Below are 144,179 nucleotides of genomic sequence, written 5' to 3' on the forward strand. Positions count from 1 at the left end.
GGGGAAGAGTAACTTAATTTAATTTTACACTGTTTCTTCTAGCAGAAAGTACCGATGTCTTATTTCGTAGGTACCACACACATTCATGAAAAAGATTCGTGCCGTCTAAAACACAATCATGCAAGCGATTCTTTTTTACAGAGCGAGCGATTCTTTTTTTTGTTGGTGGTATTGTTAACATTCGCCATCAAAGAATCGTATCGTGTACAACGACGTTGCAGATTTGCACTCCGAAGGGCATGGAAACAAAATTTCCATCATCCACTTACGTTTCTAAACTTTCTTCTACTTTGTCTTAAGCGCGTACGGCACCGCATATGCCTTATGAAATATTGGGGTGTAGTGGAGTTCTCCCAAAGGATGTCTGTTGTATGCTGACGATGTTTATTCTTCCTGTGTCCTCGTTTCAAGACTTCCTTTGCCTTCAAAGCTACGCCGATGCATTTGCGGATTGGTGTTCCTCTAACGGGCTCATCCTTGTGTAGAAAAATGCTGCGTAATCTCGTTCGGCCGCTCTCATTACAAGCAGCTATATGACTACCAGCTCGGTGGCTCACCACTCCCACGAGTCATTCTGGTAAAGCACCTTGGTGTGTGGCTCGATGACAAACTGTCTTTTGAGCCACATATCAACTCAGTCCTCGAGCGAGCCAACATTTTATTGGCCCTCATCACCCGAATGGCGGTCTGAGGTCCGTGATCCATTGTGCTTGAGGGCGTTGTATTGCTGCTGAGTCGTTTCGATCTTGGACTACGCCAGCGTCGTTTGGTCCCCAGCAGGTGTCACCTCTATGAATGGGTTTGGAGAAGGTACAACGGAAGTTTGCTAGAATCGCCGTAAGGTGCTTCCTTAACGACCCCAGTGCTGCTTCTCCCCCATACTCGTACGATGTCAGTTGCTGGGTTTGGTTGGCTTAAAAGACCGTCATTGTCAAGCACGCAGGCTATTTATTGCCAACATCCTTCTTGCCAACATTGGCTCTCCTACCCTCCTGGCAGCCATTCTCATCTTTGTCCGATGCTACCGTTTTGCGACGCTCACGATCTAAAAATGGCCTTGGATGTGCGCATTATCTGACTTCATTTCAGTAGGTGATTTGTTTGACCATAGCATATGTCCTTTGCTTCATTCTGTTCCCTTGTATTGTCTTCCTTGTCCTAATGTGTTTCGTCCCGTGCATGACGTTTTAGTTATATGGTAATTTTTTATTTTTTATTGTATCTGACGCCACTGGAAAGCCCTGGAGGCATCCGGTTTAAAAATAATAATAATAATAATAATAACAATAATAATAAAATCAAACAAGCTTCGAAATCTTTAATCATTTTTCAATGATTTCCATCAATTAGACTGCGAAAATTCTCTCTCATTTCATCACTCATTTCTCTCTCGTGCGCATTCAAACTTTGTACTTTACTTTCTCAATTCTTCCAACAGGACGACACATGCCCGATCTTATTACAAATCTGGGCACGCAACATTTCGAGCAAAAACGCTTGGCACTAACCCGTTTGTATCCTGGCGTTCAGTTCCATAATGTATTCAGGAAAAGAGAGTTCTTGCTGCATACAGTGTCGAAAATTGTAATGTTCCGCCACCACATTGACTTTAAGCTTGTTCTCTAAGCTTCATACACAGCTTCTCATAGTTGCACGACTTTGGCTCCTCCGGTGATACTATCTTCGATATCAGACTGTACATTGATGCTCATCCTAACTTTAACACTTCTATTTCATGCACTTGAAAGAAAATGTCCATTCTTTCCAAGTATTCACGGATGCTTTCCCCCATGATAGAGGGCTCTATGTCACCGATTAACGACTTGTTTTTTTCTTCTGATTTTAGACTCGACATTTACACGCAGGCCGAATTTTCCTCGTTGCCAAAAGTGGTGTTCTTCAAATGCGTGAGTACACTTTGACCTCTCGTGTATATCTGTATTTCGCTCTTATCATCTATCTACGCATACATCTCCATTTAATACTGCTTACTCACTACTAATCGTCACAGTTAAACTATTAAAAACTCTTTGCGTAGATTTTATAGTTTTACAAATCTTCGCTTGTTTTTACATTGCCAGTGAAACGCAATGATTAACTAGGGGCTCCTGTTTCAAATTTTAAATGATTGTATAACAACAAAGCTTTTCTTAAATATTTTTCATGTTCAACGGTATTCGCTTGTCACTAGATCTTCCATAATTGTCGACACTACTAGAGACATAATTGTCGACAAATGTTTTTGCGATGGTAGCTGCTGACATATCTGCCATTGGGTAACACTCAGGCCATCTTGTAAATCTATCCACTATTGTGAGTAGGTAACACATGTCTTCCGGAGGAGGTAGAGGACCAACGATGTCCAGGTGGATGTGGTTAAACCTGCCTTTCGGAATGTCAAATGTTTCCAATGGCTAGTGAGTATGGCTTGTTATTTTGGCCTTTTGGTGTCCATTCTCCCACGTCCTTGTTCATGGATGGCCAGAAATAACGATCGGTCATAAGCTTTCTAGTAGCCCGAATGCCAGGATGTGAGTTATTGTGGATCCCTTGGAATGTAAGCTTACGCAGAGATAAGGGAACATACAAACGTTGTTTTCCTGCAGAAGATTCTATCAATAGTTGAACATTGTTTGAAGATATTTTTATTAGTTTATATGTAGTGTTTCTGCTCTGTTTTTTGGTAATATTTTTAAATGTGCATCTTTCTTTTGCTCTTTTGAATAGTTTGATCCGTTAACATTGCAATGGAATCCATGACTCCAATCATAGATAAGGCATCCGCTGCTACGTTGCTCTCTCCCCGAATGTATATATATCAGGGATATATGTATATATATGTACGTATATCAGAGGTGTACTAGGAGATGAAGTCGAGATGTCGACTTTGTCGCGAAGACTTTTCAGCCTTGGATTTTAACGCCAATGTTAGAGGTTTGTAGTCTGTTAACACCTTAAAGTCTCTCACTTCGAGGAAGTGCCAAAAATGTTTGATTCCTAGGAAAATGGCAAGTAGTTCTCTATCAAAGGTTGAGTATCTCTGCTCGGTTGGTGTTGTTGTTTTTGAGTAAAATGCCAACGGTTGACTTTCACCATTGAGATGATGATGAAGTATCGCGCCAACTGCATTGTTATAAGCGTCGTTAGTGAGAGAATAATTAGCGTTACTCTGTGGATGAGGTAACATGATTGCATTTGATAGGTCATGTTTTACTTGAAGTACTGCTTGTTCACATTCTTCTAACCATTCAAAGTTTTGTTTACTCTTTTTGTCGTTATATTCAGCAATGAGTTGATACAAGGGTCTCAACTTGTTGGAAACCTGTGGAATGAAATGATGGTGGTAATGTATCATTCCTGCCAATCGCTGAAGTTGTTTAACGGATGATGGAGAGGGAAATTTTGTAATTACCTTTACCTTAGAAGAAGAAGGAGTTATACCTTTTTCAGAAATGTTGTGACTAAGGAAATCCAACGATGGTACGCCAAGAACACATTTGGATGACTTTATTTTGAAGTCCGGACTAGCTAGCCGATGGAACACTTTATGCAAATGTTAAATGTGCATTTCTTGCGTTGGACTAGCTGTAAGGATGTCGTCAATATAGACAAAGACAAATTCCAGATCGCTGAAAATGCTATTCATGAATCTTTGGAAAGTTTGGCTGAATGAGGTGGTAATAGCAGTGTTCGTATGCGGGAGTTTTCGGATGTGTTTTTTTTTGCTGCAGTGATGAATATTAACCGTCGTTTGTGTTCCTTGGAAGTTCGCAGGTAAGAGAGTTTATTTTTCCTAGTGCACTTATTTTTAAAAACCAGGCTACACGATGCTAGATTTCATAAAGATTTCGCTTAAAAGGGGAGGATTGGCGAAATTTTTACGTCAAAAACATTTCGGTTCATATAGCCGCGTTTAGGGCAACAAAGCGCACACCCAGCAGCTGTCATTCGATGTATGCGAAATTTTTCTGTCATTCCTCGCCATGTTTGTAAACATACAGGCAGTGTTGTTTGCGGTTGTTGATTTGTTTTCCGGCGTTGATTTGGAAATATTAAGGATTTTGCTGTGAAAAGTTTGCAATGGAGAATCTGTTGATGAGCGAAGAGTGGTTCGCTTCGTTATCGTGGGTTGTGGAATTGAATGAAGTGAATTTGCGAAGACGCAACAGGCAAATTGTGCGCACGTGGTGGATGCGACCAATTTTTTTCCGGCGGCAAGAAGATGGCAACCGCTTGATGGATAAAATTGTCGCAGAACAAGCCAACGAAACCGTCGTTAACTTTCTTCGAATGAAGAAGGAAGATTTTATTGTTTTGCTGCAAGTTATAAGGCCGGCAATAAGTCGCATGAACACCAATATGCGTGACTCCATCACAGCGCAAGAAAGGTTGCTAATTACGTTGCGGTATTTAGCAACTGGAGAAACCTTCAGTAGTTTGCAATATTTGTTTCGAGTGAGTATCTCGTGCGTGAGGGATATACTTAAACGAACAAATTATAACATCTTTGTATTATTTCAGGTGTCTCGTTCCTCCATAAGCAACATAGTAAAGGAGACGTGTATCTGCCTTACAAAAACTCTACGATCATATGTGAAGGTAGGATTCGAATACGTTTCTTTCGATTGATTTTAGATCAATTGTACACCAATAAATGTACAACAATAATTTTGTTAGGTATAGTAAACCGTAATCTATTTAACAAAACTTACAACTATCCTACCAAAAAATCTAACTATATTTACAAACAAACTAATGCAAACTAAACTAATTACGCTAATGTAAACTAACTAACTAACTAACTATAAAACCTAAATCTACACTATACTATGCTAAAGAAAAAAACTACTCCCGGTTAGCACGTTTGGCCAAAACTAAATCTTCTGCATTGAGCATGGATCGCTGAATCCTCGACGTTACAAAATCCTGTTCTTCGGGTGAAAAACGGTGGAGAAATCCAGCGACCCAGCGGCCAAACGTGTTCTCCCGGGAGTGTGCATTCTCCCTTGTGGCCTCCATCAGCTGCTTGAGGGCCTCGCTCAACTCACTGCCCCCGCCATCATGGTTTCAATTATGGAAATCGTGTTTTTGGTGTTGTAGATATCGGATGGGTAAAGGATTGGACGGTGGATGGCATGGTCGAGACGAGGGAGTGCTGAGCGAGGCCCTCATCATGATCGTCAAGCTGAAATTATTAAAAAGAAAACAGATTAATAAAATTTTTTTATTCATGAAGAATGGCCTGGCCGTATTGCTATATTTCATTTTAATGCACTTGAAATTAATTATTCTTTTCATTTTCAATTACCATCCACTAAAGAACAATGGCTGGAAGTATGCCATAGATGCAGATTACAATTTTATGTTTGCTGATGCGGGAGGCAAGGGTGGGATTTCGGATGGAGGAATATTTAGAAACAGTAGATTGTGTAGATTGTCCGGTGGCCGAGGCGACAGCGGCGCCGGTCTTCACACGGCAGGGCCGGGGTTCAAATCCCATCCAGACCGCCTCCCCGTACGAAAGGCTGACTACTTTTCTACGGGTAAAAACAAGTCACAGAAAGCCAGAAATGGCAGGCCGAGACCTCTCGAGGTTGTAGGGCCACAGAAGAAGAAGAAGATTGTTCCAAAAGCTTGAAAACAAGTTATTAAATATTCCAGATCCCGAGCCATTGCGATTACCATATAAAATTCCAGTACCATTTTTTATATTAGGAGACAAGGCTTTTGCTTTTACCGATTACTGCATCCGTTCCTTTGGCGAGCTCCACTCACCTGGGAGCTACCAGCGCATTTTCAATTATAGACATTCGCGTGCTCGAATGCCCGTTGAAAATGCGCTAGGAATACTTGCAAATCGGTTTCAAGTATTAAAAGGACAAACACTTCTTTCTCCGGATGTGGCAAAACATATTGTTCTAACAACTGTCTATTTAAACAACAAACTTTCTACACAACACAATTCTTCTCACAACACTACAACTTCTATTTACGAAGAAATGCTTCAAGAACAATATACTCTCCACCATCCTCATTCGATAGAGTCATTGGCGAGAACGTGGTCCCTGGCGTTTGGAGAGCCAATGATAATTTGGTAAATCTTAAATTTGTTTCGTCACGGACAGCTGATCGATTGATGAATGTTTGAACGCATATGGTTCTCGATTTTAAAAATAATTACCATCATTATGCTGCTTAGTCCCTGAAACTATATGACCAACTGACAATGACCAACTTTACATGTCACGTAAAGGTAAATGGAAATTTTAAGACCACTTTGCTACCACCAAACTATGTGTTCACCTCTCTTTTCTTTAATCTGGAACGAGGTGGACATCCGACATTAGAACGTGATTCGTTTCTGAAGATTAGATTAATTATTCAGTTTACTTAAGATAATGATCCTATTAAAATGTGTTGTTGTGATATTATCGTTCATTCTATTCACAATAAAAAATGTAATTATTGCTTTTTGTAAATTTTAGTGGAATAGAAAAAATCTTAAATGTTTAAATGTTTTAAAATAAAAATGATACTTAAGATAGTGATACTTAAGATAGTGATACTAAAGATAGTGATACCTAAGATAATGATCCTATTAAAATGTGATGTTGTGATATTATCGTTCATTCTATTCACAATAAAAAAATGTAAATATTGCTTTTTGTAAATTTTAGTGGCATAGAAAAAATCTTAAATGTTTAAATGTTTTAAAATAAAAATAACACCACTGCACTACATGGAAAGTTGAGAAACATTGAGTATACCGCTAAATGAACTCAAACCTGCACGCCTGAACAGATACGGTTATATAGTGTAACAGATCGACAGGTTTCCGTTGGCTCGATTTTAGTTAATGTCGGACACCTCTACAACAGATCGTTGTCTTGGCCAGAGAGGTAAAGTTGCATGTAATAAGTAAGCATAACGTGATAAGTAAAATATACCAAACAACGCTATTTACTACGTCATACAGGTATTTAAAAAATGATGTCACAAGATAAACAACATTGCAGACAGCGGCAGCGTATGATAGAAACCGCATCAGTTGATTCTACATTGCTATCACTACTATCAATTAGCCTACTATGCTATACGGTCATACCGTTTTATAAAGAATTTCAAACTAACTAATCTACTGATTGCAATACATCCTACGTTGTCCATGTTTGTAATGTTGCTAGCCTTTGGAAATTACATGAAATGTAAATAGAGGTTATACTAACCGTATCGGCATGTTCGTTGTCCTCCGTGGCATTCGCCATGAACATCATCGCCTCGTAGGCGAACCACCTCGGACGGTAAACTGCACCGTATGCTAAAAGAAGTAGAAAGATTACTTTGAGTTACTTAACTAATTAATTTATAACAACTTACCTGCTCCAGTATGCATGTTCTGCTGCACTTTCGACCGATATGATCGAAAGCTACATAGCATGTTGGTCCATAGGCGCTTAGCCTCAACGATTGTGGCTCCAACCTCCGTTGCGACACAAGACCAAGCGTCGTTCTGCAAGTTGCCTATTTTTGTAATTACGGGAACTTTTTGTGTAAATTATCGGCTGCCGTTCCACGGCATTTGCCAAACGCAGGTAGAGCTCCGTATTCTACAATTAAAAAATAATAATAATAGCAGTCACTAATTGCAGTTCAACAGCGGCTTCATTGAAGAACTGTATAATATCCTCGCACAACATAGGACGCCAACATGCACCATGCACTGGCAGCTGCCAGTGCAGCTGCAGCGATGCAATTCCACCATCCTCCATTCGCCATGGGAACTTCTAGCGTCGCTACATTAGTGGCACCTCAGGAGACCGCTACAATTTGTTGCTTGGAAGAGCCGGCTTCCGTTTTCATCATGTGATAATGAGAATGATTCGTACTCACCTTCTGCGCGTACGCACGTTGCGGCTTTGCATTTTCCATGTTCAAATTTATTCTAAAAACAAAAGACAAGAGAGTTATTTTTGAAGCAGCATGTAAAATTTAAGATTTTTTTTACCATACTGTAGCTTTGCGGGCTTTGTCGCGGTTTGTTTTGTTTTGGTTTATTCCTTCTTCTTTTTTTCTCAATTTCAATTTTGATTATCTCGGCGAAGTGTCAAAAAGATATCTCATGGATTTCAGCTCAAGGAGCTGAAATGTTTTTGACGTATAGATTTCGCATAACCCCCCCTTTTAAGCGAAATCTCTTCGGCATCTCGCATCGTGTAGCCTGGCTTAAATACTTTTATTCGTGTGAGCGCCTCTGCACTCAACACGAATCCTGGCTACGCGAATGCCCCAACTTAACGAAAGCACGATCGTGCTTTCGTCGACTGTCAACACGTCAGGGTTGTGTCGGGGCAATTTTACGTTTCTTCGGTTCCAGAAGGCGAAGCTTAGCAAATGGTAGAGCCTTTTGTTTCAATGTAGTGTGAAACAGAATGACCGACCGGTGTGCTGTAGTCAGGGCGCTCGATCAATGATGGGTATTGTCTAAAACCTCACCGAACTCAATTGCTTCCATAGAAAAATGTTTTGGTGCGGGAGTGTCCCCTGTCGCAATAGTAGTCTTTGACACCAGATTTGTAGTTGGTTCAATTAGGCGCCGCTCCTTAAGATCAACTAACAAACAGTGTTTGTGAATAAAGTAAGCTCCTATCATAGGACGATTAACCGCTGCTATAACGAAAGTATAAGAAAAAGACCGCCTCAATCCAAGAGATACTTGTATTAGCTTGGTTCCATATGCAGCAATGGTACTACCGTTGGCTGTAGCTAATACGTGGTCAGTTGGTTTGGCTAGAGTGCCTACTAAATTTTGTAGAATGACGGATATGTCAGCTCCGGTATCTACAAGGAATGTGAATCTCATCATTGATGAAGAGACGAGGTGAGGAGCTTAAAATCGCTCGTGGGCTATCCCTCAATGCTAAGGAGCAAATTAGTTTTTTGAAGAGATAAATTGTTCCCACCCTGCGTTGAATTAAAATTGCAAGGGTTGATACACTTTTTTGCGTTCCGTTCATATTTGCGGTGGTACCAACATAGCGGACTTTCTCCCTGTTGTGAGGGTGTGTTGCAACTATTTCGCGACTTTGAGCAATTTCTCTTTCGTCCCCTTCGCTGATTATTAGAATTTACAGCCATTTGGCGAATCATATTTCGTAGCCCCGACATTTCTTGACGAATATCGTCAGTCTAGTAGTGTTGATAAAAATACTTTGGCTTACATTCCATTGCGAAACGCTACGTGGATTGTTGCATTCCCAGAGTCTATCAGCGATTTTCATTTGCTCATCGTGGTCCTTAGAATCAACTGCAAAGAGTGCTTCCTCAATGGATTTGGGTCAACTCGATTTCTACAACTTTTGTATCAGTTTGGCAGAGATATCATCTGAACCAACCGCGAGCTGCGCCATGTGCCGATAAAGCTCGGATGGTGACCTGTCACCCATCTACACGTGATATAAGAGTTTCGAAAGTTGGGCTTCTTCACTGGTTGAAAGGCGACTCAAAACTTGTTCCTTTAAATGACTGTATGGTGTTTTTTTTCATGTGGATAACATCCAACACTTTAGCTAAGGTTTGTTTAGGAAGAGCGACTATTAGGTATTTAGTATCGGTTGCGCTCCCTTGTAATTTGAGATACCTCTAACTCAGCCTCCGCCTGAGCAAACCAAATTTCAGGCATATCATCCCAGAATGGGGGTAGTTTGGCGGAAATGCGCTCCACCTACGGCACTGGTGTGGGGCTCTTTGCATGCTGGCACTGGGCCTCTAAACGTTCCGTTCTAATGACATTTTATACCATTCAAATTTAATGTGTTTGTAAGTTAAGATAAAAAATTTCCGCAAATTATTATTATTATTATTATTTATTAATTATCACTGCTAGGAGCCGTATTGTCAGCACCGCATGTGCTGACGAAATACAAATGTCAAAAACAAAAAATTCACAAAGAAACTACCAAGGCATTTCCTCCCTGGTATTTAGCCTTATCCGGGTTATGCTCGGTTGTGGGTGTGTGGCGATTGTATTGTGGAAATCCAGGTCTATTGTAGAAGTTGTATCAATGATTAGGTCTATTGCTGGCGGTGTTGTGTTGATGGTAGTGTGGTGTGTAAACGGATCATCCTTCCGTGTATCGGATCTGGAGAGTGAAACAAAAACCAAACAAAAAAAACAGCGTTTTGGACAGCACAAACATTTGCCTCTGTGTAGTGTTTCTCAAACTGCCCAGCAGTGATAGCCCAAGCTCGACCAAGCCAGCACCGAAATCAAAAGCTATCGGCGAGTTCCCCTCCGTAACAGCAGGGTTTCTGCTAATCACGAGGTAGGACCCGCCGACCACCTCCGAACCCAACGCCAACAAGTCCGAACTCGCTCCATCAAGGCTAGGCAGAGATGAAGAACACTATTGCAGAAAAGTCTGCCTCCCTTCTAACGATATTGTCGACTTTGGTCCCGGATACTGTTGCACCGTCAACGGACCACCCGTGGCACTACAAAGAACAATTAAGACACGGACAACACAACGAATAACAAAAAAGGAATGTAGGGGACTTAGGATTGAAAGGATAATTGTGATGCGGAATCAAAGGATAAGACCGTTGTCTCTGGCGAATCGGAAGATGAGCCTCATGTAAGCGAGGTCCCTAGTCGCCAAAATTTCTCTAATTTCTGTACCCGGTTGTCTACCGATGCTCTCGACTGTGCTTAACAAGGAGGGTCTTGCGGTTTCAAACTCCATGCAGGACCACAGAAGGTGATCCACATCGTGAAATCCGTCACCGCAGCCACACACCTTCGTCTGAGCCAGAGTTATACGCTGAAGATGAGCATTCAACGCGAAATGATTCGACATAAGTCGAGACATCATGCGTATGAATGCCCGGTCTATAGAGAGCCCACCGAACCAAGGCCGCAGGGACACTTGCAGAGAGATCGAGAATAGGAATCGCCCGAGATCATCGGCCACATGCTCTGCCAGCGAGACAGGAAAAGTTGCTGTGGTAGACGAAGAAACTCTCGGGCCGAGATCGGACGGTCGTAAAAGGTGCCTTGTTGGGCACCTGTTTTGGCCAGTAAGTCTGCCTTCTCGTTGCCGGGAATTCCACAATGAGAAGGTACCCAAATTAGCGTAATCCTGAACGCCTTGTCGAACATGGAGCCAAGCAATTCTATGATTTTGACGGTAAGGATATCCTGACTCTTAACAGCCTTCGAGGATCGTAGTGCTTCGATAGCGCTAAGGCTATCTGTAAAAATGAAGTACTGATCCGAAGGTCTCGCTGCTATAATCAATAGTGCGTACAAGATTGCGGCTAGTTCTGCGGTGTAGACACTACACGTCTCCTGCAATTTGAAAAATGCTTCGGCGGACTCACTAAAAACGCCGAAGCCGGTGCCTTCCTTAGAGGATGATCCATCAGTATAATACTGGCTACTTTGGTCTAAATGGCCATACTTATCCCTGAAAATGCCCGGAACTACCATCGGGCGAAGATCATTCGGTATGGTCTTAATTTCCTCGTGCAACGAGGAATCTGTTGTTAAAAGGGAACTGTAGGTCTCAGGAAGGGCAGCACGGATTAATGCCTGTGGAGCGCTAGGATGCACTTTTAGGGCAACAAAATCTTCGTAGATTTTCAAGATCTTGCTCTTAGAACCTGTCTCTAGAAGCGCTTTAAAATTTTATTCGATCAAGGGATTTGATACTGAAGAACGGACTAGAAGGCGAAGCGACAGCATTTCAAAACGAAGTTTTAGCGGCATCACTCCGGTCATCACTTCTAGGGACATGTTGTGTGTTGATTTCATGCTCCCTAGAACGAGTCTAAGACAACGATACTGTAGCCTCTCTAATTTGAGGATATGCGTTTTGGATGCCCAATGGAAACATATGCTGCCATATTCCAACACGGATAGTACCGTTGTCTTACAGTCGCAGGACGTCTGTTGGATGTGCGCCCCACCAGAATCCTGTGACTGTCCTTAGAAAGTTGATTCTTTTACTGCATTTTTGCACCAGATGGGTGATGTGTGTACTCCAGTTTAGCCTGGTGCCAAACACCAAGGTAACGAAAATTGTCGGTAGTTGATATCATTTCACCGTACAAAAAGACATAAATTTTCGGGTCAAATAGTCTTTTCTCCCTGTTTTTTGTCGTGTCGCTAAAAGGGGAAAAGACTACCATCTCAGTTTTCGTTGCAGAGAACTTGATACCAAGGTTTTCAGACCACTCGGCAAGATTGTCCAAAGTGTTTTGTAAAGCCAGTTGTATTTCGGCGTCGTCCTTGCTTGAAAAAGATATGACGCCGTTCTCTGCCAATTGTCTAATGCTGCAGTTTGGTACTAGACAAGAATCTATTTCACTAACATAGAAGTTGTATAGCAGGGGGCTCAAGCAGGACCCTTGGGCTAGTCCATGGAAACTGGTCCGTTTTAGCTGAATATTACCATTGTTGAAATACATAGCTTTTTCCGACAAAAGGTTGAACAGAAAGTTATTCAACTTTGGACCCAGCGCCACATTTTCTAGTTTTTGACTCAGCTTGTATGGTGATACTGAGTCAAATGCCCCCTGTATATCCAGGAAAATAGATCCCATGTTCTGCCTGCGCGCACGAGCAAGCTCTATTTCTGTTACCAGAAGGGCTAAGCAGTTATTAGTACCCCTGGCTTTACGAAAACCAAACTGGGTATTTGAGAGAAGGTTGTTTGATTCCAACCATTCTTCTAACCGGAAAAGAATCATTCTTTAAAGGAGTTTCCTCAGACACGACAGTAACGATATTGGCCGATACGAATCGTGTCTTGATGGCGGTTTGCCAGGCTTCAAGACAGTGACAACTTTCACTTCTCTCCACTCTTGCGGGACGCTATTGACCTCCAACATATTGTTGAAAATACTTAACAGACGCTTCCTCCCTATGTCAGGAAGATTTGGAAGCAATTTGCTACCAATCTGATCCAGACCTGGGGAGGAATTCTTGCTTGATAGGAGAGCAAGTGATAGCTCTACCATTGTGAACGGTGAATCCATCCTGGGGTCACTACCAGGTGCATTTTGTGTAAAGCTTTGCGCAGGAACGAAATCAGGACAAATCTCGTAGTAAAATTCATATAGCCACACGCCAGAAAAGCTTTCGTTCTCATTGATGTTGTTGCTGTTTCGCATCCTTCTAGCCATTCTCCAAAGCGAATTAAGTGAAGTGGCGGGGTCTAGATTATTGACGTATCTACGCCAACAACCCTTTTTCTTCGCCTTCAACAGGTTTTTACACTTTCTCTCTAGTCCTTTATATTTTTCATATAAGGACCTCGAGCCCGTGTCCCGGAAGGCTTTAGATGCCTCACGCTTCTTGGTAAAAGCTTGGCAATCCTTGTCCCACCAAGGAGTGGGAGGTTTTTGAAATGTCCTTGCTTGGTGGGAGCGCCTAGTTTGGGCCTCAAGGGCGCACTTGTTTATGATTGAAACAAGTTTTTCGTACTCCTTGACAGGAGACAAATCTTCCAAGTCAAGTGAAAGCGAAGTGGCTATTAATTCGCCGTATCTCGTCCAGTCGATGTTCCTCGTTAAGTCACATTTAACGGGGATTTCTTCTACTGGGCATCCTCCCTTGATGTAGGAAATTTCTATCGGTATGTGGTCACTGCCGATAGGGTCCTGGATCACCTTCCAACTAAAATCCAGGGCCATTGCTGATGGACATAGAGACAGGTCCAGTGCACTCGCCCTACTTAGAGGTGTCTGCATCCTAGTTTCCTCTCCTGAGTTTAGAATCGAAAAACCAAATCTGTCGCAGAAATCTCGGATGATAGGAGTGCGAATGTCATCCTTATCGCACCCCCAGTCGATTCCATGGGAGTTAAAGTCTCCCAGGATCAAAAGCGGTCCAGGCAAGACCGCTGCTAGATTTCCAAGATCCTCTTTGAACTTTTCAATTTTTTCTTTTTCATTATTGGCTATCGGGGGGATATAGATGGATGCAATTGTCACGTGAAGAACGCCCAGTTTTTCCTTAACTGCGACAGTTTCTATCATTTCTTGTCTTGGGGTGGGTATTCTAGTGAAAGTGTGACTCTTTCGAACACCAATCAGTACCCCCCCACCCCTAGTAACGCGATCTTCACGGATTATATTATATCCCGGGAAGGTTAATTTAATGTTATCCGATAGCCAAATTTCACAGAGGGCAAACACATCGCAGTTGTGTTCGCCCACTAATGTTATGAAAGAGTTTAGCTTTCCAAGTAAACTCCTACAGTTCCACTGTATGATAGTAGCCGTAGGAGCCATTAATCATCCAAACGGACCATCATACTTAAGCATGGCCATTGAACCAGCCACTGTTTGATCATCCCCTTCAGGAAAGGAAGGGCCCAAGTAGCGATCATGTGCAGGTGCTGCGGGAGGTTAAGGGTCATTAGGAGGGACTCAAGGATCTCGGAAAGAGATGGGGTGGGAGTTCTCGGGAAGCTTCCGTCAACGAGAAGCTCCGTCGGAAAAGCCAGGCTTTCCACTAGCGCTTCGGTCCGAGAAGATCGCTTCTTCTTGGGCTGCTTCCTGGCAATTTGGGGGGCAGGAGTTTTGGGATCAGCGTTACGTTTTGGACCGGGGAAGAAACTTTAGCGTGGCGCTGTGGTGCCAAAGGTCTATTTTTTGTCTTTAGAACCTTCCGCTGTACTTTTTTGTAAGGCACTCTCATGATCTTTACCGATCTCAGTGGCACCTGTTCGGGTGCAGTCGGACTAGGCTCGCCATTTGCAGTTGTACCCAAAACTGCAAAAGGGTTCGTTGCGTTTGCTCCCTTGAGAGCATCGCTGTATAAGCCGCGTGCCCCCTCGGCTACAGTTTTTGTCTGCTCCTTCTGGAGTTTCCGGTACACAGGGCACAAGGCTACCTCATGCCACTCCTCCCGACAATGCGAGCATTTTTGGGACGGGGCTTTGCATTCCTCTGTAGTATGCGCCCTTTTGCATTTACCGCAACATGTTTTGTGAGTACAAAACGGTTCAGCGTGTCCAATCCGGCTGCACTTTGAACAGGTGGCCACCCTTGGTACGTATGGCCGGTCGATGGGTATCCGGAGACCCTCAAGAATGAGGGCCTGCGGAAGTACCGTTCCCTCAAACGTAATCCGGATTGAGGCGGTCGGGATATACTTTTTCTCGTCCTTCGACGAGGCGTCTAACTTGAAAATCTTTTTGGCTTCAAGCACTTTTACTTTTGGGGTGTTTGGTGCTACAAAAGCGTCCACCCCAAAGTTCAAAATTTCCTCCTCTGGGTAATCGAAATCCTCGATTACGCCGGTCACTTCAACCAGACTACCGGGGATATACACCCGGTATTGCTTCGCAAAATCTGGATCAGCCGCAATGACGTTGGCTTGTGCCCGGTCCTTTGCGGTGACCCTGATCTTATTCGGGCGCATCCGAAAAACATCGGCAACGCCCGGGTACTTTCTGAATAGAGCAGCCGCGATCGACCTAACATCGAGCTGCTTCGTTCGTGGCATGAAATAAACATGCGGTTTACCCTCCCACGATGACGGGTAAGCTCGTGCGCGGTGCTCGTTTGCTTTTATCTGCGGGGGACCGCTAATAATTGGGGCACTACTCGTGGCCTTCGAGGTCGAAGGACCTTCGTCAAAGGCCACTTTTTTTGTGGCCGGAGCGGCCCTAGGGCGACCTGGTTTGCGCTTAACATGCGGCTCTATCTCCGTTTCCGAGTCCGATAAATAAGTCCCCATGACGGGACCGGAGACAACAGCGGGAGTGAGGGGAGACAACACTTACCGCTACACACGAAACACAAGGCTCGCGCGCACAGGTACACACACACACACACACACACACACACACACACACACTGCTTACGATCGAAGCGGCGATGCAGCGTCGACACGCTTGCTTATCGCAACGATCAACAGATACACACATTCACAACACTAAAACACACAATGATCGGGGCTAGGCGCCACTCGATCGATAAACACTAACTCCGAGCGAATGCCGGAGAAAGGCGGAGACACCGGTAAGTGCGATACGGGTAATCACGTTGATTGCGCAATCGCACACGAGAACAATGCCAACTATGTGCCGTACGCAATGATCTTTAGGACGCTTCCGAACGAAACATGTCTAATCGTTACGGAAGCTGGAGGCAGACTGGATTCCGATTCAGATGTTTGAGTAATAATTGAACAGTATTTGTATCTGGCAATACTTCGTTGTCGAAGATAAAGCTTATCGAATTGAATGCCAAAGCATCGGCAGCTACATTTTGTCTCTCTGGCTTGCAAACTGATTCGTAATCAAATTCTCCCAAAATAAGTTTGCCTCTAACAATGCGGTGGTTACTATTTGTCAAAGAGTACGTTAGTGGTTGGTGATCCGTTACAAGTTAAGTGCTCTGCCATAGAGGTATGGACGAAAATGCTTCACAGCCCACACCATTGCTAGTAACTCTTTTTCAGTAGTGGAGTACTTCTCTTCGGTTTTGCCCAGAGTACGTGAAGCGTATTCTATTGGTCTATCTTTCCCTAATGATCCTTGCGACAAGACGGCTCAAATTGCCCAGTCGCTCGCATCAGTTGTAAGAATAAAATCTTTTGAGAAATCAGGGCGTTGGGGCGCCGGGTTGCTTCAAGGGGTTTCTTTCAGAATGGAGAAGGAGGTGGTAGGTTCTTTTCATTTGTACTGGTACTTTTTTTGTACTTAATCGTTTGGCAGGTCATATCCAACTCCATTCTACGACGATTCTCGCGTTTTTTTATACGCGAGGAACTGCTACCCGCAGAATATTTAGAAGGTTCCAGCAAGTTTCTGCGAGTGTCACTTCTCGATCCTCGTATTTCGTGATGACAATGATGATTGTTTGCGCTCGGGTGCCCCTCTCTCCGCTTTGCTTGCAGCGCGTTCGGTTCTCCTCGTCGCCTCGTTAGCGTCGGTGGTCATGGTGGTCACGCACATCCTAGCGCGCAGTTTACAGTCTGCTGCACTAGCAACCGGAGCTAGCGTGTCGGTAGTGAACACAGGGTATATTAGAATAGGATCCATTGTCAACAGTTTTTTTTGCATTTTTCAAAACAACTTTCAAACTGTTTCGTAACATTGAATTCCGTATCTTTTCTTTACGAGTTCGTTAGTTGGTGGCGCGCAGAAATGACGCCGTAAAATTGTATTCTAAATGAAACACTGATTATGTGCGTGGTGACGCGAGGACCGACCGATCAGAACTAACCTTTTTATTTAATTCTTCTTTTCCTCCTTCTCCTCGGACGTCACAATGTTTGACATTTTGGGTGAAGGACTCTGATAAGAACGATGGGTGCGTTGAGCCTAACTTTAGGCGCCTACCCTAACCTATTTAGGAATCCAACATTAGTGGTTGTACCATTTTTGCGAAATCCTTTATAAATTTTCTATAGCACCCTTTTGTACCAATAAATTGTTTTAGCTCTTTTTCATTTTTGGCAACGGCCATGCTTTAACAGTTTCTACCTTTTTGCTGTTTGGTTTTGCTCCTTCCTCCGTACCTGTGTGTCCTAAGAAATCGACTTCTTTTCTAAAGAAGTTGCATTTGCTCACTTGAATTTTCAAATTAGCTTCTTTGAGCTTCGTAAATATTTTAATCCATTCGTTTTTATGATTCTGCGGTGAGCTCGAGAAAACTATGTCCATGTAGACAAAACAGCACTTCCCTTTTTCCTGTCTAAGTAAACAATCCAATACTCTTTGAAATGTGGCGGGTGCGTTTTTCAACCCAAAGGGCATTCGCATAAATTAAAACTTCCCAGACGACACTGAAAATGCAGTTTTTCTATATCCGCTTCATTCATTTGGATTTGGTGATATCCTGATGGTAAATCAATTGCTGAAAAATAGCGAGTCCTCCAAGCAGCAATTCACCACGCCTAAATTCATCATTCCCTCTTTTGCAGCGTTTGGAGGGGTGGTTGGTTCATGTTTGCATCCCAAGGTCAATCGGATTGAAATTTCAAAATGGCGACCAAAAAATTGTATTGGCGTACAAATGACGTTCAATGTTGAACGTTCCTTGCGGTTTATACTGCCGAATAAAAAAAACATATCGATGCAGAAAATTATTTGTCTCGCCCTTGCTGCAGATGTAGGGTATTGGTACATGGCCATGGTCGTCCGGCCATACCGCCTAAACCAACCGTACCATCCAAACCATCCATTCCATCTAAACCAGCCATTCCGCCTGAACCAACCGTACCTTCCAAACCTCCAAGTTCCACTCAATCTAATTTTGGGCTGGCAAATTTGCTAGACTCATGTCCATCGTATTCCGGCCTCTGCCAATTGGACAGAATAGAAAGGAAGGTTGATTTAGGATTGAACATGATAGAAAAACGGCAGCATATATTAAACTTGTTTTAAATCAGGTGTATGCAAATGGACCCAAAGTCCCAAAAAATTTTGCATTAGATTAAGTAAACACGGAGGAAGCTCTCAACTAGTTTTATAACGACCTTCAGGAAGGAAATTACATGGCAGAATTGGTGAACGACATGACGCACATGTTGAAAAATATTAGTGATTGTAACAAAAGATTGTGCATTCTGATGGATCATGTTTTTGAAAAGGAATTTAAAAAAAAATGTAGCTGGACTGGGAGAGGATCACATTGTTCAAAAATTTGTGTAAGCAAATATTCTGCAATTTTTAAAGTTATTCAAAATAGTCGGGGGAAACGAAGTTTCCAAACTTACGGACGATCAAGTCGAATTTTTTTTATTAAAAAACTTTATAATATTACGCCAGCTGGACAATTAACGGTTAAGAAACGACGAGTAGCGGACTCTGAAGAAGAATAAAATAAGTTCAGTTAGTTAAGTGATTAAGGTTAAGTAGGTTAAGATGAATGAAGTAGTCTATACCATAAGAACTAGTTGTACATTTTCTGTACTTTATTTTTTTCGAATATACTTTAAAATATGTAGATAAATATAAAATATAGAATATGTAACTACATCAACAATATGTATATTATACAGCAGATAAAGTTTTTTTTTGTTTATTACATTAAAGTGTGCAAAAGTGGACTGAAATAAAATGAAATATAATTGACAGAAATTGCTACAAGCTTAACTTTAACATAACTTAATTCTACCTGAACTATTTCCTATGAAATATCTTCTAGTTTTCCTTGGAAATTATAAACTGTTTCAGAAGTAATCGGATAACTGAACGCAGCTTGTTTCCTCAATAATTGCTGTCTTTCTATAACGTATGCTCCTGATACTTGCTTAACGCTACTGTACCTTATAATTTCATTTTCTTTTGTTAGGAACCAGCCATTTATTTTCCCTTTTCATAACTTAAATTTTTATGTAATATTAAAGATAACCTCAACTTTCTTATGTTTAACTACTGGATATGAAATATTTGTCTTATTATGCTTAATTTCTAGTTGCCTAAACTCTGTTAACCTACTTACTACTTGAGTTAACGTCCTATGACCTGTCCGTACTAATGATTTTATAAATTGTAATGTGTTCTGAAAAGGGTACGAAAAGATTGTAGGGAGGGGTTCAATTTCGCGTACATCATCAGCTATATGTAAAATATTGTGTATGATGCTAGTGATATACGATTTATGATAATGCAAACTAAATTCTGCGACTAACTTTTCTAAAAGTGTCTCTGCATAATCCCAAAGTCTTTTAAAATGAGAACTAGATAATAAAGTTATAGCTACGTAAAACAGTTTAAAATGATGATAGGCATCATCGTGAATTCTTCCTTTCAGTAATGGTATGCTAATATGATTTAAGTAAGTGCGAAATTCAGACCCCTTCCAAAATTTTACATATGTAAGCGATCTCATAGCCCTATTAATTTCTACTGGCAAACGAGTTTTTAATAAAATGGTCGAAACCTCTTCTTGTTCTTCTAACGTCCACTTGGGAAACGAAGACAAAGTTCCTTCTGCATGACCTACCACGAATAACTTCATGAATCCGGAATGTAGTTGGTGGAGATCGTCCGATACTGGTATGTGCTTAATTATGGCTAAACCTGTAATATCCGCTATAGGTGTAGGTCGCCTTTGATGCCCAATAGCGTATTGCCCGCTTCTAAACTCTGCATCGGTCCTTTTAGCTGCTACGCCTTCAAAAATCATTCTGCGAGTACGTTTGTCATGTCGACCCACAATTTTACACTTAATACAGCCATTTGCAGCGTTGAAATAGACCACTCCTGAAAAAGAGACAAGTCATTAATACTGCCTTAATTTTTTTTATTGTATTGAATTTGCTTACTTTTAATAAACGCTCGAGCAGGATTATCAGCAATCATGGCTCTGAGGCTTATGGTAATCTTTTTGCTGTCCACCTGCCACCGAAGCAATTTATTTGCCAACGCCAACGGAAGTCTTCAAGAAAGTCCGGGCATCTTTAGGAACATAACATTCCGTAGTTTCCTGAACTATCTCCAATAAATCGTTCAAAGCAGCATGTGTTATTCGATGAGATAGTGCCCACAATTGTTGTTTTGGAAAACGTGTTGTTCCGGTTGGCTTCATCATCATCCTTGACCACATGCTGCTCAGCATCATCTTCCTCTTCATCTTCTTCATCCGTTAACGATATCCATTCCTCTTAGTACTCTGCACTCTCAGCCATGCCAGTATCAAGCTCATGCACATATATCTCTTCATGCATATCCTCATCGGTGATGTGCAGATCAGTATCTAAAATAAAGAAAAAACATACACGGTAATTAATTCCACTGCACCACAGAGGTTGGCTAATTTTTTTTACAAAGCACCAGGCGCTACGGTTCTGCCCGGTTCTATCGTATGAAAGAGTGCAACTGCTCGGCCGGTACCGAAACTTTCACTGTATCAAAATCAGCGGAAAGCCACTGGATCGCCACAGTTGCAGGACCGATCCGTACATTAAACAGCACAAGCAGCAACAGTTAAGAAACCCGACCATTCATTCCAACACTGTAGCACGATATTCGTTATATGTTTTTGATATCCCTGCTTCTATTTTCACACTCTTCACTTGAATACACAGCCAGAACACAAAAAACTTACATGTTGCAGTTTGGCTTGGGTTGGGTTGCAGCGTGCTCGGTCCTGGTTGATTTTCAGCTTCCAATTCTCTTTCGCACTGCTCCCTGAAGGACTTTCCCAGCCTTCTCAATAGTCCACTTTTCTTTGCTCGTTTCACGTTCTCCATTTTCAATTAATTTTCGCTCAAAATACTTTAATTGAAATTATAAAAACAGAACACAGAGAATGGCTTGTTCTGCACAAGATAACGCCGGGTATATTTTTGCAAACCATTCGGAACGTCATTCGTCTATTTTCATTGTCTCTCGTTCTTTCTTATTTGCGCTCTCTGTCTTTCTATATGCCAGTCACCCAGTGCAATTCACCACTGCTCTTCACCTCGTTGTTTCTGTTCTCTTTCTACCCCCTTTGCCCACAAGATAGCTGTCAAATGCTTCTTGGGCTGCCCTAAGTTATCAAATGTGTCTGATATTTCTGGGATTGGATAACGATCACTGATAGTTATCTCGTTAATCTTCCTATAGTCAACAACGAAACGAAACTGCTTATTGCCATTTGAAGCTGCCTTTTTTGGCACCACCCATACCGGAGAAGTGTATGGTGAAAGGGACTGTCTTATTGACTCTTACTGACTTGACTTATCTTATACCATCGTCTAGCATTCTTTTTACTTGTGTCTGAACTGCATCTTCATAAACTTGCGGGTATGTATACGATGTTGTATGGACTGGTATGTTATCTGTAGCTCTTATTTGATGTTTTGTTTTGTGTGTGAATGTAAGAGGATGGGACTCGAATTATAGTATTTCTTTATAGCTTGTTAATATTCCATGCAATGCTCGTTTTTCTTCTTCATTCAAATCAGTGTCGTTTACAACAATTTTTTTGTTATTTTCCATTTTTGTCAATGGCTGTAAACTTTGAAAATCCATACCGATTTCGCCCTCATTGAAATTCATTTCCATGATATTAGCGAATTTGTCGCGTGTGCGAAGCTAACCTTGCGGCGCGTTTCTTTAGACAGGCGCAGGTCACGCCGCCTAAAGGCCAATAATACTCAGACTCGTTCTGATGGTTAAATGACAAACTTTATTGAAATTTACTCGCGTTTTATATCTAATAATTGCTGACCGATCGCGGTCAGCAGTTCTTCGGTTGTCCGTTGGCGACCGATCACGGTCAGGATTTCTCTTTCTATTTGTACCCTTGTACCGTCCGTTGGCGACACCTATCGGTCCACGTCATGGACAGTGCCAGGTGCGGAGTTTGACTGGGCGGTACATCTCCAAAATGATAACGGAGGTGTCCGAAGGTCAGCTCAGTGTGGACAGAAACCACACGCTGAGCATAAGGACAAAAGCTGGCTTGATCTCGGCGTTCAGTACACTCCGGGACAGCGAAAGCTTGGCCTTACGATCATTTTGGTTATAACGAGTTTTTAGCAAGAGGTGTCAGAAAAGATTCCACAGGGATAACTGGCTTTTTTTTACAAACGAATTTGATTGAAACCTTTTTCTTTTTAGCTCCAATAATTCCGTACACCATCCCCTGGCCGTTGACCCGCGAGGATACTGTGGCCAGAGTGTTTCTGCGAAGCAGTATCTCTTATTTTTCATTTCTCCTTAAATTGTAACATCTTACAAATTGCTCCTTTTTCTTGAAATGACTGTCCCTCCACCTATGCCATTCAAAGGCCTCCCATTTTGGCATTCGAGCCCAACACTCACAAATTGAACCCTTTAACGCGCAGCTGTATCCGCCTCTGTTGCTGCGGCTGCTTCCGCGGCAGAGAGGCCCGATCCCGATCTAGTGCTGCTTGCCCGTTCTAGTGCTGCTGGTGGGAAGACGTCCTCATCCTCGCTGGAAGACTCCATGCCATCGCCGTGCATCCATGCCAGGGAGGCCACAGTCCTTCGCCTCTCCCTGAACCTCGCGACTCGTTCGCGGATGGCCGCACGACGCGCAGCTGTTGTTGGCGATGGAGTTGGTGATGGGAGCCGCCAACCTCGCTGCAACTCCCTCGTTCTCGCCCGTGTCGCATTCCTCGCAACATTCCGGCGCTGATTGCGAGCGACGGCCACCGAGTTGAAGGGGAAGCGTGCGACTGACGACTGGCCCTGCAAAACCAACTGTTCCCCCTTCCGCATTCCAGTCGTCTTGGAGCTCGTCAGTCACGAGTGCGACGAATTGGCATATAGTTATAGAAACGACACAGTAGGAGTACTTTTTACAAAAAGCTTACTTTATTCCCTGATCTCTGAATCGTAACTGACTAACATCGGCTGGAATATTTGCAAATGACCCGCTTTGGCGTTAAGCTGACCTGGCTGGTTCGCTGGTAGCGGCTGTCGTGGAGCGGAAGCGTGTGTACACGTGTCGGGTCCGGTTGCCAGCCCGCTTTTGACATGCGCGTCGGAAAGTGCGCGCGTGGCGACTTGACGGTGTCTTATTATGCGTAACTATATTTCGCTCCATTTTTCCGGGCTCTTGAGCAGAGCTGCCTCGAGATCCTCGGGGGTGATCTAACCCGATCTTCCCCCCTCGAACAGCCTTCCACGTTCAGCGACATACCGTAGACAGCCAAAAACGGCGTGTTCCGCCGTCTCAGCGACGCCATCAAGGGCAGTCCGGCATCTAGGGCAGTCCGGGGACAACGTGAAACCCATCCGGCGCAGGTTGTCACGGAAAAATCCTTGGCCAGACAGTACCTGTGCCAACTGGAACGTCACGTCTCCATGTTTCTGTGACTGCCATGCCCTCACGTCGGGTAGCACTCGATGCGTCCACTGAGTGAAACGACTGGCGTCTTCGCTGGCCGCATCTGCGTCCCACTGCTGCTGCCACTGCCCGTACGTTCGGATACGCTCCAGATTCCGAACACCATTCCTAGAGTTTTCGTTTGCTGGATCGTTCAGCCGGTGATGAACTGTCCTCCTCGATCTGCATGCATATTGGGATGAGACCACCCAGCAGCAGGGCCGTCTCACCCCTCACCGTCCTGAAAGCCCGACAAACACGAATGGCCGTCGAACTCTGCACCCGCTGCACCAATCTGCGACATTGTTGCAGCTGCAGTCCCTCCGACCATACTGGGGCCCCGTAGCGCAGGATGGAGTCCGCTACGGCTTCCAGCAGTCGGGCACGCGACGACTTCGGGCCACTGTGGTTCGGCATGAGGAGCGTGACGGCTTCTGCAACCCTCATGGCCTTCGCTGCAACCTGCTGAACATGCGGAAGTTATGATAGGTGGTCGTGCAACCAAACTCCAAGATAGCGGATAGAGCGCTGTGATTGCACGACCACACCTCTGATGTTGATGCTGACGACCGGATGACGCTTCAGGGTGGATATCAGCGTCATTTACGTTTTCTTCGGTGCCAGCAAGGGATGGTTCCGGTCCAGCCAGTCCGTGATTGCCGCGCGGCTCGTTCAGCAGTCGAGGAAGCGGTTTGGGGTGTCGTTGCGGGGACCAAGACGACAAGGTCATCAGCATAGCCAATAACCTCGGCTAACTGGACACCCAGGACCCCGTCGTACAACACGTTCCATAGTGTGGGTCCCAATATGGAACCCTGCGGAACGCTCGCACTGATGCTCCGCTCAATAAGGCCCTCGCTGGTATCAATAACCAGTCGTCGATCCTCAAAGTAGCTTTTCAGCATCTCCTGCAGCGATGACGGTACTCCCTTGTCCTTCAGCGGGTTGGCGATGGCTTGCCAGGGCGCAGAATTGAAGGCGTTGCGGATGTCGAGTGCCACCACCATCAGGCAGCGCTTGTCTCGGGCGTTGGTACGGCGAAAGGACATGGCCGTCCTGCCCGCTTCGACAACGCGCTGGATCGCACTGATGGTGGATCTGCCTCGCCGGAACCCGTACTGCCCGTCCGACAGCCGTTCCGCATCTGGTTCCTCCAGGAACTCGTTGAGGCGGTTAAGTATTAGGCGCTCCAACACCTTGCCAAGTACGTCGAGCATGCACAGCGGCCGGTAGGAGGAGCTTTCCCCGGGAGGCTTGCCAGGCTTTTGCAGCAGTTCTCCAGGGCGCTGGAAACGCACCCCGGTCAAGGCAGTCCTGGTACAAACGGACGAAAACCTCTGGGTACTTCCTAATGGCCGTCTTAACCGCCGTATTGAAGATACCGTGCAGCCACGATGCTGCGCTCCTGCAGATCGGTGATTCGTAGCATCCGCTCGTGCACAGTCGCACACTCCTCCCGAAGACGTAGAATCTCCGGAGTTCACCAGAAAAGGTCTCGATGGGGGTCACGTTGCGACATGGTGACGCGCTCCATCGTGTCGTCGTATGCATCTAGCATGGCGTCGACCATCCCCTCCTGGCTGACGGCTCGCTCCGGGAAACCGGCCGTCTGGAGTGCGGCTAGGAATGCCTCGACCGAAAACTGGGTTGTCTTCCATCTACGGCCAGCGGACCGGAAAGTGGTGGACGACGTAGAGGACCCCTGTCCCCGCTGATGATGCTTCTGCTGCTGCTGCTGGTGCTGCTGCTGCTGCTGCTGCTGCTGCTGCTGCTGGTGTTGCTGCTGTTGTCGTCGCTACTGCTGGTCAAGAGTTGGAGGCCCCACGATGAAGAAGATGTACCGGTGGTCCGACGCCGTGTAGTGGCACGAAGCGGTGTTCGCTGCCATCTACCAAGTGTCCGGACAAGCGATTGATGCGCTAGCGAAAGACACATCCACGACACTGGGAGTGGCGACTCCGTTGCCCACAGCAGCGGTGTAGCAGCTGATAAACACCACCCCTCCAATCTGCGCAGCAGCCAACCCGGGCATGGTACAGCGCCAAATCCGCTGGATCGGAAGGTGGCCGGTTGCCAACACAGCTGCTCACCCCGACGAATCCACCGCCCAGCTGCCCTCCGGAGGCCGATACACCTCTGACAGCAGCAGCACGTCGATCCGGTTCGTGCGGGCTGTTGCAGGGCCAGATCCTGAGCGATGCGTCCACCACCCAGGTTGACCTGCATTCTCCGCATTACGCCCGCGAATGCTGCTTCTGGTGGCACGATGAGTGGCCCACACGATGGGGCCCCTGGCAGACAATGCACTTAGCTGTCGAAGTGCACTGGGTAATGCGGTGACCCTATTCGCCACACTGCAAACACTGACCCGACCGGTCCGACGAGGCACGACAGTCTCGCGCCAGATGCCCCATCAACAGGCAACGGAAGCAACGCTGACGGTCGAGCGGCTTCTTCGGCACTTCGCGGATGCCGCTGACGCATTGGCACAGTGTCAGTTTCTGACCGATGAGAAGCCGTACCTTTGTGAGCGGGAACCGCACTCGAGCGCGCTTCGTGCCATCACGGAGCTCCCAGTGTTCGACACGCGCGATTTCTGGCTCTGCTCCCAGCTTCTCCTTGATGGCGAGCTCCACGTCACTCTTCTTGGCCAGAGAGACGATGTTGGTAACGAGAAGCTCTCCCATCTCCGTCACCACACGGACCACGCCATCCTCGCCGAGTGCCAGCTGGATCCGGCGAGCCAGCTCAGCGCTGTCCACATTTTTGCGTAATGGGACGATCAGATGACCTTGCGCGGTCGGACGCCCCATTCCAATATCAGCCCTGACGTCTTGCAGCTCCTGAGATGTGCGCAGCTTCACGTACATCTCCGTCCAGGTTTTGTCCGGACCGGGGACCACCGCGATGCGATCGGGTCGTGCAGGACGCCCCTTGGACTGGGCACGATGCTGCTGATGTACGTGATGTCAGCAGCTATCTGAGGTGGCCGGTATAGCTCCTGATGCGGTTGCTGCTGCTGCTGAGTCGGGCGTTGCGCTCGGCTATTCTAACCGCTCACGACCGTTGCCCAGGTCATCTGCTGCTGCATCGGCTGGAGTTGTGGCCGCTGCTGCTGACGTTGCGGTTGCTGCTGCTGACGCTGCGGTTGCTGCTGCTGTTGGTGCTGCTGCTGGCCCTTTGCCGACACTGTGACCGTCCGTTGCTGCTGCTGCTGCTGCTGCTGCTGCTGCTGCTGCTGCTGCTGCTGCTGCTGCTGCTGCTGCTGCTGCTGCTGCTGCTGCTGCTGCTGCTGCTGCTGCTGCTGCTGCTGCTGCTGCTGCTGCTGCTGCTGCTGCTGCTGCTGCTGCTGCTGCTGCTGCTGCTGCTGCTGCTGCTGCTGCTGCTGCTGCTGCTGCTGCTGCTGCTGCTGCTGCTGCTGCTGCTGCTGCTGCTGCTGCTGCTGCTGCTGCTGCTCTGCTGCTGCTGCTGCTGCTGCTGCTGCTGCTGCTGCTGCTGCTGCTGCTGCTGCTGCTGCTGCTGCTGCTGCTGCTGCTGCTGCTGCTGCTGCTGCTGCTGCTGCTGCTGCTGCTGCTGCTGCTGCTGCTGCTGCTGCTGCTGCTGCTGCTGCTGCTGCTGCTGCTGCTGCTGCTGCTGCTGCTGCTGCTGCTGCTGCTGCTGCTGCTGCTGCTGCTGCTGCTGCTGCTGCTGCTGCTGCTGCTGCTGCTGCTGCTGCTGCTGCTGCTGCTGCTGCTGCTGCTGCTGCTGCTGCTGCTGCTGCTGCTGCTGCTGCTGCTGCTGCTGCTGCTGCTGCTGCTGCTGCTGCTGCTGCTGCTGCTGCTGCTGCTGCTGCTGCTGCTGCTGCTGCTGCTGCTGCTGCTGCTGCTGCTGCTGCTGCTGCTGCTGCTGCTGCTGCTGCTGCTGCTGCTGCTGCTGCTGCTGCTGCTGCTGCTGCTGCTGCTGCTGCTGCTGCTGCTGCTGCTGCTGCTGCTGCTGCTGCTGCTGCTGCTGCTGCTGCTGCTGCTGCTGCTGCTGCTGCTGCTGCTGCTGCTGCTGCTGCTGCTGCTGCTGCTGCTGCTGCTGCTGCTGCTGCTGCTGCTGCTGCTGCTGCTGCTGCTGCTGCTGCTGCTGCTGCTGCTGCTGCTGCTGCTGCTGCTGCTGCTGCTGCTGCTGCTGCTGCTGCTGCTGCTGCTGCTGCTGCTGCTGCTGCTGCTGCTGCTGCTGCTGCTGCTGCTGCTGCTGCTGCTGCGAAGTCTTCTTCGCTCGGTTGTGTTGTTGCCGGCTGCGTTTCGTTCTGGCACTGCTCTGGCCACCAGACTGTGCCGAGGAGTGTAGTGCCGTCAACGAACGCATTCCTTCCTGAAGCGCTTCCAGCGTGCACTTCAGACCAACCTTGCGCTCCCGGCTGAGTTGCAGCTCCTCAGTTAGCGTCTCTACTTGCTTGGCGAGGGTCTCCAGCATCTTGTGCTGAAACTTTAGCGCAGACGCTTCTCCGCCTTCAGGGATCACCACAGATGTGGATGTCTCCCCTTCTGCTTCCTGCGACACCACCACCGTCTGCTCCAGGGTGGAGGCATCGGAGAATTCGCCATCATCCTCCTCTTCCGAGATTTCAACTGCCTCCGCTGATCCGGCCGGCCATGATGTCGCCGGAGAAGGGGAAGCGGAGCGGACAACGACCGCACCTCGGAACGCTCCCCTTCTTTGCCAAAGGGAACGACCGTCCGTCGTTTAAATCCCTTTGACTAGTTAACTCGTCTGCCCGAAACAGCTAGTTTCGGTTTTCCCCGGAAAAATCGCGAAAAACCGTAAAGAACGGGTTTTTTCCGATCTGTGGGGGGGGGGGGGGAGGGGGTGATGGGTGGTAAGCAGGAAAGGTGTTGTTTTCCGTGGTCCTCTCCTCACGCCGCGTTGATGGAGGGGTCGGATGCGGGGATGCGGCTGGAAAATTTAGAAAACCCAAAAAAACGCTTTCCCGTACGTAACTCCCCCAAATGGCGTCCAATTGCTTCCGGTACAAAGACGTTTTTGTGCGCGTTGTTGCTGCGGAACATCCCGACACTCTTATTTCCCTCCTTCCCCGGCAAATTCGCGAAAAACCGTAAAAAACGTCTGGGGGTTGGTGGGTAGAGGTAGGGGGGTGAAAACGTGTTCGTTGGCTTCGTCTCTTCTAGCCGCGTCGTTTGATACCATCAAGTACCGTTTGATACTTGATGGGGTCCGGTGTATGGTTCGGCAACGGTGGGTGCCCGAAAAAACCGCTACTTTCCAGGGGGGGGGGGGGGGGGGTATTCTCCATTGAAATTGCACTCCCCTCCCCAAACGAACCCCTATCGGGAGTCGCACCGTTTTCCCGGTAGGCCCGGAAAACTCCTTGGTAACTCGCTTTTCCGGCTGTGGGGCCTCCTTTTTTAATGCCGTATGTTTATTCATAATAATTCACAAATTTGTATAGGTGTAACATATATGTAACAGAACAGAATACATTAACACGCATGAACAAATAATGAACAATAAATAAACAACTCCATTGCCGGCAGCCTTCCCGACGAAGGCGTAGCCACCGGCTGCAATAGCGTCCCTATCTAAAATTAGTAGATACGCGCCACGCCTATCTCATCGACGACACGACACTTAAAAATGACGGACACGAATATTACTGCACGGTTGGACGGAACGAACATCCGCACAAAACGTAAACGAAAAAGGGATGAAACTCACACACATCGCGTACGCGTGCGCTCTCTCTCCTTCTACTGGCCGGGTACGAACATCCGCACAAAGCGGAGAACGCAAAATGTCGAACGTACCCTAACCGAGCGCACGCGCTCACTCTCTCGCTCTGCTGTGCGAGTGCGAACGACCGCACAAAGCGGAGACGGCAAAATGCCGCTCTCGTCCGGTCGTTTCTCACACGCTCTCTGACTGGCCGATCGTTTCGGCCTAGACCGCTCCCACTCAGCGCGTTGACGTGTTTGTGGTTGCGATGGCGGCTTCGACGTCGGTCGACATGGAATCGCGATGGCGATCTACTCTCTCGTTGCGACGTTGGCGTTCGCATTCACGCTTGTTGGCCCGACGTCGGGCTAGCTCCTCCTCTGTCGGTGGTACACGCTTTCCCAAACAAGTAAAAATGCGGTTTTCGGGTATGTTTTCGGCCTTTCTTTCGTGCACGAAACGGTGCCCGAAAATGTTTACGAGATACAGAGACTTTTCGGACGAATGTTCGATTTTCGGCGTTTAAAACCGGTTTTTCGGTGCGGCAGACGTGGTCGGACCACGAAAGAAAAAAACTGAAAAAAAACAGCTCTTCCCCCTCTTCTGCCCTCGACAAAATTGTATATTTTGCTGCTCTCACGCTTGCTCTCGCTCTCGCTTTTGCCATGTACACCATTGTTCACATTTTTAATTCGCTCGCTCTCATGCAGGTGTACGCGTCATTCTGTTTAACGCGCCTTTTCTTGTTCGTACTTATTCTGGTGAAGTTGTCATCCTCAGTGTTTTTTTTTCCGGTGCGTGTTTTTCTATGGAAAGTTAGGAAGAAAGTTTTGGATTAGATGTTGATTATATACAATTAAAGTGTTACCTGTTCTGAATCCTCCGCGTTACCCGTTGAGCTATTGCAGCCTTGGTATCGTGCTCCGTTACGAGAAAGGTTTTATGAAGTGTATTGTCAATTTGTTTGTTGCAGAGCAAAACTCTAGTGCACTGAACAACCGAAAAAGTACATCTCCGCAGTCTCCGAAATGTTCTTGAAGGTAACGTTGAATGTTATAATGCACATAATTTTATTTAATTACAATTTTTACCTGTGTGTTTCTAATTTTAGATTAGTGACGCACTGGGAAGGTGATTAATCCCGCGCCAAAATGAAACATTTTCAGCGTTTTGGAATTGCCACCCCTTGCTCCGCTTCATTATTCCCCTCCGCAAACGCCTACCAACTCTGGTGGTATGTTTACGCAAGCGCTACGGTGGAGCTCGAATGTACTAAAATTTAATTTAAAATAATATAAACTATATGTCATAATGTTTCAGAAACCAACCCATCTACTCAACAACCCTGTTCACGTAACAGTTTTTCGGTTCCGGCAGCACAATTCGGTATGTTTCATCAAAGTAAATATTTTACATTGTATTTAACCTTATATCTTTTATCATTTCCTGTAAACGATGACATAAATAACGATGGTAGCCTCTTTACTAATGGTAAGAAAATTTACTGACAAAATATATAATTTTATCCATCACAATGCTATTTTACATTAATTATTTGTAGCACCGAAAAAACATAAAATATGCACTGAATCGAATACGACTAATAATGAGTTGAAAATTCTAATTGAGCAATTCAGTGCAAAAGTACAAAAAAAAAAAAGATGACAATTTCGCTATCGTCAATGAACGTATTAACGTTTTAAGCAGTCGAGTAGATTTTATAGATTCAAAAATGGATGTAGTCATTAAAAATTCTTCACGCGTTACATCCCTTATGGATGAAGTTGTAGCGGCAACTCGTCGTCGGGAAGGCTTGTTTCCCAGGACTGATTTTGAAATCAGCCCAATCGATTCCGAAGAAGATTTTTTTAAATTTAATGAAGAACTTAACGATCCTGAATTTAATAGCAAAGTAGTTAGATGGATGCAAGTGCAAATCACGCGTGCAGATGTGGATAATCGTCTGCACGACGCGATTGATTTGCTGTTTTCAAAACCTTTTTTGCAACATTAAATTGGAGTGGTATCAGCAAAACTGCAGGTGTTAAAAAATTAGGTTTAGTTAATTTTCAAAACTTTTTAGATTTATTTATTAAAATAGGTAGCAATAACAATTTAAAATCCAATCCAAATTACATTTCTTTCTTTTTAAAAAATAAGTTGAGGAATGCTACGGACCGTGTTAATATACAAAGCACTAAACGCACATCGTGCCACACAGTGAAACGTTCGTAGTATTCCTCAAATTTATTTTCTTTTAAATTTGTTTTATCATCAAATATTTTCTTTTCCACTCTTAACACTTATCATTTTTATTATAGTAGTTAGAAACATATTATTTAATTGTATATATTTCACTTAGAGTTTTTGGTTAGGGTTAGGGTTATCAAAAAGGTTTTGCTAACAGCAAGCACTGCATCTATGTAAAAATATTATCAATATCGGATCACTATTTTTAGAAGTCTTCTTTTGAAGTGATACTTAAAATATTTTGAGCATGATCACTATATCCATTTGCTCTTGTAGAATTGGTTCACGCGTTGTAGTCGGTGAAGTGAAGTTAAAGTTCCTATAAGTTGTAAAATTGTAGTGTAATTTAAAATAATGTATAGAAAATGAGAAATAACAAATATCACACGGTTCAAGACATTGTTTTATTCTAAGGTGTGTTGAACCGGTACAAATATAATTTCGTCTTTACAAGAGGTTGCTAATGCCACTAACTTGCATCTTACATTATCCAAGTTCGTGTTTTCGCAGGTTTCAGACAATGTATTGACGTATCCTTCAAATACAAAAATTTCCTTCGAATCAAAAGGATAGTCGAACACCAAAAATTTAACATTAATCTTTTGTCCGCTAATTAGAACGTTGGCGTTATCTGTTGAGGATTCTTTCTCTACTGATTGAAATTTAACAATAGAATCATTCTTCGTCAAAAACCACCCATTTCTGAAATTGTTCTGAAGTATGAAATTTGATCGCACAGTTAGTGTTATCAAATTTCCACGTTCCTTAATTGTAGGATTATTTGTTTCACACACAATACGTGGCATATCAAATTGCTACATCTCTGATAGACGGTTGATGGCCTGTTCTAAGTTTTTTCATCCGCTTCGGAGCAAGCGCTTCAAAACTTGAAGATGATTTTCAAAGGGATAAGTGGAAATCGTTGCAAGCGGACCAAATCGAATTACTTCTTCATACACATGGTGAAGATTATGCACGTTACTGCTGATATATCGTGCACCATAAATTCTATCAAAGTCCTTTACAAATGTATCAAGTAAATTCCTGGCTAAATCCCACTTCGCTCTGTACACACTTGACGAAAGAATTGTAACAGCACAAAACAAAATAATGAAATTTTGAAACATCTCATCGCTCAAATGTTGCTTTAATACAACAATGCCAGCGTAACTCAAAAAGTAATGAAATTCAACGCCTTTCCAAAAGTGCAGATATTTGATTTGACGCAACTTTCGATGCATTTCTGAGGGAAGTTGTATCTTTGCTAAAGCCGTTGAGATTTTGTCTGATTGTGGTTGAGACCATCCTTTTGTCCCAAGCTTGCCGTCTCGCCAGCCTAAAAGAAGGCGCTTCATTATGCCAAGATGGAACAAATGTAGAAGATCTGACACAATAACGTCCTCGATCATATCAAATTTCATCAAATCCAGCAGTGGTGTTGGTGTTTTGTGGTGTTTGGGATATGCATTATTTCGGGAACCCTGATCTGTTCGTTTGGGAGCATTCATGGTTGGGAATACTACAGTATGGCCAGCACTGTTGTATTCACCAACAACAGTGCATTTCGAACATCCTTCGTATCCTGTGTGTCCAGCTACGCCTAAAATGTAATGTAAATATATTTTTAGTGCAGTTCATTTTTAAATTCTACAATATGGTTTGTATTATAAGTAGAGTTGTGTAATATTTAATACAGTTTTTTCAGTTTTTTAATTACCTTTTATAAACGATCTTGCCGGAGTGTCAGCAACGATGGCACGCAGCTTAACATTTACTTGCTGCCCTTGTATCGCTATACCATGAGTGATGAGGATATTCAACTCATTTACCATTGGCCGAAGAAACTGCTCAATGCTATCTGGCTTTTTCAGCCCGCAAAATATGGCTGCAGTCATAATTGGTGCTAGTGGTATTTCTTCTATTTTAAATAAAATCGGCCAAAACTGCATACTGCTACTGTTATGCAGAGGCGATCGATAGTGTAAGCGACAATTCTTTCGTAGTATTCTTTATGGTACTGTAACACAAATAAAATGAAAATAGAATATCTGTTGTCTCATCGACTATCAAGTTATCCTATTGACTCATCTGAAGTAATTCAAAATGCAGTGTTTGATTCCTCGATACCAGAATTGACCACCGCCGACCTCTGATATCTCGGAGGAAGCATTCTTTTTCGTTCCAAGCAATGTTTTAGCGGTGGCAGGTACTTTAATATTTGCCTTTTTAAAAAGTTGTAAAATCAAATTAATTGATTGGTGCGTAGCGTTAGTAGAAAGCGCCCAAAACTTTATGCCATCTACGATGGACATATTTTCCAAGATGTTATTTGCTGTTGTATTGCTTTCCTCGCGGTCACTATCATCACTACAGTCATCTCCCGGGTTGAGATAGTCTGTCTCCAAATAATCGTTGTGCTGTTCTTCAGCAAGGAAAACTTCTTCTTCAGCTGAGGTTTAAAAGTGACATCAATTTGATAAACGTTTTTTGTCTAATACACAATACTTATCATTTCGATTCGAACTTGACACCTTTTGAACACTGATTGTTTCCAATTTTGCATATTTTTTTGCGCGACGATACAAATTTCCGGATTTCATTCCATGTTTGATATTCGATATGATAACCTTATAGGTACACTCTTTTTGATTAAATAGTATCACTTTTTATAAAATATTTCGCAAACCAGAACAACCTTTTTATCGCATCAACACAGAACATTCATTGGCAAACCGAACGCATGAAAAACTAAAATAAAGTAATCTTCCAGACATAAAAGAGAGAGAGCAGGTAATTAAAACCCTTGTAAAAAGCGCGCGCTCGCGTCCCCCACACTAGAAATACATATAATCGTAAATAATCACGCATACATACATGAATCTAGAACAAAATCGCGAGAGGGGGAAAGAGTGCGTACTCGTACCACCGTCGCTATGCATACGGTTGTAAGCGTACACGCATACATCCATACGCCAACAGAGAAATCTTAAGAGTGTGTTAGTTATCCGCCGAAAATTTCTGGTTGGGTATATTACATGCTTATCGGCGGGAGGGAAGGTTAGCTCCACTACAGCCGTGCGCTGCAATGCGATGTGGTCCTCCACACCGGATGCAGCTAACAGTACTGCTACAGCTGGCCGCCCGATGGCCAGGAGCTCCGCATCGGAGGCAACAGTTGCTGCGATCGGGCCAGATGCAGTCCGCTACCACCGGGGTACCCCTCTCCAGGCACCGGAAGCAACGGCGCTTTGCCGCCTCCAGCCTGGGGGCCTCTTCCAGCCGGCACGATGCGTAATCTATCAACAGACGGTCTCTGGTTAGCAGGGCTTCCGCCTCCACTCGCGGTAACCGTACTCTGGCCCGTTTTGTCGCGTCGGTCCTCTCCCATATCCGTAGAGTCGGTCCTCTCCGCTGGCTCCTTGGAGAGTGCCGCCCTCAGCGCCTCCCGGATTGTTTCCTCCTCCGTGAGGTTGTCCACGTTTTTCAGGACACCTCCGCCATCTCGGTCAGGACCCTGGCGGATCCCAGCTCGCCCAGCGGGTACTGGATGCGGCTATACAACGCCGCGGAGTCCATGTCGCGCGCCAGCTCCATCCGAAGGTTCCCCTTTGGTGTCCGCTTCCCTATGCGGATGCACTGCTGGACATCCTGAAGGGCCGGGCTCGTCCGGATGGGTCGGTACATCTCCGCGAAGGAGACTCCCGGTGCTGGGACGACCAAGATGGCGTCTGGTCGTCGTCGTCTAGCCAGCCGGTTCACCTGTGCGGGGCGTTGATATTGCGCTGCGGTGCGGATGGAGGCTGGGCCTTTTGCCGCTCTCCAGCAACCTGCCTTCCACATACCAGGGCATCTCGGTAGGACTGTTGCTGCTACCGCCTGGTTTCCGGTGCCGGAAAGTCGTTCGGATGCAGGGGCTGGGACCGTTGCCAATGCCCGTTCCTCGCCCTTGGCTGCCCCTCTTTCTCCGCTATCTCCATCCGCAGATGCTCCTGCAGCTCCAGCAGACGATGCTGGGCAGGACCCTGCGACTGGCGTGCCTCGGCTCTCTCCCTTTGTTTGGAGCGCCTGAGTGTCCTGTTGCTGGGCCCGGACTTGGTGATGGCTTGGCTTCCCAAGCGCACGCCAGTCGATGAATCTTCCAGCTGTACTACAGTTCGCACACCCGTTCGATAGATATCAAGCTCCGCTCGGAGCCTTGCGTTCTCCGCCTCGCTCTTTTTAAACATTGAGGTTATAACCTCCAGTTTCTTCAGCACCAGCTCGTACAGACGCGTCTGTTGGTCTGACGCTTCTGCAGGCGGAGAATGGGGAGTTCCGCTGGTTTCTTCCGTCGACGGCAATGCGGCTGGTGCCAGCATCTTGGGAGATACGGATCTCCTTGGCGACGGCGTCGGAGCGGGGGCGGTTCTCATCCGTGCTGCCGTGCCCGGCTCTCCCAGTGTCTCCGACGTTTTCCTTGGGGTTGGCTTGGGTGCCCCCGGCGATCTCCGTAATGATGACAGTGTTCCTCGCGACAACTCCAGGTGCGTCATTAAAACCACGTCCACTGACCCATCACTCGCCTCCTCCGACATGGCTACGCTGACCGGTTCGTCGCCTTGCCCAGCGTTGTGTTCGCTAGACGTTTGCGCCTGACCGGTCTGCAGCCCTCATGCGTCTCTATGGCACTTTATATGCACAGTGCGGAGCTTTCGGTTCGTGTCTACTGAGAAACTTCCGCTAGTGCCCCATAGATGGCGCTGATGGCATTAGGGGGGGGGGGGATTCTCCCTGGACAACAACCGGGATGACCGATGTTGTGCCCACTGTCCAGTTGTCAGATGAAGAGCATGTACACACTTCACACGCACTCACCGACATTGACAAGCCCCAACGTGCTAAGTTTACGTGCCCTTAGCACGTGGTAACCGCTTGCCGGTCTAACGCTCTTTTCCACACTTTTATGCACTGAATATGTTCCCGCTTTGGGGGTAATGTTTATAACGCTGTTTTACACTCCTGTCCGTAACAATTTTCACCACGCTGCGGGCTCCCCTTCAACCGCACCGGAAAGGAGCGCTTCGCTCGCACGCACTCACGACACCACACACGCACCCTTCGCGGCCACACGCACCGGGGCTCGACACAATGTTTGTGTGCCGTTTTTCACAATTTCTCCACTATTTTTTCATCAAAATTCACAACGTTGGCGTAAATTAATTGTTCGCGAACGTTTAGACCACACTTGGCACGAATTTTAGGTAAATTATCTCGAAAACACTGTAAAAATCAAGGAGCTCACGGAAAGGCGTCCTCTCGCTTCCTTTGACAGTTCGCCTCTGCTGTGGCGCCCCCTGGTGGTGCAAAACTGCTTGGTTTTGCTGCTTGGTGGGTGGTGGGCACCCGCCCGGACAATTCCCTCCAAGAAACGGAACCGCTATCTCCCCTCCTTCCCCGCGAAAACACGGGAAAACCGTCGCCGGGGGGGGGGGGCTTTCGCTGGGGGGCTTTCGCTGTGGGGGGCTGGTGGTAAGTGATGGGGGGTGGGGGCTGGGGGGCCACTTCCGGATTCCCCTTCTCGAGACACGTCGATCGGTGGACCGGCCACCCGGTCACCCGGGACGCCAAGAATCGGCCAAAGGACCCGCCGGGAACTCCAGGAAACCAGGGCGAACATGACCTGTCCGAATACCGGGTGCTCCGCAAGCGGGTTGTTCCGTCCGGATCTCAACTTCCAGAACCGCTTGATTTTTGAACTCAACGGCCGTTAACGGATTTTCGCGTCAGGGGGTCCGGACAATCGAGGTCCGGACACAAAAAACTGACACTCTAGCTCGATTTTCCACACACAAAATTTTTCATACGGAGTTTCGCTCAGACACGTCTGCTCGGTTCGGCTGTCCGATCGCCACTACAAGGATTTTTTTTTCTTGGCACTACAACCTGGAGAGGTCTCGGCCTGCCATTTCTGGCTTTCTGTGACTTAATTTTACCCGTAGTTATGTAGTCAGCCCTACGTACGGGGAGGCGGTCTAGATGGGATTTGAACCTCGGCCCTGCCTTGTGAAGACCGGCGCCTCTGTCGCCTCGACCACCGGACCGCCCCAAAGGATACTTCGCTTCGCCACTACAAGGATAACTGGCTTTTTTTCAGAATGGGTTTTTTTTATTCATTTCAATTAAAATCCTCCCTTTCCCCTTCATTTATGCCCGCGAGGGCGTACCCTGAATGGGGTTGTAAGGCTTACTTGTCTGTTCCTATGCCGTGCGTTAGGCACCTTCCGTTTTATTATTTATAACAGTATCTGCTCATTTCCCTTTCTTTGGAACACTTTTTTTTGTTTCGCATATGAGCGCTGTTGTGATATCCGAAGCACTTCTAGCGGGAGGCAACTTCCGCCTCGACCGCTGCGGCTTCTTCCGAAGCACTCAGGCCACGGTCCGCGGCTTCTTCTGCACGATCGTTAGCACGGTTGCGCCTTCCAGATGGTCCGGACCGTGGCCACACCGGCTACGGAAGCTGTTTAAAATGTACTATTGAAGGAGGGTATGTGGGCCATAAGGTTACATTTGTCGGTTTAAATGCTCCAAAAGGAACAGACCAAGCATTCAGAAATGACGCTTATCCCGGACACCGCAAAGTGTACACCCCTCTTTTGGACATTCTATTTTTCGACATTATTGAAGAAATATGTGTAGCAGATCGGATGCATCTTATTGACTTAAGAGCAACAAAGCGGTTGCTTCTGGGATGGCGAGACGGTACATTGGGCATAAAACGATGGACGGAAAAACAATGCGAACAGATTTCGGAGGCTATTCAAAAAGTACTAAAACCTCTTGAAGTACATAGGAAACAACGCCATCTCAAATACCTCAATCATTGGAAAGCATCTGAGTGCGCATTTTTTTTTTGCATTACGCGTCATTTGTCATCATTAAAGATCATCTGCCTGTTGAGGTGTACAAACACTTCATGCTACTGTTTTTTGCCATTACACTGTTTTCTTCAACAGTTCATAAAAGTTAATGGCACGTTGCAGGTCAGTTAATCAACAAATTTGTTGAAAACTTCTCTAGCGTGTATGGCAGACAGTACATGACAAGCAATTTTCATAATTTGCAACATATTTATGATGAAATGCTCAGGTTTGGGTCACTATCACTAATTTCGACAAATCCTTTTGAAAACCATCGTCAATTTATGAAACGTCTTCTCCGTAGTGGATGGAAGAGCTTGGAACAAGCCATTAACAGACTCGCAAAGTTGGATGAATTTAAGATGCCTAAAAGTAAAGATGCTTGTTATCCATTAAAAAGTGAAAAAAAGAAAACAATCAGTGTAACTGTAAGACAAGATTTTGTTTTGCAAAATGACCAAAGAAATTGTTGGTTTTTAACAAAAGACAATAGTATCGTTAAATTTCACTCAGCAAATCATGTTTTAGAAACAGGTATCAACAAAATATGTATCATAGGTATCACATTTATTTACCCATATATGCAACGAAACTGAATAAGATCTAAATTAGTGTATAGCAAATTATTTAAGAAAGAAACAATAACTCGATATTAATAATAATTTTTCACAGAGATATCATTTATGTCGGTGGTCGTCTACATGAGAAGTACTTCATTTCAGATTAATGAATTAATTTCTTTTTTTATGAAGAGAAGTGTGTTTGGTAGGAGAAAGGTTAGCTCGAGACGGAGCGCGCTTAAGACGAATTTGGGAGCAACGTATTTGAGAGTTGCTTAAACTCTCGCATTACTTCCTATTTCTTTTAACAGAAGAAGTATGCCTTCACACTTCCTGAACTCTATCTTCGTTGATCCCGGCTTACTTTTTCCAGTCCAACTGATTGTGGCAAAAAAAGGTCGAGTAAAAAGGAAATCAAGCGCTTTATGTAATCGACTGTCTACATCTGCGACTGTTATTTGCCTCTGCAAATACCTAACTACATTTTCTTTAAACGATGGGTCAGTGCTGATCGATTGCTCAAAAGTATCTAATTCTTCTTTTGTATTAAGCTTGGCTAGCTCAAATTCGTTCCTAGAAAGTAGACCTTGTCTTGGACAACTTACAGCGACTAACTCCTCTACGGCTTCTCGATGCCGGGCTGAATTTCTAATGAGTATATCAAATTTATTGTCTATAAGATCCTTTAAATACTTATTTTCTTTCCCTAACCGATCCACTTTGGCTCTAAGCTCCGCAATCTCTGCTTCTGAAGACAATTTTGCTCTTTTGTTAGCTATAATAAAAATAAGAATATTTCAAAATTCGCACATCGTATCACACAGACAAAATACTTAAAAAGTAAGACATACTTTGTGCATTGCGCAAAATTCATCTGGTTTGATTGCCTCATCCGCGCATTTCTCGGTGTTGGCATGACAAGAAGAATCTGCAAATTAAAAATAATGCTATATAATTAAAAAGAACCGAATCGTTTTGACCGCTTTGAAACTTACTACATGGTTGCATGTCGACTGCAAGGTTATTATTTTTGTTTGTGGAATTGAGCTGTGGTTCCCCTTTTATTTTGATTATTTGGAGGTTTGGAACTGCAAAGGAAAATGTAATTTATAATATTTGAACATAAAAAAACTTAACCTTTCTTACTATTTGGAAACTGGATGGTTGGAATCTGGATTTTACCAACTTCTCCGTAGGTGTCCTCCTTATTTGTCGTTTCCATTTCGAATCCTTTGCAAAGTTTAATGTTATGAAATAAAATGTTATGAATTTCAACTGTTGTTTCGGCACAATGATTGAAGCAATCTGAATTGGTTTTCACTATAACACTTTATTTGCTTGCGTGACGCGTAACTGATAGCTTAGGTTAGCAACTGAACTTTCCGATGGTTACAACAACTCTTGTGTACGATGATTTGAAGATAACTCTTGTGTACGATGATTTGAAGATAACTCCTGTGTACGAAGGTTTTAAGAAAACTCTCGTTAATTAGGGTTGCAACCCCTTTTTATATCCTTTTTGGAATAGCGAAATTTTTAAGCAGTGCAAAGGAGACCGCAATGCGAAGGAGAGTCAGCATGAGTAGTTACGCACCCTGACCGATGCGTACACAGCCCAATACTCGCGAATTTGTTACGATCGACCAGGGTAATCTTTTGTTCTTCCTTGCATCCGGTCTTCCTACATGCGTGAGGTCAGGGTAAGGATATTTGCAGATCGAATGTTATGAAGGAGTAAGTGGAACCGAGGAAAGCGAGAAGAACTCTATGGAAATTTCCATGCGGTTGGTTGGATTGAGGGTATAAAAGAGGAATGAGATGAGTCGCGCAAATTGCAGCAAGTTGTGCTGTGCGTGCACGTTTAAACATGTCCCAATGATACAGGACAATGCAAAATAAAAAAATTAATAGAGCTTAACTGAATATAATTGCTAATTTTTTTCTTAAGACATGATTCCCGATTACTTTTAAAACATCGAACAACGAACCGCTTATTTGTTAATGTAAAATAATTTGCATTATGTGTTCCTACAAACAAATTGTCAAAACGGTATGCATAGTTGGCAAGCTTTTTCCATGAAATTGTATTGTCTTTTCACAGACACGGCACACATACGGTATAATTCTCAACATGCATAGCTTAGAACAAAACCTATCTCATAACAATCACATACGACACAGTCTCGGTGGTTCAAATCGTAAACACTTCAAACAAACAAGGTAAATTCGATCATAACCTAATTCAATTCCCGTTCTTACTTACCTATTTACAGCTCTTGTAAAAACTAGCGTCTGCACTCGCCTGGAACAAAACCGCAAACTAATTCGCACAATATCGATACACTTCTAGCCACAAACACCTCTGGTGCAATCATCCATCCTATACATAGAAGAAAGCGACAAGAACAAACACGTGTGAAGAACCAAGACCGAACATGAAATAAACACCACAAAAAAACGCGTTGGCGACAAAGCAAAACCAAAACAAACAAGGAAACACCATGTATACTTTGCTTGCTTGCTTGCTTTGTTTTTGCTTGTTTATGCCTGTTCGTCTCCCATGCAAATACAGTCAAAAAAGTAACCGTTTTTTGACCATTTTTTGCAAAGAAAAAGAGAGTGAGAGCCTGTGAAGAGCAAAGGGTCAAATCCGTCTGCTATTTTTAATGTTTTTTGACCATGTTTGGACGGTCAAATCTTAGTCAAACAACGTTCCAAAAAGCAACGAAATCTTTTGCTTGGGATGCTCCACGGTCTCTGAAACTCCGCTACACCACTGGCAGTCAGGGGACGATGTGAAGCCATTGTGACACAGGTAGTCCCGGAAGAAGCCGTGTCCCGAGAGGACCTGGCACAAATGGAACGAGACATCTCCATGCTTCCTTGACTGCCAGTTGCTGATGTTGGGTAGCACACGGTGCGCCCGACGTGTGTACCGGCGGTGTCGGCTTGCGCATCCCACTGCTGCTGCCATTCTTCGATGGTGGCCTGTCGCTCCTGCTTGCGGATGTTCGCCCTCGTGTCAGTGTGATCAGCGGCACTCAATCGCTGGTAGACCCGAACGTCCTCTTCCACCAGCAGGCATATAGGGGTCAAACCAGCCAAGAGGGTGGCCTGGTGGCCTCATGCCACCCTCAGTGCCATCTTTCGCTGGACACGTTCCAACAAACGACATGGCTCGCGTTTCCTCAGCTCATTGCTCCAAACGGGTGCTGCATAGCGCATAACGGACGCGGACACCGAAGCTAGCAGCTTCGCTTTCGACGCCCTAAGTCCGCTATGGTTTCGCAGCAACCTGGATGTGGCGTCGGCGATCTTGTTAGCTTTTTGGGTTACCCCCTTGACGTGCGGCAGCCACGACAGCTTGTCTTGAAGGGTCACGCCGAGATAGTGGATCGAGCGGGTCGAGGTGACATCTGCATTGCCTACTCGGACGATGATCCGCGTTGGGGCCTTGGTGCTGGAAATGGCCACCATTTCCGTCTTCGCCGGCGCCAGCTCAAGATGGTGTTGAGCAATCCACTCCATCACTCCTGTGATGGCCTCTTCCGCAGCAGCTTTGACCGTCTCTGGGGTTGTGGCTGGGACCAGCAGCACCAGGTCATCGGCATACCCCAGGATCTCGGCATCGGACGGCAGGGCGTTGTCCAGCACACCATCGTACATCGTGTTCCACAGGGTGGGGCCTAGGATAGACCCCTGTGGTACCCCTGCCGTGACAGAACGCACTACCGGGCCATCAGAGGTTTCATATACCAGCTCCCGATCCTGGAAGTAGCTGTGTATTATGCGTTGGAGGCCGGCTGGAACACCTTTCGCATGCAGCGCAGTGGCGATGGCCTGCCAGCTGGCCGTGTTGAACGCGTTCCTGACGTCTAGTGCAGCTACTAGCAGGAACCGTTTGTCGCGTCGGTTCGTGCGCCCGAGCGACATCGTACGCTGGCCGGCCTCGACAACCCTCTGAATGGCACCGATGGTCGAGCGCCCCCTGCGGAAGCCATACTGCCGGTCCGACAGTCGCAGTGATTCTGGATCTTCGAGGAACTCGAGGAACAAGCGCTCAAACACCTTGCCCAGTGCATCCAACATACACAGGGGTTGGTACGAGCTGCTCAATCCTGGGGGTTTTCCTAGCTTCAGGATGAGTGCAAGGCGCTGCCTCTGCCACTCTGCAGAAAACGTGCCGTTAACGAGGCAGTCCTGATACAGCGCCGTGAAAACCCCCGTGTGTTGCAAGATGGCTGCTTTCACCGCCGCATTCGGGATACCGTCGAGTCCCGGGGCCTTTTTGTTGGCCATGCGTCGCGCGATGAATTTAAGCTCCTCGTCGGTCACTGCTGCTACCACTCCTGTCTGCTCGTTTCCCACGATGTCTTTCGCTTCTGGCCAGACGAGGGGCGGATGCTGGGGGAAGAGATCGGACACTATGTGTTCGAGCCTGTCCCGCTCCGTTTCCGGTGGCGTCCGTCCATCACGGAGGCGAGACAGAACGACGAGATATCCGGCTCCGAACACGTTCTCCTCCGCGATGTCGATCACCTCCTGGAACGAGTTCCGCTTGCTGGCCTTTATCGCCTTCCCCAGATCCGCCCTCGCTGTGCGGTGTTCTGCTGCGGCGATGCTCCGCTCTTGAAGGTCGCTGGTCTGCTGCATTCGATCACGCGCGCGTTCGCAATTCTCTCTCAGCAGCCTGAGCAGCGGCGTCCACCAGAACAGGTCGCGATGGGGGTTACTATGTGACGTTGTGACCCGCTGCATCGTCTTGTCACACGCGGCGAGCATGATCTCCACCATGCGTTCGTGACTGACCGCCCGTTCTGGGAACCGCTCGTCCAGCAGCGTCAAGAGGAAGGCTCGCTGCGAGAACTGCGTCGTCTTGTACCGCCGACCCGCGTGTCGGATGCGCCCCTGTTGTCTTATCCGTGGTGGTGTACGCTCGTTTGCTACAGTAACCGTGGTGCCAACAGTGTACGTGATGTATCGGTGGTCAGAGTACGAGTACTCTGCGCACACATTCCACGTTCCCGGCTGTGCGATGGATGATGTCGCAAACGCCACATCTACAATGCTCGCTGTTGCCGCTCCATTGCCGTCAAAGGTGCTCACCGTGCCCTGGTTAAGCGTTACCAGGTCTAGCTGTTGGATGGCACTGTGCAGCTCTTCCCCCCTCTCGCTGTTACGCACGCTTCCCCATTCCACGTGCCAGGCGTTGAAGTCGCCGGCTATGACGACATGTGAGTGGGAAAGCGCTTCAAGCTCTACCGCTTCGATGAAGCGCTTGAACTCGTCGGTGGGCTGACGAGGTGGGGCGTAACAGCTGAGGAATGTGGTGTCACCTATCTCGGCAGCGATGAGTCCCGGCGTGTCGCTGCACTTAATCCTCCGGAGGAGAAGCGACCCAGTTGCAACGATGGCTACCTGCTTCGAGGAGTCGAAAGCCCATCAACGGTTGTTGGCAGGCGGTCGGTACAGCTCCGACAACAACAACACGTCCACTTTCTTCTCTCGGGCAGTCTGGAGGGCGATGTCCTGGGCCCTCTCCACTCTGCCCAAGTTCACTTGCAAAACGCGCAGCTGTGGGGTCATTGCGGGGCCGACCGAGTGCAGTCACGGTGCCCAATTGTGTGTGGATGCACTTTGTCGGGGAAGTGCAGGCCTTCGCCATGTGCGCTACCACGCCGCAGCATATGCACATGTTCTTCCGGTCGTCGGGTGAACGGCAGTCATGGGCCGATGACCTAGCTCGAGGCAGCGATAGCAGCGCACACGCTCTCTGGTTTTGGCTCTGATTCGTGGCACGGCTCTGATTTTGCTCACGCAAAAGCCCAGCTTGAGCTTGGTGCTCTCAAGCTCCTTTGCGGACTTCGCGGGCAGTCGCACCTACGCGCGCTGGGTACCATCAGCCATCTTCGTCATGGTGGTGGAGACGATACCCGCTCCCGACTCGAACTTGCTGTCGAGCAGCAAAGTGAGATCCTCCTCTCGGATTAGCGGGTCGACGTCATAGATTACAACTGACGCCATTTCTGTGACATGTCTGCACACTCCAGCACTGCCCACGATGGCTCGGACCTGCTGCGGCATGTACTGCGCATTCGCCTTGCGGCTGAGCGTAAGTCGCAGCAGCGACTTGCTGGTGCGGCGGCCCAGTACAACGTGGTCCTTCAACGGCTTGTACCGCTCGTCAGTCCTGATTGCCGTTTGCATCAGCAACAAAAGGCTCTCCCAATCCTGGCCTTCGTTGGGCGACACCTCGATGAGCTCGGGCTTGGCCGGCTTTCGCTGCTGTGGGCGCTGTTGCTGCGGGCGCTGTTGCTGCGGGCGCTGTTGCTGCTGTTGCTGCTGCTGCTGTCGCTGCTGCCGGAGCTGTGGTGGCACATAGCGCTCGCCTTGTTGTTGTTGCTGCTGCAGCTGCTGTTGCTGCTGCTGCTGCGGGTGGCATTGCCGCTGGGACGGGCGGCCTTTTAACACCGTTGTCCATAGCTGCTTCTGCTGCTGCTGTTGCTGCTGCTGAGGCTGCTGCTGCTGTTGCAGTCGTGGAGGAAGCTGCTTCTGCCTCTGTTCGCGTTGAGGCAAACGTTGCTGCTGCTATTGCTGCTGCTGCTGCTGCTTCTTTTTACGCTGCTGCTGCTGCTGCCGTTCTCGCTCTCGCCGCCTCAGTCGCTGCTGACGCTTCTGGGCCGTCTCCCGGTTACCGCTGTGCCCCGTTGACTGCTGGATGGTTGCTTTCGCTGCAGTCTGCAGCTCGAGCACCGAACGAGTGCCCGTGTACAGCAGCTCGTTCTCACGACGAAGTGCCGCGTTTTCCTCGCGGCAAAGTCGCAGCTCCTCCAGCGTCGTCGTAAGCTGAGCGCCAATGCTCTGCATTTGTGCCATCAGCAGGGCATAGCTTCCCGCGTCGATAGGCCCAGCAACTGTCTCGTTGCTTGGAGCAGGGAGTGCCGTTGTTGTTGGCTCTGATACTGTTGGTGGCTCCAAATACATGGCCGGCTCCGCTGCCTCACGCCCCGACGTCGATTCCGGCATCGCGATGATGGTGCTGTTCAGCTCGTCATCGTCGCTGGAGTAGCACAACTCCATCACTGGCGTGGCCGGGCACTCAGTCATTGGTGGCTGCGTCACCGCCACCGACCTTTTTCGGGGCCATAGCTGATAAGGCGCAAACTTTTGCGGGAGTTTGGCCTCGTCACCCATCCCCTGCGTTTTCAGCCGTGGTTGGAATATCCGGGAGGATGAGGATGGGTGAAGGTGTCAATTTTCTTCATGAGCAACTTCACAGACCACGTGAAACAGCTAGCTCCGCTCCTTCCCCGGGAAAATCGCGATAAACCGCGGAAAACCGGTTTTCCAGCTCTGGGGGGGGGGTGGTGACGAGTGGGAGCGGGCGGGGTGATGTGCGTTGGCTTTGTCTCACCAAGACGCGTCACTGGATACCCCACTTGCCTAGGTCCGGAGAATGTTGTGGCAAGAGGGGGTGCCCGGAAAAACCCTATTTTCCAGGGGTGGTGCGGGGAAACGGTCGCAGGAGGGTATTCCTCGAGGTAATCGGGCAACCTTCCCCTAATATATCCCCTCCGCAACTCCCCTCCGCACAACTCCGCCGAATGTTCCGAAGACCGTGGGGGGGGGGGGGGGGGTTGCCGGGAAAACTTCCAGCGGTGTGGAAAATTCTCTCCGAATTTTCCCTTCGCACTGCACTATCGCTCAGAATTTTTCCGCGCTACTTTTTTTTTGTAACGATATTCATTAAATTTATTCTGATTAGGTTATTTTCTTCCTTGTGCCCATCACTAGTCCAGTTGTGAAATTTTGCTCATCACTACTCCTACTAAATGTCAAAAAGTGTTGCCGGATTTTGTCACCGATTTTGCACTTTATTTTTCTCACTTTTTCGCCGTTTCACTTTTCAAACCGATTTCGATGCGGTTTTTTGCACACAGTCGCTAGATTGACATTTCACGCATCTTTTAAGACCTCACTTGGCCGGATCCGTCGAAAATTGACCGAGAAACATGAGATCCTGTCCGAGGTATCAAGTCAACCTGTCACTTTCCAAACTTTTAAACACTCTAATTTCGCCATAACTTCACCAATTTTCTTCCGGTTTTCACCAAAATCTACTTAATGACACACGTTCTATCGTTTACGACACTTTGCGGGGCGATCCGGACAGTTTTTCTGCACACATGTCAAACACTTCTTCTTCTTCTTCTTACTCAGAAGGAATGTATTTTCACTCTTTTCGGTGCGGAAATCGCCGGCATCCACCGTTTTTCACCTGTATTCACTAATTTGGCACTCCGTCTATCGTTTCCACTGAAAACCGCATTGAAGACGTTTCAACATGGCCTCCAAAAAAGTAAAAAACACCTCCCATACAAAATGTATGGAGGATTGTTTACACTTTATTTTTGTGAGTTTTTCGTCGATTTTCGTTCTGTTTTCACGTGAAATCACTAAATAACGCCGCTTTTATGCTAAATAAACACTTTTCGGATGCTTTCCAAGCAATTAGCACACTTTTTCCGCCAATAAACAACGAGCTCACGGTTGCAGTACCGTTCGCCACGAGCTGTCAGACGCCACACCCACAGGGATAACTCGCTTTTGTTTTTCTTTTACGTCGTGGGGAATCTTCTTAGATACGGCTTCTCCATCGAAACTGCATGCCGGATTTTAACCGACTAAACCCCACGACGTGCGCAGCCCGCATTCCCTCCACCAAGCGCCGCGAGGCATGGTGGAGGGTGGAGTCTGGCCCTTATATCGGGCATTAACGCTCGGACCCTTCGTTCCGCTCTTAGTCATGTAGTGGACGTCGCTGATAGCCGATGTTGGCGCTATACGGTGACTAACGCACCACACTGATGTCTGTTGTTGCGCAGCTAGTGGCCTGATTTTGTAGCAGAAGTGACGGCGGCATCGTCGTCCGATGACATGGACTCCCAACTGACATCTGTTATACAAAAAAGGCTAAATTTAAAAAAAAAATTGCCCGATCCTCGCCATAACTGCTCGCTTCATGCGCGAATGCTCGTTACGCTCTTAGAGCAGCTCAGCACCATGCCAGTTTGCCGTAGGAACGAGCAGCACAGCACACACCCATTCGCTCTCGCGTGCAGTGGCGCTCAAACATTTTCTCGCTTTCCGCAATGTGCCGTGTACTGCTCGAACCATGATCTTCCACTTGAGAGCCCCTGAGTGCGAGAGAGCGAGCACACGTGTGCAGGGGCGCTCGAACTGTTTCTCGCGCGCCGTTTTGGTACTGGCATGCAGTGCGCATTTTAAAACCGTCTGGACACCCCTGCAAATTTCTGCTTCTCTCTTTCCTTATTGGCTCTGCCCTGAGTACGCTGAGCGACAGTCGTGCTCTGAATGTGATGGAGGGAGGACGTCGCACGCGCACGGATAAGCCGAGGCGCATGACCCGGAGTTTGAATGCAGATGGTGTTGGAATTGTTCGTGTATTTGCGTGTAGGTGAGCTGCGGTAGCCTGGAGTGTCTTCACTTTGTGACGATCGATTCGTGTTTGCCGCTTCCCGTAACATGTTTTCTGCGAGAAATGAGGTATAGTTCAGCATCTCATGTACGACGAAGAGCACCATTTCTCAACTCACCGTCTTGTTTTTTCCCCCTAAAGGAACACTGGTAAACACGAGGAGTACAACGGAGAGTGAGAAACATGAACGGGTTTGTTAAATAAATAAAAATTCATTCATTCATATCACAATCTAATCCGAGTGTTATTGTTTGCTTTGTTTTGATTTGCGCTGCCATAGCGCCTCTGGCCTATGACAGCTTGGATCCGAAGAAAATGGGTGAAAAAACTACGTGAAACCACGCGTTCGAACTGTTATAATTACCTAAATCTGCTGCTCTCTAAGGCAAGATTTAGTATCGAGATTTAAGTAAAAGAACTCGAAAACCGCTATAAGCCTGCTATAAAATGTCAGTTGGGCTGTCGTCGAGAATCGTCACCACTGTGCTCCAGACTGCGAAACATCTCGGGCAAAGAAGAGGCCACCTCCTTTTCTTCCTGCTCGCGCTGTTGTTGTTGACGGACTCGTGCCCTATGACGTCGTACCCGCTCTCGAACAATCACTCGCCTCGAGAGAGTCGCCAATGACGAAGGCGATTGTAGAAGGCCATTACGGCGCCTCTCTTCGCGAGCAACGGCACGAGCAATACGCCGTGCTTCGTTACGCCGTAGGCTGCGGGCAGTCAACACGGCCTGGCGTACTGCCGGATCCTCCGGTTGACTGAGAACTGCGTTTGTGGCCGCCAAGTTGGCCCGTTCCTCGTTCCACTGCCGCTGTAGTGTAGAAGTTATGCTTGCAGCCAGCTCCGTGATGGTACTCCAGGATCTCTGGTCGCGAAGGAGATGCGATGCAAGAGTATCCGGGTTCAGGTCATCGAACCCACCTCCATTCAGGAGCCGATGCCGAACAGCTGCAAACGCTGGGCAGTGTAAGAAGGCATGTTCGGCTGTGCTTCGTGGGAGCAGCGGGGACACTCCGGGGACGATGTAAACCGCTTGCGACACAGATAATCACGGAAAAATCCGTGTCCCGACAATATCTGTGCCAGGGCGAAGTTCACATCTCCATGTTTCCGCGAGTGCCATTGCTCGAAGTTGGGGATGACGCGGTGTGCCCAACGAACGAATTGCGAGGCATTCGGCGCTGCCGCGTCAGCATCCCACTGCTCCTGCCAAGTGCGGATGGTAACTTGGCGTTCCTCCAGCCGGATCTGCGCTGCTGTTGTTACGCCACCGGTGTCTGTGTCTGCTGCAGCGTGCTGCCGATGGTAACATCGAGCGTCCTCCTTCACCAGCAGACAGATCGGTAAAATACCCGCTAGTACAGCAGCTGTTTCGTACCTTACCGATCTGAATGCGAACGCCACTTTCAGCAAACACTCTCGTTGTGCGTGAATCAACATCCTTCTGTTGACCTGGCGCTCGACTTCTGCGTGCCATACAGGAGCGCCGTGCCGAAGGATGGAAATTACGACCGAAACCAGAAGACGACGTTTGGCGCATTTCGGGCCACTATGATTTCTCATCATCAGCGAAACCGACTTGGCCACACGGAGCGCCTTCGCACAGGCGTGCTCGACGTGCGGTCGCCAGGACAGGTGTTCGTCGACGATGATCCCAAGGTACTTGACCGTCTTCGCAGATCGCAGCTGCGTGCCCAAGACGTCAATGGCGTATCCCTCGGGGTCGGTTCGCATGGTGAAAATCATCACGGCTTCGGTCTTCGCAGGCGCCAACTCGAGCCGATGCGCCGTCATCCAACTGCTGATGGTATTCACTGCTGCGGTGGCCAGTTGGGAGGCTTGCTGTTGATTGGTTCCGGGTACCAGCAATGCAAGGTCGTCGGCATAGCCAACAACCTCCACTCCATCTGGCAGCTCAAGACCCAGTACGCCGTCGTACATGACGTTCCACAAAGTGGGGCCCAAAATGGACCCCTCTGGGACGCCAGCAGATAGGCTCCACGTAACTGGGCCATTGTCGGTGTCGTAGATAAGCTGCCTGTCCTCGAACCAGCTGGCCAGTATCGCTCGAAGCTGAGCAGAAATTTCCTTCTGCAGAAGGGCTGCTGCTGTTGACGACCAGCTTGACGTGTTAAAGGTGTGTCTAACATCTAAAGAAACTACCATCAAGCATCGTTTGTCGCGGCTGTTCGTCCGGTGAAACTGCATTGCGCGGTGCCCAGCCTGCACCACGCGCTGAACCGCCATGATGGTGGATCTTCCTCTCCGGAACCCATACGTGTAGGCGGTCCAGTATCAGCTTCTCTAGAATTTTCCCCGGACCGTCGATCATGCCAAGGGGTCTGACCGAGGAGGATTCTCCAGGCGGCTTTTCCGGCTTGGGTAGCAAGACCAGACACTGTCTTTTCCAAGCCGTGGGAAATATACCCCGATCAAGACACTCCTGGTACACTGCGCGGAAAACTGCAGGATGTTCGCGGATGGCGGTGCGTAGTACTGCATTCGGGATGCAATCTAATTCCGGCGCCTTCCGTTTTGCGAGATTCCCTGCAATGCTGATCAGTTCTTCCTCTGCTACTGGTCGAATGTTGCTGGTAGTGCTGCTACCTTCCGCAGGCCATCGGAAGGGCGGGTTTTGTGGGAAGAGATCATCGACAATTCTCTTTAGCTCTACCGGATCTGATTCAGGTGGGGCACGACCGCCTTGTAAACGCGCTTTTAGGATTTTATATAAATCGCCAAACAAGATGTCGTTGGCTTGCGCGATCAGATCTGCCATAACATTCTCCTTGCTGCGTCGTACGGCACGAGTCAGGGCCTTCCTTGCCTCCAGCTTTCTTTCGGCGGCTGCGGCTCTCTCATCCGGATTTCTCCGACTGAGGGCGTACTCGCTAGCGACCTAGAGAGCATCGCGAAGCGCTGCGATCTCTGCTGTCCACCAGTAAAGATGAGGCCGGATGTTGTACAGCGGGGCTCGGACTCGTTGCATCACCTCGTCGCAAGCTCTAGATAGTCGGGCAACAAGTTGTTCCGGTGATGTGGCGGCTTCAGGGAAATGGACTGCGTCCAACGCGATCCTGAATGGCTCAACCTGAAATTGCCGTGTCTTCCACATCATACCTGCACGTCTCGGAACAGCTTGCTGACGAGGTCTCGACGACTGCTGGTGATTTCGCCTGCTGGTACTACTGCTGTTGCTGCCATTAGGTCCAACAGTGAACCTTATGTACCGGTGGTCACTGGCCGACGCTTTGTCCAGCACTCTCCAGTCCTGCTGTGCTACCGAAGAACTGGCGAAAGTTACATCGACGATACTTTCGCTGGCTACTCCGTTGCCCACGAACGTTGGCCTACGCCCGCGATTCAGCAACTCTAACTCCAACAAAGTGGTGGCAGTCAGGAGCTCGACGCCTTTGTCGTTCGTCCTAGCACTTCCCCAATCCTGATGCCAGGCATTGAAATCACCCGCCAAGACGACGTGCGGATGTGCTCTGGCTTTGATGTAAACAGCATCAAGGAAAACGGAATACTCCTCGATGGTGAGAGTTGGGGAGGCAAAGCAGGTGACGAATGTAATACCGCCCACCTCTGCCGCAACCATTCCCGGAACTTGGCTGCTATACAGGCGTTGAATGGGGCGCATTCCGGCAGCGATGATGGCTGCTTTGCCGGACACATCAACCGCCCATCTACCGTCATTGGCTGGACAGCGGTAGATTTCCGATGCGATGATGACATCCACTCCGTCCTCTCGCGCGAACTGCAGCATAAGGTCTTGGGCTGTCCTACTCCTGGACGTATTCAGCTGCAAGACCTTCAGCGTCATTGGAGTGGATGTAGCTGTTGTTCGCGTTACTGCTGATGTCAACTGGGCTGTATTAGCCAGTGGATACACCGGCTGACCCGATGACGTGGGTACCACCGCAAATTATACACTTCGGAGTTGCTGTACAGTCCCTTAGCCCGATAGCCTGCGATGCCGCATTTCAGGCAGATGGTCTGCCTGTCTACTTCCTTACAGTTAGGCGCTATGTCCAAGCAGTGGTATCACCGCCTTGCTGCTGTGCTCTGCATTTCCAACTCCTGCAGTCGGCATCGAGTGTTGCCGATGTGGACGTACATGCCGTCCAGACATTGGGCCACCTGACACGGAATCTTCACGCGTGCACACTGAGTGGCCTCCTGTCGCTGCCACTGACCGACCGCTTCTTCGGTGATGGTGATGGTGATGCCTGCTGCTGTTGAAAGTGCAGCTGCTGTGTCAGCAGGTGTGGCCAGCATATCGATGTCTGATATGAGCAGCTGACTCATATCACAGACTACGCGAACGCTCGCCTTTTCGCCAAGTGCTCGTTCGATGTCGGCTTTTATGCCCATACCATCAGCACCGGGCCGCAGGTAAAGGGAAAGTACCTGCTCGTCGCCTCGCCGAGCTCGCAGAGCGTCTTTGTCGACAGTAGTTGTCTTGCGTATGGCGCTGTACATCTCCAAATATGTAGCACCATTCGCCGCCGTAACGCGAACGATGTCGGCGCGTGGCTTCGGACGACCTGCCGGCGGTTGAACCATCGCTGGGCGCTGCTGCTGTTGTGCGTACTGCTGCTGCTGCTGCTGCTGTTGCTTCTGCTGTTGCGGAGTTTGCGCTTCTCCTTCAGCTTCTCTCGCCAACCGCTACGTTTGCGCGTTTTCTTTGGCGCAATAAGAGAAGCTTCCTTCAGCTGCTGCTCCTGCATGGCAAGTACCGCCCGTATGCCCTGACGGTACAGCTCCAGCTCCTGCACCACCGAAGCTAGCTGCTCCGTCAACCGAGCTATCGTCGCCTACAATGCATCATTTTGCGCATCCCGTTTGCGCACCTGCTCAAGCAGCTCTGCCTTGGTGGGCTCATCAACGGCAACAACCGCAGGTGGCGAAGCAGACGGGACAGTTTTCTGCTGCTCTGTGGATAAATCCACCCGCTCCAGAAGCACCACGGGAACAAGCCTGCGTTGCATCGACGATCGTGCTGTCGAGTTCGTCATCCTCGTCACTCGATGTGATATTGAGGGTGATGTCCCCATCCTCAATCGGCTCAGAGCGCTCAGGATGCGCTTGAGCTAGAGTGCGGTTCATGTCGTTGCCATCCGTCGAAGAGGCAACATATGAAGTTCTCATCCTCGGCCTCAACACTCTTCGCTCTCCCGATGGGGGCTGGGCGTTAGCGGTCACCCATTTATACATTTTTGACTACTTAAACAATGATAAAATTAAACGGAAAAAGCTTTTATAAAACATTAAATTGCTTTTTTATCATGAAAATTATGATTTTACAAAACTATTTCTGCTTAGGGACTTTGGTCATCGATGACAAAAATATGTATATTTTTTGATAATGCCATCAAATTCCTTTCTTTTATTCGTTCACTTAAACATTGTTTATTAATTTGTTCATGGTTACCGTTACCACGAAATTCTATAAACATAGTCACCACTTCACATGAGGCCAGCAAATTTCGATCTGACGTAATTTTGACTAATTAGGAGTGTTGGCATGATTGGGCACTAACAGATTGCAGAAAGCGATTTGTTTTCAGCAATCGCTTCGACAAAACTTTTTAATGACGGCGCCAATTTCAAGGAGGCACTTTCTTTACTATAAATCCCTTTAAAACAAAAAGAAGAAGAAACGTGACAAACCCTCTTCAATAATTGTTAGCCACAACAACACCTTTGTGGTGTGCACAGTGTATTTCACAACGTAACTGATTTACTTTGTTGAGTTTTACCGGGAAAATCGTTTTTATAAGAATGTGCAGTCGTTGTTTCTGGTTTTGTCATTCGACTCTGATTGGTTCCCCGTCAAAGGTGACTTAGACTGGAGCTTCCATTATCTGGACTTCCAATTTTTGCATGTACTTTTTTACAGTACAGACCAAACGCTGCGGCACAGATCTTAAGACCAAATTATTCCTTAGCTTGGTTTTAATCAAGAACGACCTGATAGTCTTACTGATGTAATTATTTGTCCGGTGTCTAAGGCGACAGTGGCACCGGTCTTTACATGGCTAGCCCGAAAATCTGATGTATTCCCAAGAGTTTCCCCGCACTGAAGACTTATCCAACTACGTAGTATCAATAAGTTTAGTAATTCATTGAATGATCGACATCATTACACAGGTCTTTAAACCAAGAAGAAGTAAAATATAAAGACTTTTGCTAAGAATTCTCAATATAATGGTTTTAAAATAACATAATTGCGCTATTCGCACGATTGAATACATTAGTGTTATCGCGAAATACAAACATTAGATTAAGTTTTTCGTTAAGAATGTGTGTATTGAACTGACAACCTGGCCAAATTGTCTAATTCTGTTTAGTAAAAAGTACAGATCGGTCTGTTTTTGCTTCAGCACAAAGCTCTAGGACGATATTGTCGTGCATCCATCCCATATGATAAACATAAATAATAATTTTATTGTTTTATTTTTTATTTCATTTGACTGCGGTTGCTCCATTGAATATGCTGAATATGCTTTCAAACCCTTTAAAACCTATTTTTCAGCAATACGGCAGGCCGTTCTTTATGAATAAAAAAAAACTATTTTTGAAGTGCTTCAAAGATAAATTTTCTAACTGAAATTAAACCCCTGTTTTAAGAGAATTCCAATTGATAAAGATAGATGGAACACATACATCAACACACAGCAGCAGAACAATTATCTACGCAAAACTTACGAACTTCGAGCAAAACGGTCAGGACGTTCTGCATGAACAAAAATTACGAACTTGATCTTGTGAAGATTTGATTTGAATAAAGCTACTGATGTTCCATTATGCATGCTTGTATGTAATATATCAAACATATTTCGATATTTGTTTGTATCATGTAAAAGTATGAATCCATGCTCGAAAGGTCGCCATTTCTGGCTTTCTGCGACTTATGTTTACCCGTAGCAACGTAGTCAGCCCTAAGTACGGGGAGGTGGTCTGGATTGAATTTGAACCCCGGCCCTGCCGTGTGAAGACCGGTGCTGTTATCGCCTACGACTTATTTGTACATAAGAAAAATAAATCATTAGCTATAAGGCCAGGCCGTTCTTTACGAATAAAAAAAAAACAAATAAATAAATCATTAGTACAACTTTCTATTTCGTTGTAAATAGATCCTTCCGAGTAACTTGCAAATGTGGTCCATGTAGATTCATGCGATTTAGGTTTCACTTTGGTATTGCTCGTATAGGCAATAATTACGGACAACCTATGTGCCGTGAGTTAAAAATTGTCCTCAATAATTTTGATTTAAATATATTTCTATACGTTTTTCAAGAGCCTCTTTCGGTCCCGTTGTTAGTAACATGTGTGATAATTGTAAATGTTAAGGTTAAGAGTTAAAATACACATAATATATTTGTGTAGACCACGAAGGTTTGACAATGAAATAATAAATAATCACATATTAAAAATAAAAGAGATAATATAAAACAATAGAAATTATTCTATTTTTACGCTGAAAATCAGCAGTGTAGGATCTAAAAAACTTAGGTGGGTATGATTTAAGGATTCTTTGAAAGAATGCATATGGGAAATAAATGATTCATTCGTTACGATCCAGCCGAACAGTTAAGACACTACAGGAAGTATATGCGTTGTTGACAATATGGCTTCCAACAGTCAGACTTAAAATACATATAAAAGAATATAGTTATGCATACATGGGCACCTGAACCGGCCAGAACAGCCGAAACAGCACTTCATTCATTCATTCATTCACTTCCATAAAAACAACCGAACCAACCGAACCAGACGAACAAACCAAACCGGACCGTACCGAACCGAATCGATAAACTTCGATCAGCTGTGTCAACAGTTTTAACCATTTAAAAGTAGGGACGACCAAATAGTTAGAGTTAGTCAGTTTAGTTTGGGAATTAGCAAACATGTTAGTGTAAATCATGAATAAAATTTGTTTTTCTAAAATTAAACTGCTCTCCAACCCATTATCATATGTTTGTTTAATAAATAAAAAACAATGTACATCGTTGTTGCACGAGTTATAACAATAGGGTTCGGACACAGACGAAGGAAATCGAGACTTGGTTATTATGTAGTCAAAATCGGAGTGAATTTATTAATTTTGATTTACATACAAGTTACTTATTGGGAATTGGATGGGAAAGGGGAAGGTTTTAACGATTCTTGATGACTATTGCATGTTTTGCAATCAGTAACTAGGTCGGAAGATCAGCACGGTTTGCTGATCGACGCTGTTTGCTGATCGGTGCAATTTATCAGTGCAGTGGCCGGTGGCGGTTGACCACACTAGAAAATGCTGTGTTCAAAACGGAGGTTGTTATTTCATGCACAGGGCGGTAGTGGCGCCGGTCTTCAGGCGGAAGAACTGGTTAAATAATTCCGTTCAAACTGTCTTACCGTACGCAGGATGCACTGACAATTCTACAACTTAGTAGAATGAAGCCAGTAGCTATCATAAAATTACATCATAACATATTCTAAACATGTCATGACCCCCGTCTCAATCAGTGAATAATTGTTGTGTAAAATGTGCAACAATTATCCTCCAGCCAGCACCACGAGGAGGATTGAGATCGGAGTTCTAAAGCAGCTTAAACAATGCAAGATGTTAACTTTGCATCATTTAAGCAGCTTAGCATTAGCCAGCCACCTAACCATCTAATCTGCATCTACACTCCACCTCATTGATTTTTGTATTTAATTTCCATCTAATCTACTCTGCCCGTAAAATATTTAGCACTGAACCAAACCTATCAGGATTGTGTCTTTTAAATTGATACTCCCTTAAATAATCTGTCAATCTACCGTTATTTGTTCCTTTGCTCCTAAGAAAATCTTTGATATGCTTCCATAAGTTTTCTATATTCTGGGTGTGTATTCCTCGATAAATAGGATCTTTAAAAAGGTGGGAATGATTAACCCTAAGATGCCTATATCCATACTGTTCTAGTCCTGTATACGCTGCCCAACAATCTGTTATAATTGTACTATCGTGACAAACATTCTCTAAAATCAAATCGTGGAGTGTAGCCCTATTTCTCCTTTCTACAATCTGTAAAAAGATTTCTCTTGTCTCTCGGCAAATGCCACCTACTAACCATACCTGATTATTTCCTGACATTCGTCCTCTATTGTATTTTCTTTTCGTCACGACTGATTCGTCTATTTCGACTGTCATCCCTGGGCCTCCTATTAACCGATCGTTCTCCTCACTATAACTTGCACATTTTTCCCTGATAAATCTGTACCACTTGTTAACAGTGTTTTTGTTAACATGCAGTTCGTCTACTGCTCTTTCTACCCTAACATTTTTTGACCACGATAGACAAATCAACAATAGCTTTCCTAATGACAACTTAGACTGCCTGAAAATACTTCCTTTCCTAATGGAATATTCCCTATTACTACACTGAGCACTGCGGCACACCCACTTAAACCGATCTCTTGTGTTTGTTGCTCGTCTACTCATGCTAACTCCACACTCTTCGCAATTCTGTACTAACTTTAATAATCCTGCCTCCTGCATTAGCTGAACTAGCCTTGCCTCATTTTCTATCAATTTTGATAGCTTTGCTATCGTGCTGGCCGAACTAATAACCTCCATAATTCCTAGTTCGCTGCCTAATTAACACCAAAACTAACGAAAAAACTAACCAAAACTCACAAAATTTCGGACAATTTTGTCTCTTAACTAAAACAGATGCACGAGAGACGATTGCATTAGTAAATTAAGCTAATTAAAAATTTGGAGATTTGGGAGAAAAAACACTCCTTTATCAATCGGCAATCGTTTATCTATTACCGTTATGAAAAAAGCCTTTTACCGCGGCAACAACAAATCCAGTGTTGCCAGCGTGAGGTAAAGGTTGTCACATATTTTTTTGATGTTTGATTAGAGTAATATTTATTATTTGAGATTGGATAAACTGTAAACTCTAATCATTTAACAGCGTTTTACAGCGTTTAACAGGTCATTTTTATATGTCAACACCATTTTTCTTTTCTATGAGGGACTTCTTCACCAACGAATGGCTAGTCTAGATCCGTGACTATGAATTTCTGATTTGTCAAGTCATATTTAAACACCGCCAAATGATATTCTGGGGCGTCACGTCAAACGGGTTTCAATAAATCATAGTTTTTTCACCGGGATCTGGAGTCCGTAGATCCGAAATTGTTTTCATTTTTTAATTGATAATCAAAAGTAGTATTAAATAAATTAAAACGATAAGAAACTATTATGAAAAAAATAGTTTCAACTTTGCTTAGATTTAAGTTTTTTACCATCTAAATCCATATTCTTTTAGTTTCAATCAGTTTTTATCTCGTACGGGCAGCTCGGTTTTAAATACAGACTTTTATTTTATCACATCAAAGTTAATTTGCTGCTAACACAATAAGACCAATGATTACTTCAGTTAAATTTTTTTTAGAAATCAACAAGTTCAAATATTTTCAACACTTAAGCTAGATTTATGCCCTTGTCTGGCGTTTTCTAGCTTAACCAAGGCGCAGGCGATGCACCTATGGATTATCATTCAGAAGGATCTTCCAATGTGATAGCAGCAGAAGCCGGTGAAACGACAAGCGAACCTGAATGTGATGAGTTTGTTACGGACTATTTAGTTGCAAGCTCTGACGATGAAAGAATGGACACAGAACGCACAGAAGGGTATGATGTAGAAGCCGAATTACGTCGATGGGCAATATCCACCAATCAATCGTTTAATTCTATAAGTCAAGTTATGGAAATCATACGAAACGTGGGTTCTTGTAATCCTCCAAATGATGCTAGAACTTTGCTGAAGACTCATCGAAATGACTCAAATGAAGTTGTTACGATAAACGGAAGTCAGTATTGGTATAACGGGATAAGACGATGTCTGCTCAACGAACTAAGGTGCGTAGCTAATAAAAGTTGTTAAAACAATCTTTACATATCAAACGTTACGTTTTGTATTTTCAGCCGCAGCGGTATAGCTCTCGATTCGTATTCTAAGCTGGAACTTAATGTTTCTATTGATGGATTACCCATATTTAAAAGCAGCAATCTTCAATTTTGGCCAATATTATTAAACGTTCAAAACATTCGAGAAGTGCCGGTAATGACCATTGCAGTTTACAGTGGATCAAAAAAACCAGCAGATATCGATCAATTTCTTCAGCCCTTCGTTGATGAACTTAACTTCCTTATGGAAAATGGAATAACCATCAATAACAAAAAGATTTCCATACAATTACGTGTCATTATAGCTGATTCGCCTGCTCGAGCATATATTAAAGGTAAGACAAAATATAAGATTACGTTGAAAATTGCATGGAACTTAATATACTTTTTTAAATAGGTGTTGCTGGTTTCAACTCACGAGATGGTTGCTTGAAATGCGCAACGAAAGGAAGAAGCCTTAATGGAAGAACTGCATTTTCCAATTATACTGAACTTGAGCGAACAGATCATGGGTTCAGATTACGAATTTACGAAGGTCATCATAAATATTGTACTCCATTGTTGAAACTAAATAACTTCGACATTATCAAAGAAATAATCGTCGCAGATCAACTACATTTGATTGACTTAGGTATCACCAAACGCACGATCGTAAGTTTCATGGAAGGAAAATTTGGCGTTAAAAAAAAGCTTAACAATACACAAATTAACAATTTGTCTGTAATGCTGACCAACATCAAACTTCCTATTGAAATTCACAGAAAGTTCCGTTCATTGCGTGACTATAAGCACTGGAAAGGCTCAGAATATTCCTCATTTCTATTTTATGCCAGTTTCGTTATACTCAAAGAGATAACAAATGAAGAACAATACAAGCACTTCATGCTGTTCTTTTGTAGCTTAACTTTGTTTTCCTCAAATGTTTACAAAAAACATTGGCCTTTAGCAAACACGTTGATTCAACTTTATGTAAAACATTACGCAAATATCTATGGCCCGGAATTTATTTCAAGCAATGTACACAATCTGCTACATATATTCAAAGAAGTTGAACAATTTGGTCCAATTAGTAGCATATCTTCTTATCCATTTGAAAACCATTTGCAGCATTTAAAACGTTCATTGCGTTCTGGCTGGAAATGCTTAGAGCAAACTATAAATAGACTTTCCGAAAAGAGGTTTTTAACACTCTTTCAGCTAATCTATGTTTAAATTTCCCTTGTGTTCATACCAGAACTGGCACGGTAACATTACATGTCCGCAAAGCCTTTCTTTTAAAAACTGCGGAACGTAACGAATGGTTTTTGACTAAAAGTGGTAATGTGTGCAAATTTATCACTGCACATGAACAAGACCGTAACATAAAAATTGTTGCGAAAAAATTGTCTCAAACAGACGTTTGTTTTGTATATCCTTTGAATTCTAAATTTATGCATATGCATCATGGAAACCTGAGCGATCTGGAACATACGGAATTGGATGTTTATATTGGGGATATACGATGTAAATTGGTAGCTGTTCCCCTTTCCAAAGAAAATGAGTATCAATATGTTCCATTAATTCATACCCTCGTAGGCTAATATTTGCATTTCTTAGATAATAAATAATTAATATGATTTTCTTTCTGTATCGTTCTTTTTAATTACTATAATTTATGGATTATAACATTTCAAAAATTTACATATTATACATTATACATTTTTCATGATTTTTTATTATTAATATACATATTACATCTTTAAAAATTTATTTAAAAAAATAAGGACACTTAGTTAGTGATGGAACTTTATAACAAAACAAAAAAACACTAATAATGAGAATGTTGATGTCTGTGGTGCGTGGATTTAATCTTACCTTCTAGGTTCAGTCTTTGGCGGGCATGCTTCAATTTATTTTGGAAGAATGTTTTAATTTTTTGAGGAGTTGGAGTTACTCCGTGAAAGGTTCCAATGTGCTTAAATAGAGCAAGAATATTTTTACATCCAAACAACGGAATTTTTTGGTTCGGATGTCCAATTCCCGTCCAGCTCATCTCTATAACAAGCTGTCTGGCAAATATAATGTCCATCGCTGAATGAAGCCTTTCTTCCGAGCTATCTGTTGGCAGCTGGCATTCCAGATATTCTTCAAATTCTTTTTTATACTTTTGCTCATTAAGCTGCTGATTCACTGCATCCAACATTTCTTTGGATGCGATCGGTTCCCAGTTGAATGAACTATTTGTTACCAATCCTGGACGAGGAGAGATTTTATCTAAGATCAAATCCAGCTTAGTTTTAATAATTGCTTGATTTTTCTCAACAACTCGAACCCTGTTGGCGTGGTTAGTTTCTATTTCATTAAGTTTCTGGTCCAAATTTGTAATTTTTTTTGTCATGTCATCCATTTTCTGTCCAATTGAAACTAAAAGATCTCGCAATTCTGCGTCTATGGAAGATTTTGTTGTCTCTAGATTTATGGGACTATTGCTGCTTATGGGTTTGGGAATGTTGGGTTTGTTGGATGCGGAAAAAATGGAATCCGAAATGGATACGGAAACATTGCGGTGAACGATGTTTGTTGCAGGTTGGATGTTCTTGGATATATTTTTTGCCGTCGGTAGTTGTTTTATAAAATCTGGATGTAGTGTTGGTTGTGATGAGGAAGCTGTAACACAACGATGAAAAACAATACATATTACTCTCAATACTGCTCTAAAGTTTTATGAACCAATATTTTTTATACCTGTAGGCTATGGCTTCTCGGATAAAACATATTTTCCGTCTCTCATATTGAGCACCACAATCTTGCGTGGAGTGCTAAATGATCCGCCGCATCGTTAAAACACGAACAAAGAGATAAATATATTATACATCGAATCCTTTGTTACATGTATTTTAAAAATACATACTTTTCCATGTTGCTTGGTTGCTTCTCTTATTGGATGTTTACGTCTCGACACAACACAACCGCAATAGCTCACACGGAACAGATGGAGGACAAGCAACTCGGTAAGTACAAGTTCAAATCAATTTATAACCCTATGTTCGTTCGCGGGAGTTTTCGGATGTGGTTTTTTTTTTGCTGCAGTGGTGAATATTTACCGTCGTTTGTGTTGCTTGGAAGTTCGCAGGTAAGAGAGTTTATTTCTCCTAATGCACTTATATTTAATACTTTTATTCGTGTGAGCGCCCCTGCACTCAACACGAATCCTGGCTACGCGAGTGCCCCAACTTAACGAAAGCACGATCGTGCTTTCGTCGACTGTCAACACGTCAGGGTTGTGTACAAACATCCTCCCCACCTTGACGAATGTCAAAACAAACAACAACAACCCAAGTTATCTGTACCCCCTGTTTTCGTAAATGTTTTCGTAAATACATTCGTTAACGAATTTTCCTTGAAAAGATTTACGAAATTCCAAATTATTTCGAGGATAATTTGTTTTTGTTTTGATTCTGTTTGTTTACATTTTAAATGAACCCTCTGCTCATAAAATGAACCGGAACCATGTTCATCGAATGTAAAATAACAAAAGTTCACTATCCTCGAAAACTTTATGCTTCGTTAAAATTTTCGAGGATAGCCATGCAAAATGTAAACAAATTTTCGAGGACAAGTTTTTTTGTCCTATGTATTGGGGGCGTCGTCATGTGTAGCACAAAAAAGGTAGGGGAGATTTTTTTAGGGGATTTTCTGTTATGGTATTTTGCTTTGCTTGATAGTGGTGTAGTTTACACTAGTCGTAATAGTTGTGGTAGTAACAGTAGTATCGTTGTAGACCGGCGAATGGAATACGCTGCAGTGGCTTGAACTAATTGATGTTTTTTTTATTTTTCTCAGATTCAACATGTCCAACGAGTCATTCAAGGATTTCGTATATTACGAGGAATGGCTCGAAACTGGTAAATATGTTATTGTAAATTATTTATCCTTTGCACCAGATTAATAACTAACTGTTCTTTTTAAAGATTCGGATACATCAACAATGAGCGCGAATTCCAGGACCGGTAAGTACGCTTAGTTTTTTTGATTAAATGTTTCATAGCCATTTTTTGTCTTTTCGCTCAATATAGACACCAACATAGAAAAGGAGGGGGAAACTGGATGGCAAGTCGGGTTTCCCAGCGTCGCGCCCCAGTGTGTGTTCAGAGAAAGTAGGGGACAATTTCCATTAGTTCTTATATAAAGGCTTTACGTTTTTTTACTTATATTTTTTCGTTCTTTTTTTACAGTATCCAACATCGATGGTCAACCGTCTTCATCTTCCGTACATTTGACTAGCAGTATGTTTTATAAAACATTGTCTAGCACAAATTGGTGTATTGTCATTTATAAACTTTGTGTTTGTTAGACTCGCGGAAACGGAAAGCAGTACAGTTGTGCAGTGTAGCTACGAATACGGAGACGGTTGACCCATACGACCAAGAAAATGTGGTCCGCACACTCACTGGGCTAACTCGGTCTCATGCCCGTTTGGCTACACAAGTGGGCGAATGGATTAATGCCATGAAACCAAGGCCCGACGTTCGACCCAGCATGGAGTTTGATTTTGCTCCGATAGATTCGGTAGAAGAGCTGCAAAATTTAGATGCACTTCTTCAAGACGACTCGGAGTATAGAGCAAAACTTGTCCATTGGTGAAACACAGATCACTCGTGTGGACGTGGATAACCGTCTTCACGAATTAATTGATCTGCTGTTCACCAAAACCTTTTTTGCCACCATGAATTGGACTGGCATAAGCAAAAAAGCGGGACAAACAAAAATAGCATTAGGTAAATTTAAGTTAGTGGTAAGATTATTTGTAGAATTAGGAGGTAACAATGCTTTAGTTTTAAATAGTAATTATGTAGAAAATTAAAAAAAAACTATATCATGCTAAGGATAGGATAAAGATTAGCAATAGTAAACGTACGTCTTGCCACCAAAAAAAAAAAAAGTTTTGTGAATAGTAGTGTTTAAGTAGACTAAGTTAGTTTTTAAGTCATTAAATTAGTTAAGTAAGTTGTAAATTAAGTTACATACAATAAAATACAATATACTTAAACAACTATATTTGGATGTACAACCTGATTAAATTTATTAATCCCTCTTGATACTGCATTTTACATTTCGTTAGTCCGCTTCGATTATCTGGTATTCGCTGAACAACAATACTTTGTCATATTCGCATATTTTTTAAGCTTCAATTACCTTCTTTTTTCAACTAAATAAGTGTACTAAATAACGAACAGTTATAACTTCCTTTACATTGTTTTTTACTGAATTTATTCCACAAGTGTATGCAGCAGAGGAATAAAAATAATTTCATCGCGAATGCTTGGTATAGCAACTAATTTACATTTAACTTGCCCCGGGCATATATACACAAACGACTTATCTAAATTTTTAATGGATCCTTTGTAAGCGTTTAAAATACTTGACTCACAAGGATAATCAAAAGCCAAGTTTTTTTCATTCAACCTACGCCCGCAAATGCGCACATTGCCATCTTCCATTTGGCCATTAACTGTTTGAAATTGGTATATATTGTTATCCTTGCTCATATACCAACAATTCTTCTCGTTATTTTGAAGCACACAATCTTTCTGGAGGTTAAATGTTATTATATTCCCTCGTTTGGAAATAGAGGGCTTTGATGGTGTGTAAGGGTTTCCTATATAATACTCCTCATATTCCATAAGTCGGTTGATTGCCTGTTCCAGCTCCTTCCATCCACTACGTAATAATTTTTTTAAACATTTCAACTGATTTTCAAATGGGTAGGTGGAAAAGGATGCTAAAGGTCCAAATCGCTCCACCTCCTCATACAAATGTTGCAATATGTGCACATTACTGCTTATATGTTGTTCACCATACACACTTGCAAAGTCCTCAACGAATTTGTTTAACAATTGGCCAGCAAAACGCCACTTCTCCTTATAAACAGAAGAGGACAGCAATGTCACAGCACAAAACAGCAGTAAGTAATGTCTGTACTCACAATCAGTAAGATGGGGTTTCAGCACTACGAACCCAGCATAATGAAGAAAAGACGCGCTCTCCGACGCTTTCCAAAAATGTGCCTGCTTGATAGGACTATTTTGCGATGAATTTCTGTCGGCAACTTAATCTGTTCAATATGGTTTGATATTTGAACACATTGTTTTGTCGTCCAGCGTTGCTTTCTCAACGTTCCATCCCGAAAGCCTAAAATGTAGTGCTTGCCGACACCTTGATCCACACAGTGTAGTGTGGTGTGATCTCCTGTTGGTATGTCCTTGATGATGTTGAAGAACCGCAAATCCACCAACGGCGTTTCCATCTTGCGATGTCCAGGGTATGCATTGTCCCTAAAACACTTATCCGTTCGTTGCGGAGCGTTTGTACCAGGAAATGTCATTGTACGTCCTGCCTGACTGTATTTGCCGACGACGGTACATTTCAAGCAGCTGTCGTATCCGGTGTGTCCCTTGACTCCTGTCGACATAAAAATAGAAAAAATAGTTAGACACTACAATAAATTATATTATCCTGGAAAGGGTAACAGACTGTGCACAATGTCTTAACCGCTAAAGCATAATTTTATCAATCATTACCTTTGATGAATGCCCTCGCAGGAGTGTCTGCCACGATTGCGCGCAGTCTTATGGCGACATGACATCCATGAACGATTATGCCACGCTGCATCAAATCATTCATTTCGACCACCATTGGACGAAGATATTCTTCTGCAGATTCGGGTTTGGTCGTTCCACAGAAGATGCCAGCATTCATAACCGGTGCTTGGGGCAGCTCATGAATAGAAAACAAGATTGGCCAGAACTGCATGCTGCTATTTGTATGTAAAGGCAGACCATCGATCGATATGGTTAGGGATAGCTGGGTGGCAGGTGATTTCTCAGTACTAAAAACAGAAGTAGTGATGGTTATTCAATGGATTAACATGGAACTTTTGCAAATAACACATAAAATAAACATAAAACAATTTGAAGCACACACCGAAAATAGTTTTGTAGGCATCGCTTTTCCCGCGATACCAAAAGTGTCCACCGCCAATTTCCGCTATCTGCGTCGAGCTACTGCGATCCGTTTTCAGCAACGTCTTAGCGGTTGATGGAACTTTAATGTGAGCTTGTTGAAAAAGTTTAAGTACCATATTGATCGAGCGGTACGAGGCATTTGTGGATAACGCCCAGTAACGGATGCCATCTGTGATCGACATTCCTTCTATCGGTCGAACATATTCTGCATCATCATCGTCATCGTCGTCGAAAAGATAATCACGAACAATTGGTTCCTCATTTTCCACATTAGAAAAATCCGGGGCAACAATATCCTCCTGCACCTAACTTTCCATTTCAGCGGTAACACTTGGGACTGGAGTCTCAAATGAAGCACGAGATGGGCCTGAAACAAAAATAAAAATTATTATCTTTGTGATAATGACGATTATGGGTTTGCATTTCGGTGGTCCAGTGCAGATCATGTGAAACTTATGAGCAAGCAAAGGCTCCTGCTGGTGTATTTTTCAACGTCTGACCAGGAGGGGAAAGGGGATGATGGGGGGATTAGCTTTGTGAAGTACTTATAGCTTCGATAGACGGGACTCTTTCTGCGAGACCCCTAACGCGAGGCTCCTAATCTTAAACCCCTTATACTAGCTAGTCATTAGGGTCCTAGGAATCCGCCTACACCACCCGCAATTGATTTCACTGGGTTTGTTTACCTGGAGCTGGTTCTACAGCGTCTTGATGCTGTGGTGCCATTATATATTGCTCATATTTTCTAGCCTTTCGGTAAAAATTTCCAGTAGCACGAGAACGTTTCGAATCGGACATCTTCTAGCTTTCTCAAAGAAAATCACCAAAACTTGAAAAACAGTATGTACTAATTTAAAGCTGGTAAAATTGTACTGCAACGGTTATTGGCGGAGAAGAGATTTCGATCAACAATCACACAGTGAATAGAACGAAGCCGATTGGCTTCGCCAACCTCTCCCCTCTTCTAATCGCATCACGCATGAACTCTTACCCCTTCTCCATGAGCAGCCAGACCAAAAATCAGCGATCAACGATTCAGGGCTCGCCTATTCACTTTGCGATGCGAACGGCATATTTTGTACAAAGTGTTTCAATTTGTTATATACATTTTTTCGACAAAACCTACCGTCTTGACAATAAAATCATGTCGAAAACCATGTGGAAGAAATTGAAGAACTAAAAACACTTCGGGATTGAATGAAAATACTCAAACGAAATGTTAAAACAATAATGACGGTATAATATATGCCGTTCATATCGTAAGGTAACGAGACAAACCCTGTACGAGTGCACACATGCCCATACACATATTCACCCAAACAAGGTGAATCTATAGGCGTAAGCGAGATGGGTATAATAATAAAAGGAGAGCAAAATGTAAACATTTAGGTCATCATGAACCAAACTCGAGTGTGTGACAACTCATCCATGAGTGCGAACGGAAGAGGTGTATAAATAGAAAGAGAGGAGGATATTTATCCTCGAAAATTTCCCCTTGGAATGGGGTTATTACACGAGGAATTTTTTGGTTGGTGATTTTCTGTCAAATAGGGCGTTTGACAGAAAAAAAACCCGCTGTCCGTGTAATAACACAATATGCTGCACAGATTTTTATTGCCATCATCCGAATTATTTTTCATTTGAATTGTCCGTTATTCTAAAATGGAATGAAATATTTATCATTAACACGTATCGTACCATGCCGGGCACCGACTGACGATGCCATTATGATAGGGATACTTTTTCGTGACCGACAGCACTTTGGTCAGACGAACATTCGGTTAGAGATTTTTCGGTTCAAGCTGGTCCCACATCACTTTCTAAGCATGATTGTTCAAATGTTTCAAAGAAAATATACTGAACAATACAGTCTGGCGTTGTTTTCGTGCTTGTTCCATTCTCTTCGGTCACCGCGCGCTGTTCCGCTGGTTACGAAGAATTGCGAGCCGAACGGTTAGCAGTGCAAAATCACCGCGGTAGCGAAGGTGTTAACGAAGAGGCCGACCAGTAACGAAGAAATAGCTTTTTACACATACTGCTGCATTCAATCTCTTTTCGTGGAATATCCGAATCCGAGTAGGCCGGTGCAAATTCTCGGACTCGCAGGGTACAAATTTTTTTTTTCGTGTTTTTGCAAGCATTCGAGTGCAAGTTACTTCATGTCCATCAGTAGCAAATCAACCTCGTGCTAAATAAGGCCTGAAGATGCCGAAAGATTTCAATTTAATTAGTGATCTGATTGAAGCGTACAAAAACTACCCTTGCTTGTGGGATAAATCTAATGCAAATTTTAAAAATTTGCATGTCAAGCAGACGGCATATGGAGAGCTGCTCGAGGTTGTTCAACTACACGCTCCAGATGCCAGTATCGATTCGGTCAAGAAGAAGATTTTGAACTTGAAGAAATCATTTCAAGTGGAACAAAACAAAATATTGAAAAGTGCACGGAGTGGAGCTGGAAGTGGAGAGGTTTACGTACCAAAATTGTGGTATTATGAGCAAATGCTTTTTCTTAAAGATAGTTCTGAAGCACCTCGAGTATCTAGTATGGACAGCGACTTTGAGGAAGAGGTAAGTGAATTTCATGTTCCTTTAGGTATTCTTGTTCATCCGGAAACTTTTATTGAAAAAAAAAACTTTTATTGGTTGATGTAGAACAAAAATTAACCGTAAAATGCGCTCTGTACGGCATCATCTTGCCACTCCACTCATCCCTCGTTATTCAAGTATTGTACAAATTTTTCTCTCACTGCTTTTGCTTCCGAATGCTGGTTTGTTATACCTTGAACCTGGAGGCTACTGAAATGGTTCTCATACGTGATATCACTATCTGCTGTTCCAATATAGCTAACGCACCTATTCCTTAGAAAATTATGTAAGTAACAACACGTTAATATTATCTTATTGGTGTTTTCTATCTTTTTCAATTGAATGGGCGTGTGAAACAATTGGAAACGTGAGGCCATGATACCGAAAGCATTCTCCACCACTCTACGTGCTCGAGAGAACCGATAATTAAAAACCCTTCTTTCATAATTCAAATGCCTTCGGTTGAAAGGCTTAAGAAAGTTCACCCTCAAGCTAAATGCCTCATCACCAATAAACGTGTACGGCAGGATTAGCTCACTATTTGGTGGATTTGTTGGTTGCGGTAAATTCAATTGTTGTGTTAGTAACCGTTGATAAAATTTTGTGTTTTGAATACAACCCCCATCCGAGTTGCTTCCCGATGCTCCTACGTCGCACATTATGAAGCTGTAGTTAGCGTCTGCTACAGCCATTAACACAACGCTGTGGTATTTTTTATAATTGAAATACTGCGACCCGCTTCTCGATGGAGGTATTATTCGAACGTGTTTGCCGTCCGCAGCGCCAAGGCAATTAGGAAATTGCCATTTGTTGTTAAAATCCTTTGATACGTTCAACCACTCCGTTTGGTTGCGAGGAAGCTAAAATCAAAAACATATAATACCAATTAAAACGGTCTGTTTAAATATATCTTTCTACGTTTCTATTTTCAACACTCTTTATCTTTAGATTATCGAGGAAGAAATCATTGATTCAATACCGAATCACCCCGACTGCAGCTTCACATCCGATGAAGCACAGGATCAACCCGGACCATCACAGTCCCGCAAAAGACGATATGCAGAACCGGTCAACGAGCGCAATTTGCGACGAAAGGTGATGCAGTTGGTGGTGGAAAGAATGGAAAATCCATCAAGGCAGACAAACGCATCAACTAATTCCTTTGGTTCGTTTATTGACATGGAGATAAACAAGATGCCACCCGATATGGAAATAAGAGCCAAAAAGTTAATTACAGATGTAATTTGGATGGGCCGCAAAGGTGAATTGACAGATGAAATGCGGATGTGCAAACCGGATTAGCATAATACTTTCTTGTTTTCAATAAAAAAACTATAAAAATTACAAAATACAAAAAAAACAACAAAAATTACCTGCATATAATCTTTCAACGCTGTTATGATAGCGGAACATGTTTCGGGTATGATGGACGATAGCAGCGGCTGCGAAATTGCTGTCTGAAAACGGAAGCACTGACATCTATCGCGAAGCCAGTCGATAAAAATAAACCACTGGTTTGGTTATATCGACCAATAAATTTATCTACTCGAATTGGCATCGCGAACGCCTACCGCTCACGAGTCGATAAAAAGATAACGATCGATATAAATACTGATCGAGTAGTTACGCTATCTGTCAAATTGGCTGTCAAATCTCTGGTTTGTTTACAAATAGCAACACAAGATTGTTATTGGTAGTGGGAAAAGTTTGGTTAAAAATGTTTAATGCATTATTTTTAACGGATGATGGTGATGATGATCATACAAATCTTGCAGCATACCGAAGGCATTTGTTACCAGGCATTTTGAATTACCAGATAAAACGTAAGTGAAAACATGTGTGGTGGAAGTGACCATCGATTGCATTGCTACGTGGAAGGATGCTTGGAGGTGTACACCCTGAAGACGGGCAGTGGTTTACAGTATGGCTAGTCAGGTGGTTACTGGCTCTAGTTCCCGGAGAAGCGCACACTGAACTTTGATGAAGAGCCTTCCGAAGGGTGTCGCAGAGCGCGTGTCGTATGTCGGGTGCGCGCGTGGCCCGGTATTAGGAGATTGAGTGTTCCGTTGGTCATTACGTTACTGGTAGCTTGCCAGCAACTTAAATTATGCGTGTTGTGTACTAATCCTTGTTGGATGAACAGCCGTTGCCTATTTTTATAAGTGTTCATGATTTTAAGTTTTTCAATATAATTACATTACATGTTGATTGTTTAGATTGATTCAAAATTCGAAATTCATTGAAATTCTCGGCAAAATCATGATAAATATAATTTTCAGCATTTTTTTTTCCTTTTACGACCCAATAAAATCGTTAAATTTACTAGAAAATTTTGACATAGCACATAAATAGTACAATTTTTTTTCCTAAATCCAACGTAATCTCTCAAATCCGACTCCGTACCGTTTATCAACTGGTTCGTGGCAGTAGATAAATATATCGATCGGTAGTGCCAAACTGTGTCGTTCGCGATGCAAATTAACGACTTTTTTAACCACTGCTCGACTTTTTCCTCACGATTTGTATGACGGGCATGACAGTTGTTACCATCGTTTTACGGGTTGACAAATTTGTTGCGTTGCGATACCATTCCGCCATGATAGTCGTTATATCGATCGATATATTTATCGACTGGTGGTTAATTTGGTTGGCGATAGGTGTCACTGGTAGGAGCTGCCGCTGATGATAAATCTCAGTGTAGCACTGAGCCGCTCATGTGGTGACACAGCTGGTCTCATAATCGTGTCTTCCTTCACGATCAGCGGTGTGACCTTCTCCAAAAGCCACATGTACGATTCCTCATCCATTCTGGCGTAATTTAGCCAATCCGTCGGCTCCAGCCTCAGCTCTTCCATCATGTTGATATGCGATAGGGTACTTCTTTTTAAATACATGGTTTTTACCCATTTGGATCGCGGCTTTCTTTCGCTTTGTGTAGCAAATAACGCTCCTAGCATAATCAAAACATCGTCTTCAATATTCATTTTACTAAACTTATATATCGCATGAACTAAACTGGAGAAAAAATTGGAGGAAAATTGCGAGGCAAAACAACGCATCCAAAATGTAAACAATCCTCACTTTGACAGAAAAAAACCAGCGCGATCGAAATCTGAATTCAGCATGACGAATTCATTTTTTCATACCGGCATTTATCTGTCAAACGCGTTTTGACAGAAAATCACCGATGAAAAATCCGTCGTGTAATAACCCCAGAATACACCTTGGCCTGGGCAGTGTAATGTCACTGTAGCAGTGTCGAGCTGTCATCCGGTGCGCGTGGCACTCTGTGCAAAGTGCGCTCCGTTTTTATTTGGTTTAAAAAAGGCGTAAAATTGTGCTCGATCCACCAGATATTATGCACAATGGAGGTAAAATGGCAAGTTTTACTGTACAAAAGAGAAAACGGCTCCAAAATCGGTGAATTAACGTGTATATAAGTGGCCCATGGTTCCAACACATAAGCGCGGTAAGCAGACTGAGATGGACACAGTTTTCCCGGTGATAGTGAACCGATCGGAGCGCGGTTTGTGTTTCAGTTCAGTGATAAATGGCCAATAAAGTGGTTTCAGTGAAGAAACGGTACATTTCTGCTGCTTTTAGGACGAAATGTAGCGCGTGTAGGCCACACCACCAACAACAACAACAACAACAAGCCGTCAAAGTTGGTTGGCAAATAATTTCTCGGGTTTGGAAGTGAGTGAAAACGGTCGATAAGGTGGCCAAAATGTTGCGCAAGCCGAAAACGGGGTAAAAATCGGCCGATTAGTGCGAAAGCTACGTGGTCCAAAAAGTGCATCAGTGGTGGGGGGATGCAGTGTCGGGTGTGTGTTTTTGCGGCCAATTTCACACGGATCTGTCCGGAAGCGGTCCTTTCCGGTGTGGTAGTGTGCAATCAATTGATCGAACCCAAAAAACCGCAGTGAAATACGTCTTTCTTTTTTTTTTTATTCATAAAGAACGGCTTGGCCATATTGCTAGTGAAATACGTCTTTAATAGGCTAAATAAGTGAAAAAACGGAGGTAGCAGAAGTGTGACAGTAGTATGACAGCACCACCACGTGGCAGATATACCGCGTTTAATGCAAAAGTGTAAATAACTTGCTCATTAATGGATCGAATTGAGTGCGGTTTGAATTGTAGTGATGTGAACCGAGTGTGCAATCCGTTTCCGTCGGAAAACGGTGGAAATTCGGAAATTTATGGAAATTTTTAGGCTGACGGCTTTCCGGCTTCCGAATTTTGACAGAAGCAAAACCGGATTTCCATCGGACAAAAATCGCCAGTACCCAAGCGACAAAAAAAAACTGCTCAAATTGCAAGCAGCTTTTCTGGTAAAATCGGAAGTGTGTTCGGAATAGCTGTTGGTGGTTGGGAGGGTTGGCTGGGACATGTTGCAGGTGCTCGACAACAGCTCGACTACTGTTCGAATATGGATGCTGGAGCCAAAAGTGCCAGGTATACTTTGGTGTAAGATTATTCGTCACAGCGTCTTTATGAGTGGATTTGAGTTCGCGAAAAGTGCTCGATTGTTTTTAGCGCTGTTTGAATTAATCAAAGCTTTTGCGAGTGCTGCTGTGGTAAACAATGCGGTTCGTTCGGATGACGCTTCGGCACACGTTCGATTCTACGGATTACGGTTGCGGTACGATTTGGTGCGCGGCACTCATTGGAAAGTGCTAACTCGGACTTTTACGCGATGACACATCGAGCGGAGGTGAACTTAGACAACTGGTGTCGGATCGAGCTTACCTTCAGTGATTGAACAACGACGGGTTGAAATGAGACTCTGGACGTTGGTTACTTTTACTGACGTCGGAGTCTCGAGTTGCGTCAGCAACATGCTTCGTCTGTAATTCGGCACTGTCTGCCTTTGCTTCTCGAGCGGTTCTATTTATTTGAAGCTTTCTTTGATGGTCAGCCAACATTTGTCCATCATATGTTTGGCAAACGTGTGGCTGCTGAGTTGTTCCGGGTTTTGGGTTTATAATGTGTTTTCCTTATTTACAGAGTGCGGTTCTTCCGTATTAGTTTTGCGTATGGCCCTAGTGACAACAATAAATGTTTCGTTTTGCTTGTTTGTGACCTATTTGCTGCATGTTTGGATTGGTGCATCGGCATGCGGTAGTTTGTGCTAATTTCTGTTTCTTTTATGGTTCTTGCCCTTTTCTTGGTTTGTGAGGCAGGTACAGGATGATCTATTTTTTTTTTTATTATTATTATTTTTTTTTTGTACACGTCTCTGACTGTCCGGTTGCATTCCTACCGCACTCCGTGTTTTGCTTCGTATTAACTGTGTTATATTTAACGAATCGAGATAATAATTGTTCTGTACGTTCGTGAAGTGATTCCCTTGGTTTTTTCCTATATACTCGTCGTGTTCCGTTTCACAGTAACTGTGTTCCACCGTAATCACTTGGTCGCCTGAGATCGTTTATAAACTGCAAATTCATTGAGATGGCTGCCATCTGTCACTCCTGTGCTGAAACTATCGAAACTATTGATGCCCCGAATTGCATTATCTCATGTGCTTACTGCGAGGCAACCTTTCACCGTGCTTGTTGTAAGCTTGATCCCGTACTTATCGAAGCGGTCTCTACCAATATAAATCTGCATTGGAGCTGCTATGGGTGCACCAACATACTGAAACATCCTCGATCACGTTTGGTGAAAGAGATGGGGATACAGGTTGGCTCCCAGACCGCTCTTGCTTCGGCAATGACCGCGATAGAAAAGCTCATCAACTCGATAATTGCCGAAATCTGTAGTGGATTTACGCTCCTACAGCCTGCTCCCACGCCCCGTATTCTGCACACGGTGTCAAACCCCGCTCCTGGTTCAAAGCGGAGGCGCGTCGCCGAGGAGCCCTCCTCGCCAGAAGTAAACATTGCTGTAAACAAACAGACTTACGCTGCTTGCGCTGCCTCATCATCCATCTCTAACACAACTAACCACATCCCGCCACCGTCACTGCGAAAGGAAGAACGCATAGGCACCGATCCATCTACATCTCCACTTCGAGCCGTGGCTACTTAACCGCGAACGACTAGAATGTGGATTCGCCTATCCCACTTATCTACGGCTGTTTCCGCGGATCAGGTTGTTGCCTCGGTAAAGCGCCGATTAAGCACCGATGATGCTGTAGCATTCTGCTTGCTGAAGAAAGGAACCTGTGTTGACAGTGTGAACTGGCTGTCGTTTAAAGTGAGAATCCCTGCATCCCTTCGAGAAAAAGCCCTCAATGCTTCCACATGGCCAGTTGGGGTTGGTGTCCGGGAATTCTTTCCCTCTCATCAACAACATCCTCGCAACACATCGTCGCCGATCATCTACGAACACCGCCTGCCTACTCGCACACCAGCTGTTACCGACACTCGACCCAGTACACGCACACCAACTAACACCGATCGACCATCTGCACCTTGCACACCACGGACACCTGTTCACACTCCCGACACACGCATACTGAATGAATCCTTCGATGCTCCGAACCAAACTCTGGTTGACGTCTCGATGCGTAGCCCTACCACAACAACAAATTTGCGTCAAACCTCATTGAACCAGTTTTTTCGTAACTAGACAATCTCATGTTCCGTGCATGCGGCGAACTGTTCGCGCTATCTCGCATACCACTAAGCACTATGCCATCACCGCTGTACCGATCTACTATCAAAATGTGCGAGGTCTGCGTTCCAAGGCCAGCGATTTTCGTCTAACAGTATCGGGATCTGATTTCGATGTAGTGGTGCTCACGGAGACCTGGTTAATACCTTGCTTGCCCTCGTCGCTGCTGTTTGATGACAGCTTTCGTGTTTACCGGTGCGACCGCAACGCGTCGAACAGTACGTACTCTTGTGGTGGTGGAGTACTGATCGCTTGTCGTGACTTTTTGACGTCATGGGAATTCCCACTGCAGTATCCTTCGCTTGAGATAGTGTGCGTTGTCATTCAGCTTGGAAGTTTTCGACTGTTTATTGTATCGGCCTACATTCCACCTAGTTGAGCAGCGAATGCAACTACGCTCTGCGAAATCGTGGACTGCATCTCCTCATTGTGTACGTCTCTACATCCCGAGGATGGTATACTACTGTTCGGGGACTTTAATCAGCCTGGGGTATCCTGGTCATCCACTCAACCTGATCCGGATCTACCGTTCCTTTACTATGAGCCACATACGCGTGCTGTTCGCTGCGCTCAGTTCTCCGACGGGATGCACCAATGTGGTCTGTTTCAGCTTAATTGTTGTCGGAACTCTAGCGGACGCCTCCTAGACCTTGTTTTCGCGAACAGTGCTGTTGCCTCATCCTGCTCACCGCTTGCTGTCTCCTCCACACCTATGCGCGCCGTAGACCGCTTTCATCCGCCGCTTGAGGCAGTCATCACGGTACCTCACATAAGCTCAGCAGCTCCTGCGTCAACACCTAGCCTAGACTACGCGAGGACTGACCTGAACAGGCTTGTCGCGATGATCGACTTGTTTGCTAATGATTTCGTGTGCTCCAGTTATTCATCTCTTGACTGTGCTGTCGATGACTTTAGTCAATTTATGTCTAATGCCTTGAAAGAGTGCACGCCTTTGAAGCAACCCAAACGTGGTCCTCCCTGGGGGGACCGAACGCTGCGTCGACTAAAAAGAGCCAAGACCGCCACTTTCCGCGAATACAAGACACGTAGATGTGCCGTGTCGCGGTACAACTATAACGTTGCGCACACCCTATATCGTCGCTACAACAAAAATTGTTACCTCTCATACGTACGACGCCTTGGTGTTCGGTCCCGTAAGAACCCTCGTATACTTTGGAGCTTTGTTAACGCCAAGCGGAAATTCTCCGGCTTTCCCTGCTCTGTCCGTTACAACGGGCGTTGTGCCAACACCCCATCCGCCGTTTGTGATGTTTTTGCCTCGCGCTTTGCTGACACCTTCTATCCCGACACCACCGATATGGACCAGACTACAAGCGCACTCACAACGATACCGCTGGATGCCATGGTTCCCAATATGCCAATTATTGACAATTCATCAGTTTTAAAGGCGATTAATCGGCTTAAACCTTCGTTCGCCCCGGGACCCGACGAAATCCCACCTACTATTCTAAAGCGCTGCGCTGCAAAAGTTGCCCCGGTCTTGACTAAGATATTCCGGGAATCCGTGAAACAAGGCATTTATCCCACTCGCTGGAAAACTTCATGGCTAGTCCCTGTGTACAAAAAGGGGGACAAATCGGATGCTGCCAACTACCGTGGTATTACTTCACTCTGCGCATGTGCAAAGGTTTTCGAGCTGCTTGTATATGAGCCCCTACTAGCAGCCGCATCGAACTACATCAGCTCGGCTCAACACGGGTTCACTCCTAAGCGCTCGACGGTTACCAACCTCACCGAGTTTGTCAGTTTTTGTTATAAAAACATCGATGCTGGGCTCCAAGTTGACGCGGTGTATACTTACATCAAGGCGGCGTTTGACAGTGTACCACACTCTCTGCTACTCGCTAAGCTTCAGATCTTTGGGCTTCCTTGATTGTTTCTGGCGTGGATGAAGTCCTACCTCATCGACCGGACGTATCGCGTGAAGATGGGTTCAGGCGTCTCGCGCTCTATTAAAGCCTTCTCGGGCGTGCCACAAGGGAGTAATCTCGGACCACTGTTGTTCGTTATCTTCCTTAATGACATTACGCGTGTGCTTCCCACTGGTAGTTACCTCCTGTATGCCGACGACCTGAAGCTATACCTCTCGATTCGATGCCAAGCTGACCAGGTGCGTCTTCAGAATGCCCTACAAGCGTTCCAGCAGTGGTGCTCTACAAACGGTCTTAAACTCAGTGTTGAGAAATGCGTCGTCGTCTCTTTCACGAGGAAACGTTATCCCTTAGCATTCAACTATGCTTTAGATGGCTCATCTCTCGAGCGCAAAAGCTGTGTACGTGACCTAGGAGTGCTCCTTGACGAGAAATTGAGCTTTCACGACCAGCTTGAGCATGTTGTTGCTAAGGGTAACCAACTAACTGGACTGCTGAAACACATCACGCGTGACGTCAAAGACCCCAACACGATGAAGCAGCTTTATTGTTCGCTGATTCGCTCCGTGGTCGAATATGCGTCAATCGTTTGGTGGCCTACTGCAGCGAGTTCCTTGGCCCGGTTGGAATCGATCCAGAGGAAGTTTACCCGTTTGGCTCTGCGTTATTGGGGGGAGCAGGTGGACTACACTGGACGCTGTGCGCTGCTTGGCCTAGAGCCGCTAAAACAACGCCATTGCAACGCACAAAGGCTATTCGTCGCGGCATTACTGGACAATCGGATTGACTCGCCTGCGCTCCTTTCCCGATTAGGTCCCGCCGAGATCTCTCCGTGCACGATCGCTACTTGACGTGGAGGAGCGCCGCACTCGATTTGGCTCCTCTGACCCACTTATTTTAATGTGTCGTGAATTCAACGCCGTGTGTAACCGTTATGAACCTTGTATGTCTCGTACCACGGTTTTTAAATTGTATTCGTACTGTGCGGCCTTATACGTGTTAATTATAATTATTATCTAGCATGCTTCAAGGGGGCCACTCACGGCCCGTTGAATTCAAATATACCAAATACCAAATACCAAATCTAACATGCAGTAAGCAGATGCAGCAGATATTCTACAAGAGAGAGATTTTATTCAACTATACTCTAAACGTTGTTTATAGTTCATGCTTCAGTTCTCCAATGACATCCGTTTATGTTCCATTCTAGAAATCTCTAACACTCCTCCTTAAGCTGTTGCCGTAATCCCATTGATGTTCTATTACGCTCCAGCTTAACACGTTCGAGAGATTTAGTCAATCCATCTGCTGTCTGATTGTTGGTTTGAACGTAGCTCAGCTTTACAACTTCTTGATCGAGGGCATCTCTGATGTAATGATGGCGAATATCGATGTGCTTGGTGCGCGGTGTGTATCCACCATTTTTAGCAATGCAAATAGCACTTTGATTGTCGCAGCGTATCTCGATTGCCTGCTTTCTGCCTAGCCGAGTCGTAAGACCCTTCCACCATGGAGCTTCCTGCACAGCTATGGCTTAAGCCATGTATTCAGCCTCACATGTGGATAACGCCACGGTTTGCTGTCTCTTGCAGCGCCAGGATACTGCAGCGCCTTGCAGTATGAAGATGTATCCACTTGTTGATTTCCAATCATCCAGATCAGATGCCCAGTTCGCATCACAGTATCCTACTAGCTCCTCATTTCCTTGCTTGTAGTACTGCAATTTCATCTCAGATGTTCCACGTAGATATCGAAGTAAATGTTTTACTCCTTCCCAGTGTTGCATACCTGGATTATTGTTATCGCGACTTAACTGGTTCACCGTGAAAGCTATATCTGGGCGAGTACAGGGAACTAAGTACATTAAGCTACCCATTGCTTCTTTCACATGAAACACCGAATTGTCTTTCTTCCTTCCGTCAATCTTGTTAGGTACCAGGTTTTATTTTTCATTAATGCTTCGTACTCTTCCGTCATAGCCTTTTTCCATTCATGAGAGTCTTCTCGCGATAAAGCATCTTGATGACATAGAGGCGCTTCTTTTTGCATATTTGCATCGTTTTTCTTCGAAGCTTTTGGTAGCGATATTTCATAATCCGCATACCTCTTTGGCATGTTGTGTTCTCGACCGCTTCGTCTTAAACTTGTTGTTGGCACCAAATTATTTGATGTTACTTCTGGAGTATCATCAATGATGTTATCACTTATTTCTGTGTCGAAGAATAGCTCATCATCTGAATTTGTTTCGGGGACAACACGGCAGCTTGTATGTCTAAGCGTATTACCTGGTTCTGTCGTTCCCTAATTTTATTTCATGCGCCTTCATTAATAAAACGAACTTCTCGGCTAATGTTTACAGTACGAGATTGTGGGTCATATACTCTGTATCCTTTTGTATGTATATCGTAACCAGCATGGATACATTCTTTCGATTTTGGATCGAGTTTTCTTCTTTTCAATTTGGGCACGTGAACCATGACTGTAGTCCCAAATATTCGTAAATGAGAAATATCCGGTTTTCTGTTCGACCACATTTCTTCAGGTGTCAACTCACGACCGTGCGTAGATGAACGATTTAACAGATAGACAGATGTATTTACTGCTTCTGGCCAATTTTTTTTCCATGTTTGCACCACATAACAAACATCTAGCACGTTCCACTATGGAACAATTCGCACATTCAGCCATTCCATTTTGCTCTGGTGTGTACAGGTTTTTTTTATGAAAAATGCCTTTCGCTTTCAAATAGTTTTGGAAATCATTGTTTACAAACTCCTTGCCATTATCACTGCGAAGTGTTTTGAGTTTGCGACCTGATTGTCGTTCTACTAAGGCATGAAATTCCTTGAAGTTTCGTAATACTTCTGTTTCAGATTTCGTTTGGAGAAAATAAACCCATAGTTTCCTTGAATAATCATCAACAAACACCATAAAATATCGTTTTCAACCATTCGAAGCAACTTCCATTGTTCCACAGATATCTGTATGAATCATATCAAGCATTCGTAAGGCTCGTGACCCTTCCTTTTGAAAAGGTAGGCGACGGTGTTTACCTATAGGACATATCTTACAGTCATTTGCTTCATCTTTATCGAGCTTTATGCCTGTCGCCAATCCGTTAGCTAATTTCTTGACGCTATTCGTATTCAGATGCCCTAGACGTTGGTGCCATATTTCCGTGGTTTCTTTTGAAGAACAACTAAACCCACTCTGAACATTCTTATGCCGCTGATCAAACTTGAATAAGTCACATTCACGTCTTCCGGTAGCAATCAATTCGTCAGTTTTACCAAATATTTTGCACCCATTGGCTTCAAATATAATGCAGCAACCTTTCTCGACCATTTGGTTTACAGATAGGAGATTAATGGACAAATCAGGCACGTAATAAACATTTTTCACCGGAAGATCTCCGGGAAGATACAGTCGGACTGACTGTAGCTGAACCAACAGCAATAATATTCATGTGAACACCATCAGCCGCCACAACTGTTCCCGTATAAGCCTTTCGATTCTCCGAAAACTCCTCGTTGCATGTCATGTGCACACTGGCACCGGAATCTATAAACCACACATTTAGGGACAATTTTGCATCTTGGCCCTTTGTTTGCGTTATCATTACTTTTATCTTTGCGATTATTCTGTTGCCAATTGCTTCGTGTTGGTTGGTTCCAGTTACCTTTGTTTTGTTTTGTGACCTACAGCAAGCTCTGAATCAGTCGTCGAAAATGTTATTTCTTGTAGTAGTTTTGTTTGAATCGCGTCGCCTGTGATGGGTGTTCCAGAGTTTTCTAAAGCCATAATCATTGGGTAATCCAGCCAACAACAATGTGCCAATTCATTCATCCGATATTGGAAACCCAATATCGTCCAGCTGGTGCGCTGTAGACACGATACGGTTAACCTAATCAGCCATCGAGGAACATGCTGTCAAATCTGTTTTGATCAATTTATGCAAGAAACCAACGCGACGAGTTAACCCTTGGTCTTCGAATGCAGCTTCCAATTTCTGTCATACTTCTCGAGCAGTTGTTGCTTCTCTTACATGAACATAATTGATCGAATCCAATAACAGAATGATTTTTGCCCGCGCACGTCGATCCTTCGCCGCATCCACCTGTACAGTTCCGTCGGCATTAACTATCGGTTTATCCACGCACCAAAGATCTTCCAGTTCTAGAAAAGTTTGCGTCGCAAATTTCCATGTAGACCAATTGTCTCGACCGGTAAGACGCGCGATTTAGGGAAAACTTGTCATGCCGAGAACAGCGGGTACAGCTGCTTCGCTCGTGCTTACAACAACATTCTCGTTGAAGGCCATTTTAGCGATCAATCCTTTAGTTCCGCACTTTTTCTTCGATGAATCAGTTATTTCGAGCTGGGCCCGTAACCTATTATTGTATTTCGAATATAATTCACTAAAGCGCCCCGTAGACGGGACATACTTGTAGCCGGCGACTTTTGACAGCTCCAGCTACCTATTGTTCTCAAGTCGCCGGCTCGTAACCCGATGTATGCGGGAAACACGCCGGCAACACGGATGACGGATCGGGGATGTGGTGGTTAACACTGGTAGGTTTAGGAGTTGAACTGTTGTGCGATGAATAGGCAGCACATAAATTTAAAAATTCGCCGTTATGATTCCGGAAATGAATATATATGTTTTGAAATGGTTAAGAATGGTAGCGCTTTTCGTCAATACTATATTTGAAGAAATTTCTTCTCATTTAATTGATATTATGGAATGATTTATAGGAAAGCTGTGAATATTATCTATTTTCCTGCTAATTTACCCAACCCGCGAAATGGTAATTATATCAACATTTTTACAAATGTTGCCGATAAACAACCGATCACAAATACAATGTTGTTATACTGTTCAATATTTTTTTTATATTTATGATGTTAATAAAGAAATCATTTATGAAACGAATGAAAAGTTGTTATTTTTTTAAATTTATCGATTTTAAGCCGCACACAGTGAAACTACAGCATTAGCGGTAGGGTCAAAATAAAGTAAAATGTACCAGCTGATACTTTACATAATACGGAAATGGATTGGTTTTGGTAAAATTGTTGCTATTAATTAATTGCTAAATTCATTGGTTTTGATTTGTTGAACAGCAATTTCCGGAATAATAAAAATTGGGAAAATTTTTTCTTTACCATTTTGACTTCACCTACCATGCTTTTTCCTTAGTGATCGTTAAACGCTTTCCCAGAAACGCAAGTTATTCTGTCGGTTTGGCTGTGCAGTGTTGCTACTAAAAAAGCGCCACACTTATATTGTATATAGGGCCTTCAAGGGACTTAATCTGTAGCTATATAACTAACAATTTGTTTCCTATTTCTTATTCCAGCCAATTCAAGAGGTGGAGGAAGTTCTCCAACTAATTGAGTTGGTAAAATCGTACACATGCCTGTGGAAGGACACGGATCGCAAGTACAAAAATGCCGAGATCCGCCACCAGGCATGGAAGGAAATTGCGAACGTAATGGGGCGTTCGCACGAGGTTGTCCACGCAAAATGGAAAAACCTTGCAAACACCTATCAGCGGATTCGCAAAGACATTTCGCGTAGTATGGTGACTGGAGCAGGTAAATAATTTGGATTTTTATTTATTTATTTGTATCTAATAAAGTATAACGTGATTGCAGGGTCGGATGACATTTTTGAACATAGTTAGTATGCTTATGAGCATATGGCGTTCCTGCAGGACACGACGGTACCGCGGCCAACTTTGAATTCCGTAAGTAATCTATATAAGTGATTCTCCATAGTTCCTAGCGCTGCCACACATATGTATATACGGGGCGGTTCGATTGCCAAGGTGGATACCAGCAACGGTTTTTACGGCAGGACCGGGGATCAAATCCCATCCTGACCTGATGATAATGCTAGTGATCATGTTACTATTATTGTGCAGCTCTTCGGGGTTGTGGTAGAGGATAAGAAAGTGGGTCATTCCACTTAAGATGATGGGCTACATGTGTTCGCATGTTTTGCAATGCTCTGGTTGGCCTAATGGGTATAACAGGGATCGGAAGCATTGAAGCTGGTGTTGCTACATCATCCAGTTCTTCTATTATCATCGATGAGGAAGGCTGACTTGTACTGGGTGGCAGAAGTGCATCGAAAAAATTGTATAGCGTATGTCGTCGTCTAAAGTTGTGCAGGTAAACAGCTGCTAAGACGACCTTATCTGCTACGGGCGGTTCCAACTCTATCGGTTTCAGGAACACTAGGAACACCTGTGATAGTATGCCAAACGCATTTTCCACGGTTCGACGCGCCCGAGAATGCCTGTAGTTAAAATGACGCTCCACAGAATCTGCCGCATGCATTCCTCCAAATGGACGGAGGCAGTATTCTTTCATGGCAAACGCCTGATCACCCAAAAGGTAGTATGGAACCTTTATCTGATACGGAACTTGGAGAATTTCTGGAGGGGGTATATTCAACTCGTTCCGTTCCAGTTTGTGATAGATCAGGCTGTTTGCCAAAACGCCACCATCAGATATACGTCCCTGACAACCGACGTCAATAAAAAGGAAGTTATAGTTGGCGTCTACCATAGCAAGAAGGACAATGCTGAATGTTTTTTTATAATTAAAAAACTGGCTTCCAGAATTTGATAGTGCTTTGATGGATACGTGTTTTCCATCAATTGAAGCAATAGCATGAGGGAAATTCCACTTTTCCTCAAATGCGCTCGATGTTTTAAGCCATTCTGTAGCACTGGACGGCAGCTGAAAAGATATAAAATAAAAATCTAAATAAATATTATGTGTAACGTGCAACTATGAATACAGTACACGGAGCGTCAACTCAAAATTTGACCAACAATTTTGTCAAACTGTTAACGATTCGTGTACAGGAAGGAAGGGGTGCCTGGGGGGGAGGGGGTAGGGGTGGTGTTTAAATTAATGAAAACATCCATTTTATTATATAAATTTCAATATTTATAGCGCGCGGGATATTTTTAATTAAACGCTTAATATGGTATTTGTGTCTCCGAAAGTTACCATCAATAGTTATAAATAATTTTATCTATCATTTCAGGCAAATTTGGAAGCATCGTCGCCACTCCCATCCACATCAACCATGATCCCCTCCCACCCACCGGTCCTATCCTCATCCGGCATTCTGCCAAGTGCCTCATCTCGGGGGCATTTGGAAGAATTGCCACCGACCCCATCCACATCCACCATGCTTCCGGAATGGCAATTAAATCCGCGAAAGCGGAAGCAAAATAGTCGTTCCCTCCAAATTGCGGAATGTTTGGAAACGGTAAAGCAAATTTGTAAAACATCGTCTGCTCGTCGTACGGTCACCAAGGCCAGAGCTCTGGGTGATTTTGTGGAGGCACAAGTTGCCACTTTTGAACAAAGTGACCCAGAGTTTTGTGCCAAGTTGATTCAGGCGGTGACCAATACGATGAACGAGCAGGTTACAAATTATTATGCCTCTCAAACCCGTGACCATGATTACCTGTAATTCCTATCCTCTCCTATCCTCTCCTATCCTTGTCTATGCTGTCATACCTATCCTATCCTTGTTCGTCGTCTTTCTCCTTTGGCTTTTCAACCTCACGAGTTCTTGGACTGCCATTTCTGGCTATCTTGACTTATTTTGGCAGCAGCTGGATAATCCGTTTTGCGTAAGGAAAGACGGTCCAGTTGGAATTTGTATGTCCGGTTCTGCTTTGTGGAGGCTGGTGCCACTAACGCCACGATCACCGAACCGATCGAGACTTCTGCAGGATGCCAAGACCGCGAGGCGGTTGTATCGCCTGATAAGTAAATAAGTAAGTACATAACCCATCCTCATTGTTCACATCATGAACTAATTTTCTATTTCATATTTTCTGGACTGGACAACTGAATCACCGTGCCGACCGACCAACTCGATCACCATGTCGCAGCAGTAGCATGCACAAACACCATGGCGAAATCCCATTTTTGCCACTCATTGGCTCTTTTCAGAGCCACCAAATTTTCCAAAAAGATATTTGTTTACTACTTACTATACAATCAAAGCACAACAAGATAGCTTTGTGCAAAGCACGGATACTTCATTTCTTCTTTTTAGGTGCAAACGCCAATATCAACGCATCAGATTGAATAACGTTTGCGCTTGTAGCTTCAAAATGAACCCTGTCAATGTGGGGCATGTTAGGCATATAAATTTATGCGGTCTGGACCCATTCTTTAACGCATATGAAAGGGCTACTTGTTGACAAAATAAGGCCTGCCTACTCTTAAACATAGAGCTAGTAAATATGCGATTGAATCTTCATTAACTTAATATTAAATCTACATTTCTATAACAATTTATTGAAACTGCCGGAACGAGGGTATTTTCAGTACTGAATTATTTTGCGCAATAATGGAATGAAAACGTTCCGGTCATTACAGGGTTTGGATCCTTGAGAAAGGAATCGACGCAACTGCCCTCATTACCAGAGTTAACACCGACCTGCACCAACTCACCAACCACCAGCTTTCTCCGATCATCCAATCCATCCGCAGGGTCATACGTCCCTGGTAACTAAAACACACTCTCCGGGGAACCGGAAATAACAGCCACATCGCCAATAGCACCTTAACGCTCCTGATCCGGACCATATACCAGCACCATCACTACATTTACACAGACGGCTCCGTAAATCGGTAGTCAACCGGCTGTGGGATCCATTCCAGCCTCGAAAATTGTGCCATCAAGCTCCCCTAACCACACATCTATCTTTTCAGCTGAAGCAATAGCCATCCGACTTGCCGCCGACGAAAGATTCCGGTTCGACATTCCGGACGTTATCTTCGCCGACAGTGCCAGTGTTCTGACCGCTCTCGAACACGGCTCCTTTTAAGACCCTCACATCCAGATCCTTAACGACATCCATTCATCACCTGCAATAGTTTTCCGGGTCATTCATTTACATGTTTGTGCGAGCTGTTGTTCCGAGATGTAGAAACATTGGCGTTTGTGCACATTTAATAGAACAATTACTTTTTTTTTAAATTAATCAAACATTTATTTTAGAGAGTTTGCTTCTAACAGTCTCATTTCTGTTCAACGTGTGTTAAAAAGCTGTCGAGCAGGATCATAGAATCACATTTCATCATACGATCATACAATCAAAGTTAGCTCCATTCCTTGCTTGAGTAAGTCAAGCAAAAGGTCAAGGTCAAGGTTAAGGTCAAGAAAAAACCACAACCGCAAACCACTAAAGGATTGTCATGCTAGTTTTTATCCAATTATGCAAAGTTTGCTTAACGAATTGAATAATTTCTATAGATAAGATACTTCTGTTTTGATAGCACAATCTCGAAAGTTGTTTCTGCGTTTCATTCCTGCTACTGGGGATTCTGGTTTTGATTGTATCCGTGAGATTAATTATTCAATGCTGCATTCAAAGCGGCCGTTCAATTAGGTTTAGCAAAATGACTCTTCCCGACGATAATCGACCCCGCTACAAGTGCGCCAGCAGTGCCAAATACGGTTTAGTAAACCTTAAAAAGATATATGAATTAAATATTACCTTGACATACTCCTTAAGGTCCTGTATTAGACAAGAACACACTTCCTAGACGATATAGAATACAGATCAGCTAGAATCCTGAAGAGAATCAGTAGTAAGTAGAAGAATATACATATCTTGCTTTGAAAAACTTACCCTGAACAAATAGGCTAGGGATTCATATGAGTCCCCTGTAGCCAAGTAGCGTAGCGCGATGGCAAGCCGTGGTTTCGGTGTTATGGCTTTCCGCATATTCGTATTCTCCCGGCAAATTTTTGGGCCTATCAACGATAAAATGTGGAGGAACTCCTCCCGATCCAGACGCAGAAAGTCATGTATACGATAATTGGGTCCTTCACCATCAATTGCCTCAAGAAGACGCCCCCACACATCTTCCCTTTCCAAAAAGAGGTCCGTTGTCCAGCATCGACGGACCTTTGCTGGACGGGATTCTTCCTCCTCCTCCTCCTCGTCTTCTATTAAATGCATCATCAATGTTGCTACTTGCTCAGCAAGTGCAGGAGCTATTTCCTCAAAATCGATATCCATATTCTAAAAAGAAATCATAGTATGATGAAATTTTTTAAAAGAAAGTTTACCGCGTTGCATATAATAAACACCTACCGATGGTTTTAACAATTTCAACAGTTTTTTTTTATTTTATAAACACTGCAACTGCATTGAATACCACTCCGCTCTTTCTATGAATATAGTGCAACATCATAGTTCCCAGTATACGCTATCAAACGGAACCCAACAGCCAAATTTCGTACAGGCATTATCCAATATACGTCATAATCAAAATACGCGTTCTGCTCATGTTTTAAAATCGATAGATTACGTATTGCTAAAAATTTAAATATTTTTTGTTTTTTTATTCATAAAGAACGGCCTGGCCATATTGCTAAAATTTAAATATAAATGCACTCAAAATTAAAAAATTATAAACTTAAAATACATAATTTTACGGAACAAAAAGCTTAGGCAGTTGTTTATGAAACATTCGCGTATTATGAATTGGCATATATCGTAGATTGCCACGTACCTCGGGAACTTGTTGTATGCTCAACAAAACTGAATTTTTGTTTCTACCCAAACAAGAATATTTCAACTAATATTTGTTAGTTCTATGAGTATTATTTTTGTTAAAAATTTATACGAAAAATAAATAAAATTAACAACATAAAACAATTTTCTTGCAATCATAATTGATTCGATCCGATTCTCTGTGATAAACACAGTGGAGTTATTTCTTCCCACTGGTCCTGTCGAGCAGTTTCCGCACAAGGTCCTCAGCTTTGTACCCAATTTTGTGCTCGTGTGCAACATTCCATATTGCTATCCCTCTTTGCCAGTACGGCAATGATCGTCTGTGCTGCTCTGTCAATTCTTCCACAGCCTGTGTCCATGTGTATACGTGTGTATGCCACTGCTCGACCGTGTAAACGCGCGGTATTGGTATGTATTGTCGCGTCGGTGTAGACTTGACAGGTACGGTGCCGGCACGGAAACAAACCATTGGCCGCAGTTGCTGTTATGGATTAGAATTGTGTTTAGGCAAAGCAAATTTGCCAGCCAAAACATCCGCGTCACGTCGAGATCGCTCCTGTATCGGAGGGACCGTCGCATTAATCAATTGTGTTAAAAATTTGCGGGAAAAACGTAGTGCAATGAAAGCCTTTGGCACTCTTTCGGAGCCGGCGTAGGAAGCTTCCGGATGTGTTTCGGAGCCGGCATCGGATACTATCGGAGTGTTTAAAGAGGCGGATGAGGTCTCTGAGGGCCAAAGCCTCTCTTAATAAATGATTTTAAAAAGAGCTGTTTTGTTTGTGAAGCAAATAGTGGCAAGGCGAAAGAAAACACATATCACAATACATACAAAAAGCGTGATCACACACACATGTATACCCCTGGAGCGCAAACGCTCACACACACCACCCCATAAGCCCGAATCCGAACGTCCTCAGAATGTCCTCAGCCCATGTAAAAACGTCCTCAATTTTGTATGGCCGGCGGGCTTGTGACACAAAATTAGGACGTTGCATGCGGATTCGAGCACTTGTATGACGAGTGGGCCATACAAAATTGAGGACGTTTTTACATGGGCTGAGGACATTCTGAGGACGTTCGGATTCGGGCTTATGGGGTGGTGTGCGTGAGCGTTTGCGCTCCAGGGGTATACATGTGTGTGTGATCACGCTGTTTGTATGTATTGTGATATGTGTTTTCTTTCGCCATGCCACTATTTGCTTCACAAACAAAACAGCTCTTTTTTAAATCATTTATTAAAAGAGGCTTTGGCCCTCAGAGACCTCATCCGCCTCTTTAAACATTCCGATAGTATCCGATGCCGGCTCCGAAACACATCCGGAAGCTTCCTACGCCGGCTCCGAAAGAGTGCCAAAGGCTTTCATTGCACTACGTTTTTCCCGCAAATTTTTAACACAATTGATTAATGCGACGGTCCCTCCGATACAGGAGCGATCTCGACGTGACGCGGATGTTTTGGCTGGCAAATTTGCTTTGCCTAAACACAATTCTAATCCATAACAGCAACTGCGGCCAATAGTTTGTTTCCGTGCCGGCACCGTACCTGTCAAGTCTACACCGACGCGACAACACATAACAATACCGCGCGTTTACACGGTCGAGCAGTGGCATACACACGTATACACATCGACACAGACTGTGGAAGAATTGACAGAGCAGCACAGACGATCATTGCCGTACTGGCAAAGAGGGATAGCAATATGGTATGTTGCACGCGGGCACAAAATTGGCTACAAAGCTGAGGACCTTGTTCGGAAACTGCTCGACAGGACCAGTGGGTACAAGTATGTCCCGTCTACGGGGCGCTTTACAGAAAGAAAACGTGTGCAAGTTGAAAGAGAGATTTTATTCAGCTGTACTCTAAACGTTGTTTATAGTTCATACTTCAGTTCTCCAATGACATCCGTTAATGTTCCGTTCTTGAAATCTCTAACACTCCTCCTTAAGCTGATGCCGTAATCCAATCAATCTCTACAATCTCTACCACAACGAAAGCATTTATTATCTCGATGCCTTGCTGGTGAAGAACGCGTAGACAAACGCTTGCTCTTTCTTACTGGCGTTCGATCCGACGACTTCCACGATGTGCGTTGCTTGAACGCTGCCAATTTCGATGATCCTTGCATTTCTCTGCATTCCTGCTCCGATGCTTCCCAACTTCTTCCAATCTCACAAGCTTTTTCAAACGTGAGATCACCTTCTGCTAGGAGCTTGGTTCGCAACCCGGAGTTTTGCAATCCTGCGACGAATCGATCTCGTAGCTTGAGACAAAAATGTGCCGAAATCACACGATTGTGATAACGATTTTAGCTCGATGATGAACTCCGTTATTGTCTGGTTTGCTGCTTGTTCGCACTTGTGGTACTTGCAGCGTTCGGCTATTATGTTGTCCTTTGGCGCCAAATGCTGCTTCAGCAGCTCGATCTGGTTCTTATACGTAATTGAACACGGATCCTCTGGCGAACATATTCGATTGGCTATCAAATAAAGTGACGGTCCAGCCATTTTCACTAACATTGGCACTTCACTGCTTTCTTCCACATCATTACTACACTACCGATACTGATCTCCGACACGAGATTTACCGACAAATCGACGGATGAACTGCTTTACTATCGATTAACTTCACACGATGTACACAAAAGCAAAAGTTCCGTTCCGCGTTTATCCTTTTTAATCCTCGTCGCCAAAATTATGTTATGGTTGCGGGTAGTTACGGTGTGTTGATACTTTACTTTATGACATATAACGGAGAAAGAACGGTTTAATTAGTTTGCTAATAAGGCTAACTGTCAGTGAGAATAAAGCCATTCTTTCGCGCGTTCTCTTCCAGTTCGGACCGAACAGAAACCTTCCGTCTCCTAAACATACGCCATAAGTCCTTCCGAAAGCCTTCCGTGGATGTAAATTCGTTGTGATAACCGTCCGCCATCAGCGGTTTACATTCGATGAACATGGTTCCGGTTCATTTTATGAGCAGGGTTCGTTCAAAATGTAATCAAACAGAATCCAAACATAAACAAGTTATCCTCGAAATAGTTTGGAATTTCGTAAATCTTTTCCAGGAAGTTTCGTTAACGAATATATTTACCAAAAAATTTACGAAAACAGGGGAACCAGATATCTTGGGAAATGGTGCTGTTGCTGTGTGAAATCGACAGAAATTCACCTTCTGAATACATACACCTTGTTCTAAATACATACACCTTGCTCTAGATACATACACCTTGGTTGTGCCTGGTCAGTGTTATGTCACTGTAGCAGTGTCGAGCTGTCATCCGGTGCGCCTGGCACTCTGTGCAAAGTGCGCTCCGTTTTTATATTTTTAAAAAGGGGGTAAAATTGTGCTTGATCCACCAGATATTATGCATAATGGAGGTAAAATGGCAAGCTTTACAGTACAAAAGTGAAAACGGCTCCAAAATCGGTGAATTAACGTGTATATAAGTGGCCCATGGCAAGGTGTATATATTTAGAAGGTGAATTTTTGTCGATTTGGCAGGTAGACATTTTGGATTTTGGCCGGTCGAGAAACTTCAAAGTTTGTTTACTTAATCATATGGTTTGGGACTACCAAAATAAACAAACATAAAGCATCGTTTTTCGGTTCAGTAAACCAAGTTTCTACATTTATCATCGTCGTTGCACATAGCACTGAAGATAAACAGTTCCTTTACCAGCTCTAAAAAGAAATTTGCGTGACGTTGTTTTCTTCATACAGCTACCAAAGGCCTATCGGACGTATCGAATTACGGCATACCACTCGATAAAATTACACTGGTAGATTAAGTGAAGCTGTTCGATTCTCGTGCTAAGTACCATAAATTACAAGGAATAGGATAGAATTGTGCCGCATCCACCTCGAAACCCTTATCTTTCGTACCCGTCAGGCGTATAATGCTTCACTGGATAGCATTAGCAATTATGCGTAGGTAAGTATTTTATGCATTCGTTGTCCAGTAGATTGTATGGATGCTTCCTCTATTCTTCATTCATCTGTGGTTTCAACGAACGACTAATTCGATTCTCTGCCATCAGATTGTTCGGAAAGTTTCACTATGATTTGAAAGCACCAGCACCACCAGTGCGTGGACCGTAAAGTATCAGTATCATGATGTGCTGCCTCCACTGGATCCAGGTAAGGACTCCATCGATCATCGGTGTAAGAACGTTTATATTGAATGATACTGTAAACTGTTTACGGGGCATTCAATATTTAAGGCAAGAGGGAAAATTTGTAATTTTTATTCGTGAACAACACAACCCAACGTGTGCAGGTGCCAACCGTTTACAATAAGTCTATTTTAAAGCTGTATTTGCTGTTCATTATTTTTATTTAACGATTCAATGAAACGGAACAACTTTACTCAGCGTTTAAACGCTTTCTTTCAAAACGACGAATATATATGAATACACATTTCATTCAGTGTTATATGGACAGCGATAAACGAACAACGTCGACGTTGTAGCCAGGACGGTAAAATTTGCCATTAACAGAATCATCACATACTTAAGACATTTTTTGAAGGTGATTGAAAAGAAAGAACTTTCACTTCGATGTCCAGGGAGTCAAAGTGCTCAGCAAAAATAAGTAAGGATATTGTTAATGTATCTAGTGATTAAAACTACTTCTACAAAACCATCGTTATTTCATTTGCGGACTAAACATAGCTTAGAAGTTACGAATGAACTAGTTGATTGAGATATGTAGAGACCGGCTCTTATTGCTCTCTGCTTTAGTATATAGGAAAACTTGTTTGTAAACTTATGTTAATATTTATAATTTGGCTTCATTAAAGTTGATCACATTGTGTTCATTACTCTTGTTACTGCACATTGTATCTTACTACTAGTTTCTACTACTTGCCCACTCTTTCGAACAAGTTTATCCGAAATGGACACGTAGCCGAAAGAAAGAAACTCAGTAAACCGCTGCAATCTTCGAACCGTGGCGGCTTCCGAGTTCGACTCCGCCTGATACAGTTAACGAGTTCGCTATACTCTTCTACGCCTTGTGCCAACCGAGTCGCGGACGAACCTTGAAGGTGGGGCATGAGTCCGGCATCTGCTTCATGTTCATTAACCATCCTTTCGGCTTTCGGTCTCAGGATATCTACACCATCAAACAGCTCAGCAAATTAGTTTATCGATGTTTTAATACGTTATGTGTCCCGTGCTTTCCCCTGTAACCAGTAATAAAATAATTTAATCAACCGTTTTGAATAGAATGACAAAAAATTAAGAGATCGATTATTAAAACATTTTTCATTTCAAAGAACGAAATAAAAAGCAACAAAACTGTGTTTTATTATCACATTACTAATGCTTTTCCTCATGTTAACATGAGTGGTTTTTTAAGTTTGATAAAATGAAAGTGAAAAAAATATATGGAGTACGATTCAACATTTAACGAAATTGTGAGATCACTCGATTGTACAAGTTGTTAGCTTTCTTGGGCTTTTAAAAATCAGAAAACAACAAATATTCTTTGGGTTTGACCAGTAGTGAGGGAAGATATATTATTGCAAATTGTAAGTCGTCTGTATCATAAAAAGCATCAATGTCGTTACTGGAAAAATAGTAGCACATAACTACAAATCCTTGTTTTGTGAATCCTACGATAACATGGAAAAATGTTATGTTCCGACGTGTACAATATTACATAGTACTTCGAAACTGGCTTTATATGGTCGATGTTGGTTGCATAATAAAAAAAAATCTAAAATGGATTTACTTTCTATTTATAAATTGTATTAAGACCGATATAACACCATTATTCAAACGTACAAAAAATAGATTACGCCACAAGAAAGAACGAAAAACTGAAAAGCTGCTCAGCTATTATCTACAAGCACTAGTACCTTGAAGAATTAGAAACATTTTCAAAACGGGTGGATATTTGGTTTAGTATTTCTTTTTAAACATATAGATCATTATAAATCATTCCCAAGAAATGAAAATCAAAAATTGCCTCGATTGAAATGTACGTGTCAGTGGTGAACATGTAAGTAATGCAGAAAAAGCTATGCAAATATTTAAGAAATTAATTCTTATGCACATATCATAACTGTGAGCGCTTTGCGAATGAAGGAAAAACAAACATGGCTTTGATTACATGTCGACAAACTAGGGGAGCCCAGTAAAGATTGGCTACTCATTGTTTTAGCTGTACTACGCATTATTGAATTACAGTATAACCATGATATCTTGGAGATATTTTTTTCTCACAGCCATTGCAAAATAAGGGGTGTTTCTGACCAATCATCTGAATCTGCATTCAACGAGTTTGTTTGACTCTCAGAGTTCATCAGCTATTATTTTTTCTTCTACAGACATCAGACACTCTCAGTCAGATGTAAGACAGATGTTTGAGTATAACCATGTTCCACTGGAGGTGTCAATCCAAGCGACTGTATTAATACCTTGAGTAGCAGTAGCCACACGCAGAAAAAAAAACAAGAAAAAGATGGATGGAAATTCTTTTAAGGTTACATTGTAAATATTTTAGTTTCAAATTCCCTACATCAGTAAGGATCTCGTACGATCAACTGCAGGTCATACATATTGTCAACCTCAAACCCTTGTCGGACATTTACCGGTAGGAGGTTTATTTGAGTCCTTAAATGGATTTTTAAAAAAGGGATTGAGAATGAAACAGATTTTATCTATATCCCGATGAAACCTTACTTAAAAAAAGTGGAATTGTGGCTCCTGCTTAACACATTCAGAACTAACCACCTGAATCATCCTTCGATTCTTATATAATTCTTTGCAAAACCTCGTGTAATTGCAGGAATGAGATATTTTAACTTGAGAAAAACGAGCTTAAAAACTGCAAAAAATACCAAAGAATTATTAAATACTAATCTAAAAAAAAATAAAAAAAATTCATTTTTCCGGAATTCTCACATTTAAAGAGGTAATTTATAATTATGTGCCATACGACACGAACGATTTAAAGATTATTGACATCACAAGTTTGTTTGATACCAGGTAATCTTATTATATTTTCGTCACTTTATGTGATGATCAGCATTTGGAATTTGCTATTGAAACCATGTAGACCAAGTTGCTTTATAACAAAATATAAAATGAAGTAGTCCTAAATAAAATAAGTCTTGGGGAAAACACCGGGCCTCGGTTTCAAATAGCCCAAAAAACTTGGTATGAAATGAAAACGAATCATCCCAAATATAACCGAAATTTTCGGCACCTGTTAGCTGATTACAGCACAATCCAATTAAAAATCAATTAATATCATCGAAAATTGAAATTCTGAACATGTGAAACACTAATTTCTGACAATAATAATAAAATAAGGCATGTCAATATATCTTCAAGCTTACTGTAATTACATTTCCATTTAACACCTAAAGATAATCTATCTTTCAATAATGTCGATTAAAATCACATATTAGGAATGACTAAGATTGAATGAGTCTTTCAAGACATCTATATTAAAATTTAGTAAAACAACTGGAAAACCGTTTTGGACATTCCAAATTTTGCTTCCCAAATACATCGTAAGGCACCTCGATCGGCGCAGAGAGGAATTCGCAAAATAAATTTTCCCCCTCACCTGTTCCCACCCCCCATACACCCATCCACCGAGAAGTAGTACCAAACCCAGGGTATAAGGGGAGTTCGCTGGAAAATCATCCGTTCGGGTCGGTTTCACGTGTCCGGTCCCCGATGTTGACCCTCCGGCCGTGTGCCAAGTTTTTCCTGAAAATTCGGAAAACTGTGGGAGATTTTCGCGGACCGGTTTTTTCGTCTCCAAACAGCGAATTCTCAACCGATCCGGACAAATAACGCATCGATCGATGCGGACCAACGGGACCGATAGTTTGGTGTACCGTTTGGCCGGATCACACCCACCATCCGGCAACCAGGGCCGGAAAACTGTTTTTCCGTGTTTTTCCGGGTTTAGAGCGGAGCTACGCGTTCGCGATGTTCGGCAATCTTGCGCATCTCATCGAGATACATCTAGATCCGGTCAAAGATCGGATCATTCCGACCAGCAAGGGGCGCACCATCCAAAAAACCGTTTTTGGCATTCCGAATCCCCCCCCCCCCACCCCCCCAAATTCACCGTGTGACACCTCATTCGTATTTAGATAGATGGTCATATTGTATTTATGTACATCCTGGAGTTTCTATGCACCCCGGAGTTTCCGTGCGTAGCCCTGTGCCCGGGCCTCTTAAGTTTCTTCCATCTACAACTTTCATTCATCTTCCACCCTTCATCCTTCCTTGACCATGGATGCATCTTGGACCTCCGATCCATTCCACCCCTTTTATATGCACCCCCGTAACCGCTTGCTCATTCTGTAATCCGTGCGTAGCCTTGTAACCGCTTGCGCATCCGTGCGTACCCCTGTAACCGTGCCTCTTAAGCTAGTCGTTTAGTAAATAAAAGTGAAAAACGTAATCCTCGTAACGTAACGTAATAAAAGTGAAATTAAGATAAAAAATCCGTTATAACTTACATTTGTGACCCTGATTTTTATTATGAAAAATAAGCAAACAATTGTAAATTGCTTAAAACAATTATAAATGTGACTATTCTTAATTCATTTTTTTTTGCTCAGAATTAATTTGCTTATAATTGCACTAACGGTGTTAGACAATCCCATACCCAAAATGTTCTGAAAATCCGTCTTTAATCAAAAGATGATGATGATTCCCTCCTCTTACCCCGATATTTAAAAAAATGTACTTGTGGAGAGTGTTCAAAAGAAACAAGTAAAATTACGATTTCATATCGTAGTTTTCAGATACTTTAGCTATTGAATGTATGAGCTTAATCAAATCACATTTCAACTTAATGGAAATTTAATTTTAGGTATTCATTTGATCACTACACTATTGACATTACGTTTTGCCATCGTGAATGCGAACATTTGTGTTTGCTTGATTTGAGCATTGCTACTTAGCTTTTTTGAAAAAATATACGATTTCTCGATTTTCAGTGGCCATCCAGATTACCTAGCGGCCTGCAAAGTAATCAAAAGCCTATTGCCATATGTAAGTAAAGGTTAGCCAAAAATTTTATACAAATCGGTACAAAACTAAATAATCCGGAATACACCACACCTACCTGGACAATAGTCACAACACATCAACCGCACCGAACCAGCACCAGCAGCGACGAAGAACTTAGCAACCGAATTGCTAAGTTGCATTCCTATCATCCATTCCTTCCATCCCACACTCTATTCCCTTAACCTACCCTTCCACGTACAATTGTAAATTAAATATAATTCAAACATATACATTTCTTTAACTCTCGCAATAATTGTTCGCCTCCCGCATGTAAAGAAAAGAGGCGAATATTGTATCACAGACCAAAAGTTTCTATAAATAATTAAAAAAATATCACAAAATATTTGTAGATTATAAGCTAATTAACAAATATGAAATATAACAACAAAATTGCATCAACATAAAAAAAAACATTTGCTCCCAGCGTAAAATTATCAAACTTACTCAAATTAACTAATAGTTTTCTTAAGTTTCTTGGCGTATTTTCTTTGGCATGGGTTATTTCGCTTGAGGTATGTTCTTTGAGCTTCAATTCGTTTCATATTTAAATATCTCATTCTCACTAATATTCTTTGCTTTGCAAAGGTTCTAATAATATCGTTTGGATATTCAGGAAAATTAATTTGTAAATGGCGAGCGAGGGTTTCCACGATCCGGGTGGTTTGTTTAAGTTTTCCATCTTTGTGGAAATTAAGAAAAATTTGTTCCATTTTGTGGCCTGCTTCAAGGAATCCATTAGATGGTTTGTATAAACCGCCAGCAGATACATGATCAACAAATGATTGTGGTTGTGAATAATTATGATCTTCTCTGCTGTTGCAAGTATAATCTCCTAACTGTAATTGGGGATATTTATCTCTAAATTTACGTGCGATGTATCCAATTATATATTCCAATCCATCTTGTTCCTGTTCATTCAAATTATGAATTGGAAGTTCATTATCTGTAACTACTTCTACTACATCAGGTACTATATCAGCTTCTTCAAAAATGGAAGCTGATATAAATTTCTCCTGATGAGTTACATGTTCATACTCAACACAATCTGTTGATGTTATGTATACATCCGAGGCAATATGATTTTTGCTGTCTGATGTACTTGTAATAGAATTAATAATGCTGGGCGATTTGCCAAGAATCATTAAACGAATTCTGTACATGCAATTCAAACGGGATGGGTGATCATACGTACCTCCTTTTTGTCGCAACTGAGAGAAAAAATTTTCCAGTAGATCTTGATTAAGCTGAAATAAAATAAACATGATATGATTAGTTCTAATAAACGAAAAGTAAATATTTTTAATGTGTTTTACCTTATGCGTAGATAAGTAAATAATGTTGTGCTTTTCCTTCATGTCTGCAAACAGCATTTTCACGGATGTTATCTGCATCAAAATACTTTTCTGAAAAACTTGTATATTGTTTTTTCCTACCACTAGCATGTTCGAAATGAAAGTATACATATTATCTAAAGCTTCAATTTGCTCTTCACTTCCCATGAATGATCTTTTATAATGTAGTTTTGCATTCGGGCTATATGAGCTAGAAATGCTAAACCACAAGTCTACCATTTCTATAATATTTGCCAATTCTTTTTCATTTGGCAAATATCGCCGCAATGAAATGGCTGTAGTACGAGATAGTAGCTCTGCTGCTCTACGCACATTTTGTCGTTCTTGACTTGACAAAATCAAGTGCCCCTTAGTAAGCTTGAATAAAGGAGTCATTTCAGCTCCTAATCTACCTTCTACTAGATCAAGTAATGGTTTTGCAGAAATGACTTGATCTTTATAATTAAATCCATGATCAACGAGCCAATTTCTCAATAATTTTAGTAAATGTGGTGCGTCTGGAAATACATATACATTTTTCTTAGTTATGGGATGCTCAAAATACGGTTTTTTATAATCTTGTGCACCTAGCTCTTTCCAACAACTTATATTAGTCGAACAATTGTCGCTTACGATCCCAGCAACGTTTATACCCTTTTCAAATAGTTTCTTTATAATAATAATAATGATTTCTTTGGTCATTTTTTTGTCAAAACCAATATAAATCGGCTGCTTCCAATTCTTAAACAAACCTCTAGCCATAACTACTTGTAGGTAATTATGAGGACCAACAACTTCATCAGTTGAAGGATCATATTCCATTGTATGTTGCACCTTCATCTCATCGAAACTTAATATGCATTCCGCATCTCTACTGTTCAATGTACTAATAAAGTTACCGATAAATATTAAAACATCCTCCAAAATGCCTTCGCTTAAATTAATAGTCCTTGCATATTTTTGTAAGGTCGAAATTGATGGTAGGGGGTATTTCATATCCCGTACCATATAGTCATATGCCCTTTTCCCAAAATATCGGAGCGTAAGAGCACTGCTAATTTCTTTCTTCGTCCATCTGACGCGTTTCTTTTCTTCCGTAATCAAAGCAATCTGATTTGATGATAGTGTGCCTTGTAAAAGGTTTTTCATTTTGTCAATCAGATCGTTCGGATGGATGCAAGAATTCTTCAAAAAGTTAAGTTCCTTTTCTAAATTTAAAACTTTTTGTTTTAGTTTAAAATTTTCAGAAGTAACGTAGTTTAAGGTTGCTTTTAATCGCAAATTAGCTTCTCTAAGTTTCTGTATTTCCTGAGAATTGTTTGTGTTCGTGGATTGCGTTGTGCTTACGGATGCATCATTGCTTGCCGTAACAGGAATAGATGTTAAGGGAGGAAAGTTTTCCAAATCTTCCTCCTGTTGATTACTCATTGCAGTATGCAATGCAGTTTTAATTGTTGGAATAGCTGAAACAAATATAATGAATTAGTCACACAAAGATTAAGATGCAATTCAAAACAACTCACCATTAGGAAGAAGAAGTCTTCGAGACACTTTAGCACCAACCAAATTATTAATTGGCATTAGATAATCATTTTCTAGGAAATGTGTTGAACATATCACGTCATTTATTGAAGGTTCCCAATTTTCCTCCCGGTTACAAAATTGAACCCAAGATTTACGAAGGGGTTCAGATTTTGGGAAAATGTGGAAGGAAATCTCCACCGAATGTTTTTTTGCATCGCATCGTTTATTGCGACACAGTGAAACAGCACAGGGAGCAGGCATGTTTAAAAGTTTTAGAAAAGTTCTTATGAAATTCGTTATGGTAATGAAAGAAACAAAATTTAACTAATGCTACTTGAAAACAAACAACAAAATATCAAACTAATACCTATACTAACGTAACTATCTTACCATAGAGCTAACTAACTAACCTAACTAAACACTATTTTATAAGAAAATTATCGTAAATGAAACTTAACTAACGATTTCAAAGAACTGTAGATGTGGATCTTAATTTAGAATCTACACATCTATCCAAGTTATAGTCAAAATCACTTAATACAAACTATAATTTTTATTAAATGATTATAAAAAATAACTATAACAAAAAATTAACCTTCAAAAAACACACTTCCTTATGATATCACTTCAAAGCCACCAAAAACACGCAATCCACAACCGAGCAAACCGAAAGTACAAGAAGCTATGAGGGTAAATATTTGTAAACAATACCTCCACCAATACCTTCTACCATTCCACAACCATTTCTTCTCCACCTCACCACGGAACAAAAACGTCAAGTCGCGAAATGTCAAATTGCTCTATATAATTCTACCTCCTAAATCTATATACCTTGGGCCCATGGTTCCAACACATAAGCGCGGTAAGCAGACTGAGATGGACACAGTTTTCCCGGTGATAGTGAACCGATCGGAGCGCGGTTTGTGTTTCAGTTCAGTGATAAATGGCCAATAAAGTGGTTTCAGTGAAGAAACGGTGCATTTCCGCTGCTTTAAGGACGAAATGTAGCGCGTGTATGCCACACCACCAACAACAACAACAACAACAAGCCGTCAAAGTTGGTTGGCAAATAATTTCTCGGGTTTGGAAGTGAGTGAAAACGGTCGATAAGGTGGTCAAAATGTTGCGCAAGCCGAAAACGGGGTAAAAATCGGCCGATTAGTGCGAAAGCTACGTGGTCCAAAAAGTGTATCAGTGGTGGGGGTGATGCAGTGTCGGGTGTGTGTTTTTGCGGCCAATTTCGCACGGATCTGTACGGAAGCGGTCCTTTCCGGTGTGGTAGTGTGCAATCAATTGATTGAACCCAAAAAACTGCAGTGAAAAACGTCTTAAGTAGGCTAAATAAGTGATCAAACGGAGGTGGCAGAAGTGTGACAGTACTGTGACAGCACCACCACGTGGCGGATATACCGCGTTTAATGCAAAAGTGTAAATAACTTGCTCATTTATGGATCGAATTGAGTGCGGTTTGAATTGTAGTGATGTGAACCGAGTGTGCATTCCGTTTCCGTCGGAAAAACGGTGGATATTCGGAAATTTATGGAAATTTTTAGGCTGACGCCTTTTCGGCTTCCGAATTTTGACACAAGCAAAAACGGATTCCCATCGGACAAAAATCTCCAGTACCCAAGCGACAAAAAATAAAACTGCTCAAATTGCAAGCAGCTTTTCTGGTAAAATCGGAAGTGTGTTCGGAATAGCTGTTGGTGGCTGAGAGGGTTTGCTGGGACATGTTGCAGTTGCTCGATAACTGCTCGACAACTGCTTGAATATGGATGCTGGAGCCAAAAGTGCCAGGTATACTTTGATGTAAGATTATTCGTCACAGCGTCTTTATGAATGGATTTAAGTTGGCAAAAAGTGCTCGATGTTTTTCGAGCGCTGTTTTAATGAATCAAAGCGTTCGCGAGTGCTGCTTTGTTATTTGAATTGTTCGGCAGCCTAAAAAACTGCTCTAAACTGCTCGAATATCCAGACAGGTGCAAATAGTGCATGATATATACTTTGGAGTGTGTGTGTTTACTGGTTCAGAGTGGCTCTAAGAGTAAAATGAAGTGTACGATAAGTGCTTGATTTTTAAGCACTGTTGGAGTGACACAAATTATCGGTAAGTGCGTGTGTTGTTGTTTGTGATGTTAGGTAGGGCTTGAATAACTGCTCGAAACTGCTCGAATTTGCTGAGGGTGTTTGGTAGTAAGCGTGAAGGTGACAAATGTGCTAGGAAGGTGTTAAAACTAATCGTATTGCGGTCAGTGCTTCAACCGCCGCATTTTAGGATTACGACGGATATCGGCAGTTGTACGCGAATTGGGAGGCCGGATGGGTCGCTGTATGTGAGTATTGCGGTGATCGTTTTATGTTTTCGCCTTGCTGCTGTTTGTCACACATCAAATTCAAAGCAAAAGTTTTATCGTTCAAGCAGAACACGCAATGTGAACCCCATGTTCCGTGTGGTTCCTTTTTTGCTGGTTAAAGGTAATTATTATTAGTAAATTGCACATTTTTCCAAATGCAATATATCTAACAATTTTTTTTTATGAATTTTAGATGGATGCGAAGAGCTGGAAGTTAATAGTAACAAACAAATACAGTCAGCGATGGCAAAGGAGATGTTGCGGAAGCGTATAACAGGCCTGGGGGTCCAGATGGATGTGATGAATGAGAGAATGGACAAATTCATCGCAATGTCGCAGCAAGGGGAGAAGAGCCAGGTCGTTTCTAATCCTAGTCAACCATAGGCACCTATGCCCACCTCTGAGACAACATTGCTGCTGTAAATTAAAAGCAATGTGCGGGCGACGCTCTAAATGTAATGATAGGGCTAAGCCTTTTAGTGTTTGTAGTGATGGACAATAGAAAAAGACCACTCCTTTACCCGATTTTCAAACGACTGCTTGCGATATTTTTACAATGTATAATTTAAATTGTTTGAATTATTATTATTAATATTATTATTATTATTATCTTACAAAACTTTGGCAAAAGCATTCTCAACATCATAAGTTTTGATGTTCATTGTATTTTTTTTTTGTCAAAAATTCACAAAACATTGAGCAAAAAAAAACTTCAATGGAGTTAACAAAAATTTAGACTCAAATCAATTGAACGTTTTTATAACAAATCTGGACGATGTGAAGGTTGAAAATGCGAAAGAGCGGATGTCCAGGACTATAAAAGAAAAATTTGGTCGATTTTAAAGCGTGATAAATAAGATTATTTTATTGTACAAAATGTTTTGGTCATAGTGTCATGGGAGTAACAAAACGATGCTTAAAATCGATTTATCGTTTGATCAAATGATAGAAACGACTTGCTAACATTTGAAACTAAATTTTGCAGAAAAAACTTAGTTAATCCGTTGAAATTCGAAACCATAACCTCAGCTTTACGTTTGTAAAACATCAAATCTGACACTCTGATGATCTCAGACTCTGATGGAAGTCTGATATCAAAAACTGATTTAATTTCCTCTGAAATTCAGTATTTTGAATCACGTAACTAATAATTGAATCTTTCACCGTTCTCATCGCTCTGTCCACTTATCCATTAGATTGTGGGGGGCAAGGTGGTGATTTTCTGACTTTAGTACCTTTTGAATGTTAAAATGATTTTTACTTCCCTGAGTTGAATAGAGGCCCATTGTCTAACACTTTTTCTCGTGGCATTCTCAAACATGTGAAAAATGTATCTTGCTCTTGGATAACACGCTCTGCCCTGATACTTGTCATGATGTTAGCTTCTGTAAACAACGCTAAATTTAACTTTACTTTGTTTCGGAAGTACTAAAAGACCGAAGGCAGAAGTCCGACACAAACAACGATCTTGTCCGGTCGGCAGGCGGTTTCTGAATGCCCAGCCGCGGGGACATTTTGTATTTATTTCCACTTGACATATTTAAATCAAGATATATGCAGATATATAAAAACATAAGGTACTTTAAACTATGGGAGCCTACACTTGTATGAATTTCGTCAACTATCACTTGTGAGCTATTCTCGAAGTAACAAAAATCTATGAGTATTCGCTCAAATGGACTTAAATTTTCTTGCCATTTTGTTGCGAATGTTTCTTTCATTATAATCTGTCTGGAATGACAGATTGGAAAAAATAATGACGTAATAGAAATCCTGATCCATATTCTTCCACCATGGTTAGCTACTTGCTGCCATTTTCATCCTCTTCGCCAGCGTGGCGTGGTTTTCTCTTTCAGTTTCTATGGTACTATCACTCTATCATGGAAAAGCAGCATTCCGTTCTCGATTCCCAAATAACTCTTAAGCTTAGCGTAATCTTTAAATTGACTCTACACATTTTGTGACCATCCGTATTTTACGTTCTTATTTATAAACTTGTTGCATTGTCATATCGTTTTTCTGACACTTCCTTATCATTTTAATGTCTATGTGTGAGAAGTACTGCTACAGTGATTTTCTTTAACGCGCACACGTTCCGTTAGGATGCGGATTTCAATCTGAACTGTATTCCTTGATCCTTACTAGCTAACCTTACTTTTATACTTCTTGCACTACGACTTACATAACGTCTTCTACACACCACTATTACTATTAAACATAAAGCCATTCTTTCACGCGTTCTCTTCCAGTTCGGACCGAACAGAAACCTTCCGTCTCCTAAACATACGCCATAAGTCCTTCCGAAAGCCTTCCGTGGATGTAAATCCGTTGTGATAACCGTCCGCCATCAGCGGTTTACATTCGATGAACATGGTTCCGGTTCATTTTATGAGCAGGGTTCGTTCAAAATGTAATCAAACAGAATCCAAACATAAACAAGTTATCCTCGAAATAGTTTGGAATTTCGTAAATCTTTTCCAGGAAGTTTCGTTAACGAATATATTTACCAAAAAATTTACGAAAACAGGGGAACCAGATAACTTGGGAAATGGTGCTGTTGCTGTGTGAAATCGACAGAAATTCACCTTCTGAATACATACACCTTGTTCTAAATACATACACCTTGCTCTAGATACATACACCTTGGTTGTGCCTGGTCAGTGTTATGTCACTGTAGCAGTGTCGAGCTGTCATCCGGTGCGCCTGGCACTCTGTGCAAAGTGCGCTCTGTTTTTATATTGTTAAAAAAGGGGGTAAAATTGTGCTTGATCCACCAGATATTATGCATAATGGAGGTAAAATGGCAAGCTTTACAGTACAAAAGTGAAAACGGCTCCAAAATCGGTGAATTAACGTGTATATAAGTGGCCCATGGTTCCAACACATAAGCGCGGTAAGCAGACTGAGATAGACACATTTTTCCCGGTGATAGTGAACCGATCGGAGCGCGGTTTGTGTTTCAGTTCAGTGATAAATGGCCAATAAAGTGGTTTCAGTGAAGAAACGGTGCATTTCCGCTGCTTTAAGGACGAAATGTAGCGCGTGTATGCCACACCACCAACAACAACAACAACAACAAGCCGTCAAAGTTGGTTGGCAAATAATTTCTCGGGTTTGGAAGTGAGTGAAAACGGTCGATAAGGTGGCCAAAATGTTGCGCAAGCCGAAAACGGGGTAAAAATCGGCCGATTAGTGCGAAAGCTACGTGGTCCAAAAAGTGTATCAGTGGTGGGGGTGATGCAGTGTCGGGTGTGTGTTTTTGCGGCCAATTTCGCACGGATCTGTCCGGAAGCGGTCCTTTCCGGTGTGGTAGTGTGCAATCAATTGATTGAACCCAAAAAACCGCAGTGAAAAACGTCTTAAGTAGGCTAAATAAGTGATCAAACGGAGGTGGCAGAAGTGTGACAGTAGTGTGACAGCACCACCACGTGGCGGATATACCGCGTTTAATGCAAAAGTGTAAATAACTTGCTCATTTATGGATCGAATTGAGTGCGGTTTGAATTGTAGTGATGTGAACCGAGTGTGCATTCCGTTTCCGTCGGAAAAACGGTGGATATTCGGAAATTTATGGAAATTTTTAGGCTGACGCCTTTCCGGCTTCCGAATTTTGACACAAGCAAAAACGGATTCCCATCGGACAAAAATCTCCAGTACCCAAGCGACATAAAATAAAACTGCTCAAATTGCAAGCAGCTTTTCTGGTAAAATCGGAAGTGTGTTCGGAATAGCTGTTGGTGGCTGAGAGGGTTTGCTGGGACATGTGGCAGTTGCTCGATAACTGCTCGACAACTGCTTGAATATGGATGCTGGAGCCAAAAGTGCCAGGTATACTTTGATGTAAGATTATTCGTCACAGCGTCTTTATGAATGGATTTAAGTTGGCAAAAAGTGCTCGATGTTTTTCGAGCGCTGTTTTAATGAATCAAAGCGTTCGCGAGTGCTGCTTTGTTATTTGAATTGTTCGGCAGCCTAAAAAACTGCTCTAAACTGCTCGAATATCCAGACAGGTGCAAATAGTGCATGATATATACTTTGGAGTGTGTGTGTTTACTGGTTCAGAGTGGCTCTAAGAGTAAAATGAAGTGTACGATAAGTGCTTGATTTTTAAGCACTGTTGGAGTGACACAAATTATCGGTAAGTGCGTGTGTTGTTGTTTGTGATGTTAGGTAGGGCTTGAATAACTGCTCGAAACTGCTCGAATTTGCTGAGGGTGTTTGGTAGTAAGCGTGAAGGTGACAAATGTGCTAGGAAGGTGTTAAAACTAATCGTATTGCGGTCAGTGCTTCAACCGCCGCATTTTAGGATTACGACGGATATCGGCAGTTGTACGCGAATTGGGAGGCCGGATGGGTCGCTGTATGTGAGTATTGCGGTGATCGTTTTATGTTTTCGCCTTGCTGCTGTTTGTCACACATCAAATTCAAAGCAAAAGTTTTATCGTTCAAGCAGAACACGCAATGTGAACCCCATGTTCCGTGTGGTTCCTTTTTTGCTGGTTAAAGGTAATTATTATTAGTAAATTGCACATTTTTCCAAATGCAATATATCTAACAATTTTTTTTTATGAATTTTAGATGGATGCGAAGAGCTGGAAGTTAATAGTAACAAACAAATACAGTCAGCGATGGCAAAGGAGATGTTGCGGAAGCGTATAACAGGCCTGGGGGTCCAGATGGATGTGATGAATGAGAGAATGGACAAATTCATCGCAATGTCGCAGCAAGGGGAGAAGAGCCAGGTCGTTTCTAATCCTAGTCAACCATAGGCACCTATGCCCACCTCTGAGACAACATTGCTGCTGTAAATTAAAAGCAATGTGCGGGCGACGCTCTAAATGTAATGATAGGGCTAAGCCTTTTAGTGTTTGTAGTGATGGACAATAGAAAAAGACCACTCCTTTACCCGATTTTCAAACGACTGCTTGCGATATTTTTACAATGTATAATTTAAATTGTTTGAATTATTATTATTAATATTATTATTATTATTATCTTACAAAACTTTGGCAAAAGCATTCTCAACATCATAAGTTTTGATGTTCATTGCATTTTTTTTTTGTCAAAAATTCACAAAACATTGAGCAAAAAAAAACTTCAATGGAGTTAACAAAAATTTAGACTCAAATCAATTGAACGTTTTTATAACAAATCTGGACGATGTGAAGGTTGAAAATGCGAAAGAGCGGATGTCCAGGACTATAAAAGAAAAATTTGGTCGATTTTAAAGCGTGATAAATAAGATTATTTTATTGTACAAAATGTTTTGGTCATAGTGTCATGGGAGTAACAAAACGATGCTTAAAATCGATTTATCGTTTGATCAAATGATAGAAACGACTTGCTAACATTTGAAACTAAATTTTGCAGAAAAAACTTAGTTAATCCGTTGAAATTCGAAACCATAACCTCAGCTTTACGTTTGTACCCACTCGTCATACAAGTGCTCGAATCCGCATGCAACGTCCTAATTTTGTGTCACAAGCCCGCCGGCCATACAAAATTGAGGACGTTTTTATATGGGCTGAGGACATTATGAGGACGTTCGGATTCGGGCTTATGGGGTGGTGTGCGTGAGCGTTTGCGCTCCAGGGGTATACATGTGTGTGTGATCACGCTGTTTGTATGTATTGTGATATGTGTTTTCTTTCGCCTTGCCACTATTTGCTTCACAAACAAAACAGCTCTTTTTAAAATCATTTATTAAAAGAGGCTTTGGCCCTCAGAGACCTCATCCGCCTCTTTAAACACTCCGATAGTATCCGATGCCGGCTCCGAAACACATCCGGAAGCTTCCTACGCCGGCTCCGAAAGAGAGCCAAAGGCTTTCATTGCACTACGGTTTTCCCGCAAATTTTGAACACAATTGATTAATGCGACGGTCCCTCCGATACAGGAGCGATCTCGACGTGACGCGGATGTTTTGGCTGGCAAATTTGCTTTGCCTAAACACAATTCTAATCCATAACAGCAACTGCGGCCAATGGTTTGTTTCCGTGCCGGCACCGTACCTGTCAAGTCTACACCGACGCGACAGTACATACCAATACTGCGCGTTTACACGGTCGAGCAGTGGCATACACAGGCATACACATCGACACAGGCTGTGGAAGAATTGACAGAGCAGCACAGACGATCATTGCCATACTGGCAAAGAGGGATAGCAATATGGAATGTTGCACACGGGCACAAAATTGGGTACAAAGCTGAGGACCTTGTGCGGAAACTGCTCGACAGGACCAGTGGGTAAAACATCAAATCTGACACTCTGATGATCTCAGACTCTGATGGAAGTCTGATATCAAAAACTGATTTAATTTCCTCTGAAATTCAGTATTTTGAATCACGTAACTAATAATTGAATCTTTCACCGTTCTCATCGCTCTGTCCACTTATCCATTAGATTGTGGGGGGCAAGGTGGTGATTTTCTGACTTTAGTACCTTTTGAATGTTAAAATGATTTTTACTTCCCTGAGTTGAATAGAGGCCCATTGTCTAACACTTTTTCTCGTGGCATTCTCAAACATGTGAAAAATGTATCTTGCTCTTGGATAACACGCTCTGCCCTGATACTTGTCATGATGTTAGCTTCTGTAAACAACGCTAAATTTAACTTTACTTTGTTTCGGAAGTACTAAAAGACCGAAGGCAGAAGTCCGACACAAACAACGATCTTGTCCGGTCGGCAGGCGGTTTCTGAATGCCCAGCCGCGGGGACATTTTGTATTTATTTCCACTTGACATATTAAATCAAGATATATGCAGATATATAAAAACATAAGGTACTTAAAACTATGGGAGCCTACAGTTGTATGAATTTCGTCAACTATCACTTGTGAGCTATTCTCGAAGTAACAAAAATCTATGAGTATTCGCTCAAATGGACTTAAATTTTCTTGCCATTTTGTTGCGAATGTTTCTTTCATTATAATCTGTCTGGAATGACAGATTGGAAAAAATAATGACGTAATAGAAATCCTGATCCATATTCTTCCACCATGGTTAGCTACTTGCTGCCATTTTCATCCTCTTCGCCAGCGTGGCGTGGTTTTCTCTTTCAGTTTCTATGGTACTATCACTCTATCATGGAAAAGCAGCATTCCGTTCTCGATTCCCAAATAACTCTTAAGCTTAGCGTAATCTTTAAATTGACTCTACACATTTTGTGACCATCCGTATTTTACGTTCTTATAAACTTGTTGCATTTTCATATCGTTTTTCTGACACTTCCTTACCATTTTAATGTCTATGTGTGAGAAGTACTGCTACAGTGATTTTCTTTAACGCGCACACGTTCCGTTAGGATGCGGATTTCAATCTGAACTGTATTCCTTGATCCTTACTAGCTAACCTTACTTTTATACTTCTTGCACTACGACTTACATAACGTCTTCTACACACCACTATTACTATTAAACATAAAGCCATTCTTTCACGCGTTCTCTTCCAGTTCGGACCGAACAGAAACCTTCCGTCTCCTAAACATACGCCATAAGTCCTTCCGAAAGCCTTCCGTGGATGTAAATCCGTTGTGATAACCGTCCGCCATCAGCGGTTTACATTCGATGAACATGGTTCCGGTTCATTTTATGAGCAGGGTTCGTTCAAAATGTAATCAAACAGAATCCAAACATAAACAAGTTATCCTCGAAATAGTTTGGAATTTCGTAAATCTTTTCCAGGAAGTTTCGTTAACGAATATATTTACCAAAAAATTTACGAAAACAGGGGAACCAGATATCTTGGGAAATGGTGCTGTTGCTGTGTGAAATCGACAGAAATTCACCTTCTGAATACATACACCTTGTTCTAAATACATACACCTTGCTCTAGATACATACACCTTGGTTGTGCCTGGTCAGTGTTATGTCACTGTAGCAGTGTCGAGCTGTCATCCGGTGCGCCTGGCACTCTGTGCAAAGTGCGCTCTGTTTTTATATTGTTAAAAAAGGGGGTAAAATTGTGCTTGATCCACCAGATATTATGCATAATGGAGGTAAAATGGCAAGCTTTACAGTACAAAAGTGAAAACGGCTCCAAAATCGGTGAATTAACGTGTATATAAGTGGCCCATGGTTCCAACACATAAGCGCGGTAAGCAGACTGAGATAGACACATTTTTCCCGGTGATAGTGAACCGATCGGAGCGCGGTTTGTGTTTCAGTTCAGTGATAAATGGCCAATAAAGTGGTTTCAGTGAAGAAACGGTGCATTTCCGCTGCTTTAAGGACGAAATGTAGCGCGTGTATGCCACACCACCAACAACAACAACAACAACAAGCCGTCAAAGTTGGTTGGCAAATAATTTCTCGGGTTTGGAAGTGAGTGAAAACGGTCGATAAGGTGGCCAAAATGTTGAGCAAGCCGAAAACGGGGTAAAAATCGGCCGATTAGTGCGAAAGCTACGTGGTCCAAAAAGTGTATCAGTGGTGGGGGTGATGCAGTGTCGGGTGTGTGTTTTTGCGGCCAATTTCGCACGGATCTGTCCGGAAGCGGTCCTTTCCGGTGTGGTAGTGTGCAATCAATTGATTGAACCCAAAAAACCGCAGTGAAAAACGTCTTAAGTAGGCTAAATAAGTGATCAAACGGAGGTGGCAGAAGTGTGACAGTAGTGTGACAGCACCACCACGTGGCGGATATACCGCGTTTAATGCAAAAGTGTAAATAACTTGCTCATTTATGGATCGAATTGAGTGCGGTTTGAATTGTAGTGATGTGAACCGAGTGTGCATTCCGTTTCCGTCGGAAAAACGGTGGATATTCGGAAATTTATGGAAATTTTTAGGCTGACGCCTTTCCGGCTTCCGAATTTTGACACAAGCAAAAACGGATTCCCATCGGACAAAAATCTCCAGTACCCAAGCGACATAAAATAAAACTGCTCAAATTGCAAGCAGCTTTTCTGGTAAAATCGGAAGTGTGTTCGGAATAGCTGTTGGTGGCTGAGAGGGTTTGCTGGGACATGTGGCAGTTGCTCGATAACTGCTCGACAACTGCTTGAATATGGATGCTGGAGCCAAAAGTGCCAGGTATACTTTGATGTAAGATTATTCGTCACAGCGTCTTTATGAATGGATTTAAGTTGGCAAAAAGTGCTCGATGTTTTTCGAGCGCTGTTTTAATGAATCAAAGCGTTCGCGAGTGCTGCTTTGTTATTTGAATTGTTCGGCAGCCTAAAAAACTGCTCTAAACTGCTCGAATATCCAGACAGGTGCAAATAGTGCATGATATATACTTTGGAGTGTGTGTGTTTACTGGTTCAGAGTGGCTCTAAGAGTAAAATGAAGTGTACGATAAGTGCTTGATTTTTAAGCACTGTTGGAGTGACACAAATTATCGGTAAGTGCGTGTGTTGTTGTTTGTGATGTTAGGTAGGGCTTGAATAACTGCTCGACACTGCTCGAATTTGCTGAGGGTGTTTGGTAGTAAGCGTGAAGGTGACAAATGTGCTAGGAAGGTGTTAAAACTAATCGTATTGCGGTCAGTGCTTCAACCGCCGCATTTTAGGATTACGACGGATATCGGCAGTTGTACGCGAATTGGGAGGCCGGATGGGTCGCTGTATGTGAGTATTGCGGTGATCGTTTTATGTTTTCGCCTTGCTGCTGTTTGTCACACATCAAATTCAAAGCAAAAGTTTTATCGTTCAAGCAGAACACGCAATGTGAACCCCATGTTCCGTGTGGTTCCTTTTTTGCTGGTTAAAGGTAATTATTATTAGTAAATTGCACATTTTTCCAAATGCAATATATCTAACAATTTTTTTTTATGAATTTTAGATGGATGCGAAGAGCTGGAAGTTAATAGTAACAAACAAATACAGTCAGCGATGGCAAAGGAGATGTTGCGGAAGCGTATAACAGGCCTGGGGGTCCAGATGGATGTGATGAATGAGAGAATGGACAAATTCATCGCAATGTCGCAGCAAGGGGAGAAGAGCCAGGTCGTTTCTAATCCTAGTCAACCATAGGCACCTATGCCCACCTCTGAGACAACATTGCTGCTGTAAATTAAAAGCAATGTGCGGGCGACGCTCTAAATGTAATGATAGGGCTAAGCCTTTTAGTGTTTGTAGTGATGGACAATAGAAAAAGACCACTCCTTTACCCGATTTTCAAACGACTGCTTGCGATATTTTTACAATGTATAATTTAAATTGTTTGAATTATTATTATTAATATTATTATTATTATTATCTTACAAAACTTTGGCAAAAGCATTCTCAACATCATAAGTTTTGATGTTCATTGCATTTTTTTTTTGTCAAAAATTCACAAAACATTGAGCAAAAAAAAACTTCAATGGAGTTAACAAAAATTTAGACTCAAATCAATTGAACGTTTTTATAACAAATCTGGACGATGTGAAGGTTGAAAATGCGAAAGAGCGGATGTCCAGGACTATAAAAGAAAAATTTGGTCGATTTTAAAGCGTGATAAATAAGATTATTTTATTGTACAAAATGTTTTGGTCATAGTGTCATGGGAGTAACAAAACGATGCTTAAAATCGATTTATCGTTTGATCAAATGATAGAAACGACTTGCTAACATTTGAAACTAAATTTTGCAGAAAAAACTTAGTTAATCCGTTGAAATTCGAAACCATAACCTCAGCTTTACGTTTGTAAAACATCAAATCTGACACTCTGATGATCTCAGACTCTGATGGAAGTCTGATATCAAAAACTGATTTAATTTCCTCTGAAATTCAGTATTTTGAATCACGTAACTAATAATTGAATCTTTCACCGTTCTCATCGCTCTGTCCACTTATCCATTAGATTGTGGGGGGCAAGGTGGTGATTTTCTGACTTTAGTACCTTTTGAATGTTAAAATGATTTTTACTTCCCTGAGTTGAATAGAGGCCCATTGTCTAACACTTTTTCTCGTGGCATTCTCAAACATGTGAAAAATGTATCTTGCTCTTGGATAACACGCTCTGCCCTGATACTTGTCATGATGTTAGCTTCTGTAAACAACGCTAAATTTAACTTTACTTTGTTTCGGAAGTACTAAAAGACCGAAGGCAGAAGTCCGACACAAACAACGATCTTGTCCGGTCGGCAGGCGGTTTCTGAATGCCCAGCCGCGGGGACATTTTGTATTTATTTCCACTTGACATATTAAATCAAGATATATGCAGATATATAAAAACATAAGGTACTTAAAACTATGGGAGCCTACAGTTGTATGAATTTCGTCAACTATCACTTGTGAGCTATTCTCGAAGTAACAAAAATCTATGAGTATTCGCTCAAATGGACTTAAATTTTCTTGCCATTTTGTTGCGAATGTTTCTTTCATTATAATCTGTCTGGAATGACAGATTGGAAAAAATAATGACGTAATAGAAATCCTGATCCATATTCTTCCACCATGGTTAGCTACTTGCTGCCATTTTCATCCTCTTCGCCAGCGTGGCGTGGTTTTCTCTTTCAGTTTCTATGGTACTATCACTCTATCATGGAAAAGCAGCATTCCGTTCTCGATTCCCAAATAACTCTTAAGCTTAGCGTAATCTTTAAATTGACTCTACACATTTTGTGACCATCCGTATTTTACGTTCTTATAAACTTGTTGCATTTTCATATCGTTTTTCTGACACTTCCTTACCATTTTAATGTCTATGTGTGAGAAGTACTGCTACAGTGATTTTCTTTAACGCGCACACGTTCCGTTAGGATGCGGATTTCAATCTGAACTTTATTCCTTGATCCTTACTAGCTAACCTTACTTTTATACTTCTTGCACTACGACTTACATAACGTCTTCTACACACCACTATTACTATTAAACATTAAGCCATTCTTTCGCGCGTTCTCTTCCAGTTCGGACCGAACAGAAACCTTCCGTCTCCTAAACATACGCCATAAGTCCTTCCGAAAGCCTTCCGTGGATGTAAATCCGTTGTGATAACCGTCCGCCATCAGCGGTTTACATTCGATGAACATGGTTCCGGTTCATTTTATGAGCAGGGTTCGTTCAAAATGTAATCAAACAGAATCCAAACATAAACAAGTTATCCTCGAAATAGTTTGGAATTTCGTAAATCTTTTCCAGGAAGTTTCGTTAACGAATATATTTACCAAAAAATTTACGAAAACAGGGGAACCAGATATCTTGGGAAATGGTGCTGTTGCTGTGTGAAATCGACAGAAATTCACCTTCTGAATACATACACCTTGTTCTAAATACATACACCTTGCTCTAGATACATACACCTTGGTTGTGCCTGGTCAGTGTTATGTCACTGTAGCAGTGTCGAGCTGTCATCCGGTGCGCCTGGCACTCTGTGCAAAGTGCGCTCTGTTTTTATATTGTTAAAAAAGGGGGTAAAATTGTGCTTGATCCACCAGATATTATGCATAATGGAGGTAAAATGGCAAGCTTTACAGTACAAAAGTGAAAACGGCTCCAAAATCGGTGAATTAACGTGTATATAAGTGGCCCATGGTTCCAACACATAAGCGCGGTAAGCAGACTGAGATGGACACAGTTTTCCCGGTGATAGTGAACCGATCGGAGCGCGGTTTGTGTTTCAGTTCAGTGATAAATGGCCAATAAAGTGGTTTCAGTGAAGAAACGGTGCATTTCCGCTGCTTTAAGGACGAAATGTAGCGCGTGTATGGCACACCACCAACAACAACAACAACAACAAGCCGTCAAAGTTGGTTGGCAAATAATTTCTCGGGTTTGGAAGTGAGTGAAAACGGTCGATAAGGTGGCCAAAATGTTGAGCAAGCCGAAAACGGGGTAAAAATCGGCCGATTAGTGCGAAAGCTACGTGGTCCAAAAAGTGTATCAGTGGTGGGGGTGATGCAGTGTCGGGTGTGTGTTTTTGCGGCCAATTTCGCACGGATCTGTCCGGAAGCGGTCCTTTCCGGTGTGGTAGTGTGCAATCAATTGATTGAACCCAAAAAACCGCAGTGAAAAACGTCTTAAGTAGGCTAAATAAGTGATCAAACGGAGGTGGCAGAAGTGTGACAGTAGTGTGACAGCACCACCACGTGGCGGATATACCGCGTTTAATGCAAAAGTGTAAATAACTTGCTCATTTATGGATCGAATTGAGTGCGGTTTGAATTGTAGTGATGTGAACCGAGTGTGCATTCCGTTTCCGTCGGAAAAACGGTGGATATTCGGAAATTTATGGAAATTTTTAGGCTGACGCCTTTCCGCCCACTCGTCATACAAGTGCTCGAATCCGCATGCAACGTCCTAATTTTGTGTCACAAGCCCGCCGGCCATACAAAATTGAGGACGTTTTTATATGGGCTGAGGACATTCTGAGGACGTTCGGATTCGGGCTTATGGGGTGGTGTGTGTGAGCGTTTGCGCTCCAGGGGTATACATGTGTGTGTGATCACGCTTTTTGTATGTATTGTGATATGTGTTTTCTTTCGCCTTGCCACTATTTGCTTCACAAACAAAACAGCTCTTTTTTAAATCATTTATTAAAAGAGGCTTTGGCCCTCAGAGACCTCATCCGCCTCTTTAAACACTCCGATAGTATCCGATGCCGGCTCCGAAACACATCCGGAAGCTTCCTACGCCGGCTCCGTAAGAGAGCCAAAGGCTTTCATTGCACTACGTTTTTCCCGCAAATTTTTAACACAATTGATTAATGCGACGGTCCCTCCGATACAGGAGCGATCTCGACGTGACGCGGATGTTTTGGCTGGCAAATTTGCTTTGCCTTAACACAATTCTAATCCATAACAGCTACTGCGGCCAATGGTTTGTTTCCGTGCCGGCACCGTACCTGTCAAGTCTACACCGACGCGACAATACATACCAATACCGCGCGTTTACACGGTCGAGCAGTGGCATACACACGTATACACATGGACACAGGCTGTGGAAGAATTGACAGAGCAGCACAGACGATCATTGCCGTACTGGCAAAGAGGGATAGCAATATGGAATGTTGCACACGAGCACAAAATTGGGTACAAAGCTGAGGACCTTGTGCGGAAACTGCTCGACAGGACCAGTGGGCGGCTTCCGAATTTTGACACAAGCAAAAACGGATTCCCATCGGACAAAAATCTCCAGTACCCAAGCGACAAAAAATAAAACTGCTCAAATTGCAAGCAGCTTTTCTGGTAAAATCGGAAGTGTGTTCGGAATAGCTGTTGGTGGCTGGGAGGGTCTGCTGGGACATGTTGCAGTTGCTCGACTACTGATCGAATATGGATGCTGGAGCCAAAAGTGCCACGTATACTTTGGTGTAAGATTATTCGTCACAGCGTCTTTATGAGTGAGTTTTTCGAGCGTTATTTTAATGAATCTAAGCGTTCGCGAGTACTGCTGTTTTATTAGAATTGTTCGGTAGCTTAAAATACTGCTCTAAACTGCTCGAATATCCAGACAGGTGCAAATAGTGCATGATATATACTTTGGAGTGTGTGTGTTTACTGGTTCAGAGTGGCTCTAAGAGTAAAATGAAGTGTACGATAAGTGCTTGATTTTTAAGCACTGTTGGAGTGACACAAATTATCGGTAAGTGCGTGTGTTGTTGTTTGTGATGTTAGGTAGGGCTTGAATAACTGCTCGAAACTGCTCGAATTTGCTGAGGGTGTTTGGTAGTAAGCGTGAAGGTGACAAATGTGCTAGGAAGGTGTTAAAACTAATCGTATTGCGGTCAGTGCTTCAACCGCCGCATTTTAGGATTACGACGGATATCGGCAGTTGTACGCGAATTGGGAGGCCGGATGGGTCGCTGTATGTGAGTATTGCGGTGATCGTTTTATGTTTTCGCCTTGCTGCTGTTTGTCACACATCAAATTCAAAGCAAAAGTTTTATCGTTCAAGCAGAACACGCAATGTGAACCCCATGTTCCGTGTGGTTCCTTTTTTGCTGGTTAAAGGTAATTATTATTAGTAAATTGCACATTTTTCCAAATGCAATATATCTAACAACTTTTTTTTATGAATTTTAGATGGATGCGAAGAGCTGGAAGTTAATAGTAACAAACAAATACAGTCAGCGATGGCAAAGGAGATGTTGCGGAAGCGTATAACAGGCCTGGGGGTCCAGATGGATGTGATGAATGAGAGAATGGACAAATTCATCGCAATGTCGCAGCAAGGGGAGAAGAGCCAGGTCGTTTCTAATCCTAGTCAACCATAGGCACCTATGCCCACCTCTGAGACAACATTGCTGCTGTAAATTAAAAGCAATGTGCGGGCGACGCTCTAAATGTAATGATAGGGCTAAGCCTTTTAGTGTTTGTAGTGATGGACAATAGAAAAAGACCACTCCTTTACCCGATTTTCAAACGACTGCTTGCGATATTTTTACAATGTATAATTTAAATTGTTTGAATTATTATTATTAATATTATTATTATTATTATCTTACAAAACTTTGGCAAAAGCATTCTCAACATCATAAGTTTTGATGTTCATTGTATTTTTTTTTGTCAAAAATTCACAAAACATTGAGCAAAAAAAAACTTCAATGAAGTTAACAAAAATTTAGACTCAAATCAATTGAACGTTTTTATAACAAATCTGGACGATGTGAAGGTTGAAAATGCGAAAGAGCGGATGTCCAGGACTATAAAAGAAAAATTTGGTCGATTTTAAAGCGTGATAAATAAGATTATTTTATTGTACAAAATGTTTTGGTCATAGTGTCATGGGAGTAACAAAACGATGCTTAAAATCGATTTATCGTTTGATCAAATGATAGAAACGACTTGCTAACATTTGAAACTAAATTTTGCAGAAAAAACTTAGTTAATCCGTTGAAATTCGAAACCATAACCTCAGCTTTACGTTTGTAAAACATCAAATCTGACACTCTGATGATCTCAGACTCTGATGGAAGTCTGATATCAAAAACTGATTTAATTTCCTCTGAAATTCAGTATTTTGAATCACGTAACTAATAATTGAATCTTTCACCGTTCTCATCGCTCTGTCCACTTATCCATTAGATTGTGGGGGGCAAGGTGGTGATTTTCTGACTTTAGTACCTTTTGAATGTTAAAATGATTTTTACTTCCCTGAGTTGAATAGAGGCCCATTGTCTAACACTTTTTCTCGTGGCATTCTCAAACATGTGAAAAATGTATCTTGCTCTTGGATAACACGCTCTGCCCTGATACTTGTCATGATGTTAGCTTCTGTAAACAACGCTAAATTTAACTTTACTTTGTTTCGGAAGTACTAAAAGACCGAAGGCAGAAGTCCGACACAAACAACGATCTTGTCCGGTCGGCAGGCGGTTTCTGAATGCCCAGCCGCGGGGACATTTTGTATTTATTTCCACTTGACATATTAAATCAAGATATATGCAGATATATACAAACATAAGGTACTTAAAACTATGGGAGCCTACACTTGTATGAATTTCGTCAACTATCACTTGTGAGCTATTCTCGAAGTAACAAAAATCTATGAGTATTCGCTCAAATGGACTTAAATTTTCTTGCCATTTTGTTGCGAATGTTTCTTTCATTATAATCTGTCTGGAATGACAGATTGGAAAAAATAATGACGTAATAGAAATCCTGATCCATATTCTTCCACCATGGTTAGCTACTTGCTGCCATTTTCATCCTCTTCGCCAGCGTGGCGTGGTTTTCTCTTTCAGTTTCTATGGTACTATCACTCTATCATGGAAAAGCAGCATTCCGTTCTCGATTCCCAAATAACTCTTAAGCTTAGCGTAATCTTTAAATTGACTCTACACATTTTGTGACCATCCGTATTTTACGTTCTTATAAACTTGTTGCATTTTCATATCGTTTTTCTGACACTTCCTTACCATTTTAATGTCTATGTGTGAGAAGTACTGCTACAGTGATTTTCTTTAACGCGCACACGTTCCGTTAGGATGCGGATTTCAATCTGAACTTTATTCCTTGATCCTTACTAGCTAACCTTACTTTTATACTTCTTGCACTACGACTTACAAAACGTCTTCTACACACCACTATTACTATTAAACATAAAGCCATTCTTTCGCGCGTTCTCTTCCAGTTCGGACCGAACAGAAACCTTCCGTCTCCTAAACATACGCCATAAGTCCTTCCGAAAGCCTTCCGTGGATGTAAATCCGTTGTGATAACCGTCCGCCATCAGCGGTTTACATTCGATGAACATGGTTCCGGTTCATTTTATGAGCGGGGTTCGTTCAAAATGTAATCAAACAGAATCCAAACATAAACAAGTTATCCTCGAAATAGTTTGGAATTTCGTAAATCTTTTCCAGGAAGTTTCGTTAACGAATATATTTACCAAAAAATTTACGAAAACAGGGGAACCAGATATCTTGGGAAATGGTGCTGTTGCTGTGTGAAATCGACAGAAATTCACCTTCTGAATACATACACCTTGTTCTAAATAGATACACCTTGCTCTAGATACATACACCTTGGTTGTGCCTGGTCAGTGTTATGTCACTGTAGCAGTGTCGAGCTGTCATCCGGTGCGCCTGGCACTCTGTGCAAAGTGCGCTCCGTTTTTATATTTTTAAAAAGGGGGTAAAATTGTGCTTGATCCACCAGATATTATGCATAATGGAGGTAAAATGGCAAGCTTTACAGTACAAAAGTGAAAACGGCTCCAAAATCGGTGAATTAACGTGTATATAAGTGGCCCATGGTTCCAACACATAAGCGCGGTAAGCAGACTGAGATGGACACAGTTTTCCCGGTGATAGTGAACCGATCGGAGCGCGGTTTGTGTTTCAGTTTAGTGATAAATGGCCAATAAAGTGGTTTCAGTGAAGAAACGGTGCATTTCCGCTGCTTTAAGGACGAAATGTAGCGCGTGTATGCCACACCACCAACAACAACAACAACAACAAGCCGTCAAAGTTGGTTGGCAAATAATTTCTCGGGTTTGGAAGTGAGTGAAAACGGTCGATAAGGTGGTCAAAATGTTGCGCAAGCCGAAAACGGGGTAAAAATCGGCCGATTAGTGCGAAAGCTACGTGGTCCAAAAAGTGTATCAGTGGTGGGGGTGATGCAGTGTCGGGTGTGTGTTTTTGCGGCCAATTTCGCACGGATCTGTCCGGAAGCGGTCCTTTCCGGTGTGGTAGTGTGCAATCAATTGATTGAACCCAAAAAACCGCAGTGAAAAACGTCTTAAGTAGGCTAAATAAGTGATCAAACGGAGGTGGCAGAAGTGTGACAGTAGTGTGACAGCACCACCACGTGGCGGATATACCGCGTTTAATGCAAAAGTGTAAATAACTTGCTCATTTATGGATCGAATTGAGTGCGGTTTGAATTGTAGTGATGTGAACCGAGTGTGCATTCCGTTTCCGTCGGAAAAACGGTGGATATTCGGAAATTTATCGAAATTTTTTGGCTGACGCCTTTCCGGCTTCCGAATTTTGACACAAGCAAAAACGGATTCCCATCGGACAAAAATCTCCAGTACCCAAGCGACAAAAAATAAAACTGCTCAAATTGCAAGCAGCTTTTCTGGTAAAATCGGAAGTGTGTTCGGAATAGCTGTTGGTGGCTGGGAGGGTCTGCTGGGACATGTTGCAGTTGCTCGACTACTGATCGAATATGGATGCTGGAGCCAAAAGTGCCACGTATACTTTGGTGTAAGATTATTCGTCACAGCGTCTTTATGAGTGAGTTTTTCGAGCGTTATTTTAATGAATCTAAGCGTTCGCGAGTACTGCTGTTTTATTAGAATTGTTCGGTAGCTTAAAATACTGCTCTAAACTGCTCAAATATCCAGACAGGTGCAAATAGTGCATGATATATACTTTGGAGTGTGTGTGTTTACTGGTTCAGAGTGGCTCTACGAGTAAAATGAAGTGTGCGATAAGTGCTTGATTTTTAAGCACTGTTGGAGTGACACAAATTATCGGTAACCCACTCGTCATACAAGTGCTCGAATCCGCATGCAACGTCCTAATTTTGTGTCACAAGCCCGCCGGCCATACAAAATTGAGGACGTTTTTATATGGGCTGAGGACATTATGAGGACGTTCGGATTCGGGCTTATGGGGTGGTGTGCGTGAGCGTTTGCGCTCCAGCGGTATACATGTGTGTGTGATCACGCTGTTTGTATGTATTGTGATATGTGTTTTCTTTCGCCTTGCCACTATTTGCTTCACAAACAAAACAGCTCTTTTTAAAATCATTTATTAAAAGAGGCTTTGGCCCTCAGAGACCTCATCCGCCTCTTTAAACACTCCGATAGTATCCAATGCCGGCTCCGAAACACATCCGGAAGCTTCCTACGCCGGCTCCGAAAGAGAGCCAAAGGCTTTCATTGCACTACGTTTTTCCCGCAAATTTTTAACACAATTGATTAATGCGACGGTCCCTCCGATACAGGAGCGATCTCGACGTGACGCGGATGTTTTGGCTGGCAAATTTGCTTTGCCTAAACACAATTCTAATCCATAACAGCAACTGCGGCCAATGGTTTGTTTCCGTGCCGGCACCGTACCTGTCAAGTCTACACCGACGCGACAATACATACCAATACCGCGCGTTTACACGGTCGAGCAGTGGCATACACACGTATACACATGGACACAGGCTGTGGAAGAATTGACAGAGCAGCACAGACGATCATTGCCGTACTGGCAAAGAGGGATAGCAATATGGAATGTTGCACACGAGCACAAAATTGGGTACAAAGCTGAGGACGTTGTGCGGAAACTGCTCGACAGGACCAGTGGGAAGTGCGTGTGTTGTTGTTTGTGATGTTAGGTAGGGCTTGAATAACTGCTCGAAACTGCTCGAATTTGCTGAGGGTGTTGGGTAGTAAGCGTGAAGGTGACAAATGTGCTGGGAAGGTGTTAAAACTAATCGTTTTGCGGTCAGTGCTTCAACCGCCGCATTTCAGGATTACGACGGATATCGGCAGTTGTACGTGAATTGGGAGGCCGGATGGGTCGCTGTATGTGAGTATTGCGGTGATCGTTTTATGTTTTCGCCTTGCTGCTGTTTGTCACACATCAAATTCAAAGCAAAAGTTTTATCGTTCAAGCAGAACACGCAATGTGAACCCCATTTTCCGTGTGGTTCCTTTTTTGCTGGTTAAAGGTAATTATTATTAGTAAATTGCACATTTTTCCAAATGCAATATATCTAACAATTTTTTTTTATGAATTTTAGATGGATGCGAAGAGCTGGAAGGTAATAGTAACAAACAAGTACAGTAATAGTAACAAACAAGGAGATGTTGCGGAAGCGTATAACAGGCCTGGGGGTCCAGATGGATGTGATGAATGAGAGAATGGACAAACTCATCGCAATGTCGCGGCAAGGGGAGTAGAGCCAGGTCGTTTCTAATCATAGTCAACCATAGGCACCTATGCCCACCTCTGAGACAACATTGCTGCTGTAAATTAAAAGCAACGTGCGGGCGACGCTCTAAATGTAATGATAGGGCTAAGCCTTTTAGTGTTTGTAGTGATGGACAATAGAAAAAGACCACTCCTTTACCCGATTTTCAAACGACTGCTTGCGATATTTTTACAATGTACAATTTAAATTGTTTGAATTATTATAATTAATATTATTATTATTATCTTACAAAACTTTGGCAAAAGCATGCTCAACATCATAAATTTTCATGTTCATTGTATTTTTTTTTGTCAAAAATTCACAAAACATTGAGCAAAAAAAACTTCAATGGAGTTAACAAAAATTTAGACTCAAATCAATTGAACGTTTTTATAACAAATCTAGACGATGTGAAGGTTGAAAATGCGAAAGAGCGGATGTCCAGGACTATAAAAGAAAAATTTGGTCGATTTTAAAGCGTGATAAATAAGATTATTTTATTGTACAAAATGTTTTGGTCATAGTGTCATGGGAGTAACAAAACGATGCTTAAAATCGATTTATCGTTTGATCAAATGATAGAAACGACTTGCTAACATTTGAAACTAAATTTTGCAGAAAAAACTTAGTTAATCCGTTGAAATTCGAAACCATAACCTCAGCTTTACGTTTGTAAAACATCAAATCTGACACTCTGATGATCTCAGACTCTGATGGAATTCTGATATCAAAAACTGATTTAATTTCCTCTGAAATTCAGTATTTTGAATCACGTAACTAATAATTGAATCTTTCACCGTTCTCATCGCTCTGTCCACTTATCCATTAGATTGTGGGGGGCAAGGTGGTGATTTTCTGACTTTAGTACCTTTTGAATGTTAAAATGATTTTTACTTCCCTGAGTTGAATAGAGGCCCATTGTCTAACACTTTTTCTCGTGGCATTCTCAAACATGTGAAAAATGTATCTTGCTCTTGGATAACACGCTCTGCCCTGATACTTGTCATGATGTTAGCTTCTGTAAACAACGCTAAATTTAACTTTACTTTGTTTCGGAAGTACTAAAAGACCGAAGGCAGAAGTTCGACACAAACAACTATCTTGTCCGGTCGGCAGGCGGTTTTTGAATGCCCAGCCGCGGGGACATTTTGTATTTATTTCCACTTGACATATTAAATCAAGATATATGCAGATATATAAAAACATAAGGTACTTAAAACTATGGGAGCCTACAGTTGTATGAATTTCGTCAACTATCACTTGTGAGCTATTCTCGAAGTAACAAAAATCTATGAGTATTCGCTCAAATGGACTTAAATTTTCTTGCCATTTTGTTGCGAATGTTTCTTTCATTATAATCTGTCTGGAATGACAGATTGGAAAAAATAATGACGTAATAGAAATCCTGATCCATATTCTTCCACCATGGTTAGCTACTTGCTGCCATTTTCATCCTCTTCGCCAGCGTGGCGTGGTTTTCTCTTTCAGTTTCTATGGTACTATCACTCTATCATGGAAAAGCAGCATTCCGTTCTCGATTCCCAAATAACTCTTAAGCTTAGCGTAATCTTTAAATTGACTCTACACATTTTGTGACCATCCGTATTTTACGTTCTTATAAACTTGTTGCATTTTCATATCGTTTTTCTGACACTTCCTTACCATTTTAATGTCTATGTGTGAGAAGTACTGCTACAGTGATTTTCTTTAACGCGCACACGTTCCGTTAGGATGCGGATTTCAATCTGAACTTTATTCCTTGATCCTTACTAGCTAACCTTACTTTTATACTTCTTGCACTACGACAAAAACAAAACGTCTTCTACACACCACTATTACTATTAAACATAAAGCCCTTCTTTCGCGCGTTCTCTTCCAGTTCGGACCGAACAGAAACCTTCCGTCTCCTAAACATACGCCATAAGTCCTTCCGAAAGCCTTCCGTGGATGTAAATCCGTTGTGATAACCGTCCGCCATCAGCGGTTTACATTCGATGAACATGGTTCCGGTTCATTTTATGAGCGGGGTTCGTTCAAAATGTAATCAAACAGAATCCAAACATAAACAAGTTATCCTCGAAATAGTTTGGAATTTCGTAAATCTTTTCCAGGAAGTTTCGTTAACGAATATATTTACCAAAAAATTTACGAAAACAGGGGAACCAGATATCTTGGGAAATGGTGCTGTTGCTGTGTGAAATCGACAGAAATTCACCTTCTGAATACATACACCTTGTTCTAAATAGATACACCTTGCTCTAGATACATACACCTTGGTTGTGCCTGGTCAGTGTTATGTCACTGTAGCAGTGTCGAGCTGTCATCCGGTGCGCCTGGCACTCTGTGCAAAGTGCGCTCCGTTTTTATATTTTTAAAAAGGGGGTAAAATTGTGCTTGATCCACCAGATATTATGCATAATGGAGGTAAAATGGCAAGCTTTACAGTACAAAAGTGAAAACGGCTCCAAAATCGGTGAATTAACGTGTATATAAGTGGCCCATGGTTCCAACACATAAGCGCGGTAAGCAGACTGAGATGGACACAGTTTTCCCGGTGATAGTGAACCGATCGGAGCGCGGTTTGTGTTTCAGTTTAGTGATAAATGGCCAATAAAGTGGTTTCAGTGAAGAAACGGTGCATTTCCGCTGCTTTAAGGACGAAATGTAGCGCGTGTATGCCACACCACCAACAACAACAACAACAACAAGCCGTCAAAGTTGGTTGGCAAATAATTTCTCGGGTTTGGAAGTGAGTGAAAACGGTCGATAAGGTGGTCAAAATGTTGCGCAAGCCGAAAACGGGGTAAAAATCGGCCGATTAGTGCGAAAGCTACGTGGTCCAAAAAGTGTATCAGTGGTGGGGGTGATGCAGTGTCGGGTGTGTGTTTTTGCGGTCAATTTCGCACGGATCTGTCCGGAAGCGGTCCTTTCCGGTGTGGTAGTGTGCAATCAATTGATTGAACCCAAAAAACCGCAGTGAAAAACGTCTTAAGTAGGCTAAATAAGTGATCAAACGGAGGTGGCAGAAGTGTGACAGTAGTGTGACAGCACCACCACGTGGCGGATATACCGCGTTTAATGCAAAAGTGTAAATAACTTGCTCATTTATGGATCGAATTGAGTGCGGTTTGAATTGTAGTGATGTGAACCGAGTGTGCATTCCGTTTCCGTCGGAAAAACGGTGGATATTCGGAAATTTATCGAAATTTTTTGGCTGACGCCTTTCCGGCTTCCGAATTTTGACACAAGCAAAAACGGATTCCCATCGGACAAAAATCTCCAGTACCCAAGCGACAAAAAATAAAACTGCTCAAATTGCAAGCAGCTTTTCTGGTAAAATCGGAAGTGTGTTCGGAATAGCTGTTGGTGGCTGGGAGGGTCTGCTGGGACATGTTGCAGTTGCTCGACTACTGATCGAATATGGATGCTGGAGCCAAAAGTGCCACGTATACTTTGGTGTAAGATTATTCGTCACAGCGTCTTTATGAGTGAGTTTTTCGAGCGTTATTTTAATGAATCTAAGCGTTCGCGAGTACTGCTGTTTTATTAGAATTGTTCGGTAGCTTAAAATACTGCTCTAAACTGCTCAAATATCCAGACAGGTGCAAATAGTGCATGATATATACTTTGGAGTGTGTGTGTTTACTGGTTCAGAGTGGCTCTACGAGTAAAATGAAGTGTGCGATAAGTGCTTGATTTTTAAGCACTGTTGGAGTGACACAAATTATCGGTAAGTGCGTGTGTTGTTGTTTGTGATGTTAGGTAGGGCTTGAATAACTGCTCGAAACTGCTCGAATTTGCTGAGGGTGTTTGGTAGTAAGCGTGAAGGTGACAAATGTGCTGGGAAGGTGTTAAAACTAATCGTTTTGCGGTCAGTGCTTCAACCGCCGCATTTCAGGATTACGACGGATATCGGCAGTTGTACGTGAATTGGGAGGCCGGATGGGTCGCTGTATGTGAGTATTGCGGTGATCGTTTTATGTTTTCGCCTTGCTGCTGTTTGTCACACATCAAATTCAAAGCAAAAGTTTTATCGTTCAAGCAGAACACGCAATGTGAACCCCATTTTCCGTGTGGTTCCTTTTTTGCTGGTTAAAGGTAATTATTATTAGTAAATTGCACATTTTTCCAAATGCAATATATCTAACAATTTTTTTTTATGAATTTTAGATGGATGCGAAGAGCTGGAAGGTAATAGTAACAAACAAGTACAGTAATAGTAACAAACAAGGAGATGTTGCGGAAGCGTATAACAGGCCTGGGGGTCCAGATGGATGTGATGAATGAGAGAATGGACAAACTCATCGCAATGTCGCGGCAAGGGGAGTAGAGCCAGGTCGTTTCTAATCATAGTCAACCATAGGCACCTATGCCCACCTCTGAGACAACATTGCTGCTGTAAATTAAAAGCAACGTGCGGGCGACGCTCTAAATGTAATGATAGGGCTAAGCCTTTTAGTGTTTGTAGTGATGGACAATAGAAAAAGACCACTCCTTTACCCGATTTTCAAACGACTGCTTGCGATATTTTTACAATGTACAATTTAAATTGTTTGAATTATTATAATTAATATTATTATTATTATTATCTTACAAAACTTTGGCAAAAGCATGCTCAACATCATAAATTTTCATGTTCATTGTATTTTTTTTTGTCAAAAATTCACAAAACATTGAGCAAAAAAAACTTCAATGGAGTTAACAAAAATTTAGACTCAAATCAATTGAACGTTTTTATAACAAATCTAGACGATGTGAAGGTTGAAAATGCGAAAGAGCGGATGTCCAGGACTATAAAAGAAAAATTTGGTCGATTTTAAAGCGTGATAAATAAGATTATTTTATTGTACAAAATGTTTTGGTCATAGTGTCATGGGAGTAACAAAACGATGCTTAAAATCGATTTATCGTTTGATCAAATGATAGAAACGACTTGCTAACATTTGAAACTAAATTTTGCAGAAAAAACTTAGTTAATCCGTTGAAATTCGAAACCATAACCTCAGCTTTACGTTTGTAAAACATCAAATCTGACACTCTGATGATCTCAGACTCTGATGGAATTCTGATATCAAAAACTGATTTAATTTCCTCTGAAATTCAGTATTTTGAATCACGTAACTAATAATTGAATCTTTCACCGTTCTCATCGCTCTGTCCACTTATCCATTAGATTGTGGGGGGCAAGGTGGTGATTTTCTGACTTTAGTACCTTTTGAATGTTAAAATGATTTTTACTTCCCTGAGTTGAATAGAGGCCCATTGTCTAACACTTTTTCTCGTGGCATTCTCAAACATGTGAAAAATGTATCTTGCTCTTGGATAACACGCTCTGCCCTGATACTTGTCATGATGTTAGCTTCTGTAAACAACGCTAAATTTAACTTTACTTTGTTTCGGAAGTACTAAAAGACCGAAGGCAGAAGTCCGACACAAACAACGATCTTGTCCGGTCGGCAGGCGGTTTTTGAATGCCCAGCCGCGGGGACATTTTGTATTTATTTCCACTTGACATATTAAATCAAGATATATGCAGATATATAAAAACATAAGGTACTTTAAACTATGGGAGCCTACACTTGTATGAATTTCGTCAACTATCACTTGTGAGCTATTCTCGAAGTAACAAAAATCTATGAGTATTCGCTCAAATGGACTTAAATTTTCTTGCCATTTTGTTGCGAATGTTTCTTTCATTATAATCTGTCTGGAATGACAGATTGGAAAAAATAATGACGTAATAGAAATCCTGATCCATATTCTTCCACCATGGTTAGCTACTTGCTGCCATTTTCATCCTCTTCGCCAGCGTGGCGTGGTTTTCTCTTTCAGTTTCTATGGTACTATCACTCTATCATGGAAAAGCAGCATTCCGTTCTCGATTCCCAAATAACTCTTAAGCTTAGCGTAATCTTTAAATTGACTCTACACATTTTGTGACCATCCGTATTTTACGTTCTTATAAACTTGTTGCATTTTCATATCGTTTTTCTGACACTTCCTTACCATTTTAATGTCTATGTGTGAGAAGTACTGCTACAGTGATTTTCTTTAACGCGCACACGTTCCGTTAGGATGCGGATTTCAATCTGAACTTTATTCCTTGATCCTTACTAGCTAACCTTACTTTTATACTTCTTGCACTACGACAAAAACAAAACGTCTTCTACACACCACTATTACTATTAAACATAAAGCCCTTCTTTCGCGCGTTCTCTTCCAGTTCGGACCGAACAGAAACCTTCCGTCTCCTAAACATACGCCATAAGTCCTTCCGAAAGCCTTCCGTGGATGTAAATCCGTTGTGATAACCGTCCGCCATCAGCGGTTTACATTCGATGAACATGGTTCCGGTTCATTTTATGAGCGGGGTTCGTTCAAAATGTAATCAAACAGAATCCAAACATAAACAAGTTATCCTCGAAATAGTTTGGAATTTCGTAAATCTTTTCCAGGAAGTTTCGTTAACGAATATATTTACCAAAAAATTTACGAAAACAGGGGAACCAGATATCTTGGGAAATGGTGCTGTTGCTGTGTGAAATCGACAGAAATTCACCTTCTGAATACATACACCTTGTTCTAAATAGATACACCTTGCTCTAGATACATACACCTTGGTTGTGCCTGGTCAGTGTTATGTCACTGTAGCAGTGTCGAGCTGTCATCCGGTGCGCCTGGCACTCTGTGCAAAGTGCGCTCCGTTTTTATATTTTTAAAAAGGGGGTAAAATTGTGCTTGATCCACCAGATATTATGCATAATGGAGGTAAAATGGCAAGCTTTACAGTACAAAAGTGAAAACGGCTCCAAAATCGGTGAATTAACGTGTATATAAGTGGCCCATGGTTCCAACACATAAGCGCGGTAAGCAGACTGAGATGGACACAGTTTTCCCGGTGATAGTGAACCGATCGGAGCGCGGTTTGTGTTTCAGTTTAGTGATAAATGGCCAATAAAGTGGTTTCAGTGAAGAAACGGTGCATTTCCGCTGCTTTAAGGACGAAATGTAGCGCGTGTATGCCACACCACCAACAACAACAACAACAACAAGCCGTCAAAGTTGGTTGGCAAATAATTTCTCGGGTTTGGAAGTGAGTGAAAACGGTCGATAAGGTGGTCAAAATGTTGCGCAAGCCGAAAACGGGGTAAAAATCGGCCGATTAGTGCGAAAGCTACGTGGTCCAAAAAGTGTATCAGTGGTGGGGGTGATGCAGTGTCGGGTGTGTGTTTTTGCGGTCAATTTCGCACGGATCTGTCCGGAAGCGGTCCTTTCCGGTGTGGTAGTGTGCAATCAATTGATTGAACCCAAAAAACCGCAGTGAAAAACGTCTTAAGTAGGCTAAATAAGTGATCAAACGGAGGTGGCAGAAGTGTGACAGTAGTGTGACAGCACCACCACGTGGCGGATATACCGCGTTTAATGCAAAAGTGTAAATAACTTGCTCATTTATGGATCGAATTGAGTGCGGTTTGAATTGTAGTGATGTGAACCGAGTGTGCATTCCGTTTCCGTCGGAAAAACGGTGGATATTCGGAAATTTATCGAAATTTTTTGGCTGACGCCTTTCCGGCTTCCGAATTTTGACACAAGCAAAAACGGATTCCCATCGGACAAAAATCTCCAGTACCCAAGCGACAAAAAATAAAACTGCTCAAATTGCAAGCAGCTTTTCTGGTAAAATCGGAAGTGTGTTCGGAATAGCTGTTGGTGGCTGGGAGGGTCTGCTGGGACATGTTGCAGTTGCTCGACTACTGATCGAATATGGATGCTGGAGCCAAAAGTGCCACGTATACTTTGGTGTAAGATTATTCGTCACAGCGTCTTTATGAGTGAGTTTTTCGAGCGTTATTTTAATGAATCTAAGCGTTCGCGAGTACTGCTGTTTTATTAGAATTGTTCGGTAGCTTAAAATACTGCTCTAAACTGCTCAAATATCCAGACAGGTGCAAATAGTGCATGATATATACTTTGGAGTGTGTGTGTTTACTGGTTCAGAGTGGCTCTACGAGTAAAATGAAGTGTGCGATAAGTGCTTGATTTTTAAGCACTGTTGGAGTGACACAAATTATCGGTAAGTGCGTGTGTTGTTGTTTGTGATGTTAGGTAGGGCTTGAATAACTGCTCGAAACTGCTCGAATTTGCTGAGGGTGTTTGGTAGTAAGCGTGAAGGTGACAAATGTGCTGGGAAGGTGTTAAAACTAATCGTTTTGCGGTCAGTGCTTCAACCGCCGCATTTCAGGATTACGACGGATATCGGCAGTTGTACGTGAATTGGGAGGCCGGATGGGTCGCTGTATGTGAGTATTGCGGTGATCGTTTTATGTTTTCGCCTTGCTGCTGTTTGTCACACATCAAATTCAAAGCAAAAGTTTTATCGTTCAAGCAGAACACGCAATGTGAACCCCATTTTCCGTGTGGTTCCTTTTTTGCTGGTTAAAGGTAATTATTATTAGTAAATTGCACATTTTTCCAAATGCAATATATCTAACAATTTTTTTTTATGAATTTTAGATGGATGCGAAGAGCTGGAAGGTAATAGTAACAAACAAGTACAGTAATAGTAACAAACAAGGAGATGTTGCGGAAGCGTATAACAGGCCTGGGGGTCCAGATGGATGTGATGAATGAGAGAATGGACAAACTCATCGCAATGTCGCGGCAAGGGGAGTAGAGCCAGGTCGTTTCTAATCATAGTCAACCATAGGCACCTATGCCCACCTCTGAGACAACATTGCTGCTGTAAATTAAAAGCAACGTGCGGGCGACGCTCTAAATGTAATGATAGGGCTAAGCCTTTTAGTGTTTGTAGTGATGGACAATAGAAAAAGACCACTCCTTTACCCGATTTTCAAACGACTGCTTGCGATATTTTTACAATGTACAATTTAAATTGTTTGAATTATTATAATTAATATTATTATTATTATTATCTTACAAAACTTTGGCAAAAGCATGCTCAACATCATAAATTTTCATGTTCATTGTATTTTTTTTTGTCAAAAATTCACAAAACATTGAGCAAAAAAAACTTCAATGGAGTTAACAAAAATTTAGACTCAAATCAATTGAACGTTTTTATAACAAATCTAGACGATGTGAAGGTTGAAAATGCGAAAGAGCGGATGTCCAGGACTATAAAAGAAAAATTTGGTCGATTTTAAAGCGTGATAAATAAGATTATTTTATTGTACAAAATGTTTTGGTCATAGTGTCATGGGAGTAACAAAACGATGCTTAAAATCGATTTATCGTTTGATCAAATGATAGAAACGACTTGCTAACATTTGAAACTAAATTTTGCAGAAAAAACTTAGTTAATCCGTTGAAATTCGAAACCATAACCTCAGCTTTACGTTTGTAAAACATCAAATCTGACACTCTGATGATCTCAGACTCTGATGGAATTCTGATATCAAAAACTGATTTAATTTCCTCTGAAATTCAGTATTTTGAATCACGTAACTAATAATTGAATCTTTCACCGTTCTCATCGCTCTGTCCACTTATCCATTAGATTGTGGGGGGCAAGGTGGTGATTTTCTGACTTTAGTACCTTTTGAATGTTAAAATGATTTTTACTTCCCTGAGTTGAATAGAGGCCCATTGTCTAACACTTTTTCTCGTGGCATTCTCAAACATGTGAAAAATGTATCTTGCTCTTGGATAACACGCTCTGCCCTGATACTTGTCATGATGTTAGCTTCTGTAAACAACGCTAAATTTAACTTTACTTTGTTTCGGAAGTACTAAAAGACCGAAGGCAGAAGTCCGACACAAACAACGATCTTGTCCGGTCGGCAGGCGGTTTTTGAATGCCCAGCCGCGGGGACATTTTGTATTTATTTCCACTTGACATATTAAATCAAGATATATGCAGATATATAAAAACATAAGGTACTTAAAACTATGGGAGCCTACAGTTGTATGAATTTCGTCAACTATCACTTGTGAGCTATTCTCGAAGTAACAAAAATCTATGAGTATTCGCTCAAATGGACTTAAATTTTCTTGCCATTTTGTTGCGAATGTTTCTTTCATTATAATCTGTCTGGAATGACAGATTGGAAAAAATAATGACGTAATAGAAATCCTGATCCATATTCTTCCACCATGGTTAGCTACTTGCTGCCATTTTCATCCTCTTCGCCAGCGTGGCGTGGTTTTCTCTTTCAGTTTCTATGGTACTATCACTCTATCATGGAAAAGCAGCATTCCGTTCTCGATTCCCAAATAACTCTTAAGCTTAGCGTAATCTTTAAATTGACTCTACACATTTTGTGACCATCCGTATTTTACGTTCTTATAAACTTGTTGCATTTTCATATCGTTTTTCTGACACTTCCTTACCATTTTAATGTCTATGTGTGAGAAGTACTGCTACAGTGATTTTCTTTAACGCGCACACGTTCCGTTAGGATGCGGATTTCAATCTGAACTTTATTCCTTGATCCTTACTAGCTAACCTTACTTTTATACTTCTTGCACTACGACTTACATAACGTCTTCTACACACCACTATTACTATTAAACATTAAGCCATTCTTTCGCGCGTTCTCTTCCAGTTCGGACCGAACAGAAACCTTCCGTCTCCTAAACATACGCCATAAGTCCTTCCGAAAGCCTTCCGTGGATGTAAATCCGTTGTGATAACCGTCCGCCATCAGCGGTTTACATTCGATGAACATGGTTCCGGTTCATTTTATGAGCAGGGTTCGTTCAAAATGTAATCAAACAGAATCCAAACATAAACAAGTTATCCTCGAAATAGTTTGGAATTTCGTAAATCTTTTCCAGGAAGTTTCGTTAACGAATATATTTACCAAAAAATTTACGAAAACAGGGGAACCAGATATCTTGGGAAATGGTGCTGTTGCTGTGTGAAATCGACAGAAATTCACCTTCTGAATACATACACCTTGTTCTAAATACATACACCTTGCTCTAGATACATACACCTTGGTTGTGCCTGGTCAGTGTTATGTCACTGTAGCAGTGTCGAGCTGTCATCCGGTGCGCCTGGCACTCTGTGCAAAGTGCGCTCTGTTTTTATATTGTTAAAAAAGGGGGTAAAATTGTGCTTGATCCACCAGATATTATGCATAATGGAGGTAAAATGGCAAGCTTTACAGTACAAAAGTGAAAACGGCTCCAAAATCGGTGAATTAACGTGTATATAAGTGGCCCATGGTTCCAACACATAAGCGCGGTAAGCAGACTGAGATAGACACATTTTTCCCGGTGATAGTGAACCGATCGGAGCGCGGTTTGTGTTTCAGTTCAGTGATAAATGGCCAATAAAGTGGTTTCAGTGAAGAAACGGTGCATTTCCGCTGCTTTAAGGACGAAATGTAGCGCGTGTATGCCACACCACCAACAACAACAACAACAACAAGCCGTCAAAGTTGGTTGGCAAATAATTTCTCGGGTTTGGAAGTGAGTGAAAACGGTCGATAAGGTGGCCAAAATGTTGCGCAAGCCGAAAACGGGGTAAAAATCGGCCGATTAGTGCGAAAGCTACGTGGTCCAAAAAGTGTATCAGTGGTGGGGGTGATGCAGTGTCGGGTGTGTGTTTTTGCGGCCAATTTCGCACGGATCTGTCCGGAAGCGGTCCTTTCCGGTGTGGTAGTGTGCAATCAATTGATTGAACCCAAAAAACCGCAGTGAAAAACGTCTTAAGTAGGCTAAATAAGTGATCAAACGGAGGTGGCAGAAGTGTGACAGTAGTGTGACAGCACCACCACGTGGCGGATATACCGCGTTTAATGCAAAAGTGTAAATAACTTACTCATTTATGGATCGAATTGAGTGCGGTTTGAATTGTAGTGATGTGCACCGAGTGTGCATTCCGTTTCCGTCGGAAAAACGGTGGATATTCGGAAATTTATGGAAATTTTTTGGCTGACGCCTTTCCGGCTTCCGAATTTTGACACAAGCAAAAACGGATTCCCATCGGACAGAAATCTCCAGTACCCAAGCGACAAAAAATAAAACTGCTCAAATTGCAAGCAGCTTTCCTGGTAAAATCCAAGGTGTATGTATTTAGAAGGTGGATTTTTATCGATTTGACAGGGCGACATTTTAGTCGAGTTATGTCAGAGTTTGTTTACAAAAACATATGGTATGGGCAACAAACATGAACAAACAGCCTCGATTCTCAATCCCTTGAGCAATTTCGCTAATTTATGGGTCATCTTTGCATATCAAATGTTGTTCCACAGAAGATTGACGATATTTGGTTGCATTTTTCGTCAAAAAATCGCAAGCGATACCACCACCGGCGCCTCCTCCGACGCTGCCATCACTCTTCTCAATACCCTTCCCCTCGATCACCACGGAACTGTTATGTCAGATCGAGAAATGTCAATTTGCTCTAAACAACTCTACCTTCTATATCTACATACCTTGGTAAAATCGGAAGTGTGTTCGGAATAGCTGTTGGTGGCTGAGAGGGTTTGCTGGGACATGTTGCAGTTGCTCGATAACTGCTCGACAACTGCTCGAATATGGATGCTGGAGCCAAAAGTGCCAGGTATACTTTGATGTAAGATTATTCGTCACAGCGTCTTTATGAATGGATTTAAGTTGGCAAAAAGTGCTCGATGTTTTTCGAGCGCTGTTTTAATGAATCAAAGCGTTCGCGAGTGCTGCTTTGTTATTTGAATTGTTCGGCAGCTTAAAAAACTGCTCTAAACTGCTCGAATATCCAGACAGGTGCAAATAGTGCATGATATACACTTTGGAGTGTGTGTGTTTACTGGTTCAGAGTGGCTCTACGAGTAAAATGAAGTGTGCGATAAGTGCTTGATTTTTAAGCACTGTTGGAGTGACACAAATTATCGGTAAGTGCGTGTGTTGTTGTTTGTGATGTTAGGTAGGGCTTGAATAACTGCTCGAAACTGCTCGAATTTGCTGAGGGTGTTGGGTAGTAAGCGTGAAGGTGACAAATGTGCTGGGAAGGTGTTAAAACTAATCGTTTTGCGGTCAGTGCTTCAACCGCCGCATTTCAGGATTACGACGGATATCGGCAGTTGTACGTGAATTGGGAGGCCGGATGGGTCGCTGTATGTGAGTATTGCGGTGATCGTTTTATGTTTTCGCCTTGCTGCTGTTTGTCACACATCAAATTCAAAGCAAAAGTTTTATCGTTCAAGCAGAACACGCAATGTGAACCCCATTTTCCGTGTGGTTCCTTTTTTGCTGGTTAAAGGTAATTATTATTAGTAAATTGCACATTTTTCCAAATGCAATATATCTAACAATTTTTTTATGAATTTTAGATGGATGCGAAGAGCTGGAAGGTAATAGTAACAAACAAATACAGTCAGCGATGGCAAAGGAGATGTTGCGGAAGCGTATAACAGGCCTGGGGGTCCAGATGGATGTGATGAATGAGAGAATGGACAAATTCATCGCAATGTCGCAGCAAGGGGAGACAGGTCGTTTCTAATCCTAGTCAACCATAGGCACCTATGCCCACCTCTGAGACAACATTGCTGCTGTAAATTAAAAGCAACGTGCGGGCGACGCTCTAAATGTAATGATAGGGCTAAGCCTTTTAGTGTTTGTAGTGATGGACAATAGAAAAAGACCACTCCTTTACCCGATTTTCAAACGACTGCTTGCGATATTTTTACAATGTACAATTTAAATTGTTTGAATTATTATAATTAATATTATTATTATTATTATCTTACAAAACTTTGGCAAAAGCATGCTCAACATCATAAATTTTCATGTTCATTGTATTTTTTTTTTGTCAAAAATTCACAAAACATTGAGCAAAAAAAACTTCAATGGAGTTAACAAAAATTTAGACTCAAATCAATTGAACGTTTTTATAACAAATCTAGACGATGTGAAGGTTGAAAATGCGAAAGAGCGGATGTCCAGGACTATAAAAGAAAAATTTGGTCGATTTTAAAGCGTGATAAATAAGATTATTTTATTGTACAAAATGTTTTGGTCATAGTGTCATGGGAGTAACAAAACGATGCTTAAAATCGATTTATCGTTTGATCAAATGATAGAAACGACTTGCTAACATTTGAAACTAAATTTTGCAGAAAAAACTTAGTTAATCCGTTGAAATTCGAAACCATAACCTCAGCTTTACGTTTGTAAAACATCAAATCTGACACTCTGATGATCTCAGACTCTGATGGAATTCTGATATCAAAAACTGATTTAATTTCCTCTGAAATTCAGTATTTTGAATCACGTAACTAATAATTGAATCTTTCACCGTTCTCATCGCTCTGTCCACTTATCCATTAGATTGTGGGGGGCAAGGTGGTGATTTTCTGACTTTAGTACCTTTTGAATGTTAAAATGATTTTTACTTCCCTGAGTTGAATAGAGGCCCATTGTCTAACACTTTTTCTCGTGGCATTCTCAAACATGTGAAAAATGTATCTTGCTCTTGGATAACACGCTCTGCCCTGATACTTGTCATGATGTTAGCTTCTGTAAACAACGCTAAATTTAACTTTACTTTGTTTCGGAAGTACTAAAAGACCGAAGGCAGAAGTCCGACACAAACAACGATCTTGTCCGGTCGGCAGGCGGTTTCTGAATGCCCAGCCGCGGGGACATTTTGTATTTATTTCCACTTGACATATTAAATCAAGATATATGCAGATATATACAAACATAAGGTACTTAAAACTATGGGAGCCTACACTTGTATGAATTTCGTCAACTATCACTTGTGAGCTATTCTCGAAGTAACAAAAATCTATGAGTATTCGCTCAAATGGACTTAAATTTTCTTGCCATTTTGTTGCGAATGTTTCTTTCATTATAATCTGTCTGGAATGACAGATTGGAAAAAATAATGACGTAATAGAAATCCTGATCCATATTCTTCCACCATGGTTAGCTACTTGCTGCCATTTTCATCCTCTTCGCCAGCGTGGCGTGGTTTTCTCTTTCAGTTTCTATGGTACTATCACTCTATCATGGAAAAGCAGCATTCCGTTCTCGATTCCCAAATAACTCTTAAGCTTAGCGTAATCTTTAAATTGACTCTACACATTTTGTGACCATCCGTATTTTACGTTCTTATAAACTTGTTGCATTTTCATATCGTTTTTCTGACACTTCCTTACCATTTTAATGTCTATGTGTGAGAAGTACTGCTACAGTGATTTTCTTTAACGCGCACACGTTCCGTTAGGATGCGGATTTCAATCTGAACTTTATTCCTTGATCCTTACTAGCTAACCTTACTTTTATACTTCTTGCACTACGACTTACATAACGTCTTCTACACACCACTATTACTATTAAACATTAAGCCATTCTTTCGCGCGTTCTCTTCCAGTTCGGACCGAACAGAAACCTTCCGTCTCCTAAACATACGCCATAAGTCCTTCCGAAAGCCTTCCGTGGATGTAAATCCGTTGTGATAACCGTCCGCCATCAGCGGTTTACATTCGATGAACATGGTTCCGGTTCATTTTATGAGCAGGGTTCGTTCAAAATGTAATCAAACAGAATCCAAACATAAACAAGTTATCCTCGAAATAGTTTGGAATTTCGTAAATCTTTTCCAGGAAGTTTCGTTAACGAATATATTTACCAAAAAATTTACGAAAACAGGGGAACCAGATATCTTGGGAAATGGTGCTGTTGCTGTGTGAAATCGACAGAAATTCACCTTCTGAATACATACACCTTGTTCTAAATACATACACCTTGCTCTAGATACATACACCTTGGTTGTGCCTGGTCAGTGTTATGTCACTGTAGCAGTGTCGAGCTGTCATCCGGTGCGCCTGGCACAAAGTGAGTTGAGAGGAGGTGCCGTAAAAAGCCCGTTTTGACACATGGAAAGAAGTAGAAGACCAGCACCAGTTTGACGTTTACTTGACCGCATTGAATCAGCTGGTTATATGTGTTGTTTATCATTCTCGAAGCAATAACATCATTATATGATTTGTTTTCTTCGATTCTGCTGTTCAATATCGTTCGGAAAGCTTAGATCAAGTGAAGAAATCAGGATATTGTAGTGTGTCAGTGCTATCTGAGGTGATTCTGTATTATATTTATAACTGTTTTTGGTGGTAACGATTCTGCGCCTATATGGACAGGGCAGCTGACTGTATCGGCGTCATAGACGGAGCCGGTTTGCATCCCCGAACTATTGGAAGATCCGAGATATAGGATCATTCCACTTTTTTGCCGATCTGCAAGCAAAAATTCATCAAGAGCACAGCAGATCGAGCTTAATCAATGTATGCTAGAGATCGCTTGCTTGACCAACAAAGAATGCTTGACCGCAGTTTGTTTACATTTCAGTCAAGTAAACGTCAAAATTTTTTTCAAGATGTCCGACCGAGAAATCGCTATTCCGACACCTCCTCTCAACTCACTTTGGCCTGGCACTCTGTGCAAAGTGCGCTCTGTTTTTATATTGTTAAAAAAGGGGGTAAAATTGTGCTTGATCCACCAGATATTATGCATAATGGAGGTAAAATGGCAAGCTTTACAGTACAAAAGTGAAAACGGCTCCAAAATCGGTGAATTAACGTGTATATAAGTGGCCCATGGTTCCAACACATAAGCGCGGTAAGCAGACTGAGATGGACACATTTTTCCCGGTGATAGTGAACCGATCGGAGCGCGGTTTGTGTTTCAGTTCAGTGATAAATGGCCAATAAAGTGGTTTCAGTGAAGAAACGGTGCATTTCCGCTGCTTTAAGGACGAAATGTAGCGCGTGTATGCCACACCACCACCAACAACAACAACAACAAGCCGTCAAAGTTGGTTGGCAAATAATTTCTCGGGTTTGGAAGTGAGTGAAAACGGTCGATAAGGTGGCCAAAATGTTGCGCAAGCCGAAAACGGGGTAAAAATCGGCCGATTAGTGCGAAAGCTACGTGGTCCAAAAAGTGTATCAGTGGTGGGGGTGATGCAGTGTCGGGTGTGTGTTTTTGCGGCCAATTTCGCACGGATCTGTCCGGAAGCGGTCCTTTCCGGTGTGGTAGTGTGCAATCAATTGATTGAACCCAAAAAACCGCAGTGAAAAACGTCTTAAGTAGGCTAAATAAGTGATCAAACGGAGGTGGCAGAAGTGTGACAGTAGTGTGACAGCACCACCACGTGGCGGATATACCGCGTTTAATGCAAAAGTGTAAATAACTTACTCATTTATGGATCGAATTGAGTGCGGTTTGAATTGTAGTGATGTGCACCGAGTGTGCATTCCGTTTCCGTCGGAAAAACGGTGGATATTCGGAAATTTATGGAAATTTTTTGGCTGACGCCTTTCCGGCTTCCGAATTTTGACACAAGCAAAAACGGATTCCCATCGGACAGAAATCTCCAGTACCCAAGCGACAAAAAATAAAACTGCTCAAATTGCAAGCAGCTTTCCTGGTAAAATCGGAAGTGTGTTCGGAATAGCTGTTGGTGGCTGAGAGGGTTTGCTGGGACATGTTGCAGTTGCTCGATAACTGCTCGACAACTGCTCGAATATGGATGCTGGAGCCAAAAGTGCCAGGTATACTTTGATGTAAGATTATTCGTCACAGCGTCTTTATGAATGGATTTAAGTTGGCAAAAAGTGCTCGATGTTTTTCGAGCGCTGTTTTAATGAATCAAAGCGTTCGCGAGTGCTGCTTTGTTATTTGAATTGTTCGGCAGCTTAAAAAACTGCTCTAAACTGCTCGAATATCCAGACAGGTGCAAATAGTGCATGATATACACTTTGGAGTGTGTGTGTTTACTGGTTCAGAGTGGCTCTACGAGTAAAATGAAGTGTGCGATAAGTGCTTGATTTTTAAGCACTGTTGGAGTGACACAAATTATCGGTAAGTGCGTGTGTTGTTGTTTGTGATGTTAGGTAGGGCTTGAATAACTGCTCGAAACTGCTCGAATTTGCTGAGGGTGTTGGGTAGTAAGCGTGAAGGTGACAAATGTGCTGGGAAGGTGTTAAAACTAATCGTTTTGCGGTCAGTGCTTCAACCGCCGCATTTCAGGATTACGACGGATATCGGCAGTTGTACGTGAATTGGGAGGCCGGATGGGTCGCTGTATGTGAGTATTGCGGTGATCGTTTTATGTTTTCGCCTTGCTGCTGTTTGTCACACATCAAATTCAAAGCAAAAGTTTTATCGTTCAAGCAGAACACGCAATGTGAACCCCATTTTCCGTGTGGTTCCTTTTTTGCTGGTTAAAGGTAATTATTATTAGTAAATTGCACATTTTTCCAAATGCAATATATCTAACAATTTTTTTTATGAATTTTAGATGGATGCGAAGAGCTGGAAGGTAATAGTAACAAACAAATACAGTCAGCGATGGCAAAGGAGATGTTGCGGAAGCGTATAACAGGCCTGGGGGTCCAGATGGATGTGATGAATGAGAGAATGGACAAATTCATCGCAATGTCGCAGCAAGGGGAGACAGGTCGTTTCTAATCCTAGTCAACCATAGGCACCTATGCCCACCTCTGAGACAACATTGCTGCTGTAAATTAAAAGCAACGTGCGGGCGACGCTCTAAATGTAATGATAGGGCTAAGCCTTTTAGTGTTTGTAGTGATGGACAATAGAAAAAGACCACTCCTTTACCCGATTTTCAAACGACTGCTTGCGATATTTTTACAATGTACAATTTAAATTGTTTGAATTATTATAATTAATATTATTATTATTATTATCTTACAAAACTTTGGCAAAAGCATGCTCAACATCATAAATTTTCATGTTCATTGTATTTTTTTTTGTCAAAAATTCACAAAACATTGAGCAAAAAAAACTTCAATGGAGTTAACAAAAATTTAGACTCAAATCAATTGAACGTTTTTATAACAAATCTAGACGATGTGAAGGTTGAAAATGCGAAAGAGCGGATGTCCAGGACTATAAAAGAAAAATTTGGTCGATTTTAAAGCGTGATAAATAAGATTATTTTATTGTACAAAATGTTTTGGTCATAGTGTCATGGGAGTAACAAAACGATGCTTAAAATCGATTTATCGTTTGATCAAATGATAGAAACGACTTGCTAACATTTGAAACTAAATTTTGCAGAAAAAACTTAGTTAATCCGTTGAAATTCGAAACCATAACCTCAGCTTTACGTTTGTAAAACATCAAATCTGACACTCTGATGATCTCAGACTCTGATGGAATTCTGATATCAAAAACTGATTTAATTTCCTCTGAAATTCAGTATTTTGAATCACGTAACTAATAATTGAATCTTTCACCGTTCTCATCGCTCTGTCCACTTATCCATTAGATTGTGGGGGGCAAGGTGGTGATTTTCTGACTTTAGTACCTTTTGAATGTTAAAATGATTTTTACTTCCCTGAGTTGAATAGAGGCCCATTGTCTAACACTTTTTCTCGTGGCATTCTCAAACATGTGAAAAATGTATCTTGCTCTTGGATAACACGCTCTGCCCTGATACTTGTCATGATGTTAGCTTCTGTAAACAACGCTAAATTTAACTTTACTTTGTTTCGGAAGTACTAAAAGACCGAAGGCAGAAGTCCGACACAAACAACGATCTTGTCCGGTCGGCAGGCGGTTTCTGAATGCCCAGCCGCGGGGACATTTTGTATTTATTTCCACTTGACATATTAAATCAAGATATATGCAGATATATACAAACATAAGGTACTTAAAACTATGGGAGCCTACACTTGTATGAATTTCGTCAACTATCACTTGTGAGCTATTCTCGAAGTAACAAAAATCTATGAGTATTCGCTCAAATGGACTTAAATTTTCTTGCCATTTTGTTGCGAATGTTTCTTTCATTATAATCTGTCTGGAATGACAGATTGGAAAAAATAATGACGTAATAGAAATCCTGATCCATATTCTTCCACCATGGTTAGCTACTTGCTGCCATTTTCATCCTCTTCGCCAGCGTGGCGTGGTTTTCTCTTTCAGTTTCTATGGTACTATCACTCTATCATGGAAAAGCAGCATTCCGTTCTCGATTCCCAAATAACTCTTAAGCTTAGCGTAATCTTTAAATTGACTCTACACATTTTGTGACCATCCGTATTTTACGTTCTTATAAACTTGTTGCATTGTCATATCGTTTTTCTGACACTTCCTTACCATTTTTATGTCTATGTGTGAGAAGTACTGCTACTGTGATTTTCTTTAACGCGCACACGTTCCGTTAGGAAGCGGATTTCAATCTGAACTTAATTCCTTGATCCTTGCTAGCTAACCTTACTTTTATACTTCTTACACTACTACTTACATAACGTCTTGTACGCACTATTACTATTAAACATATCTATACATTTGTACATACTACACCTCCCCCCTTTAGAAGATTGGCAAACGCCTTTTATGTGTTTTTGATTTTGTTTTACTAACCGGTTCTCATGCACTATCGAGGTTTTGTTGGTAATTTTATGTCTAATCGTGCAATTTGGGTGAGATACGCTTGTTACACTGAAGGGTCCTATATATTCCAATTTAATTTCTTGCAATTTTCATTTTTCAGGTAAACTATCTCTCCTTCCTTTATATTTAGGGGATTAACGATTTCCTCGGCGTTGTTCTTTCTTTTCCTCTTGTGCATGGTGATTATTTCCCTAGCCTTCTTGTTTGGTTTTTCTCATTTAAACCGCAGTTCATTATGATATTGATCGTAGTTGTAGATAGGATGAATTAGTTGTAGTTGTGGTTTAGCTTTTCTGCCGAACACTAGCTCATACGGGGTAAACCATGTTTCCGAATTTGGTGTTGTGTTGTAAACGAACTCATAATATTTAATCCACGAGTCCCAATCATCGTGGTGTTCGTTAGTGAACGCTCTCAAATACTCATTTAAACATCGGTGGTTATGTTCTAAGTGTCCAATCGACTGGGGATGGTATGCTGTAGCAAATGTGTGCTTAATGTCCAGAATTTTGGCTATTTCCTTCAAAATCTCATTGTTCATTGCGTGTTGTCATTGTCTCTGTCCCCTGATCAGATTAAAGTTCAAGAAACTTTCCGAACGTTAGTACGTAATTTTCAACAATGGCTCGTGCAACTGTGGTGGCTTCCTTGTTAGGTATAGGAATAAGAGTAATATACTTTGTTTAGTCGCATTGGATTGTGACGTTGTGTCTATTGTTTGTTTGAGCTTTTGGTGACGGTCCAACGGTATCGATTGATACAGTTTCGAATGGTTTGGACGGCGTTAACGTAATTACAAATTTCTCTTTTGTATGCCTAAGTACTTTGTTTTGTTTGCATTTAACACATTGTTTTACATAGTTCTTTATATCTTCCTTCATTTTTTTCCATTTAAATTTATCTCTGATTTTA

The 144,179-nt window shown here is 42.7% G+C and overlaps 5 protein-coding genes and 2 long non-coding RNA genes across 9 annotated transcripts; 4 read left to right on the forward strand and 3 right to left on the reverse strand.

Moving 5' to 3' along the window:
* Positions 1–1,887: 1,887 nt before the first annotated feature.
* On the forward strand, positions 1,888–64,707 carry LOC118516982. Of its 2 annotated transcripts, none has more exons than XM_036062808.1 (5): positions 1,888–1,907; positions 63,495–63,661; positions 63,728–63,808; positions 63,887–63,937; positions 64,006–64,707. In XM_036062808.1, exons 2-5 carry the CDS (start codon positions 63,640–63,642, stop codon positions 64,293–64,295), a joined length of 444 nt encoding a protein of 147 aa, XP_035918701.1. In that variant the 5' UTR covers positions 1,888–1,907; positions 63,495–63,639; the 3' UTR covers positions 64,296–64,707. The 2 variants fall into 2 exon arrangements, with proteins under 2 accessions (XP_035918701.1, XP_035918700.1); XM_036062807.1 differs by lacking the exon at positions 1,888–1,907 and having other exon boundaries at positions 63,056–63,556; positions 63,623–63,661.
* On the reverse strand, positions 38,357–40,584 carry LOC118516983. Of its 2 annotated transcripts, none has more exons than XM_036062811.1 (4): positions 40,394–40,584; positions 40,207–40,299; positions 40,063–40,139; positions 38,357–39,986 (listed from the first exon to the last, which is right to left on the reverse strand). In XM_036062811.1, exons 1-4 carry the CDS (start codon positions 40,431–40,433, stop codon positions 39,918–39,920), a joined length of 279 nt encoding a protein of 92 aa, XP_035918704.1. In that variant the 5' UTR covers positions 40,434–40,584; the 3' UTR covers positions 38,357–39,917. The 2 variants fall into 2 exon arrangements, with proteins under 2 accessions (XP_035918704.1, XP_035918703.1); XM_036062810.1 differs by having other exon boundaries at positions 40,358–40,584.
* Positions 64,708–65,564: 857 nt separating the features above from the next.
* On the reverse strand, positions 65,565–66,653 carry LOC118516981. Its single transcript, XM_036062806.1, has 3 exons — positions 66,636–66,653; positions 66,233–66,540; positions 65,565–66,113 (listed from the first exon to the last, which is right to left on the reverse strand). The coding sequence occupies exons 2-3, from the start codon at positions 66,462–66,464 to the stop codon at positions 65,662–65,664; spliced, it is 684 nt and encodes a 227-aa protein (XP_035918699.1). The 5' UTR covers positions 66,465–66,540; positions 66,636–66,653; the 3' UTR covers positions 65,565–65,661.
* A 1,529-nt stretch (positions 66,654–68,182) lies between these two features.
* On the forward strand, positions 68,183–70,709 carry LOC118516980. The gene is made up of 2 exons (XM_036062805.1): positions 68,183–69,247; positions 70,214–70,709. Exons 1-2 carry the CDS (start codon positions 68,882–68,884, stop codon positions 70,565–70,567), a joined length of 720 nt encoding a protein of 239 aa, XP_035918698.1. The 5' UTR covers positions 68,183–68,881; the 3' UTR covers positions 70,568–70,709.
* A 12,565-nt stretch (positions 70,710–83,274) lies between these two features.
* Positions 83,275–85,583, forward strand: LOC118516986. The gene is made up of 3 exons (XR_004908216.1): positions 83,275–83,379; positions 83,440–83,531; positions 84,845–85,583. It is a non-coding gene; the product is annotated as an uncharacterized LOC118516986 (long non-coding RNA).
* LOC118516984 lies at positions 83,502–84,524 on the reverse strand. Its single transcript, XM_036062812.1, has one exon. The coding sequence runs from the start codon at positions 84,355–84,357 to the stop codon at positions 83,698–83,700; it is 660 nt and encodes a 219-aa protein (XP_035918705.1). The 5' UTR covers positions 84,358–84,524; the 3' UTR covers positions 83,502–83,697.
* A 6,223-nt stretch (positions 85,584–91,806) lies between the features above and the next one.
* LOC118516985 lies at positions 91,807–93,193 on the forward strand. The gene is made up of 2 exons (XR_004908215.1): positions 91,807–92,284; positions 92,391–93,193. It is a non-coding gene; the product is annotated as an uncharacterized LOC118516985 (long non-coding RNA).
* The last annotated feature ends 50,986 nt before the right edge of the window (positions 93,194–144,179 follow it).

This window comes from Anopheles stephensi, unplaced genomic scaffold (genome assembly GCF_013141755.1).
Source record: "Anopheles stephensi strain Indian unplaced genomic scaffold, UCI_ANSTEP_V1.0 ucontig424, whole genome shotgun sequence".
Classification (NCBI taxonomy): domain Eukaryota; kingdom Metazoa; phylum Arthropoda; class Insecta; order Diptera; family Culicidae; genus Anopheles; species Anopheles stephensi.

Coding starts and splice junctions, on each gene's coding strand:
- LOC118516980 (XM_036062805.1), top strand. CDS start 68,882: ATGCCGAAAGATTTCAATTTAATTAGTGATCTGATTGAAGCGTACAAA. Junction 69,248..70,213: donor ACAGCGACTTTGAGGAAGAG/GTAAGTGAATTT, acceptor CTTTATCTTTAG/ATTATCGAGGAAGAAATCAT.
- LOC118516982 (XM_036062807.1), top strand. CDS start 63,502: ATGTCCAACGAGTCATTCAAGGATTTCGTATATTACGAGGAATGGCTC. Junction 63,809..63,886: donor CCAGTGTGTGTTCAGAGAAA/GTAGGGGACAAT, acceptor CTTTTTTTACAG/TATCCAACATCGATGGTCAA. Junction 63,938..64,005: donor TTCCGTACATTTGACTAGCA/GTATGTTTTATA, acceptor TGTGTTTGTTAG/ACTCGCGGAAACGGAAAGCA.
- LOC118516984 (XM_036062812.1), bottom strand. CDS start 84,357: ATGGTAGACGCCAACTATAACTTCCTTTTTATTGACGTCGGTTGTCAG.
- LOC118516983 (XM_036062810.1), bottom strand. CDS start 40,433: ATGGAAACGACAAATAAGGAGGACACCTACGGAGAAGTTGGTAAAATC. Junction 40,300..40,357: donor AACCATCCAGTTTCCAAATA/GTAAGAAAGGTT, acceptor TTTCCTTTGCAG/TTCCAAACCTCCAAATAATC. Junction 40,140..40,206: donor AGTCGACATGCAACCATGTA/GTAAGTTTCAAA, acceptor TTTAATTTGCAG/ATTCTTCTTGTCATGCCAAC.
- LOC118516981 (XM_036062806.1), bottom strand. CDS start 66,464: ATGCAGTTCTGGCCAATCTTGTTTTCTATTCATGAGCTGCCCCAAGCA. Junction 66,114..66,232: donor TGCGAGGGCATTCATCAAAG/GTAATGATTGAT, acceptor TTATGTCGACAG/GAGTCAAGGGACACACCGGA.